Genomic DNA, 144,179 nt, shown 5'->3' on the forward strand with positions numbered 1-144,179 from the left:
CAGTCTATCATGTTAGGGTTGGTGAGAGGTAGGTCGGTGGATGAAAGGTTAGCTATGGTAATGTCATGGACATAGGTGTCTAGGTCATCCTCAATATATTGAAAGGGTATTTTGAAGAATTCCTCCTCATCAGTGTCAGAATCAGACTCAACCATACAATAGTTGTCAGCAAAGGATACCTTAGGTTTAATGGAGCCCAAACCACATCCTTTAGGATACCTATTAGCTTCTAAGGGTTGTCTCATTCCATCATCTTTAGGTCTAAGGCTGGTACCATGATATCACATGTTTTTGATGATGGGATGGGCCTTAACATACTTATCCTTGGGGAACTCCATAGGTTCATCTTTTCCATCATAGTATAGCCAATCTAGAATATTAGATTCCATATGCTCATCACTAAGTGAACCCCAATGCTCAAATGTGGTCTTTCGAATATGCACAGTCTCTTTGTTGGCAAGAGGTGGAAATTGTGAAGGTTTTCCAAAGGAATGAGGGGAGAGTAGTAGTTGTCCAACACACAAGGCATTTTCAAAATTATACTCTCCCATTCCTAAATCAATAAAAGTAACCTTCTTCCCTATAGTATTAACCTTAGTATCTCCCACCTTTTCTTTTCCTTTACAAGAATTGGAATCATCATTAGCTAACTTTGGCACTATTGTGGAAGGTGGTTCTATTATGGTGGGAGGCTTAGGTATAACTTTGGTAAACTCACTGATTGGACAAAAATTTGCTAGTGCACCTTCCAAGCTTTTACAAAAGGCAAAAGGTGTGGGATCTCCTGGAATTGTGACCTCTGTTCCTTGATGGGGAAATTTCAAGCATTGATGATATGTAGATGGGGCATCCTTTAGTGTATGTATCCAAGGTCGACCAAGAAAAATCTAACAGGGAAAATCCAAGTCTAGGACATGGCATTCAGTATTTATGATGGTTGGTCCAACCTTTAGTGGTAACATGATAACTCTTGTTAATTCTCTTTCCCTGTCATCATAGGCTTTTATTGTTATCCTCTTATTGCCATCTAGGAGGTCTTCTAGAAGTCCCAAGAAATGAATCATCTTCAATGTACATTGGTTCAAACTGGATCCATTATTTATAAGGACTTCAATGTGGAGCAACAAATTATGGTGGGGATTAGGACCTTGGAAATCTTTATCTGTGAAGACAAGGTGTTGTTGGGCGGCAAGGTTTCCAATCATGGTAGTTAATTGGGAGTCATTAATGTTTTTAGGAACATGAGACTCTAAAAGATCCTTCTCCAAGATCTCTTTATGGATGGGTGATGTGGTTAGGAGCTCAAGAATGGATATTTGTGTAGGAGTCTTACCTAACTGGGGTAACACATCATAGCAAGAAGTGGGTCTTTGTGAAGTGGATGGCACATCAAGCGCATGTGGCACTGATGGATTAGTGTGATTAGGAGTGGCAGCTTGCAAAGTAACTCTTCCCCGTTGAGTGGTGGGATCACAACTAGCTGCTTCTAGGACAAGGGTATTCACATGAGTTTCTACCTCTTCAATGCGACCACACATGGAGTCAAATCCACATATATCATTGGTTTCTATTTTACCATATAAGGAGTCAAACCTTGATATTTGGTTAGTAGAATAATCATAGGGTAATGCATTTGATGTGGAAGCTCAATTTGCATTGTTTGTATTTTTGTTTCCATTGTTGTTGTTGTCATTTTTGTGATTAGGAAATGGTTTTTGAAATATCTTCAGCTTAGCATTTTTTAGAGGATGGTCCTCCTTCTACCTCAATTTCTCCATCATCGACAAGATTTTGGATGAAGACTTTGAGTTTTATACACTTGTTTGTATCATGTCCTTAAATACGATGATATTTGCAATATTCATTTTCCCTATACCATTTTGATTTGGGTTGGTTCTCATCAAAGGGTCATGTGTTAGGAAATACCATCAAATTGTGATCCACTAGTTTTTGAAATATGGCTTCCAAAGGTTCATGAAAGTTGGTGAACTTTATGTTGAAATCATAGTCATGATTGTAATTATTGTTGTTGCAAGGGAAAAATTGTGTTTGATTGTGAGATTGTTGATTGTCATCGTTCAAATTGTTGTTGTTCCCTCCTTGAAGGTTTTTGACATCAGTGACACCATCGTGCATGACACCTTTGTTCTTGGACCAGAATTTTGGTTTGCTATTGTTGTTTGCCTCATTGTGTGAGGATGATGAACTATAATTTTTAATGGTACCTTTTTCCAAAAGTCCATTCTCAATGTTCTTGTCCTACTTGACTAAGGTGGCAAAGTCTTTGGGGCTAGCCATCTTCATGTGGAAAGAAATTTTGAGTATCAAGTTCTTGATAAATATATCCACAAGGTGAGAATCCTCAATTTTGTAGGGCATGTGGTTAGCAAGATGCCTCCATTGCTGTAGAAAGTTGGAAAATGTTTCACAGTTTCATTGTTTTGTGTTGCACAAATCACTTAATGAGGTATGATGTTCAATGTTGTAAGAGTATTGTGCTATAAATTTTCTTGTTAAGTCATTGAAGGAAGTAAAGGAGCCTTTAGGTAAATTCATTAACCACTCTAGTGTTGGGCCTCCAAGACATCTCTTTCCCTCTCATCATAGGCTTTTATTGTTATCCTCTTATTGCCATCTAGGAGGTCTTTTGGAAGTCCCAAGAAATGAATCATCTTCAATGTACATAGGTTCAAACTGGATCCATTATTTATAAGGACTCTTTTAATCTTATGTCATTGTATAAGGACTTCAATGTGGAGTGACAAATTATGGTGGGGATCAGGACCTTGGAAATTTTTATCTGTGAAGACAAGGTGTTGTTGGGTGGCAAGGTTTCCAATCATGGTAGTGAATTGGGAGGCATTAATGTTTTCAGGAACATGAGACTCTAAAAGAGCCTTTTCCAAGATCTCTTTATGGATGGGTGATGTGGTTAGGAGCTCAAGAATGGATATTTGTGTAGGAGTCTTACCTAACTAGGATAACACATCATAGTGAGAAGTGGGTCTTTGTGAAGTCGATGGTGCAACAAGCACATGTGGCACTGATGGATTAGTGTGATTAGGAGTGACAATTTGCTAAGTAAGTCTTCCCTATCGAGTGGTGGCATCACAATAAGTTGCTTGTAGGACAAGGGTATTCACATGAGTGTCTACCTCTTCAATGCAACCACACATGGATTCAAATCCACATGTATCGTTGGTTTCTATTTTAACACATAAGGAGTCAAACCCCGATATGTGGTTAGTAGAATAATCATAGGGTAATTCATTTGATATGGAAGCTCGATTTGAATTGTTCATATTTTTGTTTCCATTGTTGTTATTGTAATTTTTGTTATCAAGAAATGGTTTTTGAAATATCTTTAGCTTAGCATTTTTAGAGGATGGTCCTCCTACATCAATTTCTCCATCATCGACAAGATTTTGGATGAAGACTTTGAGTTTTATACACTTGTTTGTATCATGTCCTTAAATGTGATGATATTTGCAATATTCATTTTCCCTATACCATTTTGATTTGGTTTGGTTCTCATCAAAGGGTTGTGTGTTAGGAAATACCATCAAATTGTGATCCATTAGTTTTTGAAATATGGCTTCCAAAGGTTCACGAAAGTTGGTGAACTTTCTATTGCGATCATAGTCACTATTGTAATTGTTGTTGTTCCAAGGGAAAAATTGTGTTTGATTACAATATTTCTGATTGTAATTGTTTGAATTGTTGTTGTTTCAGTTACAATAGTTTTTGTTGTTCCCTCCTTGAAGGTTTTTGACATTAGTGACACCATCGTGCATGACACCTTTGTTCTTGGACCAGAATTTGGGTTTGCTATTGTTGTTTGCCTCATTGTGTGAGGATGATAAACTATAATGTTTAATGGTACCTTTTTCCAAAGTCCATTCTCAATGTTCTTGCCCTTCTTGACTAAGGTGGCAAAGTCTTTGGGGCTAGCCATCTTCATGTGGAAAGACATTTCTGGTATCAAGATCTTGATAAATATATCCACAAGGTGGGAATCCTCAATTTTTTAGGGCATGTGGTTAGCAAGATGCCTCCACCATTGTAGAAAGTTGGCAAATGTTTCACTGTTTCGTTGTTTTATGTTGCACAAATCACTTAATGAGGTATGATGTTCAATGTTGTAAGAGTATTGTACTATAAATTTGTTTGTTAAGTCATTGAAGGAAGTAAAAGATCCTTTAGGTAAATTCATTAAATACTCTAGTGCTAGGCCTCCAAGACTTTGTGCAAAGAGCCTCTTAAGAAAATCATCACTATAGGCTACCTTGAAACAAAATAGAAAATTCGTTGAGATGTGTGATGGGGCATGTCTCTCACGTATACTTGTCAAATTTAGAAATTTTAAAGCCTGATGGAAATGGTACCATATTGATGGATTTATCAAATGGAAAAGGACAAATTTCCTCAAAAGAGAAGTCCTTCACTACTTTTTTATTCATGTTAAGGACCAACTTTTGCAATTCTTGGAATTGTTGGGCTAAATCTTGGTTTGGTTGCACTTGTGATTGTTGGGAATTCATAAATCCACCTCCTAAATTGTAGGGAGTTCCAAATGAAGGGTGAGGTGGTGGAAGCACTCCACTTTGGCCAATGTATTGATATGAAATTGTTGGAATTGGCATGGATGTCTTTACCATACTTGTTGGCATTTGCAAATAAGATGAGTGCATTGGTTGTGTTGGAATTTCCATTGGTTGAGTAGGAACTTGCTCAATGTTTAAGCATCCCATAGTTGTACCTATCAAGGTGGATTGTGGAATACTAGCATGTAAGGTAGCATTGGGAATGGCACTAATGGTTTGTTGAATATGTTCTGCATTCAATTGAAATGTTGGTTGTGTTGAAGGGCTAGATTTTAGCATAGCACTAGTTGTTACCATGGTTTCTTTCTCTTTGCTAGATGTTGGAGCTGTGTTTGAAGTGGGCAATATGAGAGCACCACCTTTTGTAATTTGTCTAAATAAGGTGCTCTCATCAAAGCTCGTGGAAACATTAACACCATCTTTGACCAAATTTAGGAATATCTCAGTCTTGTTTGCCCTAATGGATTTCTCCATCATTTCCAAATTGTAAGGATCCACAAGGAATGACCTTACCTCATTATCATTAGGGTCAATAGGGTCTTCATCTTGGTATACTTCTTCGTCATTACCTCCCAAAGTGGTGTTACAAAAGGGATCTTCTAGTTCTTGCGTGGATATTAAGTTAGCCATGCCAAGATTCAAACTAGAGGGAAGCATGCTCCCTAATGAAGTTGTGTGTGGAGGAAATGGATTCTCCATCTCAGATTGCCTCAAGGAACCTAACAAATGTGACATAGGATAAAATGTGAACCTTCCTGATCATGTGTGTACCATACAATAGTGACCAAATCAATGGATGGAAGATTATGGGAGAAAGAGAAAATGAGGATGAGAGCTATTAACCTTATGTGATAAAAGGGGGAACTACCCAAGTGTGAACAAAAGACCTTGGTTTAGCAAACAAAGTTTGATTACTCACTATTTGGTGATGGACTTGTGATCCCAAATAAGTGATAGGTGTTTTCTTGTGAGTAAAAGGTCTAGTGTCACAATTTCAAAAGATGTTTTATGCCAAGCTTTAAGGTTCAAACTCTCTAGAAGAAAATTCAAAAATGAAAGACTTGAAATTTGCAAAATGGAGGTATAATGGAGATATTATGGTCACTTATGTGGTTAACTCAATCCTCATTAATCGAAAACAACAACCTTGGGTTCACTCTTGAGAAGGCAGACAAGTTTCAAAGTTTTCCATTGTATTCAATTCTATCATAACGGTCTTGTCTAGCTTCTTCCTTTTGGATGTCTTTGATAGTGTATCAAAATTGTTTGTCACTATGTGCTAGGTTCTTCCTTTCCTTGTAGATAGGTGGTTTAGACAATTTCACTTTCTTATCTTTGACTTGGTTGACTTTATCGATCATGGCAAGAATAAAACAAGACCCAAATTTCAAGCACCAAAAACCTTGCAACAAGATGTGACTAGACTCAACCAATTTCAAATGTAGACTCAATGTAAGACTACTAAAAATAACTGTGATTCAAGAGGACCCACTTACCATTGTTTCATTCAATAAAAGGTTACCTCATAGTTTCACTCATTTTAGAACTTGTTTGATGTTTGGCTTAGGTTTTGAATATTTGAACAAGCATGCTGAACATGTCAACAATCTTAATAAGGCTACCACTAGGATGAACAAGACTTATCTAAGGGGCATCCTCGATATACGCAAGGTACATGAGGCCCAAATTTGTAGATGAAAGAAGATACTGCCACACAACTAGGGGGATACAGTAACCCAAATCTCCTCCTTCACTTCCCAAAGGTATGAAGTTCTTTAGGGTTTAGCCAAGAGTGACAATATTTTTCTTCCAAGAGAGGTTTCTTTCAATTCACCTTCTTCTATTTATACTCTGCTAGAACACTGGAGTTGAGGTCATCTCAAGGGGTGATGAAATCCCCAAGTAGGCCTCCTAAAAAAGAAAAACAAGACCACTTATTTCTTGTGCACCCAAGATCACCCAAAGGCATGAGGTGAGAGAATACATAAGTGACCTTGGGGTTTAAAAGACACTTGTTCTTTTCCCAATGAAGCTTTAAGTTTTCTATCTACTTGAAGACACTTGTGATTAAAACATGCAAGGTTCTTTCCAACTTGAAATGTTGCCAACATAAATAAAAAGTGTGGTCAATAAGAAAGTAAATCAAGTGTGCATAAATGAAATGCTGAAAATGGAAGATGCTAAAAATAAAATCAATTTCCTTTATGGCATTCAAGAGTGTGTGACTTCATTTTAACCACTAAATCCAAATGTGTTCGAGCCTAGGCATATATGTCAATTTTAAGCTCCACTTCCAAATATTCTCTAGCCTAGGAATACATGTCCATTATCCTTTAAAGCATTCAAGAGGGTATGAATTATTTTTTAAGCACCAATTCCAAATATTTTTTCTACCCTAAACATTCATGTCAATTTTAAGCACCAAGTCCAAATATTTTTTACCCTAAATATTCATGTCAATTTTAAGCACCAAGTCCAAATGTTTGCTATGTTAAACATTCATTCATTCAAATGAGAGTGATTAAGCCATACAAGTTCATTAGCTCTTAAGTTTAAAGTGATAAGAATGACTACAAACTTCCTTAGTGATGAAAATCACTATTGTTTTTGTTTTTTTAGTATTCAAGATTGATTCCTTGCATAAAAATTGTTAGTAAAAACCTGTAAGTCACCAGTTAGCAAAAATAATAATTTAAAAACTTGTGCAACTCTATCTATAGGCGCAGACAACAAAATACAAGCGCATATGACAGTCAACACAAATGTTGAACCATGGAGATAGTGAAATGCACAGACAATGATTAACACAAATGATAGAGGACAAGTAAGTATGAAATTTTGAGGTGATGTGACACTATGTCAAATGCAGATGACAAAGTAAATTGTAGAGATGTCGAAAGTCAAGGATGACAAAGGATAGGTTGCAGACGACAGTTTATGATATACAAATGACATAATAGTTTTTTGCAGATGACAAAAAGAAAACCTAGACATCAAAATAGAAAACTACATAGATGCTAAAATAGGTTTTTTGGTGATGAAACAAGTGGTTTTAGTTAGAGGGAAGAGACACTAGTTATCATAGATGCTGGTATGCACAAATGTTGATCTGCGAAGACAACAAATCAAGATGATGTTGCGGCCAGCATGGATGACAATGCGATGTTTTGCGATTGAATAAAGTTTTCTTACAGATTTTTGAGATGAAACCATGGACTTGGGTCCCACCAAGCGTGCCAAAATGTATGCTAAAAGAAGTGACTTGTAGGGAGCATGAATCAACAAGAAAACATTAGTTGAAACCAAAATATTCATCAAATATTCAACAAATTAAATAACAAGCTAAGTACTGCTTAATTGAGTTTTGCAACTCAAAGCAACCAATCAAGCCAAATCCTCAAGCAACCTCTACAACTCAACAAAGGCACCCACGAGAGGCCTTGTTGGTGTGTTAAGATTTGAGGAATATTTGGTGTGCTCTCCCAAACACAATAATGTATTGAATCTCTTAATAATGGATATGCAAGTATGAGGAATGTGACTATGAACCTATGCTATATGAATATGAAGAACACCTCAAACAATGGCTATGGAGAAAGCTATGTTTGGAGGCATTCAAAGATGAAGATATGAAATGCAACAAAGGAATCTAAACTATGATGCAAGCTAAACTAAGATGCAAATGAAATGGAGATGAGAAATGCAAGCCATAAATCTACTCTAACAATGCAAATGAACTCTAAATCAGCTACCAAAGGTTAGTACGCAACCTAGAAATCTCTATGCAAGCTCTAAACTCAAACTACTATGAAAGCTCAAATCTCAAACCAAAATGATAACAATGCAATAATGAAAGATGATACTGCTTGAGACAAGGCCTCTATTTATAGGCTTGAGGGAGGGCTTGGTGAGGTGGCATCCATGTAGGTGCCACATAAGGTGACATGCAAGTGGTAAAATATTCAAAGTTTTCTCACACATGTGTGAGAAAAATTTGAGAAGAAGAGTGGGAGACAAGAGTGCAAGAGGAGTGTGGAAGCATACCTCCTCACACATGTGAGCACACACTTAGGCTAATGAGGGAGATTAGGAAAGTGATTAGGATGATTAAGTGGGATTAAATGAGGAATAGGCTTAATAGGATCAAAGTGATGGGTGTAGGCTAGATTTTAGGCTAGGCTTAAGATTAAATTAAATATGATTTAATTTAATCACAAGTTTAGAAGAATTAATGAGACGTGAGGATTTAAATAAATCAGGTTTATTTTAAAAGGGGACTATGGAGAATCATGTGTTAAATAAATTTAACATATTAAGGCTAGAAGTATTTAAATTAAATTTAAATACTTTAGGCAAATGAACTTACCTAATTAAATAAATTTAATTAAATAGGTAGAAGAATATGATAGATATAATTAATTAATTAATAATTAACTATAATGTTAAGGGAAATATTAAATAAATTAATATAGTCTTTTGAGATTATTTTAAGCATCTACAATACTTTAAAATAATAGACATTAGGTTTATAGCCATACCATAATTTATAAGGTGTCTTCTTTAAATCTTTCTTCAGTTGAACTTGGTTCACAGTATGAACTACTGTGTTGATTGCTTCCTTCCATTATCTGATTGAAACATTTTTCTCTATTATTAGTATCCTTGCATAATCCATAATGGATTTGTTTCTTCTTTCTACTATTGCATTCTATTGAGGTGTACCAAGTGCAGATACCTATCTTTTGATTCCTCTTTCATCGTAGAATTCATTGAATTCATTTGAGATGAATTCTTCTCCTCTGTTTGATCTTAAACATTTTAGTTTCTTTCATGTTTCTTTCTCTACTCTAGCTAGATACTACTTGAATTTTTGAAATGCTTCAAATTGATATTTCAAGCACATAATTATCATCATCCAAGATTAATCATTAACAAATAAAATAAAGCACTTATCTCCATAATATCTTTCTATGCCAATAGGTCCAAAAAGGTATATATGAACCAACTCCAAAACTTCTTCAGAATGATAATTCTTTCTTTTGAATCTTGTCTTTCACATCTTCCCAATTTTGCAATTCTTACACATACATATATTAGGTTTCTTGAGGCTTGGAATGCCTCTCACTCTTCTATTCCTGTTTATATTGACCAGGTTATCAAAATTCACATGACACAACCTTTTATGGCATAACCAACTTTACTCTACTTGAGCTAGGAAATATGAACTTTCAATTAGATCTAGATAGAATAGATTACCTTTTGTTTGATTGCTTGTCCCAACTAGATTGTGTTTATCATCCAGTAGCTTGGCCTTTCCATTCATGAATTCTACCTAGAATGTAATGTTGTTCAACTATGCCACACTAAGTAGATTATGTTTGAGTTCTTCAACCCAATAAGCATTATCACATCTGATTTCATTGGTCAATGCAATGCATCCCTTTCCTTTTACATAAGATGGTTCATCATTTCAAAATCTAACACTCCCACCATCATAGTGTACAAAGTGCTCAAATTTTGATTTATCACCAATAATGTGGTGAGAAAAATCACTATCTATCATCTGTGTGTCATTCTTGCTAATATGAGAAATGAGAGCCATCTTATCATTTCATCATTTGATTAATCTTTAATGGTAAGGTAAACTATTTCATCATCATCACTACTCTTAGAATATTTAGCCATGTAATAGGATTTCTTACCTTTATCCTTGTTCTCTTTATAGCTTTTGAAATCTTTCTTTCCTTTGTACTTGTTGTACTTCTTTCCTTATTTTACTTCTTTGGTTGGACACCTTGAAACAATGTGTCCAACTTCTTCACAAGAAAAATAGATTAGAGAAATTTTACCTTTTTACTTTCCTATGCCTTTAGGGAATCTTCTTGCAAGTAGGGCTTCAATGGTTTCAATGTCATCATTAGAATCTTCTTCATCTTCACTTTCATACTATTTTCTTTTAGATTTTATACCTTTCTTTTTGAGTGATAGTTTATCTTGAAATGAAAACTCAATGTTACCAAAGTTAGGAACAGAGTTATCAAAGTTATCTAACTTAGAGGTTGTCAATATTTCCACTAGTGCATCCAAAGTTATATCATTTTTGGGATTATGTCTCATCTCTTGAATTTTTGAAACTCTAATTGCATAAATAGGAAGTACAGTTATGAGTACCTTTCTTACCACTGTCACACCATCTATCTTTCCTCTTGAGGCTCTAATTGCACTTACACTTTCTTTGATTCTTTTACCATATTTTGCAATGTTTTCATCTTCTCTCACTTTTATTTGATCAAATTGACTTCTTAAACTTTCTACCTTAGCTCTCCTCACATTTTAATCTCCTCCATAGATATCTTTCAATTTTATCCACATCTCATGAGCAGTAGGACAATCTTTGACTTCATCAAATTCATCATAATTTAGAGTAGAGGCAATGTCAATCATCATAATATTTTGATTGTTCTTTTCTATAATTTGTTCCATAGTCAAAGTTCAAGTAGGTGCTATTGGTGTTTTAAAACTACTAAGCAACAAAATGCTTAATACCAAGATGACAATACTCACACAATCTAAAGACTAGCCAATTCTTATTAGCAATTGTATGTGCAAAACCATTTGGGCCCAACTTCAACAAAACCATAGGTGGTTTTCTACTCTTCTTGCTCTGCAAAACCAAGGTGGGTATACCCAAGGATGATACAAGACTAGGAAAACTGTATGAGAATTATTTTAGTTTCATTCTGATTCTTGTCTCAAATCCTCAAATACGTACACAATTCTTGATAACTTGATAAACACATCCCATATAACAGATATGGCCAAATATTCTTCTATAGATTTGCAGGTGTTCTTAGCAATAGTGGCTAACTGAAGCTAAAACATTCCATGCAAACAAGTACTGGCCAACTTTTAAGATCTACAGGAAATAAAAGTAAAATTGATTTAATTCTGCATTTTTGACAACCATTTGTGACATATTTCTCTTTCAGCTGGATCAAATTTGATCAGTGTCTAATCCATTGAGGTTCAGAGTTTACTAAAAATTTCTAGATCTAATTTTTTTCCTTACAAAAAAATTCATCAACAATTCTTATCAGAATTCATCATTCAAAATCCTTTCCACTACTACAGCAACCTTATCAAATTCATCAAAGCTTTTACTTAATCCATTGAATTAACAGCAGTAATAAATAGATATACAACCTAATTGAATTGCATTCAATTGCACAAGCCTTTACTCATACAACATCAAGATAACCAAGTAATCAAAAGGAGACAAAGTTCAGTAAGAACTGATATGGGTACAACTCATAATTTGTATTCATTTTCCTTGAAAATTGTATACAATTTACAATAAACTCAGAATAACCTTCAGAAAGAAACACAGATCATTCTATATTCATGTATTCTCAAGATCTGATAGAGAAAATATACCACAAATTTTTTGCTCAAAATATTGGACCAAAAATAGACTAAGTATCCACTTAGAAAATAGAATTCAAACCCTTTTTCTAGCCCTGGAATCTCACTTATATAGTGTGAGATGCAACAAGCTTCAGGCTAACAAAAATTGATAGGTGTCCTTTTACAAAAATGAGTAGATTACCCCTTTACAAAAGGGACCGAACACCTTAACTCAAAAAGGAACAATAAAAATAATAGCAGATGACAGTTGGAGCATAAAATCTTTAACTTTGTCTTTTTCTCTAACTGCTCCCTATTGGTAATGCTTTGATTTCTACGATTACTTCCCAAAAAAATGCTTCTCTTTTGGTGGGCCATTCACATTCCTTAACTATTGTTAGTTCATCAATAGTTTTCTGCCACCTGGCATCAGTAATCACCCTTCCTTCTATGGTAAACCTATTCATTTCAGTTTCAACCTTGAAATGGGTATCAATTAGTTCATTGAAAAGACATTCATCAATACCATCTTGGAAAATGAATACCGCTTGTGGCAAGTCTATAATGCGATCAAAAGAACTAGACCACTCATTAAAATCTTTTAGCTTGTCATCAGAACTAATAACAGAAAGAATTAAAGAATAGAAACCATTTGTTAGCATTTTCATTTTGCTTTGAATTACTGCCAACTTCCCGATTTTAATAAGTCTTTCACTTTATCCATACCTTCCTTCACAGTAATAACTTTATCTAGGAGATCTGGCTTCTTGGCTAACAAGGGTATCAACCTGTCAAAAAATTGCATATATGGCCCCCATTATTGAAAAATAGGCTCAAGCCATCTAATTGCATCCCTCCATACCTATTCTGTAGATTGCAAATTAATGAATGCATTATAAGCATCTTGAGATATTCTTTTCAGAATGCTTATTCTATGATTTAATACATTTATCAAGGCATTTTTCTTGGTGTTACTGTCAAATTGAGAAGCTTTTGTTTCCACACTAATCACAGGCACTGACACTATTACCCCTATAGGTATTTCTTCTATTTGGGGCTCTGCTTCTACATTGTGCCTTCTTTCTTCCTCTTGCTGAGGTGCATGTTCTGCCTTCATTATTGCCTTGAGTTGTTCTTTGAGGGATCTTATTTCTGTTTCCAAAAATTTAATTTTCTCCTCCAACTCTTCTATTCTCTACTTCTATACATGGCTCATTTTGAGCTCTTCTTCATATATTCTTCTAATATCAAGGCATTCATTGCACATTGCAACTAGCTTATCCTCAATTTCACCAACCTTTTCCTCATTCATGAGAGCAAAGTGTTTAACCAAACTTGAAATTTCTTTCCCAATAGTGCTCTCCAATGTTCACACGATCATATTGCCCTATGCAGTCTCTTCTATATCCATCATTTTGGGCTTCTTAGTGTCTAGGGCTACACTTCATATTGCTAGGGTTTTTGTGTCTACATTAAAACCCGGCCCTCTTTTAAAACCTTTAGTGCTAGTGGCTTCATAACTGATGGCCTTGTCTTGTCTTCTTATTTGATCCAGAACAAAGGCCTTCTCAATATCCTAATGTGGTATTAGAATCATACCACTCTTATGTACCAATTCTCTGGCTTCTACAGTAGTCATTGTTTCACTCTTAGGATCATAAGCCAATAATTTTTCAACTAATTCCTTATTCTTCTCTAGATCCTCTCCTGGCATGAGACTCATTGTGAGCTCATTTTTTTTTTTTTTATAAAGAAAACTTTTAAACTCTGATGATTTAATGAAATCATCATCTTCCATGAACTTTTCAGATTGAATGAGCCTATCATCCAATCTTGATGCTGCAACTTGTAAATCAGTAGAGGCCTTTCCTACTTCTGTAGCCCTTTGGTGAAAATAATTTTGCCTAATATCAGCAAAATACTCACTATTCCCAGACATTACTTGTAGGGCTCTACTTACCACCTTTTTAGGGATGTGCATTGTCTTTTGTCTCTTATTTCCTTATGGCACCCAAGTTGAAGTTGATGGTTGCTCCTCTTCTAACTCAATCTCCAATTGTGTATCTGGCTTAGGGGATTCTCTATTTACAATGGCTTCCTCTCCCTCTGGCTCATGAGGCATTTGTGACATAATGTGGTCAAAATTATCCACCATCTTTCTCAAATTATTAGGATATGGAATCTCTGTATAGAAACCCTTAAAATTAGGGTTGGTCCTCTTCAGAGCATTCTCCACCCTCCTTGTTTCATCATATTTCCTAATAACTCATCTGCCTCCCCTATTGCTACTATGTTGGAAATTAGGTCCTCTACAGGGATTGGCTTGCTTGGAGGCAGAATGTAGCCCCTAATGGCCTTGACCTCATTTGTAATGTAATTGTCAGGGTCATATATCCTATAGGGCCTAGTAGCAAATTTGTACTGACCTAAATACTCACTTAATTCCTCAAATGCATTCTTGCCTATTTCAAAATCTCCTACTTTAAAGGTTCTATAGACAAAAGTAGGTTTATGCAAAGAGGAAGGGATCATTTCTTTATTCATCAATAAAAATTGCCAAAAGAATTCAATAATAGCCAATCTAGGGGGTAGATATTTAGGCAGTAGATGAGGAGGTTGTGGGCATGCAAATACTCTAATTAAAGTGCACTCCTTAAACAAAAAGATACTCCCCTAGTTATGATCTAATTTTATTTTTTCATCTAAGAAAGAGGGCCTAAGTAGAGTCTTCAAAACATTGGGTGCCCTATATGATCTAATTACCTCATGATAGCAAAACTAAACAAATTAAAGAACACAAGGGCATTTGAATAATAGAAACCCTTATGTCAAATACAAGTCCAAAGTTGCATAGGTAACTCACGAAATTCATCAAAAGTTTGATCAATGAAGTCCCCACTGATGTATCCAATGTTGCTATATAGGATAAGGTGCATCAGCAATGAATAATGGTGGAACTTGAAGTCTTTCATCTCTCCTTTCTTAACATCACAAATCTGCATGTGCATATTGTCAATGATGAAGGCCACATAATCATACTCCTTATGGTGGAAAGGGTCTTGTATATCACATGCCATCAGAAAAAGAGAACCATACACACAATCCTCTGCAACATCACTTCCCAATACTTTGTGCAACCCATACACTGTATTTTTGAAATAATTCTTGAACCTACTCAAAGGTAGAAAGTCTCCCACCTTTTTTGGAATTAACCCTACCTTTTTTACCCTATAAGGAATATGTGGTAGCATAACATTGTTCACAAAATAGGTTTTATTCCTTTCAAACTTTCCCTGCAAATTTGCAATGTCAATAAGTACATCCATTTGTCCTATTAATCCAAAGGCTTCAACAAAAGAAGTTCTATCCAATGTACATAATATACTCCTATTATGCCTATGAAATGTTCTGGTTATTGAATTGTAGGAATTTATTAGGGCCTATAACAAATCAACATCAATGAATACTTCTAGAAATATCAATTTTGCCATGTTTATGTTCCATGGATTACGCACTGGCACATTTTCTGTTCTATTCTGATAAAAGTACATGAAAAGATCATAGCCAGTCACTCTAGGGCATTCAGCATCTCAAACAAAAACATAAGGGTCTCTAAAAATATTTCATTTGCAGAAATAACATTTGATGACCCTAGAAGGAGTTTTAGCCAGTCTTCTACATGCTTGTTTGGAATTCTAACCCTTGTCTTCTTTTCTGTCTTAGCAGTAGATTTTTTCCTTTTTCCTTCTGGTGTGACCTCTACAACATCATCACCCTCATCTTCAACTTCAACTTCTTCTTCATGTATATCTTCAACTTCTTTGTCAGCCATGTTCTCTTCAAACTATATTTTGAATTCTTTCGCAATAGCACAGAACACATAGAGCTCTATAACTTTCAAATTTCAGAATGGAATAGAAAACAAGCTTCTTAATAGTGGAAAATATGCTAACATTCAATCAAATCCTTGACATTTTAATCATACATCTACCAACTTTTTCAATAAATTTAGCATTCACGAGCTTTAAAACCATTTATGCAAGTTGTCATCAAGGTGTATTAGCCGCAAAACTTGATTCTCATGTACTTTTTAAAGCTTTATTTTACTTGGCTACATTGATTTTGTCTTTCTTGCTTACTTGGCATGACACATTAACTAGTTTCTTTCAAATGATTGTCTCCCATTCTTATGCTGAGTCAAACTTTTAATCTTCGTAATGCCAAAAATGCCCTTGATGGATCTCTATGTTCACTCAGAGACACTTTAGCATACCCTAATCGTAAGAATGTAATGATGCCTTGGCACTATTTTGAAAATTGCTTTTGCATTCTTATGACACCCTTTACCCCGTAGGACCTCAAACCCTTTCACTACATACTTCCATTCTTATGAATTAGACTTTTTTCATATAAGTGTAAAACCCTTATCTTAGCCTTCTTCACCTTTTACATTTATACGCAACCCTTCACACCACAAGATCAGAATCTTTTTTACTGTCACCTTCGATCTCACGATTCAACTATTCCTCGTACAAGTGTAAAACTCTTGCTAAGGCTTTCCCTTTTTCCCTTTACGCTCACACGTCCTCATATTAGCAAAAACCTTGAAAATCTCTTCTACGCCGCTTTGCTTACTTCATTTCTTGGGACACCATAAGACTTCAAAATTTATCTTGTGCTCCTACACTATTAACTTTACCCATAGCATTGAAGTACCTTCTGGCTCTCTTTTATAAATCCTTTACACCTTTATGGGTTACCTTTACCTCATATGCTCGAAGAGCCTTCTCAACTGACATCCTGCTCTTACATTTACCCTTTCTCGTAAAAGTGTAAAGCCTTCTCCTTTGTCTTTCTCTATTTACCATTTTATGCTTACACACTAAGATTGAACTAGTAACCATGGAGAAAGGATAAAACAACCCTTTGTTCATACGCTTACCTTGCAAGCATAAGGACGTAATGACAAAACTACCCTTTTCGAATATTAATGACCCAAATTTGATCTTAGAAAAATAAAAAATAACATCGCCGTTGATTTCATGCACATGAAAAATTCATACCTTGAGCTATATGCCACGCGAGCTAGGCCCATCTGATGTGGATGTCATGCCTTCATCTAATTCACTATAGCTGGGCCCATCTGACACTTCAACAGGTCCCACTTGATGCTTTCCTACTATAACAGGGCTTTACGGTTGTTCATGAATTCAAAAACGTATGCATGTAATCACATTTGAACCTTACTTTCACTCTTACAAAATCCTTTTACTCGTAGAACCATAAAACCTTTCATGCACCCTTTCAGATCAAGCTTTACGCCATGCTGGGGTATTACACCTTTACGCTATCCATTGAAACGTATATGGGTAAATGATAACTCTATACATATCCACCCTTTCACTCCAACTGATTACTCATAACCCCATAATAAGATCTTTCAAAATGCAATAGACCTTTACGCTTATTCGCTTATAAAACCATTCATATGATCGGGAAGCCTCTAGCCAAATCATACTGCTACTACAAAAAACAAAAGTGTATCCCTGTAAAATATGAAATCCTTTACACTTCTTCGCTGCACTATGAAACGCAACCAGGGGAACAAAAGGAATAAAGTAATCCACTCTTACATGAAACCTTACACCATAAGACCATAAAGAACGAACTTTAAGCACTTTACAAATCCTTTTCAAAAATTTGAAGGGAAACCTGGGGTTTTTCAGATTTAGGGCATTTTTATGGCTACGTTATGAGAAATACCTTAAGAAGCTAATAGAATCTGACAGCACATGAAATAGGGTAGAATTAGGGAAACCTAAAAATTTGAGAAATATGAGGAAAGAAAACCCTAATCTACTTTTTAAAAAAGACCTAGGTGATTTTTCACCAAAATCTCAGAGCTTTTCTACACTGTGAAAAATCAAACCAACAAGTTCCACATAGACCTCAGTCTCCAATGATTTCCAAATGTAGCCTCATGTGTTCCTACCATGATTTGAAGTTATCTCTATTCAACTTAGGAATCTCCCTTCTGTAAGACATTTTGATATTTAGCTTAGGTCCTTGAAACCTTATCTGTAAGCACCAAATGCTCTGATACCAATTGTTGGAAATATAAGAGGAGTAACTGAGAGGGGAGTGGTGAATTAGTTACCGCAAAAAAAATCCAACCCCCTTAAGATGTCAATAATACGAAATCAAAACTTTGTTTAAACTGTTGTAAATTGGTTAGCACATGATCACTGCATTAACATAGTAAATCAGTTTACACTAAGAATGACTATCACTTGATAAACTCTTGATTAATATTAAATATATGCACTAATACTTGGTTAATACTGAGCATGTAGATCTTAAGATATTAGTTCTATGTTTCTACAACTAAGTTAAATAAGGTTAATCACACTTAATATCTTAAGATTAAGGAATTAATTGTAAGTGAGAAATATAAATGTAAAGGAAAATCTTACATGTAGTAGATTTGAATAACATCAAGTGAAAGATACAATTACCTTCATAGATGGAATCATCTTTGATATGTGATCAACTATGTAAGTGTAATATCCTTGACTTAAAGAAACCATGAGGAAATAAAAGAAGTCAAAACCTCATGTATGAAAATGTGTATGGTGTGCCATGAATGGATAATGGAAGAACTTGAATGAATAGGAATGATGTATCTTCTCCTTAGAGCCAAAACCCACTACCACCTTGAAGGAAGAAGCTTGATGTAAGAAGGAGATGCTTTAGGCTTGAATGCTTGAAATTTCTTGCTTAAACAACACTTTGAATGCTTCTTTCTTGAGAGAAGATAACTTGAGAATGAGATATGAAATTGAATCCCCAAGCCTCCTTTTATACTAGTTTTTGGGTGGGAAAACAACTCAGGCCAGCTAGGGAAGTAAATAAAATAATTGGTAAATGTGAGAACTCTTAGGCCTCAAAATCCATGATCATTGGAGACTAGGTCGACTTGGGTCAACCTAGTCTAGGTTAACATAGTCTAGGACAACCTAGTTTAGGTCAACCTAGTCCTAATTGACAAGTTAGAAAGGCCACAAAAAAGTCCAAAATGTGGTGCATATAAAACTAGAAGATAGTGAACAAAATGAGAGATATGGTCAAAAGGGTATCAAGATGGTACCTAGAAGACCATGTCAAAAACCAAGAGATGATGAAGGAGCATGAAATGGAAGAGGATAGGAGAAAAAAAGAATGAAACCACACTAAGGAGGGTTCAAAGATCTCAAAATGAAGTGCATCTATTTTAAGATAATACAACTTCAACCATGGGCTTAGGAACACTGGGATCATTCTTAAAATTTTCAAACACATGAGAGGAGCCACCATGTTGAAATTCCACTCATTACTTTTAGAGTCCTTTTATTTCTCAAAGATTGAATCATCCATATATTTATTTCCCTTTCCCCCAAGTTGAGCAGCAATTACGGTCAAGCATCATGGATTACTAGTCTCCTTTGTGATATCCACATCAAAATTCACCTAATAGGTGTTGAATTTAGCCTTTGTGGTTAGCTTGTCCTCTAGCACATGGTTACTAGTTTTTGTTTTCTTTTTGGGAAAATATACAAAGTACACAATAGGAGAAGTACCCTTAGGTTTATGTAAGCCTTTAAGACCTAGTTTTTTAAGATAATGCTTCCTACCAAGCCCATAAGTAGGTAAAATGTTGTCTTTGGGTAAGGAAGGGGCAACCGAGGGAAGGAAAGGAAACACAAAGGTAAAGATTATGCATGTGACATATTAAGTCCCTGTTGAAAAACAATATAATATTTCCCATTAGTTTTAGCCTCAATAATTTCTTTAACATTGCTTCCCAAATAATAGAGTGGGAAGGGAAGCAAATAAGGTCACAATTATAGAGGTGATATAGAAATGGCACATTGTAGCAGTTAAACACTCTAAAGAAACTTGTCAAAGTATTTCATTACAATAGCACACACTTGAGGTCATGGATCAAGAAGCTCCTTGCAGGGCATATGCACCAAGATGGTGTGCAAAAAAGTGGACACCATGAAAAGAGAGTTAAAAGTACACATAACATGATCACATTATGTGTACTTTTGATCAAATTTCAAAATGGACCTTGGCTCATTAATGAGCCAAGAAAGAAACATTAAAATTGTTAAGCTTTTAAATAATGTGATCGTGTTATAAACATGATCGTGTTATACTTAACCATACCAGGTCATGTTATTAAGAACAAGAAGTATTGCTTCTAGTTCTCCATAACCCCATCAGGTTATGAAGAATCAGAAGAAATTAGAGTGAGATATATAGAGAGGGAGGTGAAGGAGATGTAAGGGAGGAGTGAGAGATAAAGGGGGATAGGGGAGAGAGTGGGGGGGTGATTCCACAACTTTTATCACTTGTCTATCTGATTATTTGTTAGTACATGTACACTAAAGAGCTTTTGTCACTACTTGAGCTACTAGTAGATCGTTAGTATTCATGATCACCATCATACGTTATAGGATCACATGCATATCTTACTTCTCCCATTTCTTTCTTTCCCCTTTCTAGCTCTTTGGATCCTTATCTGTAACTCATGTCATGGGTCCAAGAACCTCTTCCCACATTTTCCATTAACCAAGTTGGCTTTGTCTCTTAATCTTGACTAATTGATTAATAGTATCATTCTTAATAGAATTCATAACCAGACTTTGCATAGCTAGTTTTTTTCTTTATCGCTATAATATTTTCTCCTCAACTAACATTTTGTAATCAGTTGATATATAATCACAATTTTCTCTTTGCCAATCCTTTAGGCATGTGATTGAGCATGTAGATCCACAAAAGAGTTGAAATCAAGATCTAGTAGAAGAATACTATTAGATACACTTAGTGCATGCTAGGACCCCTTATGACCTCTTTCAATACATTAGAGCCAACAAGCCTCTAGAAGAACTTATATTTGTCAATGGAGGAGATACAATCATTGGATGTACAATAATCTTAGATATCTTGCCTCAATTGATGTCACTAGTTCTGAAGTTTTCTCCCAACTAGACCTCCTTGTCCTTTTATAGTACCTACATGAAAATATAAATCTAAAGGTCAATGATAAGCTCTATAGACCTTATTGGAGGGATGACAACATATAAAACATTCTAGTTATCAAAAACTATATCAAACCTAGCTTGATTCAAAAATATTATTTGTATCTTGACTTGATACCTCTATCCATCTCTAAGTCAGTTTTTCTTTTCTCTTGCTCTTTCAATTCTAAAGAATTTTTCGAATTATAATTCAATGGCTGTACATAATCTTCATGATAAATCAAAAAGAAATATTTATTTCACAAAAATAATAGTATTTACAAAAAATTGACACTAATGATGAAATTGCATGCCCCGTTAACATGTAGAGTCATAACTACATACTTAAACATAAATACTTATACAGGCATTTGTTATAATGGAAAAAATTTCATGTCTAAAAGTGATAAAATGATTGCAACATGTGAGAATAGTGCAAGAGAAGATGTCCATACTGCTCAAGCCATAATGTAATTTGTGAATGAGATTGAATCAACAAGGGACTTAGGCACAAAGTGGGAGAAAGAATACAACCTTGTGTCATGATTAACTTTCCCCATTACAACCAATGAATCATCTTTGAGAGTGTGCACCATTACTAAATGTGGAACGAACTCAACTTTATTGACATCTCCATAGTGAGTGATTTGGTAAATTGAGAGGAGATTAGAGCTAAGGTTAGGAACATAGAGAACATCTTTGAATTCCCTATTTTCCATCTCCACATGTCCTTTCCATTCAACTTCCATTTTTGTATCATCTCCTACAAAGATGTGTGGTACCTTAGATTGCTTCAATGAAGAAAAGTCTCCTTTTGAAGAACACATATGATATGAGACACTTGAGTCAAGAATCCATTCCGCTGAAGAACTTGAGTTTTCCATAAGTGCTTTCCCTTTGCCATTTGAATCTAAAGAAGAAGATCCTTTCTCCTTATAAGAATTAGGTAGTGGAACATTGTGTTTCTTTATGATGGTTGTCAACTCATCAATCATTTTATGATAACACTCATGTTCATAGTGACCCAACTTCTTACAATAGCCACACTTTTTCTTCTCCTTATTAGTTTCCCCCTTCTTGTTTGAATTCGAGGAAGACTTTCCTTGTTGATTTGATGGCGGTGTTGTCTTTTATGTATCCTCTTGTGTGTTATTTTTCCACTTCATTTTCTTTCCCTTTCCTCTATTTGAAGTTTGACTAGCTGAATTTTGAGAACCCTCATTATTGGCCACCAATGCCTTAGACTTGGGCAAGTTGAGAATCCCCATTGATTGCAACTTCTTTTCTTCATCATCCAACAGTTAAGCATAATGATCAAAAGTGACATTCTGATAGGCAGCCCCTAATGTGGTCTTTGTGGTGTTGTAAGAAGAAACAAATGTGGAGTACTCAGATGGTAGCTTTATGAATGAGATAGATTAACTTGTCATCTTTACTAGGATTACTACTATCATCAAGCTTCATTCTTAATTCATTGACCTTAATGATAAAATCCTGTATAGAATCAAATGTCTTAGGATCTAGGGAGACAAGCTCATCTTCAATTTTGTAAAAATCCTCCTCAAAAAATTTACCATACAAGTTTTTGAGGGCATCCCAAGTATCCTTGGATGTCTTATACTTCTTGATCAGATAGAGGATTTTGTCTTCAACCCCCAACAGAATATCACCTAGGGCTTTCCTATATGCAGATTCCCAAGTAGAGATTTCACTTCTAGATAGTTGATCACCTATTGGTTTAGGAAGGGTACCATTTATATATTGAGAAACTTCATTATGCATTAATTGACACCACATTTTAATAGACCATTAACATAGTTATGTGGTGTTAATTTTGAAAATTTAAAATTTCCCATGATGCAAGAAATGAAAGAAAATAGAAGGAAAAGAGGAACACAACACCAAGAAACAACCCCCCTTTTCACTCAATCAAGAAACACCCCCCCTCCCCCTCCCCCGCAAAAAAAAAGATTCTTTTGGCACTTTATACTTAGTGCATTGACAATAGCTATTTGCCAATTTTGCCCTTAGTGGACTTCTAAATTTCCTTTTTACAACCTCCTTATAGAGTAAAAATTTGGAACTTTACAATATACAACAATTTTGAAGCAATGCAAAGAAAAGAAAGGACCTATTTCTGAAAGTGATACTTTTTTGCACACAACGCTATAATCTGGTTATAGATTTGGAAAGTAGACAAAAAATAACACACTTTCAAAAAAAATAGAACCTAACTTTGAGTCCAGATGAGCCCGTATGGAGCACTTGAAGTTGCAACATGCAGGATTGAAAATAGGTGCAGTCACCAAAAGATGCAATTTCTGGAAAATCCATGCACCAAAACTAGAAAAGAACTGTACCACTAAAAATTTTAGGAAATTCTAGCCAAAATTTAAAAAATGCACCTGATTTGGAGCCTAGATGACTGAGATATGCTCTCCCAAAGTCATACTGTCAAATCAAAAATCAATATGGAAAGGGATCTAAGTAGAAAAACATGAGGCTAAATTTGACGATAAAAAAGTTGTCATAGCAGTTCAGTTTGGCCTAAAAATAATAGTCAAATGACCATCAAATTTAGGCTTGTAAAAATTTTGATGTCAGCAAAAAAAATAGCCCTCCTAGTGACATGGTTGATCCGTACAATATGGATTGTACAATATTTGCTAACATGGTCATATGGCAAGTATAACATGGCAGTCCATGTGTCTGCTGACTGGGACCTATGTGGCATGCTAGCATGGACTATACGATTTTTCTGACCTATCTGCCTGTGTGGATAGTTATTTGCATGACACCGCTGATGTGTAAGGGTTGCCCGGGTGGCAGATTCCTAGTGGTCCACATGGGTGGTGATGTTGTCGACATGCGTCAGGCTAGAGTTCTTTGTGCCCTACCAAATTTTGCTACACCGGAGACTATTTGCAATTAGTGGTTTCTTTGAACAACATGGTGGCCAGAGCTAGGAACTCATGATCGCTATTGGGAGAGTTTCCATAGGCACTGAAAATCTTATTAGCTATAGGGTTTAATCACACATTGGTTGGTAATTTGTATGCAAAGGCCTTTAAAACAAAGCCCATGGTAGATAAGTAAAGCAAGCGATCTATGGCCAGATTTTGGGACCACTGTCGAATTATGTGCTTGCAATCCATCGGTTATTGTGGCTCGATCAGTTGTAGACTTAGCCAAAAATAATGTTAAATGTAGTTGATGTTGATGATGAAGGAATATACCAAAATTACTATGAATATTCCTTATGAGGGCTATGGTTTCACTACCCAGTTCCTACAAAAAAAAAATCTTTGTAGCCCCGACGAGCTAAAAAAATTTCAAAGATTTGCATAAAAGTGGTAGATAAAATACTGATGAAAATGTAGAGAAAAATGAATTCAAATATGAAAATAAAATAAATTTCAAATCTAATAAATCATACCAGATTTGCAAATAGAGCCTTCGGGTGCTAGTTTGCAAAAAAATTTTGCCTCAAAATTGACTTCAGCCCAATGTAGGTGAATTTATAGTTGATTTTCACCGAATTGACATTCCAGATGCAATGGTGAGGTCCACTTTGGCTCTAGATGCTCCCAATGACTATAGATTCTCTGGATCAAGGTCAAGGTGTTGAAGCAAGAATGGTCTCAAATGGCTAGTGAAGAGAAATTCCCCAAGCTTTAATACCATGTAAGGATTTACCTTAGGAAAAAATCACCCAAGATCAACGAACACAAGCATAAGCACAACAATAGACCAAAAGAGTATGATTAGAATAACAATATAGTATTCAATTCATGTTCAAGTACACTAGGAGTTCCCATATATAAAAAGCCTCTAGAATGCCTAGGATTCAGCACACTGATAAGTCTTACAACCAAGCACATGTTCACCAGGAGTGGATTATCCTCCATTAAGCATAGGAGTAAATGCGATGAGAGGATAAGCCTACAAAGGTGTAGCATGCAAAATTATGTTGTAGACACCATGTGCTGAATTAGATTTTCTTACCCCAGAGTTGTCAAAATGAGAACTCATAAGAGTATGCAAACTCCTAAGTGTCTCACCTAAGAAATAATAAAATAATGCATTGACCTAAGTAAACTTAAGTAAAGTTTAAATAGTGAATAATTATATACACCAACACAACATATGAAATTAAGTGTACCACATAGGATAATAATGGTTGCATTTTCCTCCAAATCTGGTGGTGGTAGCATATTGACAAGCTCTGATGATTTTTGATATTTTTGAGGCTAGGAAGACCTAGTTAACATTCACCTCGGTTGCACTTAACACATGATATACATGTGAGCTGTCATGTCCCCTATTCAAATAATTTTAAAAAAATAAACTTTGTTAAGGCAGGCAGGCTCCAAAAAGGTGAAATTTTGGAAAAAGGGGCTAATCTTTGGAAACCAATGGACTAATAAATAAAAATTATTATTAAATTATATTTTATTAACCCCTCTTGGACGTGAGTTAGGGTTATGCCCTCTTTAAAAGGGGTTTGGAGGCATTTTGGGCTCATTCTACATCTTGATTCTTGCTAATTTTCTTGTTGTTCTTCAGAGGCTGCCAAACCTGTGGAGAAGGAGACCCAAGAATGGGAGTTTGTAGGTTTTCAGGAAGGCTAAGGATGGGAGTTTGAAGCCATTCCATGTGCATGCTCATACAGAGTTTGCCTTTGTGCTGAATAGTGCCGATTTGGGTGTTTTCGGGGTTGTTTTTGGTTTGAGTTTGGGTTTTCAGTTGAGTGTTTCATATCAGTTTGGTTTGCTGCTGTAATTTATACTTTATGATGTTAAAATAGGGCTGAATATATGTATTGGGTCGTGATTAAACTTTTGAGATAGTTTATGAGTGTTTTGTGGTGTTTTCGAGCATTTTTTGTGTTAATTTCGGGAGCCCGATTGAGCATAGTTTTGCCCTACATTTGTGGGTTGTTGTGTAAAGGCTATACAAATATAGAAATGTCATTTTTTAGGCTGTTATGCTGCTGAAATTTTTGTAAAAATGTCCATTTTCAGATTTATTAATAATTTGTGAAGTTGTGAAGTTTTTGGCACTAATTTGGACATACCCGATTTGGGTTTTATTGGGAAATTGGCAGATCTTTGTAATATTGGTTGTTTGATTTTAAAGTTCTGATTTGAGGCTAGAAATATCATAAAAAATCAGTAAAGGGACATTACAGTGGTATCAGAGCCGTGATCTTGCCAGCCTGAGGGTTTGTAGAAGTTGCATGTCAGTTTTAACAACTACCCAGATCTTGCATGTCAAGTTTTGATAACTACCCAGATCTTGCATGTCATATTTTATGATTGCATGCAACTAAGTGAAAGAGAAAAAAGATATTTGCAGTGAGAAAAGAATATAGAAATTTTGATCAAACCCCCAGTTGAAAGCAAAAGTACAAAATCCAAGGAAGAAAAAAGTATGGCTGATCCAGATGAGATGGCAAAGAAATTCTTCCAAGACATCCAAAATACTCAGAAGCAAATAGTGGATGGTTTGGCGGAAACTAGAGAGGCTTTGCGAATATTGACAGAAAAATTACAAGGAATTGCATCTATTAATGAGAAAGGGAGCACTTCAGAGGAGCCAAGAAATGGGAGATCCACACCATCTAAATCAACCAAATCTATTTTCTTGCCTGCAGATGAGCCACCAGTACCAAATCCAGCCATTAATCCAGTGGAAGAGGTTACAGGTAATTTGATTACATTAAGAGCTACTTACAATGGCTTAGATGATGACTTTCGTAGTTCAGTTCTTTTTAGAGAATATGTGGATATGATGAACGCTTTAATGCCCAAGAAAGAAAATAGGAGGGAGCATGACACAAGTGGAAGAGAGCTCAAAAATAAAATAAGCAATTTTACAGCACCTACTTTTGATGGAACAAATAAAATTTCAGCTAGAGCATGGCTACAAAAATTACAAACTTTTTTCACACTTAACCCCATGAAAGAGAGTGATGCTATTCAATTTGCAAGTCTACACTTGGAAGATGCAGCCTATGATTGGTAGTATCATGGAATGACTACTCAAGGTCACGATCAGGTAACTACATTTGAAGATTTCAGTCAAAGGGTGATAGATAGATTTGACCTCAAGGATGATGAAGAGTACTTTAAAGAATTGTCAAAGTTGAAGCAAACCAAATCAGTTAATGAGTATATAGAAGAATTTCAAAAAGTGGCTGTTATGGTACCTGATATGAGCGAAAAGAGGATTGTTTACCTTTTTCTTGATGGTTTAGAAGATTCTGTTAAGGGTTTGGTTAAGGCTTTCTCACCCTCAACCTTACAAGAAGCTATCAAAAGAAGCTTGCAACTTGAAACTTGCGTGCCTATGAAATCAATCACTAATCAAAAACCCCCAAATCTTTGGCAACATAAGGGAAATTTTCAAAAAAAGACTTTCCCAACACTACCACCAAAAGATGTGACAAATGTGGCAAAAAAGAAGGTAGATGAAGAGACTAGGAGTGAATTACGAAGGAAAAAGCTTTGTTTTACTTGTAGAGAACCATGGGTTCCAGGACACAGATGTTTGGGGAAAGGTCAAGTGCACTATATTGAAGTTGCTTCAGAATCTGATTCAGATGAGCATGAGGAGTTTCATGATACTAAGGAGGAGGTAGAAGAAGAGAAAGTAAAAGAAATCAGCAAGGATGGCACTTTAGCAGCATTATCAGGAGTCCCAAGATACCATCCCTTCCGAATTCGAGGGGTACTAGCAGGGCAAAGGTTGACTGTTCTTCTTGATAGTGGGGCAACTCACAATTTTATTGATGAGGGATTTGTCATGAAAAGAGGGCTTAAAGCAGAAGATTTTGAGGGATTCAATGTTACTGTAGCTGATGGATTCACTATGCCTTGCACACGGGTGGTGAAGCAACTCAAAATGACCTTAGGAGATTATGAGTTATGTGATGACTTCTATGTGGTTGGTATTGGGGAGACAGATCTTGTATTGGGTGTTCAATGGTTGTACTCTATCAGGGGCTATTACATGAACCATCAAACTATGGAGTTTAAATTTCATTCCAATGGGAAAGAAGTCATATTGAGAGGGTTATTGAATGGAGCACCTAAGGCGGTCTCTGCAAAGAGAATGGAGAGGACTTTTCGAAGAGCACAAGTAACATGGGCAGCAGGAGTCATAATCCAACCAACAAGCTCTCCAAAGAATCAAGGTAATTTCCATTTTGAAATTCAAAATATTCTTGATAAGCATAGTATAGTTTTCAATGATTTGCCTCCAGGATTACCACCAGATAGAGGTTTTGAGCATGTTATAGAGTTAGAACAAGGTGCCAAACCAGTTATAACAACCCCATACCACCATCCAAGAGGTTATAAGGAAGAAATTGAAAAAACTATTAAAGAACTCCTGGACATGGGATTCATAAGGCCTAGCTCTAGTCCATTTGCATCATCTGCGGTACTTGTCAAGAAAAAGGATGGTACAATGAGAATGTGTATAGACTACAGGGCTCTAAACAAGAAGACCATAAAAAATAGGTATCTTATACCACGCATAGATGAACTCATTGATGAGTTACATGGTGTTGTATACTTCTCAAAAATTGACTTAAGATCAGGCTACCATCAAATCCGAATGAGGAGTGAAGATGTGGAAAAGACTGCTTTCAGATGTCACTATGGGCACTTTGAATTTCTTGTTATGCCATTTGGACTCACTAATGCACCTAAAACATTCCAATCTTGTATGAATAAGGTATTCAGTCAGCATCTTCAAAAATTTGTTTTGGTATTTTTTGATGATATCTTGATATACAGTAAAACATGGGAAGAGCATCTAAAGCACATAGACACTGTTTTGGGAATCTTGGAGCAGCAATCCTTCTATGCTAAGCTATCTAAATATGAGTTTGATTTGACAGAGATCCTATATTTGGGACATATTATAAGCTCTAAAGGAGTACAGGTTGATCAACAAAAAATCCAGGCAATTTTGGATTGGCCTCCACCCACTAATCTTACACAGTTGAGAGGTTTCTTCGGGTTGTGTAGCTACTATAGGAGATTCGCCAAGGGATTTTCTTAGCTTGTTGCCCCCTTGACTGATTTGACAAAGAAAGGAGCTTTTGTTTGGACAGAAGAGGCACAAAAAACATTTGATAAGCTTAAGGAGGTAATGAGTTCATGCCCTATGCTTGCAATTCCAGATTTCTCTTTACCTTTTGTTGTTGAATGTGATGCTTCGGGAGAAGGTATAGGGGCTGTCCTAACTCAAAGGGGACATCCACTAGCATTTGAGAGTCAAAAATTAAATCAATCAGAAAAAGGGTACTCCATCTATGATAAGGAAATGTTGGCAATCATGCATGCACTTCATAAGTTTAGACAATATTTGGTATGTGGGAGATTCATTGTAAAGACAGACCATAATAGCCTCAGGTTCTTCTTGAACCAAAGGGATTTGAATGATCGTCAACAAAAATGGGTAAGCAAATTGCAAGCTTATGATTTTGATATTGAATACATGAAAGGAAAGAATAATGTGGTTGTTGATGCTCTCTCAAGAAAGCCCACTTTGTGTTCCTTATCATCTATCTCTGCTGATTGGAAAGTCTCCATAATTTTAGAGTATGCTAAAGATTCATTTGCCACCAAGATTTTGGATAAGTTAGTGGATGATAACAGGTACAAGGTTGTTGATGAATTGATTTATTACAAGAACAGAATCTTCTTAGTGCCAGGGTCAAAAACTAAGGAGAGGATATTGAGGGCCTTTCATGACACACCTTTGGCTGGTCACCAGGGATACTTCAAGACATATAGGAAAATTCAAGAGCGGTTTTCATGGAAGGGTATGAAGGAGGATGTCCTTAAACACATTAAGGAATGTATGGTATGCTAACAAAGCAAGAGTGAGCAAAATTTTCCTGCAGGGTTGTTGCAGCCACTTCCTATTCTCGAACAAAAATGGGAAAGTATTTCCATGGATTTCATCACTGGGTTGCCCAAGGTTCAAGGTAAGGATTGCATATATGTGGTGGTAGATAGACTAACTAAGTATGCACATTTCTTTCCTATCACATCTGATTTCAAGGCATCACAAGTGGCCGAATTGTTCTTCAAGGAAATTTTTAGATTACATGGTTTGCCTAGAAACATTGTTAGTGACCGGGACAGTAGATTCCTCAGCTCTTTTTGGAAGGAGCTCTTTCATTTGGCAGGAACTAAACTCACTCCCAGTACTAGCTATCACCCTCAAACAGATGGACAAACAGAGATAGTTAATAAATGGATAGAAGGATATTTGAGGAACTATGTTTCAAATCAACAATATGCTTGGGTGAAATGGTTACACCTAGGGGAGTATTGTTACAATACATCTCATCACATGTCTATTGGTATGCCTCCTTTTCGTGCTCTTTATGGTTATGATGCCATTTCCTTTGTTGATCTAATACTTTTCGATAGCAGAGTACCCGCAGCAAGTGATTTCATCAAGCAAAGCCAAGACATAATACGGTCCCTCAAGGATAATCTACAACATGCACAAAACCAACAAAAGATATATGCTGACAGGAAAAGGATTGAAAGATCTTTTGAGGTGGGAGATTTGGTATTTTTTAGGTTGTAGCCATATAAGCAAATCACCTTGAAGAGAAGTGGGGCAGAGAAACTCAAGCCAAGGTTCTATGGGCCTTATAAAATCATCAAGAAGGTAGGAGAGGTAGCTTATGAATTGGAGCTCCCACCAAACAGCAAAATACACAATATTTTTCATGTATCTTGCTTAAAGAAGGTTCTAGGCCAGCAAACCATAGTATCTACAGAATTACCACCTCTTAATGATGAAGGGAAATTAGTTTTGATACCAGAAGAGATTTTGGATACAAGAGAGAAAAGGTTGAGAAATAGGAGCATCATAGAACATTTGGTCAAATGGAAAGGATTACCACTAGAGGATGCAACTTGGGAAGGAGTACATATTCTTGAGAATTCCAACCTTCATTGCTTGAGGACAAGCAATATTTGGGAGGGGAGGACTTGTCATGTCCCCTATTCAAATAATTAAAAAAAAATAAACTTTGTTAAGGCAGGCAGGCTCCAAAAAGGTGAAATTTCGAAAAAAGGGGCTAATCTTTGGAAACCAATGGACTAATAAATAAAAATTATTATTAAATTATATTTTATTAACCCCTCTTGGACGTGAGTTAGGGTTATACCCTCTTTAAAAGGGGTTTGGAGGCATTTTGGGCTCATTCTACATCTTGATTCTTGCTAATTTTCTTGTTGTTCTTCAGAGGCTATCAAACCTATGGAGAAGGAGACCCAAGAATGGGAGTTTGTAGGTTTCCAGGAAGGCTAAGGATGGGACTTTGAAGCCATTCCATGTGCATGCTCATACAGAGTTTGCCTTTGTGCTGAATAGTGCTGATTTGGGTATTTTCGGAGTTGTTTTTGGTTTGAGTTTGGGTTTTCAGTTGAGTGTTTCATATCAGTTTGGTTTGCTACTGTATTTCAGACTTTATGATGTTAAAATAGGGCTGAATATATGTATTGGTTCATTATTAAACTTCTGAGATAGTTTATGAGTGTTTTGTGGTGTTTTCGGGCATTTTTTATGTTAATTTCGGGAGCCCGATTGAGCATAGTTTTGCCCTACATTTGTGGGCTGTTGTGTAAAGGCTATACAAATCTGGAAATGTCATTTTTTAGGCTGTTATGCTGCTTAAATTTCTGTAAAAATGTCCATTTTCAGATTTATTAATAATTTGTGAAGTTGTGAAGTTTTTGGCACTAATTTGGACATACCCGATTTGGGTTTTATTGGGAAATTGGCAGATCTTTGTAATATTGGTTGTTTGATTTTAAAGTTCTGATTTGAGGCTGGAACTATCATAAAAAATCAGTAAAGGGACATTACATGAGCCTAGATTTTAGATGATGATGATAATGAATACTCACTGTCTATTAGTATCTCAAGTAGAGACCAAAGTTCTTCAGTGCACATGTACTTAGAAACAATATTTTAAGGGATGTAAAAATGATTCCTAAGATTGTTGAGGCTATGAAGACCTAGTTAACATTCACCTTAGTTTTACTTAACACATGATATGCATGTGAGCCTATGTCAGATGATGATGATGAATACTCACCATCTACTAGTAGCTCAAGTAGTGATAGATACTTGATACCTATGGTAATATATGCAATATAGATTCCAAGGATCATCCAAATTCATAAAACAAGAAAAAAAAACGTCCCACAATAGAAGTAGCATATAGACTTATTAGTGATCATATTGTGTTGAAGATGGCTTATGATGTCTAATTATGATGATGATGATGATGAATACTCACCATCTACTAGTAGCTCAAGTAGTGACAAAAGGTCTTCAATGCATATGTACTTAGAAACAAAATCTAGAGAGATCTTATGGTGTCTTTGGGGGTCATAATGTCTTTTTCAACACACAACGATCCCTCATGACCTCTTTTGATATAATAGATCCAACAAGCCTCTAGAAGAACTTATATTTGTTGATAGAGGAGATACATCCATTGTATCTACAATAATCTTATATATCTCACCTCAATGGATGTCATGTTAGTTTTGAAGTTTTCTCCCAACTAGACCTCATTGTCCTTTTATAGTACCTACATGAAAATAGAAATATGAAATTTAATGCTAAGCTCTACAAATACCTTGAAAATGAAGGTGCACTGAAACACAACTTAACATGATCTTTAAAAAATATATAGGAGGGATGAAAACTAATAAAGCATTCTAGTTATCATAAACCATATCAAACCTTGCTTAATGAAAATGTTATTTTTATCTTGACTTGATACCTTTGTAAATCTCTACCAGTATGTTCTTGTTCTTTCTCTTGCCACTCTAAAGAATTTTGTGAATTATAATTCAATGGTTGTATAGAAGCTTCATGAGAAATCCAAAAGTAATATTTATTTCTCATATTTAACAATATTTAACTCATACTGCATGCCCCATTAACATGTTGAGTCATAACTACATACATAAACCCAAATACTTATACAAACATTTATTACAATGGAAACAAGCTCATGTTTAAAAGTGATAAAATGATTTCAACATATGAAATTAAGTGTACCGCATATGATAATGATGGATGCATTTCTATGCCCTCCAAATCTAGTGTTGGTGGCATATTGACAGGCTTTGATGATTACTGAGAGTGTTGAGATTGGGAAGACCTAGTTAACATTCACCTTGGTTTCACTTAACATATGATATGCATGTGAGATTATGTTATATGATGATGATGAATACCCACCATCTACTAGTAGCTGAAGTAGTGATAGATTGTCTTCAGTGCACATGTACTTAGAAAACTTGTGATGAAGATGACACTTGAAACTACTAGACTATCATGGAAAACTTATGATGAAGATGGTACCTGCAACTAATGGGCTATTATGGGAAACTTGTGATAAATATGACACCTTCAACTACCAGTCTATCATGGAAAACATGTGATGAAGATGGCACCTACATTCACTAGAGCACTTATCAAAATGTTTTATTTTTCAAGATCTACACTAAATTGGCTATAATTATTGAGCACTAAAACATACTCTTGGTGATGGAATAATTGTAGATTTCCTTGTTTATTATGGCGATGCACCCTTGGCTTAATTCCATACTCTTCTTCTTCCTATTCTTGACATGTACACACAAACCCATCACTAAATTTTCTAACATGATAAATATCAAAGAGAACGTTGAGGGAAATGAATCAACGTACCTTAGATCTTTCACAAGAAGTCTTTGTCATTTCTTTAGGAGATGATTTATCTTCTAGTTCAACCACAAGAATCTCTCTCCTATATCTTGACATTACATTATATTGTTGCATTGTAATTAGGTCTTCCTTGTGAGGATTACAGTTTGGATGAACAACAAATAGAATGATTCCATGAGCCATAGTGTGAGTTCCAGAAGATAAAATTACCTTGATGGAATTGGCACTTGAATATTTGTATAAAACCCACTATGCATTGTCCCTCCACTAGACACTTTCTTTGTATAAAACCCATTGTGCATATCACTCCAATCATTTATTTGATGAAATTAATTCATTTTTAGGTAGTTGCTTCATTAATTGGGCCTAATTAGTCATGTTATACCTCTAAACAATTGACTATACTTTTACATAGACATAACACAATCGTTTTATGTCTAGTAAAGTCATACTAGACAGAATGTGATCGTGTTATGCCCATTGTGTCTAGTATGAAAGTTTAGTCACATGAAGATTAATGTTATCATGTTTTGTTGACAAAAAAACACAATCGTGTTTTGGCTTGGTAATAGACCTATTCAACTATCCAATGGTTGGGTTGATGTTTTCCCTCCATTTTTCATTTTTTAGACATTTTTTCAACTTCTAAGATCAATTATCATCTTTGACTTCATCGGCTTTACAAATGGTGAAGTGGTTGTATCTAAAATTATCACCATAATCTCACACATTTTCTTACTTTTCTAACAATATAATTTTTTTAATCTTTGGACAATATTAGCGTTGTGATGTTGATTTTTCTATATTAGTGTCTTGACAATCCTCTTAGACACATTTCTACCATTTTTTAATAACTTTTGATCTACTTAACTAAATTAGAGAATAAATTATATATTATTTTTCTACACTTTATTCTATACACTTTTTTTAAAAAGTGATGATTTTATAGTATTTTGATGCAAGTTATACCCAAAGCATGAATAGGTACTATAATTTTAGGATGGAGTCACTTTAAGTAATCATAGAAAAATAAACAACTTTTCAGAAAATTATGAAAAAATTACTTCTACCTATCATCCTACTAAAGGGATTTTTCAAAATACTAAATATAACTATATGTTTTGTTGAGCCCACAAAAACAACTATGTTTTATTTTTCATCAAAAAATAGGGACAATTTTAGAGTACTACAACTTTTTTGTTTTACACATTTTCTCATTTGGAGTGCATGACCATCAAATGGGTCTTCTAAGATTAGGTTTACCTGATTTCAAAAAAAGGGTGTCCACTTATGCCCCCCTTTTTGCACATGCCTAGGCCAACTATTAGAGACATGGACTTCATGTGATTTAGTCAAGAGGAATTTAAAGAGAGGTTAGAGAACTCAACCGGATGAACCCTTCATGAATGAAATCATGGGAAGTGACATGGTGGAATTTGTCCCTTTCACACCTACCATTTTATGTCCAGGGTTAATACAAGAATGTATAAACAAACTTGATCATAGGAACCACTATATCAGTAAAGATGACGATGGGGTTTTGTTAATGGTCAATGGGGATACTATAAATAATGTGTCTAAATTACTTGATAGTGCACATTGAAAATATTCTCCTATTCAGTCTGTTGCAAGCTTCAACAAGTGCATAGATAAACACTGAAGGGTTGTTGCCAGAAACTAGTTGCTAAAATTTAAAAAGGGTGGTTCATAGTTGTAAATTATTCTCACCAAGGATCATATGAAGCTCTAAATTAGAGATTTAATGGTTTTTTTTCACATAATAAATGGTGCCTCACAAGCACATTCATTTTTTGAATGGATGTACTTTTTCATCCAACTCATTCTAAAAGGAAAATAATATGTGGATTGGGAAAAAATAATAGCAAATTCCATGAAAGATAAGTAAAAAATGGCTCATCTTGGTTACAAGGATTTTTTTAGGACTTCATACCTCACATATTTCCTTTCATTTACTAGAGGGCTAGAGGGAATTCCCCATGAACATTGGACATATAGCTTCATTATTTATGAATACTACCCAATGATACAAGGAAACAAAACATTGGAAGATTATAAGAGGGTACATGATGTGTTCACTAGAAAATTGTGCTTAGAATTGGCAGGAACCCTCAATAGAAAAATGATAGATGTTGGTAGGTGCATATGGGAGTTTCTACACATAGTATCCCCATTTTGCATACATTTGAGTAGGAGGGTTCAAAGATGAATCTATGGAATTACCCATGTACTCCTTTGATTGTTTCATATTCGTTGAATTGTGTAGACAACTCTCCCAAGTAGTGAAGAAATATTTGCAAGAGGATGAATGGGAAAGCATGTTCCTAGTAAAATTGCATCTATTTTCTTGTCAATCCTTAGTAAACACAATTAGTATAGTCTATTATCTACATAGTTTGATTTCAAGTATTATCAAATCAGTCAAGGATTTGTCAATAAAGTTTTTCTAAAAGAACCTTGAATATTAACAGACACACACACAAATATAAATGTGTGTGTGTGTGTGTCTTCAATATTTTTGTTTCATAGGATTTATGCAATAGAAGCTACAAAACATCAACACTCCCTCTTAGCTAGGGAGGATAAACACATATATGATATTACCTCAATGTAATATCAAGAAGGAAATATTTAAGAATATCCTTGATCATACAATATTCACCATTAGATATCATCTCATGATATCAATAGTAATGGCCTCTTGAATCTCAAGATTTATAAGGTAATGACCTCCTGAATATCACGTCACATGATATTCACCAAGTATCTACAACATAACTATACAAACAACTTATAGATCATCAATGTAATGACATCTATCACTTAGTTATTGATTTACAATATATAATCTATCATGATCTTAAACATTATAAAATGTCTATCAGAATAGAAAAAAATTATTGGAAGATTGTCAACTTTTAATAACTTGTGTAAATACAAGATATGGTCATTTGAAAGTCATCACTTCCTCATGATGTACACAAGGGGCATGCCCATTAAAATCATGAAATAACACATATGAAATCAAAACTTTTCATGAAGTCAAACTCCCTATAAATCTAATATCAACTTTTCTAACCTCTTGATAAAAGGTTGTCTCTTATGAAGTGTTAGACTCACTCGTAATCTGGTATCATACTTTTGACCTCCTGGTAGAAAGTCATGTCGTGCTCCTTAGTTCAACAATTATTTATTTATCTAAGAATGTTAAAGTCTCAATATTCACATTAGGAATTCCAACCTGCATACATGGAATTTCATCTGATGAATCATAGTCTTTTAACTATTATAGTTTTCTTGTTAGTAAAGGAACCATCTCACCATAGTCTACTCCTTATAAACCAATCAAACCAAGATTCTCAGAAGTCAACTAAATCATGTCTTCTATCTTCTCCCTCTATTACAAAAGCACATCTCTAATGAATTTCCTAGACTCCCTCTTGTTATAGAAGGGTACTCATAGATTATTCTTCTTTTCATGCAAGAACATCCTCAAAGATAAGGAAAAATATCAAGGAAAACAATTCTTATACTACATATAGAAATACAATTAAGAGAGAGAATATAGTGAGTAGATAAATGTAAAACTTAAAGCTAATGAATACTTATATGAACATCCTTGATACATGTTTCTTTAATGAAGGTAAATATCCATCAAATCATAAAATGAATTCTTAGATTGTTTGAGAGACATCTCTTTTGAATCATCACCTCACTAAGGATCGTTCAAATTAGAACTTTGATAGTATTTATTCTCTGACGTCTCCCCTCTAAAGATGATTCAAGTGGGAATGGAACATTAGTTTTTTTTGAATGGATAAGATACCATATCTTGTGTAGGCTTTTAAATATCCCAATGAATGAGGCTATGTGGTTAAATGTATATATATTGGATGTTGAATGGTAAGCTATAATTAAATTCTGGTTGGGATGTATCTTAATGAATGATATCAGGTGTAGGTGGTGGATGAATTTGATGGAAGTTTATATATATATATATATGCTTAAAAGTATAGTTTCATAGGTAAATAAGTCTCAAATTTCATGTGTCACAAGGCCCAATAGGGGAGGCTAGGTGTAAGTATTAGGCACTGGTCAATAGCTAAATATTTGCACCACCAATAAGTATTGCAACTACTTCCATCAGTTTTTTGTTTGCAATAACATCCATACCATTTGTCAATGCCTATATTTAGACAAATTTGACAGAAGTGATATCTCTCATTCTACACCCCACAAAGCGAAATTAATAAGCAATTGTTTTCTTTTTCTTTACTAATACTCAATTATCATGTGAGATATGCTATAAGTCATGAATAGGTCTATTTACAATAGCCAAGACCTAGTTTATAATCCTCAAAATTAATGGTAATGTGAAATATTAAATAAGATATTATATCCAATTTAAAGGAATTTCTACTTATAGGAAAACCAGATGAATTTGACAGAATAGATGATCGACTTAAGCCTAATTGAAGATCCCTATTCCCTAAAAAGGGACAAAATTGTCAAAATTATTTTAAAAATAAAAATAAAAGACATCAAGGCTTGAGAGGCATATTATCGAAACCATTTAGTTTCTTTTGAAACATAGAGACTTTTAAACAAAATAAGAGGATTTTGGCCTGGGGTGCAACAATATCACGAATTTGAATTAGGAATTAAAATTACAATACATAGTGTAGAACCTATGGTAATTTGACTTAATTGAAAGCAATTAAAGAGCAATAGTAGATGTTTCTGAAAGCCAAAAAGTGATACATTCATTTCAAAAATATAGTTTATACAAGTTTGATGGATCCCAAGGGTCACCATTATCCCTTGGAAATGAAAACAAAAAGTCTGCAAGCTAAGTAATTACAAAATAAACTCTAACAACTATAAAAACTACAAATATCTATATTAAAAATTGTGCCTGCTTATAGAAGTCATAACTTTCTACTCGTAGCTCGAAATCACGTCGAATCGTCAGAATTTATGGAAAGATCTTCTAAAGTTCTACATTCAATGTCTAAATTTTTAAGCATAGCTATAACATGCTAGCATTGTTGAGGCCCAAAATAACATCGGAGGCTTCCGAAAATGCAAAATTCTACAACATAGAAAATACCGAAAAAAACAAATTCCATATTTTTCATATTTTTTCTTATGAAAACATCCTCAGCATCTTCCTAGCCTATGTTTTGATTAATCACACTGCATGAGTGAGTGTGAGATCCAAATTCAATTCCAGAAAATACAAAATTATGGTCTGAAGATGGACATGAAAAATTGATAGGATGAGAAAAATTATAGGCAAATTAATGGATTCTTCAAACTCATTATCTCATGCTAATGTTACTTTATTTAAAATCTTAGAAGTGATTTTTCTCAAATTTCTATGTTCAATTGAAAACCTAGGAGATTTGAAATTAAGTAATAGAAAAATGAACGCATGATCTGGGTCCATGCAAATAAAATACCCTAATATCTATGGGAACAAATAAACTCATATTGGTTAAGACTCATATCTCTCGCTTATTTTTAAAAGTTGAAAAAAGTATATAAGCAGGAAAATGTATGTGGGCAACTTGATGAAGATCCAAGTTAGGCCCTTCAGTGACTAAAAAGTGGGGAAAGTTAAAAGAATAAACCATTATTTGAGTAAAGAACTTTATGGAAGATCCCAACCAAGGATTATTTTGTGTCTTGAAGCAAGTTTAGAAATATCCAGTTGAAATCACACCCCATACAAAGACATAGAGGAAACCTTTATAACATAATAGATTTCCAAGAACCCGAGTTGCAACAAATGTCAAATTTCTACCAAAATCCACAAAAATTAAGTATAATACAACAAATAGGACTTGTTTTGGTCCTTTATGAATCCATCAACAATATGAAAACATTGTGACAAGCGCTTCCAACTGCATCTTCTTCATATATAAAAAATGGTGGTGAAAGGGAAAAATTAAAAGATATCTACTTGCAAAAGTGTCATATAGATAAGTAATTGGCATTAAATTATGCTACTAATACTATTATTTAATTATATTGATAAAGTGGGATATATAAATTTGAGATAAATTATGAATTTATTTATAATGTAAATTAGTTTTCTCCTTACTATTTTTATGTCTAGCCAATACAAACACACATAAGTTTTATTATTGCTAGGTCAAGACTTATGTTTCCTATAATGCCCCTCCTTTCTTATCATTTTATACTTAGTTTTTAAAGTTCTATATGACTCTTCTATAGATGTGATAGCCCTTATTTGATGTGTTCTTATTGTATTAGTTGTATTCATGCATTTGCTTATGAGATGATGTATCTGTAATTTTGTTATGATCATGAACATGTACTTGAGACTTAAACTAATTATTATAAAGTTTTTAAATGTGACTCAATGTGAAGGAACCCTTGAAAAATGGGAAACCGTATTTGTAATTGTTTATGTGTATGTGTATATTGCTTCCGCATTGTTACTTTAATAATGTTTAATTTATTTTTTAAAATAATTTAGTAAACATTGTAACATGTTAGGTTTATTTCTCTTAGGTTCCCGAGCAGGGCATTACATCTGGTATCAGAGCCAAGTTTCAACATTACGAACTCTGGGCATATTGTGCACCATCAGTTAACAAGTAGTTACACTTGCAACAAGATGAAACTACAAGACTTGTCAACAAAAAATGTAAACAACAAAATTGGAAACAATAGAACTAAATAAAACTTTGAATTGTAATTCGTGGTGTTTCAAAGCTATTTTGTGACTTCATATTTCATCTTTGCTATCTTAGTAGCAATAGTCGGCTTCCAAGAGTAATCCTATTTTAAGGGGAGGATGTAATGCCCCTCCTTTGCTATCATTTTATGCATAGTTGTTAAAGTTCTATATGACTCTTCTATAGATGCGATAGTCCTTATTTGATGTGTTCTCATTGTATCAGTTCTATTCATGCATTTTTTTATGAGATGATGTATTTGTTATTTCTTTATGATCATGAGCATGTACTTGAGACTTAAACTAATTATTATAAACTTCTCAAATGTGACCCAACGTAAAGGAATCCTTGAAGAATAGAAAATTGTATTTGTAATTGCTTGTGTATGTGTATATTGCTTCTGTGCTGTTATTTTGATGTTTTAAAAACTTTTTTTTTTAAAGTTCGCTAAACATTGTAACATGTTAGGTTTATTTCTCTTGGGTTCCCGAGTGGGGAGTTACATTTCCACATTGCTTTACACCAATTCATATATCTTTGAGAATTGTGCAAATTGCTCTTACCTATGATCTCTAATAATTGTATTGTATTAATATATTTTCTTGTAGTATCTTCCTAGTTTATAATTGACCATCATTATTTTAGCCAGTGGTTTAATTAATTTTTTAGTTTAACATTTTCAATTATTTATGATTGGTTGTTGATTTCACTTATCTATAGGTGAAGATTAATGTATTCGTAACAAAAATTCACAATTATTTTATTGTTAAAAAATACATTTATAATATTTCTTTAGAACTATTGGGCCAGAGATCTTTGTTTGGATGATATATATTTTTATCTTGGTCTTCTAATTAACCTCTTTGCATTTTCACCTTGGACTCCAAATCTATATATCTTAGAATATGTGAGTGTTGTGCATAGCTTTTTCTTTGTAAGATTCTAATGTAGTTTTTACTTTTTGTTTTTTTGTTTTATGACTTTAATAATTATTGTTAATAATATATTTTAATATGTTATATTATTAAAATATTTGAATAATATAAAAATATTTAATTATTATTATAGATAAACAACCTAAGCTTTGATACATCATAAACTACATAGATACATCTGAATAATCAACTTTTAGTCCCAAGTTACTTTTTCCACATTCAATATAGGTCATTCCTTGTCCTTCCCTTCTTCTACCTCCGATTAGGATCTATATATAATTTAAGCACTACATCTTGCACTTATGTTGAGGATAAAGCTCTGAAAAGTCATGAAACATGAACAAAAAATGGCATAGAAATGAACGTAAAGTGATAAAAGCATTTCTTAAACAATGATAAAAAAAATACATTTAATTCATCATGAAATACATCTAATAGAGAGAATTAGTCATTACTTGGCTGATAAAATATATCTTAACCAGTGTGATTATCATTTTGTTGCATCAAAGTGTGTTTTTCCATCTTAGTTACATAAAAATACAACAATAATAAACATATGTTACTCTATTGGCATAAAATGAGGGGAAAGAGGCTCCCCGTCATTATGAATGTCCATCAAGTCCAAACTAGATGATTCCAAAACCTCCAAATTCACCTCAAACTCATTTTCCTAGGCTCCAACACCATTTTCCTCAATGAATCTATCTATACAATCATATTGTCTTGGGATGCAAAATGTAGGTAGTGGGTAAAAGCTAAAGGAAGATCCATGAATCTTTCCTGAGATAATGAGATGAAAACTATGGTTGAAATTCTAAAAAAAATAAACGTTCCTTAATTTAGATGGAGTCCATATATTGAAATTTTGACTTCTTATGTTTGACCTTCTTCTATACCTCTTTTAGCTAATTCGTCTGCTCTTTGATTATCTTCCCAGTATATATGATTGATTGTGATACTGTCAAAGGTATGACATAGTGAGAGGGTTGTAGATAAATTTGAGTCCTATCTCTAATTAATGAGGGACCTTTTCTTATAGTATTTATTAGAATTACAGAAGCCTTTAATCTCTACATTCTTGTAACCAAGAGTTTTACATTATTTTAAACCTTCAACTAAAGTCATTAAAATTGCTCAATTATTAGTTTTTATTCCTATATACCTCGCTAATTTTTCAGTCCTCATGCCTTCTGAGTTCTAAATACTACAACCAATGTCTTCTTTGTTTGGATTCCCTCTTGAAGCTTTGTCAAAATTGAGTTTGAACCATCCCTCCTTGGGTGGTTTCCATTGGCATGTCTATTGTTTTCTTTTTGAAGTTCCCCCTTATTCCTATAAAGAGGGGTAATTTTAGACCTATCCACTTGCCTCTTATTTTCCCATCCCAACAAGACATTAAGGCCCTCTTCTTTTGTTTTTCCAAAGCCCAACTGATAGTAAGCTCAATTTTAATAAGAAGTTGTTCTACATTCATCTTCTTATCTTGAAAAAATATTCAATTGTGTCCCTTCCATTATTCTCATAGGACTATGGAAGGTGTGGATATCCATAGAGGGCTATATATACTATCATTTCTAAGGAGGCCAAGGGACCAAGCATGTAGCATATCTGTTATAGTTCCTGAAAATGTTGTTACCAAGCATTGTGAACAAAGCCATTTCCAACATTGACTCGAATAAGGGCAATGCAGAAAAAGGTGGTAAATGAATTCTTCCTCATTTTTGCATAAAGGACATCTAATTAGGTCTTGGTATCCCATTTTCCCAAATCTTTGTGAGGTAAGGACCTTCCTATTTAAAATTAACCAGATGAAAAATCTTCCTTTATTCTAATATAATGTTGTACTAAGGAAAACCTTTGTGCTCATCTAGAGAGACTTGAGGAATTTATAACCCCTTCTTTGAGTTACATTCCTCACTCTTACTTTTATCCCACATCTATTTGTCCTTGCCAAAATGAAAGTTACTTTCCCATTTGATAAGGTTCCTTTTAGATTTTCCTCTTCTTTAGGTGGGAGGTTCATGTCCTTAAAATCCTTTCATTTCTAGCCTTTTCCTCCATCCTCAAAGGTCACATAATCTATAACTTTTTAAAAATAATTTATTTATAACTAACATTCAATAATAATTAATTTTAAAATCACAAGAATTTTTAAATTTTTAAATCTTTTGAGTAATAAAATCATTTATAAATAATAAATATATAGACAAAATTAAATTTAAATAGTAATATTGATTATGTATTATTTAGCATTAATCTTGATGTGTAAATTAAAAATGATTTACAATTTTAAATTTTTTGGTTAGGTAATATAACCTATGATTTTATTACAAATTTTATTATTTTGGATTTTAAAAAGCTTGATTTTGTTCAAAATCTTGAGGTAAGTCACCTACCTCCCTATTGTTCTTGAATCTAATAGTGGAGTCAATTTTTTTCATAGTCATCTGCTACATGAACTATGTTTCTATAAACTATGTCTTCTACCGCTCCATTGCTAACATCTTAGAAGCTCTAAAAAATTAAAACCTCAAAATATCTAGGAGAGTAATGGACAAGAAATCTCGATCTTCGTGTAAAGTTAAGAATTTTTCTCCCATAGATTCAAATGACAAAATAGGGGCTTGATATTGAGCCTCTAGTGACCTTTATTTGAAGGGAACTTGTTTGTGGCTCCCCAATCGTATATAATTGATCATTCAATGGTAATGTTAAATACAAGGCCCAAAATTTTACATATAATGGTGTTCCCATGTTGAGTGAAGAACATTGAACTACAAAGGCCATGCCATATTCGTCTAACTATGGTTGGGTGATTGCGATTAAGCATGCCATACAAATAATAGTACTATGTGGAGAAGCTGAAAAATGAGCAAGCCGATATGACTAAATTAGAAAATGATTCAATGAAAATGCCAAAAAGAAATATTAGGTTACAACACATAAATTTTATAAAAAATGTCAATAAGATATTTTTCTCTGGAAAAGAAAATATCATGTTCTTACTCAAAATTAAAAATATATTTTGTGCTATGAATTGATTGATAGAATTTAAGCTTAACAAGTATGACCAATATCTTCATGAAGAAGCTTGAAATTATTACTAACTAGGCTATAACCTTGGTTCCATATTTGAACATCTATCTTAAATCTTATAATAAAACCAACTTCATATTTTTACCATTTTAACATTAAAAAATTTGTAGAAAAATCATAAACTATATATATTTATAAATTCTCAAATTATTGGCTGACATAATTGTCTATTTGCAACGTGGCGAACTCATAAATCTATACACGTCAATTTTTATCACTGCAAACTCATGACATGAAGAGATTTCATAACGGAATGAATGCAAATAAAACTAATGTAAGAACTGAGATTTCATAACCTATATACGAAATCTCTTCTGATCATTTTCGCCTGTAATGAATAAAATAGGAAAAAAATCCACTCAAATTAGACTGTCAGTATTGCTAATTGAACAGCTGAATTAGAGAGCTGATTTAGGGCCCACCCGGATTCGAACCAGGGACCGCCTGATCTGCAGTCAGATGCTCTACCACTGAGCTATAGGCCCATGTTGATTAATTCTCGTATTACTTACAATTAAAACTTGGTCACTCGAAAGTTGACTATTTAGTCGATGCCACATAATTCCCAAAATTCCTTTCACTTCGCTTTCAAATATTGTCAAAACTCTTTTTTATTTATTTATCGTGATTTTAGAAAAACCCAAGTTTCATGCTATTAATTTTCACATATAAATTTAAAATATAGTAACTCAAAAAATATATGTAATATTGATTCCAATGTATGTACATTCCTATACTAGTATAAAATATATATACTGGTAGTTCAAGTAGTGATAGATACTTGATATTTGTGGTAATATATGCAATATGGATCCTAAGGATCGCCCAACTTCATAAAACAAGAAAGAAAATATCCTACCATGGAAGTAGTATACAACTTTGTGTAAGGATCATATTGTATTGAAGATGGCTTTTGATGGATGCAACAACTAAAGACCGTGATAAAAAATTTACTTCATTAACCACACATTCTTCTTGAACGCAAATTTAAGCTTTGGGACACACATGGACCATAAACGTGGAGGAATTTGATTTTAGATGCATGTAAGCTCATTTCAAAGTTTTTTCTTGGGAAGATAATCGGTAGTGACAAGAGTTTCATTTATTGTGCAGTAAGTGGGAATAAATTTTCAACACATGGACATAATTTGCATTGATGAACAAATTTTTAAACATTCAAAAAATTTGGATGTATTATGTTGACACATTTCATTTCAAAATAGAGAGAGAGAGAGAGAGAGAGAGAGAGAGAGAGAGATTGGAGCACCTCCAAAATTATATCTATACATTTATCAGAGCACTTATCAACATGTTTCATTAATTCAAAATCGCTAAATTGGCTATCAATGTCAAGTATCAATTTATTTTTCATCTCGACAAGCTCCAATAATTTTTCTAGTCATTCGAGAAAAATATTGTTGTAGATTTCCATGTTTTTCATGGTAATGCACCCTTGACTTAATTCCAGACCCTCCTTCCTCCTATTCTTGACATGCACAAAAAACTACATAACTGGATTTTCCTACATGATAAAAATCAAAGAGAAAGTTGAATAAAATGAATCGACATATCTCAAAGCCTTCACAAGAAGTCTTTGTCTTTTCTTCAGAAGATGATTCATCTTCTTATTCAACCACAAGAATCTTTCTCCTATATCTTGAGCTTACATTGTATTGTTGCATTACAAAATTAGGTCTTCCCTATAAAGGTTGTCATTTGGATGAACAATAAATTGAATGATTCCAAGATCTAAACTCTGAGTTTTAGAAGCTAAACTTTCCTCGATAGAGTTGGCATTTGAATCGTTGTATAAATCTCATTGTGCTTCGTCCCTCCACATTCTTTCTATGGTGGGATTTGGGCAGTCTTTGGCATTGTTTTTCTGACAGTATTTTTTCTAATTACTCTCACAATATTCTAAAAGAGACGATGAAGTGATTGAAAAATGTGATGGTTCTAATGTGTCCCATGCATGGCTCATTCAAAGCATAAAACTTGGGATTTAGAAACTTTTTATAGTGCCCTAGTTGATCCAATCATTTGTTTGATGAAATTAATTCATTTTTGGGTAATTGCTTCATTAACTAGGTCTAATTAGGCTTATTAGGCTTCTAAACAGTTGATTATACATTTACATAGACAACACAATCGCATTATGTCTAGTATAGTCATACTAGACATAATGCGACTATGTTATGTCTAGTACGATAGTTTTGTCATGCGAAGCATAATGCAGCTGCGCTTTGTTAACAAAATAAGGTGATCATGTTTAGGCTTGGTAATAGGCATGTTTAAGTACCCAAAGGCTTGGGTTGATAGTTTCCCTCCATTTTTTTGTTGCTTTAGATGTTTTTTTATGTTTTTAATATCAATTCTCGTCTTTGACTTCATCAAGTTTGCAAATGGTAAAGTGGGTATCTCTAAAGTTACCACTATAATCTCACACATTTTCTTACCTTTCTTAACTTTTTTTTATAAAAAAAATTGGAGAAGATTAACTTTGTGAAGTTGATTTTTCTATATCAGTGTCTTGACAGTCCTCTTAGACATGTGTTCCTAGGCCAGAAGGCATGGAATCATGTATTGGTGATCTGAATGGTTTGTATATTTATTTTACCACAATGATATGTGGTGTGTAGGGGAGCGTGGTGTGCGCTACTTCCTACGTTGGATGATTTAAGGGTCTCCGCCCTACTCTCGTATAGTGCCCTTATTTTTCTAAGCTTAGTTTCTTCCTTAGTGTGTGATGTTTAAGGGTGGCCCTTGCCGAAAGATATTTGTGGTGACGACTTTAGAATTGGATAAATCATTATCATCCCATACTTATTATTGCCCATAAAGTTTTTTTCGAGATGTCAAGACCAAGATGATGTGAATTTTATTCAAATTGGGTTACTTGGTGATGAAGTTTAGTGATGACGAGCCTCTCAAATAAGGCAAAGGAAGTCCTATAGCGGTTATATGTTGAAAATATGATTACTAGCATAATGAAGCATTTCCTTGACATAATTGAATAGTTACAAACAACCAAATACGATTAGGTGTTGTGAAAAGTGGTGTCACTTCATTTGCACCCTCTCTCTCTCTCTCTCTCTCTCTCTCTCTCTCTCTCTCTCTCTCTCTCTCTCTCTCTCTCTCTCTCTCTCTCTCTCACTCACACACACACACACACACACACAAACACACACACACACACAAAAGATGTAAAATAAATAAATGAGACACAACCCTTACAATAGATACAATTCTTAAAAAGCTTTTGCATACCAAAGTTGTATACGCACTCTAATAAATGATATTTTCATTGGCAAAGATTGAATACTGAACTAAGTGTGTGGATTTAGGATCATTGAATAAATTTTTATATGCGATTTTGGATTGGATTGCAGTGGTTGGGTATCAAGAATGAGTGTCTTCATCGTATTTCTATTTCTCGCATAACCAGAAAGAAATTTTTTTTGTTTACAAGAAGCTTTAGAGTCAAGAATATTATACAGTTTCATCCTTTATGAACATTTCTTAATTCTCTAAATAATTTAATATCAAATAAGTGGGTTGGATCATTTAGGGCATATTTAGACTCAATTATGATAGATATAGTAAAATATTTAATTGTTTCCATATCTATGTCCGATTTGTCTCCTTAGATGTTAAAGCACAATGTAGACTAGTTTGAAATTGTATGCATTTGATCCATCGTGTCTTGATCATCAAATTGTTTATAGTTGAAGTGTGTTGAATTTTATAAAGTTGTACGCTGTAAACTTATAATATTGACTTCATTGCCCTTTTAATTTTGGCACAGGTTGTAACATTACTTGTGATTAATAATATACATGCTCACAATCATTTCATATATTTCCTTTGAAAATTAGTATATTCATTTATCATAATAGTTCGCACATTCTTATTTTAAAAACATTTCAATCCCAAAGTAATCATATTTATTATTACTTTCCAAAAATACAAATTCAAAGTACTTACATTCTAAATTTATCATTGGAGTTGTGAAGTTAAAATGATTTCAACACTTTTTCATAATTTTTGTACAAGTTTTGAAAGTAGTCTAAATTTCTTGTCATTCCGAAGGAATTTCATTACATTTATAATCAAGTTCTCTGCTACAAACATCCTTGGGTTTTAGCTATTTGTCCAGGACTAGGTGCACTTGCCTCAATTTCGTAGAGTCAGAAGCACAAGGGATTCAGATCGTATTAATCAATCTTTTTACATTGGCCCTTTACTGGTTGGAATCCCAACACTGAGTTGACAAGACTCATAGGATTTCAATCTGTGATTATGGGAACCAACACTACAATTGATTCTATGCACTTTTTAAAAAAAATGTTGATTTTAGATTATTTTCATGCAAGTTATGCCCAGCGCACTAAAAGGTACAAGAATTTCAAGATGGGGTCACTTGAAAAATACTTAGAAAACAAACAACTTATTAGAAAATTATGGAAAAATAAACAACTTCTAGATCTAATTCTTACTTACCAAAAGGTTTTCCAAAACACTAAATATAACTTTTTCTTGAGTGCACAAAAACAACAATGTTATGTTTTTCAACAAAAAATAGGAACACTTTTTCATACATGTTAGGTTTTGATCCTCTTAATCTTATCCATATTTTAAAAACCTTGGCAGTTTAGAAACTAGATTTAGAGTACTACAATTTTTCTAATTTTCTCATTTTGAGTGCATGGCCCTTAAATGGGTCTTCCAAGATCAGGTTTCCCTAATTTCAAAAAAAAGATGTCCACTTACACCCTCATTTTTGCACACCATCTTGGTGTACACACCCCGTAGTTGAAACTCCCATGATGCTCGACCAAATGTCCATTGGGTCGAAAAACTGGTTCAAACTAGCAATGTGTGGCATCCTACTAGTTTTTTCCCACTTTCTTCCCTCTGTAGAAAGACTCATAACCTTCCCAATAATCTCCTCATTAACTTCAAAGAAAGTACCTCCCATAGAAATCGAACACAACACATTCTCATCAAAGTCCATCAGTTAGGAGTCATGCTCAATTAGAATTAAGGACTATTTAATTTCAAATAGAAGAAAATAATATTTATGAATTAATTTGAGTACATAAATATATTTATTCAAATTAATAGAAGGGCATTTATTTAGTTATATTATTAAAGGTTACCATTAGATTAATTGGATTATGCCTAATTAATCAATTAAAAGGCCGACATTTGTTAATGAAATAATATAATTATTAAATTAACAATGTATAAGAAAGTTAAATTTAGTTAAATTTATCAATCAAATTTAGGTATATTACAACGATATAAAAATTGTCTTAATATTCTTGAGAAATATTACATCTATTCAATATTATAATTTTAAAAAATCTAGAAAACTTATAACTAAAATATAACCAATGCAATAAAGTAAAAATCATGCTAAATAATTATGCTTCACATAGATATAAAATTTCGCACTTATAACAATAACAATATTGACCTTTATGAGAAACACAAATAAGAGATCAAAGATGTGCACTTAAATATAAAATTAAACTTGATTACTAAGTTTCCAACTATTCATTTAGTGAATGAAGTATTGTTTCTTTAGAAAAAAAAAAAATTTATTTATAATTTTTAAAAGTAAAATATCATTTTCTTAATAGTTTTATTAGGAACATCCATTGCATATAAGACATTTTTAAAAACAAAATGAATGTAAATATGAATACTTATATGTCTCTGTGTATAAATACATTGTAGTTCAATTTTTATTTTTATTTTTGAAAAAAACATAGAACATTATTCCAAACACTTCAAATAGTGGTTTGTAAAACATGGTTCACAAATTAAAATTTTAGACACCCCAAATTCCATTGGGTGAAGATTGAAGTTACACATTAACCGCCACTAAATCAAAGCACGTAGGTAAAAAGATCAAAGTAAATAAGACCACAAATGTCACTAGGTTCAAAATTGAGATAAGACATTACATCAAGGTAAGAAGGTCAAAAGAAATAAGAAACCACAAATGTCACTAGGCTAAGGATTGAGATTAAACATTAGCTGTCATTAAATCGAAGCATGTAGAAAAGAAGGTTAAAGGAAAATTTGAGACGTTGCAGATGTTATTGGGCATTGGGCAAAGGATTAGGATAGAAATTCTCTCTTGTCACTAAAAGCATAATTATAAGTTCATATTGTTGACACTTTGAAGAGAAGTAAATCAAGACTAATATTCCTAATATTTAATTAACGTGCAAGGAAAAAAAATTAACAGCAAAGACTAATCCTGACAACTAGAGGGAGAATTTTGACTTGGTATGATCTAAAAATGCCTTAAATGTCAAGATAGCTTTATCAAATGATTTTCCTAGTTAAAACATATTAATAATATAGCGAAATCATTAACTTGCCTTCCAAATCAGAGAGATAATTCTCATCTTTGTAACATAACCATCAAAGACAAGAAGCAACTCCTTATGCACAAAATGAAAGCATCTTTTACTAACCCAAAGTCTAATTCAGATAGGTGGTATACAAAAATAAAATAAAATCAAGATATCAAAGAATCTTGACTTTTGACATGTTAAAGATAACAATTTGTATACTACTATTCTATTTGGCTTATACTATTTTCCTTTGCAGCTTCACGTTCTTGTCTCCTTTGCTCTCTCTGTAGGAAGAGAAAACAAAATTGTCAGCAACTTCACTATTGTCACCAATATCTAGTAGAAATCTATGCATGATGGCAAGCTCTATAAAAAATCAACAGTAGGAATGCCAAAGACATTCCTATATTGTCATAATTTATTCACTATTTTACTCAATACTCGACAATAAGAGGTAAAGCTACAATATGAGGAAAACAAACATATTAGTTTCTTACTCTTCAATTAAGTAAAAGAATGAAAGTCACAAGCTAGAACAGAATGAGCTAGACTAGAGCCACATGCAACATTCAGAGATCAAGTGAACATGCTAGAAGTCTAGAAGACAATTGAAAGACTTCTGGACAAGTTAGGCTCACCAAAATATCCAGTTGAGTTCATAAAGAAAACACAAGAACAAATTTACTATGTTGCTCAGTGTTTTGGAACTTAGAATTTACAAGCATAGCTATAAATGACATTGAAATTCAAGCTTAGACATTCATGTTATGTACAAATTTCAACATTCAATGTAACATATTCATTGGTTCAAAAATCACAGCAATAAAAAATAGAATTTCTGATTCAACTGTTCAATGTTTTCATTACAGCAAAAGTTTCGAAGGATACAAAATCACAAATGGAAGTGTAGTGAGAAAATGCATTTCTTAATACTGTATGCTCTCATTTGACATATGCATGATTTCACTTTACAACTATATGTAATCAAGCTTATGCTTATTCCACACCTTTGTACTCTCATTTTATAATTGTCTACTCTCGTACAGATGTATGCAGTTATAGAATTGTCTGTTGATGAAAAAAGCAACAACTGTCTGCTGCAATTCAATAGGTTTACATTTTCACTCCACAATTCATAATTATATCTAGTCATCCAACAACTGTAAGTATTTATTTCTAAGGTTGCATGTGGTCACACAATTCCACTGGCAAAAGGAGTTACAATTGTCTGTTGTCATTATATTTTTGTTCAATAATTAATAATTATATACAGCCAACTAAATAAGTAGGAGATGTTTTCCACAACCAAGTCAAATTGTGATGTTGCTATCTAGGTAATATTAATCATTACTTTGGAGTAACTATACACTTAATGCTTGTTACTTTGGAAATGATCATTGTTTTTTTTTTTGCAAAAAGAGGGGTAAAAATTTATTAAGACAGAAAGGAATACAACAAGGAGAGCTCAACAAGGAGCTCGATCCTGAGCAACAAGATCATCAAATTCTTGCACCATCTCAAAGGACAGTTGCCCCCTATCCCTAATATTCCAACCCGGATCATGACTAGAAGCCCATTTGGCTAAACAATCAGCAGGTCTATTCCATTCTCGCAGAATATACTTGAACCTAATGAACTGAAAAGAGGAAGAGAAGAAAAGAATCTGCTTAACAACAGTGGCCAGCTGCCAACTAACATCCTCAAGCTCTTGCGAAGAAAGCATGTTCACCACCACCTGGGAATCAGACTCACAAATAATCTTACTCCATCCCCACAAGCAACACTGTTCCACAACATATAAAATAGCTTGAGCTTCCATGAGATTGTTAGTATAATCACCCTTATGAATTGAGAAGAAAAATTTAACATTCCCAGAACTACAACGAGCCACTCCGCCAATACCAGCCGGACCAAGATTCCCACGAGAAGAACCATCAGTGTTAATTTTCAGAACTCCACAGGGAGGAGGAGTCCAGTGCCCATCCCGGTTAACCCGACCCTTCCTCTGATGGTGAAGCTGCCTGGACATAGAAGGAAACCTATGAGCCGCAACCCCATCCTGCAGATGAAAATTGAGGCGATTACAGATAGCAAGATCAACCGGATCCATACCCCCATCAAGCTCACACTTCACAAGAATAGTTTCCTGGAGAGAATGTGATATTTTCCACCAAAGATGCAAAACACCAAGCCGAACATCTTGGAATATGTGACGATTCCTCTCCAACCAGATATGCCAAAGCATGAAAGATGGACCAGCAATCCAAGCAGCATGGAGAGAAGAAGACTTGGAGGGAGCACTACCCAAGTGAGCCCAAAACTCAGGCAAAGAGGAAGCATGCCGACAAGAGCAACCCCAAACGCTCCACCAAAGGTGCCATATCTGAGTAGAATAGGAGCAATGGAAGAACAGATGGGAGACAGACTCCTCTCCATTACCACACAAAACACAATAAGAGGGGCCCTGAAATCCACGTTTACAAAGATTATCCCAGGTAAGACAATGGTTGTGAGCCACTAGCCACATGAAAAAATTGCACTTGGACCAAGAAACTTTATTCCAGACTTGCTTCCACCAAGGGGCCTCAGCATCCCCAAATAATTGGCTAGTTATCTCTTGATACCCAGCAGAGACATGATATTTACTAGACAAGGTACCGCCCCAAGCCAATACATCTCGACCAAGCAAAGAGGAACACTCTCTAGAGGCCAGAATTTGAGAAAGCTCCTGACGATCCATGTCTGTACCTCCAGGAGGCCAATCAGAGGAATGCTTCCATCTATAACCAACAACAGGTCCCAATTGATAAGGAGTCTTGTAATGAGCCACTTTATCCCATCCAGCGGCAAGAAAAGAGTCACAAAGAGGCTGAAGATGAGGGTATATGGATAAAATGGAAGGGAATCCATCCCAAGCATCAGACCAAAACAAAGCCTGAGAACCTCCTTTACATATCCAGAACAGACCCCTCTTCACTAACATCGCACCTGTCTTCGAAGTATGCCAAACCATTGAGCCACGACCTTCAAGAGGAAGTGCAGAAACAGAGCAAGGATCAGCACCATGAAAATATTTATGAGTGATAATACGTGCCCAAAGTTGATGCTGTCCAGAGCACCATCGCCAATAAAGTTTAGCAGCCAAAGCTTGTCTACTCAATAGAGCAGAACGAAGACCAAGACCACCCTCCTTTTTAGGCCTACAAACAGTTGCCCAATTAACCAAGCTCCATTTAGTACTACACAAATTACCACTCCAAAGGAATTGTCGAGAAAGAGCATCAAACTCCTTGAGAAAGTAAATAGGTGCAGCATGAACCATGCTTCTATAAGTAGGAAGAGCTTGGATAACAGCTTGAAGAAGAGTAACCCGGGCAGCAGTAGAAAGCCATCTATGAGTCCAATGATTTACCTTATCCTGAAGCTTGGTAATCAAATTTTGCCAGAAGAGACGTGGCTGCCTGGAAACAGCAATAGGAATGCCAAGATAAGTCAAAGGAAGTGAACCTATCTGAAACCGTAGGATACCAACAATCCTGTGCTGAATAGAATCAAGAGTGTTAAAAAAGTAAATGAAAGATTTGTGCTCATTAACTTTCTGGCCTGAAGCTGCCAAATAAACGTCCAAAGCATGTCGAAAGGCTTCAGCTTCCTTGATCCTAGCAAGACCGGCAAGAGCAGAATCATCAACAAATTGAAGATGGGAAAGAGAAGGTAAGCCATTACCCCACCGCCAGCCTTGAATAGAATTCTGGGACACCTGATGCTTAATGAATCTGCCCAAGCCTTCAGCCATGATGATGAATAGATATGGGGAGAGAGGGTCACCCTGGCGGAGGCCTCTAGAAGCACCAAATAGTTGTGAAGGTTGACCATTAATAAGAATAGAAAAAGAGGCAGAAGTAACGCAACTCATAATCCAACTCACCCAGTCAGAGCTAAATCCAAAAGAAAGAAGAATACTCCTTAGAAAGCTCCATTTAACTCTATCGTAGGCCTTAGCCATATCCAACTTAACAAATATGGCTCTCTCCCTTGAAGTAGCCATAGAGTGAATAGCCTCAGTAGCAATAACCACCCCATCCAAAATTTGTCTTCCAGCAACAAAACCGCCTTGTTCTTCTGAGATAATAATGGGAAGCCACCTTTTCAGTCTCTCAGCAATCAGCTTAGTAATAACTTTGTAGACCACATTACATAAGGCAATTGGTCTAAAAAACTCCAATTGATTAGCACCTTCTCTCTTAGGAATAAGAGTCAAGAATGTAGAGTTCAAAGCTCGAAGCATCTGCTTGCTAGCATAGGATTCTTTAACCACCTCCAACAAATCATGATTAATGATGTCCCAAAATTCCTGAAAGAATTCAACTGGAAAACCATCAGGACCAGGAGCCTTCCCCTTAGGCATGCCAAAGACCACCGCCTCCAGCTCTTCCAAAGAGATAGGATGCATGAGATAATCATTCATTTCCTGAGTGATAAGGGAAGGAATACAGGACAAAATAATATTTTCTTCATTATCAGCAGGAGGAGAGTCCTCAGAGAAGAGGGTAGAGAAGTACGAAATAGCCTCCTAGAACAAAGCTGGCAAGGAATTCAGTTGGATACCTTGAGAATTAACCAAAGAAGAGATAGTGCTCTGATTCCGGCGAGATTGCACTGTTTTATGGAAAAAGGCAGTGTTTCGATCACCTTCCTGGAGCCAATCAACTCGAGCCTTTTGCTTCCAAAAAATTTCCTCTCGAAGTTCCCATTCTTCTAGAGCTCTAGAAGCAAGGGATTTAGCCTGGCCAAGATCCTCCAAGAAACCTCGATCTCTAATCTCCCTTGTGATGACATCAAGATTTTCTTGAGCAAGCCTCTTCATAAAGTGAAGATTCCCAAAGCATTCCCTATTCCATATCTTGAGCTGCCTTTTAACATATTGAAGCCTTTTAGAAAATGAGAACATTGCAGTACCATATGCAGGGGCACCATCTTTCCACCAACAAAAAACAAAATCATGAAGAGAGGAGTCATGAAGCCACATCAACTGGAACTTAAAAGGAGGATGCTTCGGAACATAAGCCCCTATAGCGGAAAATTTGATTGGCCAATGATCTGAACCCCTCCAATCAAGGATTTCTGAAGAGATAGTAAGGGTGCCACTAAGCCAGAAGCAAGAAACAAGAAATCTATCCAGGCGTTCTGAGATAGCAGCAACACCAGTCCTACGATTATTCCAGGTATAGAGGCCATTAGAAGGCTTAACATCAGAGAGATGCAAAAGAGATATGTGTTGCCGAAGAAGAGCAGAAGAAGGCCCCAATCTAGCCAAACCACCATGCTTCTCTTCCAGACTTAAAACTGAATTGAAGTCCCCTACTAACACCCAAGGATGATAAGGATGACAATTTCTAACATATTGAATATGTTCCCAAAGTTCCTCCTTTCCCACAAGATCAACAGGTGCATACACATTAGTAACCATGATTACCTCTCCTGAGTCTAGAGCAGAAGCTACCATAGAGAGAGCTGAGCGAGAAGACATCCAGCCAAGAGGAGAAATTTTTTGAGGATCCCAAAATATAGCTAAACCACCAGCACTGCCTGTTGCCCCAACACACTGGCATTGGCCACGAGACCAAATACTAGAGGCATGTTGGACCATAGACTCCACAGAGAGCTTAGTCTCTTGGATACAAAAAACATCAGGACTATGATCACCCACCAAGTTATGAATAGCCTTTTGTCTAGGGATGCTATTCAACCCCCTTACATTCCATGAGAGAATAATCATCATTGGGTAGATTTGGGAAAATGAGAATCCAAAGGTTTCACTGAACCAGACTCAATCAATATATCTCCTGTGAGTTTAATCTTCTCTTGGTCTGTTTTGCGCCCACTCCTTAGAGGGGGAGAAGAAGAAGCCCGCTTAAAGGGTCGAGGCAGCAACCCCAAGGGGAGAAGAGATCCCTTGCCCTTATCTGATGGTAGCACATCCTTAACCAAGTCAGCCAAAACAACATCATCATCTTCCAACACTGCAGGAGTCACCAGAGCCGCTGTCACAGGAGCTACATGAACCTCACAATTCTGATATACTACAACTTGAGATGCCCCACAAGCATCATTAGGAACAGATCTCTCATCTGGACAAGCTGGATCAGAAGAGATAGGAGGAGGAATACCCTCCTCTAGAACCATACTATCCAGCACCTCAAAACAGTTAAAACCTGAATCAGATAATCTTTCTTTCAAAGGCCTCTTTTGACCACGTCCCTTAGCTCGAGGATGAACAGGGGTAAATCCATCATTGTTGCTGATACTATGATATAATTTTACAAAGGCACTAGGGAAAACAGCATGCTAAGAGAAGTATATGACTATTTAAAATACGGATGCATTGGAACATATTGCATGAACATGCTAGGAAACCAAAAAAGTTAAAAAAAGGCATTAGAACATTCAAAACCATAATAAAGAGCTCATTTGTGTCATTTTACAAATTGTGAAGAGAATTAAAAAAGAACACAGTTGTGAGAAACCAGGTGAAGGAAGGGCAGAGAACTGAGAAAAGGGCAAAAAGAAGACTAACTCGCATCATTTGAGGTAAGTTCAATATTTTTATGATTTTTTTCCAATTTTTTTGTTTTTGTCATTATTTCAAATACTTAGGAGGGGTTGTGTTTCGTTATTTGTGTTTTATGTTTGCACTTGCACTGGCATTTACATTTTTCAACCAATAAAAAAATCAACAGCAGTAGAAGTGAAAAAAAAAACTGAAATTGAACAAGCACGACATGGAAGTTCTTTGAGTGTGTTTCAAGGACACCCAGTTCAAACAATTCATTTCAATGCCATTCTAACCTCCTGAAAAAACATGCAAAAGTATCATTTCACCCCCAAAAAAATTGTTTTACAATTTGCAACAGCCACAGATATTAACAAGAAAATATAAGGGGAGCGAAGTATGGTTGTGTCATATTTGGAGTAAGAATTATAGAGGTAGTTGCACAAGAGTCTACTCCCATCTTTAAGGCATAGCTTGTCAAAGGATACAAGCAGGTAAATGCATAACATTAGCTAAGAAGGTTGAGGTACATAAGATTAAAGGAGGAAAGAGAAGATCCACTAGTGTTGCAAGGATGTTTATCATGCAATCGCATGATGTAGCTGAAAGTTTTGTTGCCAAATTTCTATGCTAATTCCATACCATTTCATATGGCAAACTACCCACACTAAACAACCATTCAAAGACGCACTTGTTGTTGGTCCTTTTTATGTTCCCCATCCGAGCTCATAAGCCACACATCCCCTTCCTTGGTAAAGAGTACTCCATGGTGAGTGAAATGATGGAGTTGAGACAAGCATGGATAAGGGGTGATCATGAAGAAAACACACGCTTATACTGAGAGTGGGAGGAGCAATGGGGAGACAGCAAACACAAGATGCACACATGCTTTATGTGGAAACCTTTACAGGAGAAAATCATAGCAAAATATCCCATACACACACACACACTTACAAGCTTTGTAGGCACCAACCTGCAATAGACACTTTCATATGGGTAGCAACAAATAAAAGAGGATTACAACTTTACTCTTAAAATGTATATGATGTTATGAGACTTTTATAGTCATTTTATTTATTTACTATAATATTTATATGTGTATGTGGTGTTTTAATAACACAATTCTTGTTGTAGGCTGCAAATATGAACTTATGTATGACTTCTTTTCTTTTTTTTGTATAGACAAATACAAGCTTTGTAGGAACCAACCTGCAAGAGACACTTTCATATGGGTCAAAACATATAAAAGGGGTTTACGGCTTTAAATATTGAAATCTATATGATCTTATGAGACTTTTATAGTCGTTTTGGTTATTTATTATAATATAATATGCATATGTGGTGTTTTAATAAGACAATTCTTGTTTTAGGTTGCATATGTAAGTTTATGTATGCCTTGTTTTCCTTTTTTTGTACAGAAACTCAAAACAATGTCAACCCCCTCTAAAAATGTCAATTCCAGTATCACATCCCTTTACCTACACCCAAACTAGCAACAGCGTTATGAAAACTACAGACAGAAGTTAAGAAAGCAAAACAAATAAACCAATGACATTTCTATTATATATTAACCCACAATCTAAAATACCTTTCCTAAATTGAGAAAGCAAGAGACATCTAACGGCCAAAATTGTACGCATAAATATGAAAATAAATAAGAATTGAATCCTCCCAACTCATTTTATATAACATGGTCTACCTAACTAAAACATTATACCCCTTTTATGAGAGAGAGACAGTGAGAGAGTACCCGTCTTTCCCAATATGGTAGGAAGCAAACAAAGTCATAAACTGGGCCAAGAGTCGGTAGCAAGGCAGCATTTAAAGCCAAAAAGGTAATCATAGCTGTCATAGGCCTTGTTGTGTGTGGCATTCTCCTCTTCCAACCTTTCTCACTTTATCTTTATTTCTTTAACTTGCAACGAAATACTAGTTCTGTAATATTCAAAAATCCACCAGAACTGTATAACGTCAGGATATTTGTTAGCCTGTCATGCACAAAGAAAAGCATGACATGAGCTCAAAAATCACATCACATTCAAATTAGAATATTGCAGTTCTGTGTGACATTTTATATTCAGTACATTGCCTTCAAAGCTATATGTCAAAGGCTAGTCTTATTACAAAAATAAAATGTATGATTAAGACACATTTTACACTAAGATATATGTTACTAGCTTGCACCCTGGACCCTCAAACCTCATCCGGTGCGAACCCAGTCCAGGTTTGTGAAATGGTCCACACAGGTGCAAATCATCGCAGGCCCTATGCAGACCCCATGTAGACCTGGGGGTACCCAACTCGGACCTGGGCAGACCCCATGCGGACCACCAGGGACCTACAGAAACAAAGAGTGTGGGCGCAAAAACAAATAAATTGCATTTTTTTATTATTATTTTTTTCTCTAACCCTAATAAGGAGGCCACAAACACATTTCATTTCACATTTGATCTCTCATTTGGCTCTCTCCATCTAGCAAATTTGAAGTGAGGTGATTGTATTCGAAGGAGATCAATTATGGAGTTGCAAATACCTTCCAAAGAGCAGTTTGAGTGTTTAAGGTAGCATTTCAACCATATTCTTTAGTTTTTTAATAAATTGTTTCGAGTTTTTGAAAAGTTTTTAAAAAATTTCAAGTTTCTGTAGAAGTTTTAAAGTTTTTTTTTTCTATTTTTGTTATAGATTGGAACAAGTAGTCAAAGCTCAATGGGTGGGTCTCAAAAATTTAAAATTGAATAAGGGTCTCCTCTATGGAAATACACTACAAGAATTTTTCAATGTCCTGGAGGTGGGGGGTTTGTATGGAAATGTAAGTTTTGCAACTCAAAATTTAGAAGCTCCTACTATCAAGTAAAACTTTTTTTTATGTGCCCTAAGGGTAAAGTGATTAATATCTATGAGGGACTAGGAGGGGAGATAAGATGGGGCTGCCACCTGGACAAATAGGAGGGGAGACAAGATGCAAATAAATTAGTTGCAAATGGAAAACAAAGTGGTTATAATTTCTGTGAAACCCGACCATGTGATGTCCCCTTCTAGCTAGAGACATCACTTTAGCTGGTGATTAGCCTATCAGAGACCCTCGTAGGCTAATAAGATTGGATAGAGGGTCACCTTGGTGTGGAGATCCTCCAAGGACCAAAGCAGAGTACTCTTCTGGGTTGCCAGAGTTTGTTTATGATGAGTTTTCCTTTGAGTTTGGCTTGGTCAGGCTATTTTTAGCAGTTTTGGAGTTATAAAGATAGACCCTTGCTATTTTTAGAAAAGGGGTATGGTCATATGCAGTTCTATCATGTTAGCTCCCAGTCCAAACGACATTCAAAAAATGTTGAGTAATAATGGAGATATTAATGTTTATTTAGTTAAAATAAACATTATTGGTTTTGAGCCTATATTGTTAAGTTATAATATATAACTTAAGTGAGGGTCATGATATCATAAAAGGGGCCATTGTTTCAATTAATTGTGGGTCCAAGCTTATGGAAAAATTAAAAGGGATTTTCTAAGTTTTAATGTAATAACATTTTTTTGTTATTATTATATCTTTTATCCCACATTGAGCGTGGAGACTCATTCTGGAGTCGAGGAGTCCTTATAAACAAACCTTGTCTTCCTTCAAGAGCAGGTTATGAGAAGTGCTTAAAAACTTTGCCTTGTGAAATTTCTTGAAGTTGTGGCAACAAGGGTTTCTACAAGTTTGAGAAGAATTCAGACTGTGGAGGACGTAGTATCTTCAGAGTTGATGCAATTTGAGGGTGTGAAATATCACTTGAATTTTGCCTGTGAGTTGACTTCATTCTGGAGTCAATATTGTGTTTAGTAGGAAAGAATTGGATGAATCTGTTACAGGTTGGAAGGGGTTATAACAGCAGCTACCGTGTTGTGAACAGTACAGCGCTACAGTGAATTAAAAATCAGAGATTTAATATTGCGGTTTTTGATAGGCACTGCCCAAGGAGGAAGCAACCAGCAGCGTGGTTGCGTATCGGAGACAAAAATCAGGTTTTTTTCAACTATTAATGATGATGTTTTTAATGTATGCTTCCAGCAATAAGTATTGTACAAACATTAGGAGTCATCTGAATAAATGAATTTGATTAGCATTATAATCAGATTTGAGTTATAATTTGAGGTAGATTAGTTTTCAATATTTGTATTTTCTTTTCATCAACTCAAAAACCCAAAAACAGCTTAAAACATTCAAAAAAAACCAAAAACAATTATTACACTTAGGGAAACAAACAGTGATCAGCGTAGAGCCTATTTGGGGTTCTTACATTGGTATCAGAGCCTCATTCCTGCCATCCTGAGGGTTTGGGGAGTCATATGCAGCCACCGGAAATTGGACCACACAGGTACCATACTCGTAGGAGAGCTCTGATTGAAAGAGAACAGTTACAGGAAACAGGAAATATGGAAGAGGCATGATGGTAGTCCACCTAGAAACAGGAGGAATAATGATGATCAGGATACCAGAGAATTCTACCGTGCTATGGTTACAGGGCAGCAGCAGATGGCACAGGCATTACAGGCACTCACTACTATGGTAGAAATGAACCCACCTGTTAGACAAAATGGGGAGCCGGGAGAACAGAGAGATAACAGGAGTGCTACAGGTAATCAGAGACCACAACGGACCCATTCCAGAACAGCTGATAGGCCTACACGCCCTACATTTGTTTCGGAGGAGCCAGAAGAAGCTCCGGTAGAGGAGGCGACAGGAGACCCCATATTCGCAGATGCACTCATGGCTGCAAATGATGAATGGGAATTATTAGCTCCGCAGGTTCGGGAGAGGATGACCTTTGAACGCTTTGTAAATCAGAGGAGAGAGCATTACAGGTCACTCAGACAAGATAGGAGGCCTAGAGGTCAAAATAGTGAGCTGAAGAGGGCTACAGGCAAGCTTACTATGCGTACATTTGATGGGAGTGGTAAGATGACAGCTCAAGCTTGGATTCATAAGCTTGACACATTTTTGGCACTGAGGCCAATGACAGAGATTGAAGCTATCAAATATGCCACCTTGCATTTGGAGGGAATAGCACATGATTGGTGGTACCATGGTATGGTAACACTTCAGCATAACCAAGTGACAGAATACCAGGACTTCATGGATAGGTTGGTTGAAAGATTTGACAAAAAAGATCCAGAGATTTACTTCCAGGACTTAGCACAGCTGAAACAAACAGGCAACTTGGAGTATTTCATTGGTGAATTTCAGCGGTTGGCAGTCATGGTGCCAAACATTTCAGAGCATAGATTGATAGTTCTTTTCATTGAGGGCCTATCCGAACCACTGAGAGGTTGGATAAAGGCATTTGATCCTATTTCTTTACAGGAAGCGATGAAAAAGGCAAGAAGTATGGAACATGCAGTCCCAACAAACAAATTTCAGTCCAAAGGAGCATCTTCTAGTAAGGATAACAAACCATTTTATAAAAAACCAGAGAGGACTGATTTTAAAAATGATTCTAAAAATAAAACTCCAGCATCTTTTGACAAGGAAACATTAAACGATTTGAGGAAGAAAAAATTATGTTTCTACTGTAAGGGACCCTATGATGCAAACCATGATTGTCCTCTTCAGCCAAAGGGAAAAGCTAACAGAGTTATGTGGGCATACTATGAGGAATCAGAATCAGATAATTCAGATCAGCAGTCTGATATAGAGGAAATAGATGGTGAAAAAGAGGAAGACAAGGCTGAAAACTTGTCTAAAATGGAGTCCAAGGATGGGGAAGGAGATGGGCAACTTAGGGAAGCTCGTCTCACTAGTATTAAGCAAGAAGGGTCATTCCGGATGAGAGGAGTACTCGCTGGACAGCGAGTCATAACCTTGGTTGATACAAGTGCCACTCATAATTTCATTGATGCTAGGATGGTGGAGAAGCATGGCATACAAACAGAGGAGTTTGGGGGAATTAGAGTGAGGGTAGCGGATGGCTATGTCCTCAAATGTGATCATAGGATCACTAGACTCCCATTGAAAGTTAATAATTATGACTTTAAGGCAGATTTTTATGTTGTACCTATGGGAGATACAAATATAGTTCTTGGGATGAGTTGGTTGCACGATATTGGTGAGTTCACTCTTAACCTCAAGGAGATGGAGATGAGGTTTAAAGTGAATGGGAAGACACATATTCTTAAGGCAATCAGGGACAGTGATCTCAGGATGGTCTCTTTTCGTAGAATGGCTAGATTGATTCGACATGATCAGGTAGAGTGGGCAGCAGAGTGCATGTTGATGCCATCACAGGAGGGACAGCATAAGATTGAATATCCTCCTGATATTCAGGAGCTTAGAGTTAAACACTCTAAGGTGTTCAGTGACATTCCACCAGGTAGACCACCAGACAGAGGTATTGAGCACATCATTGAGTTAGAGGAGGGGGCTAAGCCCATCATGATTACACCTTACAGGCATCCGAAGAGGTTGAAGGATGAAATTGAAAAAACCATAAAGGAGTTACTTGCTATGGGCCACATTAGACCAAGTAAGTCTCCTTTTGCTTCTTTAGTGGTGTTAGTAAAGAAGAAGGATGGGACATTGAGGATGTGCATTGATTACAGAGTGCTTAATAGGAAGACGATTAAAAACAGATACCCCATTCCCAGGATCGATGAGTTGATAGATGAGCTTCATGGAGCTTGCTTCTTCTCAAAGATAGATTTGAGATCAGGTTATCACCAGATCAGAGTTAGAGAGCAGGATATCGAGAAGACAGCCTTTAGATGTCATTGTGGCCATTTTGAGTTTGTAGTTATGCCATTTGGGCTAACTAACGCACCTGCTACTTTTCAGGCAACAATGAATAGGGTTTTCCATCCTCAGTTGAGGAGATTTGTACTTGTCTTCTTCGATGATATCTTGGTATATAGTAGATCTTGGGAGGAGCACTTGGTTCACCTGGACACGGTGCTGGGTATATTGGACAGAGAATCCTTGTATGCAAAGGAGTCGAAGTGTGATTTGGGCATGACAGAGTTGTTGTACTTGGGTCACATCATCAGTGCAGAGGACGTGTGCATGGATCCTGAAAAGATTCGTGCCATTGTGGAGTGGCCTTCACCGGTGAACCTTACATAGTTGAGGGGCTTTCTAGGACTATGTGGTTTCTACAGAAGGTTTGTGGATGGATATTCCAGGCATGCGGCACCCTTGACAGATTTGATGAGAAAGGGAGCTTTCTTGTGGACTCTTGAGGCACAGGAGTGTTTTGAGAAATTTAAGGGGTTGATGACTTCTTGTCCAGTGTTAGCATTACCAGATTTCAGCAAACCTTTTGAGCTACATTGTGATGCTTCCGGAGAGGGCATTGGAGCGGTGCTTATGCAGGAGAAGCACCCTATTGCTTATGAGAGTAGGAAATTGAGAGGGCCAGAGAGGAGCTTCAGCATATATGATAAGGAGATGTTAGCCATTATGCATGCTTTGGCCAAATTCAGGCAATATTTGGTAGGTAGCAAATTTTGTATCAAAACCGACCATAATAGCCTAAGACACTTTTTGGGGCAGCGAGATCTCAATGATAGGCAGCAAAAGTGGGTGAGCAAGTTACAGTCCTATGACTTTGACATTACATATTTTAAGGGGACACAGAATGTAGTTGCTGATGCCTTATCACGTAGGCCCCATTTGAGCTTATTGACAGACATATCGGAGGATTGGAGACACTTGATCCTTGCAGAGTATGCAAAGGACACTTGGGCAGCTGGATTCATAGATGGGACTATTCAGGACAGCAGATACACCCTTGTGAATGAGCTCATCATTTACAAAGGACGAATATTTTTGGTCCCAGGATCAGTAGTGAGGAGGGTGGTTTTGAAATCTTTTCATGATTCACCTATGGCAGGACACCCTGGTTTCTGCAGGACATCCTAGTTTCTACAAGACATACCGACAGATTAGAGAGCGATTCACATGGAAAGGGCTCAAAGCAGAGGTACTTCAATATGTTAGGGAGTGTCCCACTTGCCAGCAGAATAAGCAAGAACACTCCTATCCAGCCGGTTTACTTCAGCCACTTCCGATTCCTGATAGGAAGTGGGAGTGTTTGTCTATGGACTTCATCACAGGACTGCCTAGAGCCCAAGGCAGAGACTGCATAGATGTGGTTGTGGATCGCCTTACGAAGTTTGCACACTTCTTTCCAATCACTGCTACCTACACTGCTACACAGGTGGCAGAGTTGTTCTTCAAAGAGATATTCAAATTACATGGCTTACCTCGGAGCATTGTAAGTGACAGAGACAGCAGGTTTATGAGTCACTTTTGGCAGGAGCTATTCAGGTTGTGTGCGACAGAGCTCACTCCGAGTACTAGCTACCACCCTCAGACAGATGGTCAAACAGAGATAGTAAACAAATGGGTGGAGGGATATCTCAAAAATTATATAGCAGGGCAACAGAGGGCATGGGTAAAATGGATTTATCTCTGTGAGTATTGCTACAATACCACTTATCACATGTCTATTCAGATGTCACCCTTTATGGCCCTGTATGGGTATGAGGCACCCAATTTTATGGATCTGCTTTTGAGTGACAGTAGAGTGCCCAGTGCAGGTGATTTGTTACAGGAGAGTCAAGACCTTGTTAAGACTCTCAAGGATAATCTAACTAAGGCACAAAATCAGCAAAAGCAGTATGCAGATCAGAAGAGGACTGAGCGGACTTTTGAGGTTGGAGACATGGTGTATCTTATGTTGCAGCCTTACCTTCAATCCACTCTCAAGAAGAGTGGTGCCGAGAAACTCAAGCCACGATACTATGGTCCATTTAGGATTATCAGGAAAGTGGGAGAGGTGGCTTATGAGTTAGACTTGCCGGCGGAGAGCAAGGTGCACAATGTTTTTCATGTGTCACGCCTCAAAAAGGCGGTAGGGCATCATATTGTGCCTTCTACAGTACTACCACCCCTGGATGATGAGGGAAAACTTGTTTTGATACCGGAGGCTATCATTGATTTTAGAGAGAGGAACTTGAGGAAACGTACCATCCGAGAATATTTGGTGAAGTGGAAGGATTTGCCGGTAGAGGATGCTACTTGGGAGAGCGAGGAGATTTTACAGCATCCAGAGTTGAGATTGCTTGAGGACAAGCAATTTCAGAGAGGGCGGACTGTGATGTCCCCTTCTAGCTAGAGACATCACTTTAGCTGGTGATTAGCCTATTAGAGACCCTCATAGGCTAATAAGATTGGATAGAGGGTCACCTTGGTGTGGAGATCCTCCAAGGACCAAAGCAGAGTACTCTTCTGGGTTGCCAGAGTTTGTTTATGATGAGTTTTCCTTTGAGTTTGGCTTGGTCAGGCTATTTTTAGCAGTTTTGGAGTTATAAAGATAGACCCCTGCTATTTTTAGAAAAGGGGTATGGTCATATGCAGTTCTATCATGTTAGCTCCCAGTCCAAACGACATTCAAAAAATGTTGAGTAATAATGGAGATATTAATGTTTATTTAGTTAAAATAAACATTATTGGTTTTGAGCCTATATTGTTAAGTTATAATATATAACTTAAGTGAGGGTCATGATATCATAAAAGGGGCCATTGTTTCAATTAATTGTGGGTCCAAGCTTATGGAAAAATTAAAAGGGATTTTCTAAGTTTTAATGTAATAACATTTTTTTGTTATTATTATATCTTTTATCCCACATTGAGCGTGGAGACTCATTCTGGAGTCGAGGAGTCCTTATAAACAAACCTTGTCTTCCTTCAAGAGCAGGTTATGAGAAGTGCTTAAAAACTTTGCCTTGTGAAATTTCTTGAAGTTGTGGCAACAAGGGTTTCTACAAGTTTGAGAAGAATTCAGACTGTGGAGGACGTGGTATCTTCAGAGTTGATGCAATTTGAGGGTGTGAAATATCACTTGAATTTTGCCTGTGAGTTGACTTCATTCTGGAGTCAATATTGTGTTTAGTAGGAAAGAATTGGATGAATCTGTTACAGGTTGGAAGGGGTTATAACAGCAGCTACCGTGCTGTGAACAGTACAGCGCTACAGTGAATTAAAAATCAGAGATTTAATATTGCGGTTTTTGATAGGTGCTGCCCAAGGAGGAAGCAACCAGCAGCGTGGTTGCGTATCGGAGACAAAAATCAGGTTTTTTTCAACTATTAATGATGATGTTTTTAATGTATGCTTCTAGCAATAAGTATTGTACAAACATTGGGAGCCATCTGAATAAATGAATTTGATTAGCATTATAATCAGATTTGAGTTATAATTTGAGGTAGATTAGTTTTCAATATTTGTATTTTCTTTTCATCAACTCAAAAACCCAAAAATAGCTTAAAACATTCAGAAACAAACCAAAAACAATTATTACACCCAGGGAAACAAACAGTGATCAGCTTAGAGCCTATTTGGGGTTCTTACAGACCAACACCACCACCACCCACTCAACCAGCCTCTAGATGTCCCTTCTTGCCTATACCTTCTAGGGAGGAGGATGAAAATGCAAATGAACCACAAAATGAGGCAAGAGATATTGCTGATGAAAAAAATGCACGTTGCCTCTATGTGAATGGTCTTTCATTCAACCTAGTAAGGTCACCCTATTGGAGGAAGATGGTGACAGCAATAAATAATGCACCTTTTGGTTACCAAGGTCCTGGATTTCAAAAGTTGTGCACCACCTTATTGCATAAAGAGAGGAAAAATGTAGAAACATAATTATAACCAATTAGAGATTCTTGGGTCCAAACAAGTGTATCTATTGTCTTTGATGGATGGAAAGATTGCAAACCCCATCCCCTGATTTGTCCCCCAAGGGGGCAATGTTTTTGAAGGCAGTTGACTAGAAGAGGGAAGTAAAAGATGAAGAGTTTATTTCACGTATTCTCACTGATTCCATAGAGATGGTGAGTAGTGATAATGTTGTCCAAGTACTTACAAATAATACAGGAATTTGCAAGGCAGTAGGTGCTTTGGTAGAGGCTAGATATGACCACATTTTTGTACAGAATGCACTGTAAACTCTTAATTTGTTGATGGAAGTAATTGGCACCCAAGTAGATTGGGTGAAACAAATTTATGAGGAGGGTGAGGAGATTCAGATGTTTGTGACAAATCACCATATGTCACAAACAATTTTCAGAACTTTCTCCAAATTGGAAATAATGAAGGTAAGTTTTAAAATTTAACTTAGTTTCATTTATCTCATGTTTTATATAATTGAATAAATTAATGTTGTGTTGTTTACATATTTTAAATGTTTTACTACCTTTCTTAGGTGGCTGAAACTCGTTTTTCCTCTCACACAATTGTCTTGAGATGACTTGTGAAGGTAAAAGAGGCATTGTAACAAATGTATTAGCAACCAATGGGGCATTTGGCAGCAGTCATATACAGTAAGAGCCCAAAAAGTGAATGCAATGGTATTAGATGATGGTTGGTGGAGTCATGTGGACTATGTATTGGAAATTAGAATTCACCAAGCCAATCATGTCCATTTTTTGCTTTGTTGACACTGATGAACTGTGCCTCGGGGATGTCCATGATGCCGTGGACACCATGTCAGAGAGGATAAAAGTGGTAAGTTATTAAATTTAATTATTATACATTCCTCTATCATTGTCTATTAAGAGATATCTAGATTTTTAGTTGACATAACTTACATCAAGATATCTTACATGAATATTATAGGTGATACAAAGAAGAGAGAATGAGGATACCTTTTATAAAAAGGTGGAAGCAATTGTTCTCCATCGAAGGAACAAAATGACGACACCTCTTCACCTCCTCGCCTATGCTCTCTCTCCTAGATACTATAGGGAGAGGTGCTCACTATTCCTAGTAAAGTACCACCATATAGAGATGTTTGCTAGTGCGTACAAGAGGGCACTTAGCAAGATCTTTAGTGATCCATAGGTAGGGACAACTGTTAGGAGAGAATTTGGATTATTCATCTCAAGAAAAGAACTTCCTCTTGCAATAAATGACTAGAGTAGAATGGACATGATTACGTGATGGTACCTTCATGGTCAGAATTTTGTGTACCTTCGTATCTCCAACGTCTTGCCATTAAGATCCTCTCACACATAAGTTTAATAATTTTAATTTTATTCCTTCTTTTTTAGTCACTTGTATTGTAGGATTTAACACTTAACCTTTTTTAATTTATCTTTTATTTTTAATTTTTATTTTGTTTTTTTTGTCAACAGGTTGCTAGTTATTCTACCGTTGAGTGCAATTGAAGTATTTAGTCCTTTATCCACTCAATCAAGTGTAACTGATTAGTTTCCAAAAGAACTGAGGACTTGGTGTTTACTTACGCCAATTTGTGTCTCTTGGCATGCAATGATACAAAATACAAAAAGGGGGCAGAGAAGTTGTGGGACGTAGCACCTGAGTCTGCTAACTTGGATATGATCGTTTCGGATCGTGCTAGAGACACTCTATTCGATGTCGATGATGATGAGGACATGGCACTTGGTGGATCTAGTGCTAGAATAACCAATTTGGGTGGTAACTAAGGATATACTAGCAGCGGGGGAAAATGAAAAAATCTCGATAATTTTTGTGATAATCTGTTTGATGATTGATCAAAACTTTGATTATTGCTGAACACTAAACTTTGAATCATGTTTTAACTATTTTTATTTTCATAGATGTTTGGATTCCATTGTGTGTGCGCTTTTTATCATCAACGATTTAGATTACACTCTATGATCCATCATCAAAATGAAGTAAAGCATGAGATGTGTAATCTTGATGATGGATCACGGAGTGTGATCCGCACATTGATGATAAAAAACACACACATGATCGAATCTAGAAATCTATGAAAATAATCATGATGGATTGTGGAAGTTTGATTTCTCTCATGTTTTAAACTTCCAACTTTCATGAACAATGTTTTATTTTGGTAATTAAATGCAATGATGTTCATTAGAATAATAGAATAGTGTTTTAATGTTTATCTTTGGCATTTGGCATTGATCAATGGTCATATCATACTATGAAATGGTTTAGTGTTAAAGTTTTGTATATTTCTCTTTATTTTTGCATATATAATGTGTGTGCAGTTGCACACACACACACACACAAAAACCCCTACGAACCATAATGATAAAAAAAAATCCATGAATGGGTTCTCATACCCAAACTCATCCCCAAACCCAAACCAGTAACTTAGATTAAAATAAATAAATGAAATGAAATAAAATAATGTATAGTCATTGAAGCAATGGCATTATAAGAAGGAATTACATACTGTAACAGGCCATACATCTAAATGCCAATAAAACTTTAAGGAAACTTAATTTCATTCTCTTCAATTTGAACCCATATTACTTAAAAACATTTTAAGTAAACCAAACTGAAGCAGAGTTTATTCCACCTTAGACAACTCCAATCTGAGTCAAAGCTTAATTCTAAGTTTTTTGGGGGTCTTAAAACATTAGACTTCTCATAATCCCAGTTTCATGCAATTCATCACCAAAAAAAAATCTTTTGACATAAATTTGTTGTATATGTACATGCTTTTGATATATTTATAACTCTTGAATATTTATATTTGTCTTTAGCATACATATAGATTCTGCCTAAAGATCTAATCTGCATGTGTTTTTCAATAAATAAAATTCAAGTATTGTTTCACACAGAATTACAAAATGCTAGTACCCTAGTAAGCATTGCATCTGTATGCTCAAAAAAGGGCAGAGACCTTTGTGATAAGATTATTATCATCATCTGCTACAGGGTTGTGATCCTTTTTCTATTGCAAAACAAGGCTACAATGCTTGTGTTGCACCCCTCTGAAACTCAATGTCTAAACTTACCTTTCATACATTTGTCATCAAATTGATCATCAGTTTTGTGCTGATTCAACCCATTTGTAGTTTTCCCTGGTCAGTTTACAAGGTCATCTTGTCATTATCTATGCTTCAACTAACACCTTTTACGAGAATGATAGGCAGAGACAAGATGAGATTAGCAGAATACAAGGGCAATTAAGAGCATGAAATTAGCATAAGCAAAGGATTTCTCCTCTGGTCTAAATCTTATCAGGGTTACATCTTGGCAAGGCCCTACCAAAGTTTCGCCTAGCAGCAACAGAGCTAAGACAGCAGTCTGCTGCCAAAGATCTAAAGGAAAGTGGGAGCCTATTTGTAAGTGTTTAATGCACACTCATGGTCTCATCCATTTGGCAATTCTACTCAAACTTTTAAAACTGGCTTAAGTTGTGACAACTTCCACTTTGGGCAAGTATAGAGAAATTCCACGTAAATCTTACCTTGCATAAGACAAAATGTGGCAAAGTCCAATTAGAATTCTGCCTCGAGTGTAAATATTGGTTTGAGTGGCTCCCTGTTCTGCCTCACATTAGCATTTGAATATTTTTCTCTCTTTCAAGACAAGACAACAGGAAAGTGTGTGTGTATGGCTGAACGATTCTTCAAATTATAATTGAAAGCTCCTTAGGATCCATCTAAACCTAATTTTTTAGAATTTGCAAACATGCACACTGTACAAGATTGCATGGGAGGCTAAATATCTAATTAACCATGTTTTTTCTGAATTTACAAAAGTCAAGGCTTACAAGTTTGCAAAAAGATTTTCAGATTAGGAGCATAAGCACTTTGAGGACAAACAAATGCATCCTCCTATTGGTTATAACAAAGACCAATATTTGATAGGAAACAAAATTTTATCTGCACAACACTAACAGTCTAACAGTTACCGACAATTGGCTAAATCATAAAGCTACATTAATATCAATAGCAAATCATTAAATAAACAAACATCACATAATTTATAAAGATAAATATGGTTTTAGAAGCTAACTTGCTCAAGTAATATGCAAAAGTCATTACCTTGAGGAAGAATGAGCATTAAAGTAAAACTAAACAGGGTTAATCAGTTCAATTTAACTTTGAAATTAAAAACACGAGTTTAGCAATTACTGAATGAAAATAATAACTAAATGGTTTCTACAGCATAAGTTTTGTGGTTTTCAGCCTTTGCTACACTACCACAATTTGACTTGACTTCAATTTTTGAACGACAATCTCTACAATGTAAGACTGATGTCTTGCTATCATTACAATTTTTTTCGAATATTTATAGCCCTCAAGGAGCAGCTACTAAGGCTCAAGTAATAATAAAATAATATGTTTCAGAGCAGTCATAAACTTGGCATTTTGAATAACTCGTTCAAAATAAACTTAAATCAAGCTTTCATCCATTTTCAGAGCTGATTTCATTCTAAGCAATGAAGCATATACATTAACTGGGATAAGGATGTCATGAATGATCCAAGTTTTTACATTACAACAGGAAACAAGGCATTGATTTTATCCTTAGTCAGCTTAACCTGCCTCTTGATCCTTTTTTATAATGTTATCAAATGATTCGGTTTCCAAAGCAGTGTTGCCACTTCAATGTTGTGACTTCATTTATGTTTAAAACTGAGGTGAAGTTTTATGAATAGATTACTAGTCTTGTCACCAATTTGGGATATCATTGCCACACCAAAACATGAGCTCTCTATGTTTTAAACTGACATTGCATTGGGAGCAGATAGCGAAATTGCCACCACTTGAACTGCATCTTTTAGCTAGCTTACAATTTTACACTATTAGAGTTCTCTTGCCATCCTGATCACAGTTTTCCCTGCCAAGCCATCTAATTTTGGCACTTAACATCATGCCTTCTGCTGTTGTCAGATTTCTAACTCCCCAAGAAACAACCATCTTAGGCACCTTTCTCTTGTGGTCAGACCATTGACAAAGTACACTCAACACTTATCTTCAATAAAAAAATTGGTATGGTTTTATCCCACCTAGCTAGCTAAATGTTGTCAAATGTTGGCAGAACCACAATGTTGATATCTGTATTAACAACTCTTCCATCCAAATGTCCTGTTTACCTCTGCACATTTGGCCTTGATACATTGGATAGCTGCATCATGTGCACTGGTCCATTCAGGAGGATTCTTCTTTAGAATCTTGTTTAACAATGCCCTGTTAGAAGCAACATTTTGGTAGAAACTGGCAATGTAATTTACCAGTCTCAAAAACCTCTGGAGTTCGACATTGGTGACAGAAAGATTCTGTATTCGGGATAAAATATAGCTTTGAACTTCCATCTTTCCATTGGGAAGGAGTTTGGTTCCTATAAATATAATAGATTCAGTAAATATAATAGATTCAGTACAAAATTGACATTGTTCAGGGTTTAATAGGATACCATTATAAAAGCATACTTCATGGATCCTTAGAAAAAACTAAAATATCATATATGTAGGGAGTCAAAAATTTGGGATATAGGCACAACAAATTATCCATGGCCTAATAAAAAATAGATGGAGCAGTCTTGATGCCATATGGGATAACTGTCCACTGATAGAGCCCTTGCAGTACAGAGAAAACAGTCTTATATTGATCAGATTCTTGAGCTTTATTTGCCAGAAACCCTTTGACAATTCAAACTTGGAATAGGTGTTAGCACCAGAAATACATTGCCATATATGTAATTTAGAGGGAAGAGGATATTAATTATCCAAGAAGCAAGCATTTAAAGGCTTGTAACTAACTAATAAACTCTTTTCAGCTAGCTCATTGTCATTTTCCTTCTTTTTTGAGACATGCATAGCATGGCGGGAAAATGGAGAAGATGAGGGCTCGATGAGACCTTTAGATGATAAATCTGCAATCTCTCTTTTGCACATTTCATGTTCAGATTTGATCAGGAAAAAGTAATTAGCATGTCCCTGTGGCATAATCTCTCTACCATTTGCATTTGTCTTGAGAGGTAGAGAACCCTCAAGATTTCATTGAAGTTTTGTTAAATCATTGGAATACACCTTTTCTTTGAACATTTCTTGTATTTCGTGAAACTGAGACTGAACTGAATCAATTTTCTTCGTGAACCAAACTCAATTGTTACCTCTTTTCTTCTGGGATAGTTCAATTTCTTTTGTAATGCTGCATTTTACTTGAGTAAGTTGTGGGACAGAAACTCCTTTGAACTGAAAAGAGTCCTTAGTGATAGTAAAGAGTTCCCATGTAGCCAAAACATAATGGTCGATGAGTCCATCTTAACCATCAAGTTCAGATGGCACAAAATTAACATACTCTACCAGAAATACATTGTCACATATGTTCTTTAGAGGGAAGAGGATATTCATAATCCAATAAGCAAGCATTTAAAGGCTTTTAATTAACTACTAACCTCTTTTCAGGTAGCTTATTGCCATTTTCCTTCTTTTTTGGGACATACGTAGCATGGCAAGAAAATGGAGAAGATGAGGGCTTCATGAGACCTTTAGATAATAAATCTGCAATCTCTCTTTTGCATATTTCATGTTCAGATTTTCTTGAAGGAGAAAGTAATTAGCATGTCCTTGTGGCATAATCTCTCTACCATTTGCATCTGTCTTGAGAGGTAGAGAAACTCAAGATTCCATTGTAAGTTTTGTTAAATCCTTGGAAAACACCTTTCTTTGAACATTACTTGTATTTCATGAAACGGAGACTGAACTGAATCAATTTCTTAGTGAACCAGACTCTATTGTCACCTCTTATCTTCTGGAATAGTTCATTTTTTTTGTAGTGCTGCATTTTACTAGAGTAAGTTGTGGGACAAAAACTCCATTGAACTGAAAAGAGTCCCTAGTGGTAGTAAAGAGTTCCCATGTAGCCAAAGTATGACTGTCAATAAGTCCACCATAGCCATAAAGTTCAAACTGCACAAAATTAGCATACTCTACCTGATTGGCAAAGAGTGTAATGGATACTGTACAGACCAAAGATGTATGATTTCCATTTCCAAAGCATAGCTTAGTCTAGGTGGCTTGCCATTGGTTCTTTGGAAAACAACAATAGTGTGCATTATTAACATCTACACTAGTGTTTAGCAAAAAAGTGAAGATTATATGGTTTGATGGATGGGAAATGGCCTGAGAGTGTGATACCAGGATATGTTGTAGTAGAAACCACATGTATTCTATGCACATTTGTTGGTGAATCCATTTCCTCTGATATTTCAGCCTTCAGTGCTTTGTCTGTAAAGGAAAGTAAGGCTTTTCTCTTCATAAGAGCTCTTCATCTAATAAGATGTGCACATGTTGAGGAGCTTCTTGAAGAGACGTATGGCTAGATGATGGTTGTCATTCTATTTCATCAATGTATTGAGAAAGTCAATTGTTGGTTCTTGTGTAGCCTCTTGAAGATATTCAAGTTCATCTTGTGCATGGCTAATGACCTTATTCAAGAATGGGTGATGTTGGTTGCACCAAGATCCTTGTGAGAATTTTTCCTAAAGAGGCAGATGGCGTTGTCCAGAGAGGAAGATCAGTTCTTGAATTAGGCCAAGGCCTAAGGACTGATGGCCGAGGAGGTGATGAAGAAGAAGCAACTCCCTCTGCTAGGTTGTTCATTTGTAGGTGAAGAGTAGCAAGTCTTTGTTTATTACGTTGTTGGGTACCTTGATAGAATAACATTTTCTTTTGTTTCTGTACTATGGCCTTAATTTTTTCAATGATTTTCGTCAAGGTATGACACTTAAATTGATAATATGGTGTTGAAGATATCACCCTACAAAAGAATGACACTTTTGAATCAGAGGAGTCGGAAGATTCGCCATTATCCTCAACTATGCCACCAAGGCGGGGAGGGCCAAAGCTCCACTCTTGGGCTTATGTTTATATGTTGATGATATGCTTGTAGTGGGGTCTAAGATGGATCACATTAAGGAGTTGAAACAACATTTAGCACATTATTTTGCTATGAATGATTCGGGGGCAGCAAAACAAATCCTTGATGCAGAGGCAGGAAGAACAGAAAATTGACTCTATCTTAGGTTGATCATATTGAAAAGGTGTTGTGGAGATTCTATATGGAGAATGCAAAAGTTGTCAACACATCTTTGTCTAGTCATTTGGAATTGATTAAGGAGGTGTCCAAAGACACAAAAGGAGGAAGATAAAATGTCAAGGGTACCTTATGCTTCAATTGTAGATAGTTTAATGTATGTCATGGTATGCACAAGACCAAACATCGTACATGTTGTAAGAGTCATCAGTCGATATATATGAGTCATTTTAGAATTGACTATTAGAATGCAGTAAAATGAATTCTTAGATATTTGAGTGGTACAACCAGCAAATGTTTACATTTTGGGGGCTCTAATATTGATTTACAAGGCTATGTTGACTGAGATTTGGCAGGGCATTCAGATACCATGTGGAGTACAATGGGTTATGTATTTACTATTGGTAGGATACCAATGAGTCGGATTTCACTATTGCAGAAAGTGAATGCTTTATCCACTACAGAGGAAGAGTACATTGTTGCTACAGAGGCAGCTAAGGAAATGATATGACGGCAATTTTTCATGAAAGAGTTGGGACACTCGTAGACTAAAAATTGTTTGTGTCTACACAGCCAAAGTGTCATTCATCTTGCAAAGAATTGTGCCTTACAATCAAAGGCCAATTACATACAATTGAGGTATCACTTCATTCGATCAATTTTGGATGATGGACAACTAAAGTTGGAAAAGATATATACAGATGAAAATCCAATGGATATGTTTACAAAGGCAGTGACAAGGGAGAAGGTGATGTCCTCTTTAGCTTCAGTTGGTCTTCAAGACTGAAAATAATAAACGGAACATTGTGTTAATCTAATGAGAGCCTTAGGGGCAGCAGTGTTGCAACTGGATCAGTCTCCAAGCGAGAGATTACAGTGAGCCTGATCAGCCCTCAAGTGGGAGATTATTGGTTTGTGGTGTTTGATCAAGCAAGCACTATACACTCGTCATTTATCATGGGGTTCAGAGCATTGGGCTGAAATTATTTTGGGGTTAACTCGTCAAGTGTCTTTGGGTTGACTCATCAAGCATTTCCCTAGGTTGACTCGTCAAGTATTTAATGGGTTTACTTGTTAACTGACATTAGTAAACAATCTAAATGGCTATAAATAAGTGGTGGTGTAATGTAAATGTACGTAACTATAATAGACTCTTTGTTAGATAACAAGATTGGACTCTTTGTTTGGTGGACGTAGCCCAAGATTGGGTGAACCGAGTTAAATCTTTGTGTCTTTTGTTCTACTTTTGTGTACTTTATTCCTTTGCATTATTGGTTATATTTGCATGTTACTATTATATTTTTGTCTTCTACTCCTAACAGTTAACATATAATCAGTTTTTTTTAAAGTAAATGGCATTAAGTTAGTTAAGTCTTACTGGATATGTATCACTTGCAAAGTGTCATTTATAGTGAAGTATTTGTATTTGGATAGGAGAATGTGCATAAAAAACATATATATACTTTCTAGAATTAAATTTGGTCCCGAGAAATTGCAGAATTGATATGTGGTAAAATTTGGATTTCTTCAAAGATTCTGGGTCTCTTTGAGAATGTGATAATTCTGTATTTTGAGCATGTGCATCCTGGGCTAGTTAATGGTTACATACTTATGAAAATTGGTAAGTAAATTCTGTGTAAGATATTTGTAACTACATTCAGCAGGTATTTTCCACTCGGAAGTAATCAAATCTTATTAATGTATAAAAGTCTAATTGATAAGATTCAGCTCTTCTTTTCAAATTCCGTTAATTCCATATAGAATATTTGTGAAGTCTTGTTAAATCAGTCAAGATGTAAGCATGCATATAGCCTTAACTGGAGGTAGTAAAGGTAAATTTCTTAATCTCTAGGATGATCTGTGTGTGTGTGTGTGTGTGCAAACACACACTGATAGAAATCTTTTCTATACTTGGATGTAGTCATCATCTGAGTAAATTGGTGCAGGAATGGTGTTGCCCTATACGTATAGTGGAGAGAGTATTAGCCAACACCTTTTAATTATTATAACAAAATATCCTCTGCGATCTAGGTTCATAATGCAAGCTGTAATCTCCAGATAATGGAGTTTATGGTTAACCCTAATAATATACGCAGAAAGATTTCAGTACTTTCATTATAAATACAGTAGGAGGGGAGAACAGGAATAAAGGCTTATGAAACATAGTATGACTCATGAGCTGAAAAACTGATGCTTTAAACAAGCGTGTTTTATTATATTAATGTATCTAGTTTAATTATAGCAACTGGTAATGGCAGCAAACTACCTGATAGATCATAATGTTTGACAGAATGGCATAATAAAGTTATCCACACATTATTTATAATGATAGCTTCGAATAAGGCTAGCATCCATGAAGAGTTAATATGGATAATGTAATCTTAGAGACTTAGACAATGGCCTTGATAAGCCATCTCCAGTACATCACAATGTTTCCATAATAGACACCATGAGATAGCAGTCACATTAATATATGAATCACATGTATCAAGATATAGGGCATATGTCATAATTGGAGATATGTATATAATATGCATATTTCATATATCAATGTGATTCTTCTGATTTATTAGACCTTGATACTTGGAGATTTGCCTCATCAATATTGATAGGTCACTCAGAGGTGACAAGTTAGGCAGCCTAATTGGTGGTAGTTAAATATTCGAAGATATAAAAATGGTTTAGTATCTTAGACTCACTTGACTCGGTATAATATTAATAAAGGGCGTGATCTCAAATGTTAACTTGAAATCTCAAAAGAAATATAAGGTGTAAAGGCTGTTAGGATAATGAAATTAGGGATAAGTGATAGTAAGCATTCCTTCTGAGCATATTTGATTTTCACTAACATCTATAAAGAACATTATAGGAGCTGTCTTACATTGTGCAGATTATTAGGCATGACAGAAGCCCAGATGGTATTACATCAATGTTGTATGACCACAGTGAAGAAATCAGTTCAAGCAGCACAAGACTGCCCAGGATTTGAAATATTTATTCAAGACTGCAATAGACCTCTTTTGGATGGTATCTCATATTCAACCCAAAAGAATATCTTGGGTTGCTAATTGTTAAGTATTTATTTATTGAATGCATTTGAGCAAGCCCGGAGATTTCTTCTCCTGGTTCTTTCCTACTAGGATTGTAAATTTTTTTATATTAATAATAAATAACTCAGCTTCATCCTTTTATCAATAAAAGAAAATGCAGTCTTCCAAAAACCTAAAGCAGGAAGACATTGAGGGGAATTTCCAAATTGGTTTTTTAATTCTTTGTCATTGCATCAAAAGGGAGTGATGTAGATAGAAAAGCATCCCTTTTTGATATTTTTTGGGCTCAAAAATTGAATTGAGATTTGCATATCTCGCTCTAGAACATATATTGGTGGTTTGTGAAACTTAAGTACCAACTTAAGATCTAAGGTTGGAAATTTTTCCAATTTGGGCTTTCTTTCACTCATAAAGAAAAGCAGAAAAGCTACTCAAAAGGTAGCTGAACAAGCAAGATGAGAGTCAAGTCAACCAACGATCTGGGAAATTGACATCTTTCTACTGTGAACTTTGATATCGAGATGCTCCATATTCTGAACTGGAGTATGGATCTTAATAGTAAGAATGTGTAGCTTACCCTTGCCAGGGATAGTTTACATTTGATCATTCACTGATAACTAAGGGGAAAATTGATCTTGTTAGGGAAATCCTTCTGACTGTTGGACACCACACCAACCTAATTATGACAAGTAAGACCCTGTTCTGTGATATTCCATGAGAATAATTCTAGGAGGTAGGTGCCTAGTGTTCACCCCAATCTTTCCATTGGTTCAGTTCGCAGTCCTATCAATTACCTATGGCCAGTAAGCATTCTCTTCCTCTTATCTTTAAATCACTAGTTTCATGATTATTCAAAAAACATTCCTTCGCTATCTAGGGCTATATTCTTTGTTGACAGTTCTGAATTTCCTCTTATTCTTGGAAATGAATAAATCTAAATTTCATGACACAGAAAACCTAATTTATTGCAACATGTTGAAGACAAATAGTCCTAAAAGCAATAAAAGAAGAGATATAAATATAAATATTTATGTATATTGTACTACAACTTTCTTGAGATGCCAATTTGGCAATCAACCATATCAATCTTAGTTGAAATAGTCATAACAAGGTTGGGCATATAAACAAACTGCAAAAGATATCTAGAGAGTTTAAAAGGACCTTTTGCATTATGTTTCAAGAGAAGGGAAGGACATTCAAAAAAATTATGGGGTGTCCTATTTCAGCCACACCGCTCCCACAAACTAATTGCCCCTAGCTGGGGCTCTTCTTCTTTTCCTAGGCAATTCTTTCCCATTACAGAGGCATTTCCTATGTGAAACAAGGGTTAGGAGACAACGCATGGATGCTTGTGAGGCATCAGCATATCCTTGCGAAATCCCCCTATGAGAACACCAAAAGAAGGGTAACGTAGAAGTCACCTAATTCTCTTGGGTTAAGGGACTGATTTAAGTTGATTTTGTAGGCCTACTCTAGCAAAGACCTGTTGATGATCTAGATGTCACCATGGCCATGTAGGATGCTTTAAAGGACAATGTAGGAATCTTTGGGGTCAAATTTGTTAGCCTATTGTTAATCGCGATTAGTTGCCATCGCAGTGATTGTAAAACGATTGGGCTCTTTGCAATTAAAGTTTCAAAATAATATACGACTTCTCTTAACAGGAATGGATTATTGAAGTAGATTCAGTTATGTAATGTCCCTTGTTTCTTTATTTTGCGAAGATGCATGTGTACAAAAAAAACCGACTTGTTTCTTCAAATTAATGCTATTTCCTATTTATCACATTTGGTCAAACATTTAGAGTACTTTTGGGAGTGTGAGGGTTTTTGTTGCAGAGATCAACGTTTCATACTTCTAGGTTTAATGTGAAAGAAGATGTTTCTGTGACTGCATTCAGATTTACAATGCATCTATAAAAGAGTCCGCTAAAATCATACAATTACTGACCACAGAATCACTGCAAGGTTAGGAATAGATATTCCAGATTCACAAGCATATATCGATGAGAGGAACGTGAGAATTCTGACCTCAAATGCAAAGTATTAGCCTCTTCTCTTGTAAAAGAACTTACAAACACACGGAGACTCGGAAAGGAAATACCAGCTCCTGTCAATGGTATAGCCTTCGTGCACTTCCAAATATACACAGCACAAAATAATGTAAATTCTGATTATTATTCCCTTTGCAGTAGATTTTCCGCGCACCAGGTATGGAGTCCAGCATTCGCCTGAAACAAGAACTGAAATGACACCGTGACAAAATTATCTCGCGCCTGTCATATTAGGCACCGGCTACCGTGCTACTTATTTGCACCTTCAAAAGCCGTGCCCGCTTTCTATAGTGCGAGATAGATTGTCTTTTTGGACGGAAGTTTTAATTTTAAATAAAACCTCTATAAAATAATTCAATATATTTTTTATTTTAATATTTAAATAATAAAAATATATTATGGTAATAAGTATTAATTAAATTCTGTTGTCATTTTTTAAAAAACTTGAAGTTTTATTTTATATTTTAGAAATAATTGCTATTAAAAAAGTCTGCCGCCTAATGTTTCTTTTAATTTCAACTTGGAGGCCACCTTTTAATTTCAATATTTAAATTGACTATTGAATAAGTTTTTATTTTTTAATTAGAGTTGTTATATAATATTTTAAAATATTATTAAAAAAAATTCAATTTACACATTTAGTGATAAATTTGATATAATTTTAATTATTAATTTATCATTTTAATATAATAATTTATTTTAATATTTTACATTAAATATATTTATAAGATTATTTTATCAAAACTATGTATAATGTGAATTGAAAATTGTATTTATTAAAAATATAAATCTAACTTTACTCATTCTAAATTTTTAATACTATCTAGTAATAAATAGGTTTTAAATTTAAGTGAAAATAAAACTTGTTATTAAACACATTATTTAAATTAAATAATTTTTAAGGACTTCCTTGTTCTTATAAGTAACTTTTTTAAAGCTCTTGTAGTATAATTATATACGTTTTTAAGTTCATTTTTTCTTATGTTCACATTCAAATGTAGAAAACATATTAACTTGCCAGTTCATGGGACTAGTAAGGTTTATCCTATTTCAAATAGGGAAAAGGTATGTTGGTCACCCCCGGAGGAAGGATGGGTCGAAATAAATTTTGATGGGGCTACTAGAGGAAATCTAGGGGTCTCAGGGTGTGGTTGTGTCACAAGAGATTACAAGGGCAACACTCTCGCATTAGTGGCTAAATGTATGTATGATGGCATGAACAATGTGGCAAAATGTTGTGCAACAAAAGAGGCTCTTGTGTTGGGAGCTAATCTGGGCATTCGAAAACTCCATCAGGGAGGAGACTCAAAGATCATCATTAACGACATCAAGAAAGGGAGGCTGGAAGCATGACAACTCGATAAATATATTTAGCATATCAAATGACTGCTATTGGAATTTGAAGATTTCAAGATCTCCCACACCTATTGAGAAGCAAATAGGGTGGTAGACATGTTGGCAAACATGGGTGCAAATGCTACCAGGGGAACTCAAAATGAAATATTTGAGGACCTCAGATTTGTCATGTTAGATTAAAAAGAGAAATATTATGATTCGACCACATTAAAACAATAATTTTTCATCCTCACTGAGAAATTGAGGAAGGCATCATGACTCCAACCCCAATGACATTTATCATACTACAGCATGCAAAGATCCCAATCTTCCGCATGCGTCTGATTGTTAAATCATTCATTGACACCCCTAGCACTTACTTGTTTCTAGAGGGTTCAAAACAAGTTAAATTCAGGAGAAAGCCAAGGCAATGCACATAAATTTTTCAAAGGTGATGGATATGGGGGCAAATTTTGCTTTAGGCTCTGAGAACCAAACACAATCATATGATGGAAAGATCACTACTTGGTGTCTTAAGAACATATTTGTTTTTTAAGAGCTAGATTTCATGGAGGGCGTTCTGTAGATGTTTGGGTCGGATTACTTGGATGACTACTGGAAGAGGCACTCAAATTTGGACATGGCATCTCTGTTTGTGGCACCAACAGTAATGGTAGTTGAGACAAAGGAGGAAGTTTGTCAAGTAGTTGCAACGTGTGTGGGTAGAGAATGGTTGCAAGGGCTAGAAGAAATTTTGGAAAGAGTTGTTTTCAGTGTGGGCATTGAGATGGGTGAGGAGGCTTCGAGATTGATTATTGGAGGAGAATCATCATTTCAACCCCTGGCTGTATGGTCCTTTGTAATCCCTAAGGGAGTGCATGTCCCAAAGGCAGAGCAAGGCTGGAAAAAGATCGTGGACTTGCTGCAAGGGAGAATCTAGGTTTTAGAGGAGAGTAGGCAAGGTTTCATGAAGGCTACACTGCGCAAGAGCATGCTAGCTCCTGGGCAGGCCTTGTATCACTAGCTTGAAAAGAAGAAGAGGCAAGAGGGGGGAGCATTCTCGATACAAGGAATGTGGGTGGATGCCTCTCTGCTTGAAGATGAGGGAGGTAGCTGCAGTAAGCGTCAGCGAGCTAAGCAGGGTATTTCAAGGTTGAGCTTCATGCAGCAGGATCGCTCTAAGCTAGCATTCACTAGCGAGGAGGCAGCCTATTGGTTTAAAGATTAAAGATTAGTCTCAAGAAATTGCTATTGGAGGTCGATGAGTGCATGTGCACAGTTTTCTCTATGGTGTTTTGTATTCTTCGGTTGGGTTGTTCGTGCTTTTTGTAGAAGTGTTTATACTCTGATATTTTGTAATGAAATGTACTTGGCTAGGGGGATGGGTAGAAATAAGGAAGTAAGGTTTATGGCTATGCTTTGAATTGTATTTCCTCTCTTTTATATCAATATAATATCTGTAATGTTACCTATCAAAAAAAAAAAACATATTAACTTATTATTAACACGCAAGTCAAAAATAAATATTTTTACAACTTTATATCATATTTCTTAAAAATATTTCTCTTACATTTAACTTATTTTAAAGATTGTTAACATATAATTTAACTTATATTTAACTCATGTTTGTCTTCAGATTTTATATTTTTATAATTTTACTTAGAATATTTTTTATTTTCAAATTGAATTAGATTAATAGATATAGACTTTTTTCAAAAAAAAAATTGATCGGTAAATGGCCTAAGGTTTGTATATTATATTAATTAAATAGAAAAAGATACAAAATGGTTTCTCCATTCAAACGGGCACTAGTAGGAAAGAATAGAGCAGAAAAGCTCCAATCTAGCTTAGGACCATAGTCCTATACTATTACATGTTTAAAAGGGGCATTCCCCAATTTCAAAACCTATATTTTTTCTTATTAATTTTTAAATACATTTGAATTGAAAAGATTCTCGATAGAAGTTGTCGAACCAAGGATCCAAATATAGGGCACCTTTGAAAACCAAGGCCATGGTAGGAATGCGAAAGACGATTTGATCTTTATATCCTTGTAACCTTAATACTATTACTATTCTGGATGATAAGATTGCACCTTCCTTACCTGCTGATAAATAATGAAACTCAAATATAGAGTTAGTTTAGAATAAATAAAAACATCTAATATGTGTATCTTGTTTTCCTGATATGATATCTTTCTATTTGATATGGATAGCTATATGTTACCAATTTATGATTATATAATAAAGTTGTTAAAAGTTAGTTAAGACCAAGAGACTACCCATATTATCTATCTTTGTTTAATATTTAGTTGCTTAAGTAGTTTGGATTATAGCTAGAAGCTCTAACACTCTGTAGTCAAACCAAGTTAATCATGTAAGAAATGAAAGACAAACCATAAAGCTAAGATTATCTAAGTACAAGGTGAAGCACAAACAATATTAAAACAAGGCCAGATAGGGACTAAAAAGATTAATAGTTATTAGTACAAAAATATTAATGCAGAACACAATACTAAGCATCAAGTGATAGAATATGATAATTAAAAAGTATCCAGAGAGCAAAAAAGGGGTGTTACAGCCTGAGATCACTGATAAACCAATAATTAATAAGAAACACATAGAGTCATAATCATACAAAAAAGAACAATTTCATAAAAGAGCAAAGAGCTAAGATCCAAAATCAAAGCAAAAGGACAAACCACCAAGAGGGGCCAAGCCTAAGAACTCTGATGAAATGTAGAAAGCATCAACAGGGAAAAGTAAACATAAGATATATATTCATGATATGATAGATATACATCAAAAATATATACAATAACCTAACAAGAACATAAGCTACCCATAGCATTGGAGCAACCAAAAAACTACCTAGGGCATAATGAAAAAAAACCTAGAATATAAGAATATACTAAGAAAGGCCACCACTGTCCAACTAAATATCCCTAGCAAAATATAGCCCGAAAATCTAACTGGAAAAAACCACCCAAAAGCCCCAACATAGAAAGGGAGAAAGAGCCACCAAGACCGCAAGAACAATAGGAGCACCAAAAAGCCACCAAAACCTAACCAATGACCCCATCTATGCACCAACATCCTCCTTCCAAAAGATCATGATGATTTCAGAAGCTTCCCTAATATCTTTGGTTCGAGACCCAGGAGGAAACTCATAAGTGCTTCTGGCTCTACTCAACTTGTCTAAACTAGGAAGGAATTACTCCACGGCTTCCAAGTTTGCAAATTCCACTCCCAAATGAATGTAAGCATCAAAGACATTCAGGTAATCCAAGAGCCAACCCTTAGCAGGATCCTCTACAATACCTCTCCAACATAGCAAAAATGGAACGATGGCTTCCATCCTAGGTCATACACAAAAAAAGAGGATATTATCTCGAATAACCAATGTGGGGTGCCAAGGAACAATTGCAAGCTCAAAAATCCCTAGCGAGTGAGTTGTGTAAGCTTCTAACAAAGAGGTTTTGAGCTTCTCATCAATGTTAAAGACCACCTATTTTAGACCTACCAACTAGATAGGATCAAATACGTTATAGATGATCTGGATAATGTCCCATTTCCTGACCTTGACCCTAACTAGGCATCCAATCTAGGTACCTATAATGTCACTATTAGTACACCATGAAAAGTCATAGATAAAGATGCCTTCTCCTAAAACCCTACTAATTGCTACCCTGCTCATATCATCTATGGGTTTGAGCAAATGAGTCCAGCTCTCAGGCTTCACATTACCTCGAAAGTCCATAGTTTGGACTTCAATAGCATGACACATATTGATATTAGTATCCATGTTGACACCTACCCTAGAAAAAAATAGACTATTAAGAAAAAATGCAAAGATGAAAGGGCCCAACACAAATTTATAGAAGCTTTCAGCAAAGTCAGGAAAGATCTAGACAGAATGGGGTGATGACACAATAATGATACAACCGGGTAATGATTCACACAATACGAAGGATAATAAAAGGGAATGCCAAAGATCACAAGTGATTAGAGTGATGAAACCACATAAGCTGAAAATCGGGAGCCAAATTCACACATAATGGGATAATCATATAACCTAGTGTCAAACGGGAATGATATAAAAGTCTAAATGTCATGATTACCTTAGAAAACTAAATTTGATTAATCAATTGAATATTTTCTCCATCTATTCCTTTGTTAGCTAATAGGTTTGCTTCTATATTACCTTCTCTGTATATGTGTGTAAACCTTACTTCTTCAAATTTATCCAAAAGCTTGATGGTTTTTTCTAGTTTTGAATTTGATATCCAATTAGGGGTCTTCCCTTTTCTAAGCACATTAAGGATAATCTATGAATCTCCTTCAATTATAATCTTCTTGATTTTTAAGTTTATACTCTGTTTTAGCCCTTCATGTATTGCTTCCAATTCTGCCATATTATTTGAGACTTCCAAGGGCTTAGCTCATTTAATGAGCCAATTTCTAGATTCCTCCCTAATTATACACCCTATTCCCACTACTCCTAGGTTACCTCTAGAGGCTCCATCAAAATTAAGTTTCTTCCATCCTTTAGGTGGGGGTTCCCATTTGCATTCTTTTCTGGCTATTATGTTCTTGTTTTTATAGATGAGGGATGGATTAATTAGATGTTTTCAATTCTTTTTTATTTCTGCATCCCATTCTAAGAAGGAACCTCCTTCTTTTGAAGTTTTTATGAGATTACAATTTATAACTTTTGTAATACTTCCTTCAATCTTGTTAAGGAGAGATGATATATTGAGTTCTTCATCATTGAAGATCTATTTGTTTCTTTCCTTCCATGTCTCCCATGCTAGGATTGTTGGAGTGATGTTTTGGAGTTTTTTGCATACTTTATTATTAGTTTTTTTTGGGCACCCTATTAGTGATCTTGCCACGTCCCTGGGAGTGGGGCTGACCAATTTAGTTTGAGTTTAAGCCATTCCCAGAATTCCTTAGCATATTTATATCGGTACAAGAGATGCTCTAAAGTTTTTGAGTTTTCTTTGTAGAGGATGCATCTTGAAGGGCCTTCAAATCCCATTTTCCTAATTCTATCTATTGTTAGGATTCGGTTTTGAGAGGTTGCCCATAGAAAGATACCTACTTTGGGTAGACCTGTTGGGTCTGAACAAAGATTTACATGAATTTTTTTTGCTTCCCATCTTTGTGAATTTATTATTTGATAATATCCCTCCTTTACATTGTAAATTTTTTCTTTGTCAACTTCCCTTATAAGCTTGTCCTCCCTGTTGTAATAGTTGATTGGACGCTCTCTAAGAATAGCTTCTAATATCTCCTGGTCAATAGGGTTGAGACCTCTATTTTCTAAGGATTTCCATTTCCATGGGGATTCTTCATTAGAGAGATCATGTTGGATATAACCCTCTACCTTGGTTCCCCATATTGATATTAATAGAATTTTTGCAATGTTAGTTATATTATATTGATCAAGAGGGGGGTGCTCGTTCCAAGAGTCTTCCCAGAATAGGGCTTTGTCTCCTCTACATATATCCCATGTTGCATATTTTTCAATGAAGGGGAAACATTTTAGCATGAAATTCCATGCTATAGAACCCTTGGGGTGTTTCTAGTTCTTAATAGTGATGTGCTATCTGATGCATTCATATATTTATTATACAAAATTCTAGCCCATTTGGTGTCTCTTTCTTGATACATTCTCCAGACTTGTTTTGTGCCTAGTGCTTCATTCTGCCAATCTAGATTTTTAATTCCTAGTCCCCCTACTTCTTTAGGCCTACAAATTTTTTCCCATCTTATTAGAGCTGCCTTCTTATTCTCTATGCCTTTCCAAAATAAATCTCTTAGTTTCATTTCTATTTTTTGATTGATATTCTTTGGTAATTGTGAATATGATAGTTGATAGATGGGTATTGCTGATAGAATTGCTTTGATTTTTGTTCCTTTCCTAGCTTTGGTTAACCATTTTCCTTTCTACATGCTTCTATATGATTATCTATTCTTTCCAATGTTTTCTCCCAACCTTGGTTCTTTTTTACCCCTTTATCCAGGTATATTCCTAAATATTTACAAGGGAAGGTACCTTTCTTGTATCCTATTTCATTGTAGATATATTCTTCTCTTTCTAATGGTGTATTCAAGAAAAAAAAATCTGATTTTTCTACATTAATTTTTTGCCCTGATGCTTTTGTATAGTTGTTTAGGATTGTTTTAATATTTTCTATTTCTCTTTTAGTACTAACTCCAGCTAGTATTGCGTCATCAACAAATTATTGATGTGTGGTATTAGCCATATTCTTTGTGACCTTAGTTCCTTTAAGTTTCTTTTCAATTTGTGCTATCTTAATTAATCTCCTAAAGGTTTCAACCATGATGATGAATAGGAGGGGAGAAATAGGGTTACCTTGTCGGATCCCCCTAGATATGCTAAAGAAACCTTCTAGGGTTCTATTTATAAGGAGCAAAATTTTAGGGGTGGATATACACTGAAAAATGATGTTAATCCATTGATGTGAAAATCCAGATGCTTCTAATGTTTTACATAGGAATCTTTAGTCCACTTTATCATATAATTTTTGAATATCTAGTTTTAGTAACATGCATGCTTCTTTATTATTTGATGTTGAATGGATGTTTTCTTGTATGATTGAGATGCCATCTAGGATAGATCTCCGAGGTGCAAATCATGTATGTTCTTATGATATTAATTTAGGGAGATATTCTTTTAGTTGGTTTGCTAAAGCTTTAGAAAAACATCTATAGATAGTATTGTAGAGAGCAATATGTCTGAAGTCTCTTGGTTTTTTAGCCTTACTTTTCTTTGGGATTAGATTTTAGGAATGTGTGATTAATTTTTGCTAATAGTTTCCTCCCATTTCTTGATGCTTCTATTTCTTTCCACAAATCTACTCCTATAATTTTCCAACATTTTTGGAAGAAGAAATCTTGAAACCCATATGATCCTGGTGATTTATTTGAATTGATATTAAAGAGAGTTGTTTTAATCTCTTGCAGAGAGAAAGTTTTATTGAGAGATTTATTATCTTCTAATGTGATGACCTTAGGAACTGCTTTCAACATTTCCTCTTGTGCTACTCGGTTAGATGATTTGTAATATTAAGGATATCTTTATAGTAATCTACAAAAATTCCTATGATTTTAGTTGGATTGTCTATTGAATTTCCTTGTGTATCTTTATTTTTGATATATTATTAGTAGCTCTGTGTTGTAAGGCACTAGTATGAAAGTATTTTGTATTGCGACCTCCTTCTGCCAACCATTTCTCCCTAGATTTTTGTTTCCAAAACACCTCTTCTTTAGCTAAATTTTCTTCCTGTTTTAATAGGTATTCTTTTTCTTGCAAGTATGTTTCGTTATTCATTCCCTTTTTGATAACTTCTTTATTTAATTTTTCCAACTTTTCTTCTATATCTAGTTTTTCTTTAAATATGTTGTTGAATTGTGCTTTATTCCATTTTAGAATTTTTTTCTTTACCATCTTTAGTTTAGATACAAAGTAGAACATTTTTTATCCATGAACTTGTCCTTCTTGCCACTAGTTTTTTTATGTTGTCCATGAAGTTTTTGTCAAGTAACCACATTTTTTCACATTTAAACAGATTTCTAGTGGGTTTAGATGGTTCCTTGATATCTATTCTTACAAGAAAATGATCTGAACCTGCCAATGGTAGATTTTCTACCTTAATTTCTCTCTCTGAGCTATGCAACTCTCCTTTAAAAAAAATCTATCCAACCTTTCTGCTATATAACTGAAATCTTTTCTTTTATTATTCCATGTAAATGTTCCATTTTTAGTTAGAATATCTATGACTGAGTTATTCTCTACCCATTCTTTGAAATCCTCTATTTCTCGTGGAATTATCTTAACAACCCCCACCCCCCCCCCCCGGCCCATATTTTTCTTCCCTTTTTAATATTGCATGGAAGTCTTCTCCAATGATGAAGTTCTCATTTTGTTGATTAATTAAGAATGTGTTGATCTCATTCCATACTACTAATTTATCTGTTGTTTGGGTAGGCCCATAGACATTTCTTACTATGATTTGGAGATTATTTTTAATACTTGAAACTCTACATCCCGTCCAATTAGGATTAGTAGCTATTATTTCTAGACTGATCTTCGTATAATTCCATAGTATTCCCAATCCACCCAAAGTTCCATTTGATTCTTTAAATTCAGATTTCCAAAGTCCTAATTTTTGTCCTAACTTAGTTCCTTCTTCTTTATTTAATTTTATTTCTTGAATCAATAAGATTTATGTTTCAAATAATGTGAGGTTACACTTCAGTAATTGTTTCTTGCTAGGAGCATTTAGGCCCCTAGCATTCCATGTTGTTATTCTCATTGATCCTTGGGAAGGTTTGTCCCCTTCCCACCTTGTAATATTTCACTAATCTTGGTTTGTTCATTTGCTTTCCTTACTGCCTCCCTAAGCTCTCTTAGTGATTTCCATCCTCTTTTAAGTTTTTTTTTCTATAATTATGTATTTTTAGACCTTCCTGATTAATGGATATTCCCATATTTTCCAAATTTGATTTATGTCTAACCTTTGTTGAGATTTCTAACTCTTCTACTTCTTGTTCACCCTCTGATAAAAGCTCTTTAATCATTTGATCATTTAATGGATTTTCTTCTTCTTCTATAGTCTTACCTTCCCCATCAATTCTACAGTTTTCTACTCCTTCTCTAAAGATTTTTTCCCCTAGGAATCCAAACTCTTCCCAGGTTGTATTGTCTCCTAGCTGATTTTCCTGATCTTCTCTTGGTTTTCTTGATTGGCTACTACTCTGTTCTACTTCTCTAATTAAAGTTTCTATCTCCACTAGTATCAATGGCTCTCTGGATGTCTTGTCCTTTGTCTTCATTACCTCTTCCTTATCTAGATCAAACACATCCATCCCACTGATGGGTTTCTGCTAGAACTTATAAATTTTTTCTTTGATTTTTCCCTGATGGTAATATTACTCCATTATGTCAATTCAACAACCAGTATGCAAGGACTCTAGTTTTCTTTTTCAATTATTACTCCTTCCTTTTTTGTAGGGCTCTATTCTTGATTAATATTTTTCTCTCTTCCCATTGTTTTGTTTTTGTCTATTATTGTTTCTATATTTCTATCCACTATACTTTGATCTATTTCTATCTCCTCTTCTAATACTTTTGTCTCTATATTGCTTTCTCTTTCTGATTGACTTGCCTTTATGTTCTGTATGATTACAGTCTGCTAGAGTAAATTGATCTTCCAAATCATTTTGTAGGAGCAACACCTCATAAGAAAGCATGTTCAATTTTTTCATATTGAACTCTATTTCTTGTAGGGTTTACTTATCTTGCATGTACTCTTTATATTTTCTGTACTTATCCCTTATGAGTTGATAATCCATTTTTTATCTCTGGATCTTCTATTTTTCGTATGTTTTCCCTCCGATCTTCTTGCTCTACCTCTTTTTCCTTCAAGATTTGATTTTTTGTGTTCTCTTTGTCCTCTAATTTTCTTTTTTCCTTGTTTTCTTCTACCTTTTTCCCCCTTTTTCTGATGTTCCTTAAAGCTTCTTTCAAATTGTTCTTTATGTTTTCCTTTTTAAAGTTTGCTCCAATTATTTCATTGATTTCTCCTTCATATTTAGTAATGGTTAATTTAGATATTGATCTGTTCATTATGATTTTTTTCATTATAGGTTCAATCTGTTTTGTTTTCATTAAAACTAAGAATCTTATCTTACTTGATTTATAATGGTTTACTTTGAAACCTATAAGATCTCCTAAAGCTTTCCCTGTTCTTTTTATAATGTTAATGTCATTTAGTTTTGAGGGAATATTTGCACATTTCATCCATTTTATTGTCTGTATCTTCTTATTACTATTTTCATTAAAATTAGGTTGCCATGCTATGAATTTAATTGGGTGCCCTTTATAATAACAATTTGATATTTCTACCAATCCATTCCTAATTTTATGATCTTGACATTGCAAATATCAAGAGTAATAATCAAAAGGGGTTATGTTACTTACCTTTGCACTGTAGATCTTTCTAGATTAGCTCTATATCTTGCCGGGACATTCCAGATTGCATATATTCTAAGATCAAAGCATTCTTTCCATTTTGCTTCACTATATTCATTGCTGATTATAATTATTTCACTATTTTCAACATTGTTTGTTTCTCTAGGAAGAGGGTTAACAAGTTCAATCTGCTTGTTTTCTATAAGCTACTTCTTCTTATGTGGGGTCATATAAAGAGATGGCTTGGGTGTCGTTACTACAATCTTAGTCAATCTATCTATAGGGTTTCTAGGTAGAGGTGGTAGTGGTTTTTGCTTCTTCACTAGGGCTTTAGACTGGTGCGAATTGGGTTTAGTGATTCCTATAGGTATGTTGTTTGTATCTAAAACCTTTGAGGGTCGAGACAAAATACATAAGCTTAGGGTGTTAATAATAGAGGTAGAATTCTCTTATTTGCATCCAATATTGATATATTTGGTTTTCTTGAAAAAGGCTTCTTGGTTCTTCAGTCGATGATTCGAAGAATCTACAATGGCACCTAGTTTTGAGATAGGTTGATCATAGTTATGCTTTCTATTTTTTTATTTTTGACTTGCTGTCATCCATCTTCATCTTTATTCTTTTGGTTATTGATGATGACTGCACTTTGATCTGCATGGAGCTGGATTAGGGTTTCAAAATTATTAATCTTTGCAGTGGTTTTACTAGTTCACCGTTCTTTTTGGTTTGTGGATAAAACTTCAAAACAATTTTAGATTGGAAGAAAACCCTTCCATGTTATTTGATGGTGATTCAATGCCTTTTTAGGGAGATTCTAGAGTCTACAAATTCATGGGGGGGGGGGGGGGGGGTGGGGTGGGGGTGTGGGTTCCAAGCATGTGAATGATTTCCCCTTTTATTGTCGAGTCTTTTTAGGTGCCCTGCTTTTTTTGTGAATTTTTTCATTTTCACTAGGCATAGTCTTTTTTCAATTTATTTTATATTTTATATAAGTATTTATATATCATTTTATTATTACAATGGTTATTATCTTTTATTAACTAAAATTTTATTTTATTTTTAAATTAGATTAGATTTATATATTTAAAATTACTTCTAATACTTACCATTTTTAACTTTTTGTCAAATAAAAAAGATTTATTCATCCTATTTTTTGAAAAAAAAAGAAATTATTTTCAATACTCTATTATAATTATATATATAATTGAAAATGTAAATATAAATATTTATTTATTTTTTAAAAATATATAAAATACATCAATTTAAATAAATTATAATTATATTTTTTTTTGGGTCGATAATAAGAGTTTATTGAAATAAACTAGGTTAACCATGGCCTAAACCAGTAACAACAATAGAGATACAATCAACCCAAAAACATCAATACCTCAGGAAGAAACAACAACAACTAGGGGTTAGGAACTATGTCTTTCCTCTACCCCAAGACTGAGACCGAAGGATCATCTCAAAAGGCTCTTTTGCCCCTCGGTTCTCCTTTTTACCCATCACCACCTATCACCATCCTCCACCCTTGCCACTTGCATCTGCCATGTCATCTCCTTTTGGGAATGAGAAACCCCTTCATTACCCTTTTTTTGCAATGTCATTTGTGCTGCAATCCTTTCATAGTGTTTACATTTCTCCTGTCCTTCTGGAGTATCTACGCCTACCTCAGCCTTTTGCTTGTCCTTTCCTTCCTCAAATGGTAAATTTCTCTTCAGTTCTAGAGGCACATTTGAGGCTGTTGGAGATATCTTTTGTGGAGAATCCGTAACAATTTGGGAGAAACTCTTTTGTTTCTCACCCCCATCTGTAATCTTCACTACTGAGTAGTGTTGTTCCTCACTATCTTTCCACCAAGATGCTTCTCATTGGACTCTCACTTTTGAGCAATTTGTAGCCAAATGTCCCACTTGGTGACATCACCTACATCTAAATGGGATGCCTTCATAATCCAAGGGTTGAATCTAGCAACCCTTTGAATTTTTGATCTTAATATCTATCGGTAGCGCAAGTGAAATATTCATTTCAACTAAAACCCAAGCATAGGTGGAATTCAAAAATTTTGAGGATCCTTCATCTACCATTAAAAAATCACCTAACAAATTCCCAATAGCTTCCAAATAGGAATTAAACCATAAGTGTAAAGGAAAATATGGAAGCCTTACCCATATTGGGATCATCTCAAACCCTTTTGAATCCAGACAAAAATTTGGGTGCCATGGTTTTAGCATCAGGACATTTTGGTCCTCCCAGCATCAAAAATGCTCACACAGGACCATCTTTTTATCTTGGATGTTCTCAAAAACTACAATAAAAAACCCTTCAGTTGTAGGGTAAATCTGGACTATTCCTATTAACAAGGGTCCCTAGTTCTCTGAGATCCATTTATGTAGCTCACTCAAGCTTGGCCACAAACCACAGAACCTTCCTATTAATCCAAACTCAGAGAAGATTGAAACATTATGCATCACTTCCTCCTCTACCACTATATCTAAAACTATAGACAAACCCCCTTCTTTTTGTTGCACAGGGGGTCTTGAAACTAAACCTAGTTTTTTGCCTCCACCTTGGCAACATTCATCTCCAAAAAACCCATCCCCCTTAGTGCCTTCACCGTCACTGTTAAATCTACCCCCATTAGCTGCAAAGCCTCTTTCTTTTCCATCACCAAAAAAACCTACCCTTTCATGGCCTCTGCTGCCCTCTTTGTTGAAACACTTTCCTCTCTAGCCATTGACTTTCTTAAACCCCTGTGCACCCCATTTTCCTCCATCCACACCTTTTTCCATGTTTCTAAATCCGTGCCCTTATTTGGGTCCATCAAAATGAAGGGGTGATAGTTTTGCACTAGCAATTTTGTCCCTATCCATTGAGGAAATGCGTCCATCAACATTCGCCGTCTGAAAACCTTTGATTGTTTCGCCTTTGTCCTTTGCCTTTCCAAACTAAGCTAGTGGAAATGATGGCCTTCGAATATGGCCATCACCATGTAGTTATCCAAAAGAAGCCCTAGGCACCGCAACAAAGCAGTCGGGAGCACCATGTAAATTTCTATCTCATTTATTGACAAAATTATAATTTTTTAATACTTATTAGTAAAATATATTTTTATTTGAAGTGTTAAAATAAAAATTTATTAGCAGTTACAAGTGTTTCAGAGACAATGTATTTAAAAAATAAATTGAAATAAAAAAACAATACATATCATCCAGAAAGGATAATGTATCGTCTAGCAGAGTGCATGACATCCAGGAAGGGCATAATTGACACAACTTTCAATAGTGCAAATAAGTTGCACTGTAGCTAATGCCTTCATATTATGTGACCTCCTAATTGAGGGTGTATAGAAATAAAAAGCTACTATAGAAATATATAGTTGTTCTTAAATATACTATTGTAATTGTTTGTACTTAACAAGTTGTTAATCTCTTTTTTTTATCTTAACCAGTCACATGTAAGTATTTTTCTTTTTAATTTTAACTTTAAGTTTTGAATTTTTTTTGTTGTGTGATTTTTAATTTCTAAAAGTCATAAAATTATTTTACTTGAGTTTGATTGGTTCATATTTTTGGGTCTTATAGGAGTTGTTTTGAGAAGACTACCTGATATTCATGCATTACTCAATAAATGAAAAATAAATCATATTAACATTTATAATGTGAAAGAGTATATTTTTTTTTATCAAATTCTAAACTTTACTACTCTACCTAATTAAACTATTATAATTTACAACAAATACATGCCACTGTGTGGCACTGGTTAATTTACCCCTTTCATGCATAAATAGTATTTTGGCTCTTTTTTAAAAATTAAATTGTCTAATATATCTAATCACATAGAATTTAAAAGAGTTATATAGTTTATATTAATTTTTTATTTTCTTTATTAAAAAAAATGGCGAACTACTCTACTTTACGATCAAAAAATATGAACTTCACTACTTTGCAAAAGGAAAATGTGAATGGTCTAAAGGTTGTGCATCCTAGAACTAAGGCAATCTTAGGAAGTAAAACTTATCCCATGAATCCTAAATTCTCCCCAAAAGTCAAAATTGAATGACAATATCACCTGCACAATCTCCAACCAGTCTACCATCATTCATGGTAGGACACTCAGAGATTTGAAGGACACTCAAAATTTTAATTCTAGGAAGGCCAATACCCCCACATGAGAATTCTCCCAATCATTTGAAAAAGGTCAAACAAAAGGAAATTTTTCCATACCATGTTTAATTAGCTTTTTAGCCATAGCCAAACTCCATGAAATCAAAGGGAAAGATATAGTGAAAGCTCAAACAACTAGGGATTTTATGGTTAAAGGTGAAAAAAGATTTGGAACAATCAATGAATCTAAGGGAAAGACAACTCACATTACTTCATGAATCTTACTTGAAGAGCAAGAAGACAGATGGAAGATAACTCACTACAAAAAAGCACAAAAAGGGACAAAAGCCCCTCATTGATAGTTGGTGATGAAACAACCATCAAATCAAATTCAAAACTATAGAGACACTACCAATACATTCCACATCCACAAAGCTCTAAAATCTTGGGAAGCAGATTTCTTGGAGAAGAAAAAAATCACTTTGCAATACACAATATGCTTAACAAACAAAAGGTAAAGAGAAATCCTTCCAAATTAAACATAAGCCAACATAAACACTTAAAAATCCTAGCCCTAATAAGCATCATCCTAAATTTCTTTTGACGACCAATAATATACCTACTAGATCTGATAACCCTATGATCAATTCCAACAATATAAATGCTCAACAACCGCAAAACCAGAGAAACCTTGAAAATAAAAGAGTAGGGATCTTTATTCTGCCTCATAGGAAAAACAATGCTTTAGTAACCCAACTTATTAGGTCAGATGTCAATGTACAACAATCTATTTTTACCCCTAGATTGGAATCCCTCAACTCAAATACCAAGTTCAAATAAGAAACAGTTATAAATCTAGACAATAGTTTAGTAGAACAAAATAGAAAATCATATCATTTGAGATACAAACATTTCAATCTAGTAGACATCCAAATTACCAGTACGTATTTAGTGAGAACAAATGGATGACATATTAAGATCTAGGATTGCATGCATATTGGAACTGTTAGCAAGTAAATTCCACCAAGATAATTAAGGGGGGGGGGGGGGGGGGGGGGGGATACACGTACACAATAACACCAGATATATTAAATAGGGAAAACCTAGTGGGGATGGTACCCACAAAATGATGTACTAATATATAAGTTCCTTGTCAAAGGGTGGACCTTGTTAGGAATCAATAAAATACATTCAATACATATTATTCTCTATTAGGAGATTCAAAACCTTGTTAGGAGTTATAGAAGGAAGATGGACCCACTTTCCAAATAGCTTCAGGGGCAAGACCACTAAATTCATTATCCAATTGGCCTTTGTATTATTCCTTTCATAATAATAGAAATACAACTAATCTCAACAACTCAAACTCTTGCATTATCCTCTTACTATGCCAATAATGCACCAAATACTTCATAGATCTCAATACCAGATCTCGAACTTTGCATCATAATGATCCCTTTGATCGATTACTCACATTTACCAACTTTTCATATCCAATACAATTTGCTTACTACTCATACATTATTCATATCATCACAAGGAAAATAACTTTCCTTTATACCATGTCCTAAAAATAACTCATCGAGTCAACCTTGAGCCTTTCCCAATTAATTACAATAGGATCACATTAAGATAATACAATTCATTACATCTTTTCATAATTATAAAACATTTTTGACTCACGGTCTTCACACATTTTCTCATGCACAACCTTGAACCTCACACACTTGTTGGCATCATAATCATGTTGTTTACTATCATTGTCTAACTTCTCTCATCACAAATCTATCCCTATTAGGGGATACAATTTAAACACCAAAAACCACTTATCAGGTACTTTGTTTGCACACTGTCTTATGTAAATCACAAATAATTCTCACATGTCTTCAAATTCCTTCATGCGCTCTTGTCCACATCATCAAGACACAATGAAGAACATATCCTCAACTATTCTTGACCTCTTCATTAATATTCAATGCATACAACCTCATTCTCTGTCTATTACTCTCACAGTCTTTCCAGAAATAATACTATGTTGACATCAATGACAAACACAGTCATGAATGCAACATGTTAATCTCCAAATATTCTAGCAATGCTTAGGATACTCCACCAAATGAATACCACCAACATTCATGCTAGAAACCTCCCCCTTTGGCATTGATGGAAACATAGATAAAAAAAATTAAAGTTCCAAGAATACCAAATTCATCTCTGTTGTAGTTGTTGCTCTCATCTTTTCAAATCCTCTTCATGAATCAAATATGAAGCTCTTAGGAACAAGTCTTCGTTGGTGCTTCCTCATTCTTACATGGATGGGCATCATTTGTTCACACTTCTCCCCTTTTCATATAACTCAATGTACTTCTCCATTTCAATACATATCTCCCCATTATTATATGTCTCCCCTATAATATCAGAAGATGTTTTTCATGTGATAATCTCCCCCACTAACATTGATGAAAGTGGTATCATTATGTAAATCTGCAACTCAATTTCTTCAACCATCTTAAGTGTCCAAAGACATTATTTCATACTAGCTACCAAGATTCCTTTACAAATCTGCACAATCATAGATACTCCCCCATAAAGGAAGCATCAATATTCAGTCTAGATAAACAATATTGTTCTATACCATTAGACTGATGTAATTTCTACATCGTCTACTCTAAATTAGGAAGAGACATAACCCCAAGCATACCTCACAATTACTGAAATTTATCCTTAGGCAAAGGCTTTGCAAAACTATTGATAGTCTGCTCCTTTGTATTAACATACTCTAATTTGATCCCTTTCTCTGCAACTTTCCCTCTTAGAACATGATATTTAATAGATATATGCTTTGTCTTAGAATGTAACACAAGGTTCTCAGACATACTCATTGTACTTGTGTTATCACAATGTATGATAACAGGTTTTGAAAAATCTATCCCAATATCCTTTAACATCCATTTCATACACATGATCTAATTGCAATTGTGTGTTGCTACTACATACTCTCCTTTTCTTGTACTCTGTGGAATACCATCTTGTTTCTTGCTTGACCAAGAAACCAATCTTCCTCCAAGGAAAAATACTCCACCACTTGTACTCTTTATGTCATCCATACTATCTACCCAATCTACATTAGCATATGCACATAGAGAAAAGTCATTTGATCTATCATACCACAACCCAAAATTAGGTGCACCCTTCAAATATCTAAATATCCTCTTTACTACTACATAGTGTGATTCCTTAGGATTAGCTTGAAATTTTTCTACTATACCAACTATATTTTCTATATCTAGTCTTGTGTGAGTTAGATATTGCAAACCTCCAATCACGGATTTGTACTTCTTCTACTCAATTGTAGGTGTCTCATCTTTGCTAGATAACTTGGACCAATTATCATAGGTGTACCAAAAGGCTTACAACTTTCCAAGCCAAATTTATTCAACAAGTCTTTCAAATAGTTAGTCTATGATAGGAAAATACCATCACTGTTATGCATAATATGTAAACCTAAGAAATATTTCATCTCACCAATCATTCTCATCTCAAATTCATTCTTCATCTCATCAATAAACTTGCCACTTGCTTCATCATTACCTCCAAATATTATGTCATCCATAAATATCACAATAATCAATAATCCAGTCTCAATTTCTTTCAAATATAAGTTACTATTTGTGGTACCTTTAGCAAATCCCAAATTTTCCAAGTACTTGTCCAACCTTGCATACTAGGCTTTAGGTGCTTGCTTTAGTCCATACAAATTTTTCTTTAACTTGCATACCATGTCTCCTTATTCTATCAAAGAGATTCTTTAGGCTGCTCAATGTAGAGTTCTTCAAGTTCTCCATTTAGAAATGTTGACTTCACATCCATCTTATACACTTTGAACTTCTTATTTGTTGCATAAACCAAAAACATTGTTACTAGTTCAATTTTGGGAATAGGTGCAAATGTTTCTTCATAGTCTATACCTTCTTGTTGTGAATATCCTTTACATACCAATCTTGCTTTGTTTCTCACAATCTTACCTTGTTCATTCATCTTATTTCTAAAAACCTACTTAGTTCCTATAATGTTCTTTTACGCAAGTCTAGGGATCAATTCCCATGTTTCATTCTTTAGAATATGATCTAGTTCTTCCTTCATTGCTTGAATCTAATGATCATCCTTGCATGCTTCATCTGCACTATTTAGTTCAACTTGAGAAATAAAAAATAATGCTTCATGAAATCTATTTATTTTCATAACTTCTCTGTCTATGCTTCCAATAATCTGATCAACATGGTGATTCTTTTTCAAATGCTTGTTTGGTGTTCGTGTCATTGACTCAATTCTTACATATTCTCTAGGTTAAGATCTTGCGTCTCTATGTTCCACTACTTGAATGTAATTTTTCAAATCATTGTTAGTTTCATAGAAAGTTTCAACATTTTCTTGAATAGGCTTAGGGTTACCTTCTTCATCATTAGAATTATAATCAAGTGTTCTTTCTTTGACTCCACATTTTTCATCCACTTTTCCATTTTCACTCTTAATAATAGTCTTAGTCCTCTAATTAAAACATCTACAAGCTTTTCTTTTCAATGAACAACCAAGGAACTTACCTTCATTTCTTCTTACATCAAAATTCCAATGTCACCATCTCTCTTGATATAACATTTACTTCCAAAAATTTTGAAATACTTTACTGATGGTGTATGTCCAAACTATAGTATATAACATGTCTTGTTCATAACTTTTCTGATCAGCACTTTATTCATTGTATATACTGTTGTGTTAATTGCTTCTCTACAAAATGTCTTTGATAGGTCATTCTCAAACATCATAGTCCTTGTTACTTTTGTTGCAAACCTATTTCTTCTCTCAATAATTCCATTATGCTCAGGAGTTGATAGCTATCTCTTAATCCCATTCACTTCACAAAAAGTGCTAAAATCATTCAAGGTAAATTATCCACCTCTATTAGATCTTAAATAATTAATCTTTAATCCATAATCATTCTCAACTCTATTCTTAAACAACTTAAAATTCTTAAATGCTTCAAACCTTTCCCTAAGGAACACTACCCACATCATCCTAGTAAAGTCATCAACAATAATCATGAAGTACCTTTCACCGTAGAATCCTCTTGTCTTAGTGGGACCACTTAGATCTATATGAACAATCTCCAATTTTTTTGTTGTAGTGAATGTCTTGCTAGGAAAAGAGCTTTTCTTTTGCTTAGTCATAACACATTCCTTGCACACAACATTAGTAGGCTTCATAATTTTTGGTAAGTCTCTAACAAAAAATGTACTACTTGCCTTCACAATATTATCAAAATTTATATGACAAAACCTTCTTTTTCATTTCTAATTATTATAAACTTTAGCAACCAAACATGTCATCTTTGGGTTCGACTAAAAAATATTACCTTTGGATCTTGTACATGTACCAATCAACTTACCATCTTTATCCTTAATAATGCATGTCTTTTCTGTGAATTGTAATTAGTATCCCTTATCAACCAACTATCCAACACTCAATAGGTTATTTTTTAATCCATCAACAAAGTAAACATCATCTATGTTAGATTTCCCATCAAGAGTAATAGATCCTATTCCCTTGATATAACAAGCCACATTATTACCAACTCTAACAATTCCTCCATCATGATAGACATTATCCAAATAGCTTCAGGGGCAATGCCACCAAACTCACTATTCAACTGGTCTTTGTATTATTTATTTTAGAATAATAGAAATGCAACTGATCTCAACAACTCAAACTCTTTCTTTGTCCTCTTACTATGCCAATACTTTACCAAATACTTCACAGATCGCAATACCACATCTCCAACTTTACATCACAATGATCCCTTTGATCGCTTACTTGCATTTACCAACTTCACATATCCAACACAATTTACTTAGTACTCATAAATTATTCATATCATCACAAGGAAAATAACTTTCCTTTATATCATGTCCTCAAAATGATTCATTTAGTTGGCCTTGAGGTTTCCCAATTAATTACAATACAACCTCATTAAGATAATACTATTTATTACATCTTTTCATAATTACAAAATGATGTCGTCTCACATTCTTCACAACTTTTCTCACATGTGACCTTGAACCTCGTGCACCCACTATTGTCATCATTAGGTTGTCTGTTATCATTGTCTAACCTTTCTCATAATGGTTCTATCCCTATTAGGAGATACAATCCAAACACCATAAACCACTATTTAGGTATTCTATCTACACATTGTCTTCTATAAATCACAAATAATTTTCACATGTCTTCAACTTCCTACACACTCTTGTCCATGTCATCAAGACACACTGTAAAACATATCCTCAACTATGCTTGACCTCATCATTAATATTTGATCCGTACAACCTCACTCTCTATCTATTACTCTAACATTCTTTACAAAAATAATACTATGTTGACATCAATGACAAACATAGTCATGAATGCAACATGTTAATCTCCCAAATATTCTAACAATGCTTAGGATACTGCCCTAAAGGAATACCATCAACACTCATGCTAATAGGATTGACCCCAAATTTAAAATCCTCCATATGATAAGATGGCTTCAGGACTTTTGTAGTGAATAGGTAAGTAGTTATACCTTCTCTAAATATCTAATTTACTTGCATTGCCACAACAAATACATTAGGATGAATTTATGTCAATATCTTATTATTTTTATAAAGGTTATTCATTGAAATTTCTAAAATGCAAACCTAAATTTAATGAAAAATGGTGGACAAAAAATCCTCTCCTATTTGGCTAGTATGCAAAACCCATCTTCCTGAACTCAACCAAATTCAAATCCTAAATAAAATTGGAAATGATCTAGGAAATCTTATAGGTATTGACTCAGATTTTAGCAAATCTAGTAACATTAAGTTCCTCCTCAACCTCGAAATAGGTAAAAATAAATTTTATATAAAATTATAATAACTAACAAATTTAAAAAAAAAAAAATTTAAAAAAAAAAATTTAAAAAATAAAATAAAATAAAAAATAAATAAATAAATAAATAAATTAAAAAAAAAAAAAAAAATATATATATATATATATATATATATATATATATATATATAACTTATCCTTCTCAAAGAATGAAGGGAAAATTAAAGATATCATAAACACATACTCAAATAGAAAACTTTATCATATTAAAAAACTTCAAAACTTAATACGTTCTGGACAATTTGCTTTAAAGAAAAGGACCAAGTTCAAAGGAAACCCGTAGAAGCTATTGAAATAGATCACAAATATAATGGAGTCAATAACAACTTGGGGAACAATGAGAAAACCCTTGAGGAGGAAGAATTAAGGAAATTAGAAATGGTTACTAATACCACACCTCAATCTAATTACTATCAGAAGCCGAGAGAGGAAGATTAGGATAACTTAGAAGGAGAAAATCAAGGTACGAGACTCAATAGACACATTCATAAAAAGTTAACTAGATTGCACCAATGCATACAATGCCAAAAAGACAACACTTTATTTGAGGAAATAAGTAGTAGCATTAAATCACATAAAAGGTTAAATTGTGATATTATATTGATAAAAAATGATATACATGATAAAATAATCATGGGGAAGAAAACACATGATGAATTTCATAGGAGCCCTACCTAGGGACAAATAGTAGAAAGGAAACTGAGCAAGAAATTAGAAAGATAGAAAGAAGAAATAGAGATGCAACAAGTATATCAACATAAACATTAACAAGAGTGAAACAAATACCAAATGGGAACTTGTGGCAAGCCAAACTTGGAGAAAAAACTAGAATAGAAATGAAGGAAGGAAACAAAGAAGCAACTTTAACTCCAAAAGGAAATAATTCAAGACCGAGATCCCAAGTCTCCACCAAAAGAAGAAAATTATAAATACCAAGATCTAGAAGAGAATAGAGAATCAAAAGAACATCATCAAGGAAGTGAACTAGTAGGAGACATGGACCAAGTAGGAGCAAGCAAAATGAAGACACAAAGTATACTTCAAGAAGGGCAAAATGGGATAGATGACAAGAATGGACAAAACCTAGAGCAAGGGAAGATGTCAGATGGATCTTTTGAACCAAAAAAGGGACAAATTGACAAAAAAAAAAAGAATTAGGCCAAGAAACATTGATCCAAGCATAGGAAACTATTATTCCTTTAGCTTCATTTGATTATTGAGAGAATATTACTATTAGGAAAAGACCAAATAGTAAATCGCTTAAATTTTGGCAAACCCCCTCATATGGGAAAGACACATTTGAGGAGATAGACAAAATTTCAAGTGCAAAAACTAATGGTAACCATGAAAGAAATAGGGGATCTCTTATTCCAATAGAGGTAGAGACATTTATGGGCAGGCTTATGAAAAAAAGCCCAACATATAAAGAAAATTGCAAAGACAAAGGGGATAATAGATGGAATGAGATAGAGGAAAGACATTCATGGGAAGAATTTTGAGTTTTAGATGACATGGAACATAGCAGAGAGAGAGAAAAGAAAAAAAGCAAGGAGTTCCAAAATGAAACAAAAAGGATATAGAAAATGAAGAAACATATATAGGGGATCAAATATTGCAAGAGTTAGAAAAGGATGAAGAAGCCATAGAAGATAACATGATATCCTCTAGCATTAACAATGCAAGTGGCCACATAGATAATTTAGGAATTTTAGTCAACCAAAATGGTCTAAAGGCCCCAAGATGTAGAAAGCAAAAAACGAAGTGAGGAAGAAAGACCCTCATTGAATTAAGATCAACCATCAAGAAAGCAAAGAACCAAAAGAAGATTAGCAACATTCTAAATGAAGGGAAGAGGAATTTTCTTTCCACTGAGCAATGCAGATAACAACATGGAATGCTAGGGGACTAAACACCCCTTGAAAGAAACACCTATTAAAGTGCAATTCATCCCTATTTGATTCTAAAATAATATTAATTCAAGAGACCAAACTAAATAAAGAAGAAGGAATTAAACTAGGAAAGAAATTAGGCAATTGAAAGATAGAACTAGAGAATCTAATAGATCATCAAGAGGAATTGGTATTATATGGAATCTATGGAAAATAGACTTTAGCAAATTAATTGTCAATAATAACTAGATAGGAGGAAGTGTTAAAATCTTTGGAGATAATATTCAATTGACCCTCATTAATGTATATGGGCTCATTCAAACTATATGAAATAAAGAGATATGGAATGAAATTAGTGCATTTATGGAAATTAATCACACAAAAAACTTCTGCGTTGGAGGAGATTTCAATCCAATTCTCAACCTAAAAGGAAAGTATGGAGGATCCCAAACAATACCACATATCATAGAAGATTTCAAAGTGCTCTTTGAAAGGAATAGTCTAATGGATGTCCCACCAGGCAATGACATATATGCATGATATAACAAAAGAATATGATTCTATCACATTGTAGAAAGGTTAGCCAAATTTATTCTCAAAGGGGATCTAAGATCTTTGAATGTAGCATCTGACTCAACAATATTTCCAAACGTTAGATCAAATCATTTCCCAATCATAATAGAATTTGAAGAAGAGCAAAAGTCTAGTAGAAACTCATTCAAATGAAAAATAATGTGGTTTTTGGATAACATGTTTATAAGTAACAATAAACAATGGTGGCAAGAGAGTTCTTTTGAAGGGTCCAAAATGTACTACTTTGTGTTCAAGTTAAAATTGTTCAAGGAAAATATGCTCAAATGGAATGAAGAACATTTCAATAATATATTTAAAGAGAAATTAGAAAATGAAGAAGAACTAAAGAAACTTAATGAAGTAATAATTAAAGAAGGATTGGATAATGAAAAATATATCAAAGAAAAGGAATTATTAGCTAATTAGGAAAATATACTAGCCAAGGAAGGATTTTTTGAAACAAAAATTGATATAGACTTGGTTAGTTGAAGGGGATCATAACACAAAGTTTTTCCATAAAAACACTATTAGTAACAAAAAAATTAATTGAATTACTAAAATAAAAAATAAGGAAGGAAATTTGGAAGAAGAACCTGTTAATCTTATGGCAAGATATATTGTCAATTAGTGCCAAAATACTTAGTCATCGTGGGAAGTTAGTAGTGATTGAGCTACCACACAATAGTGTTAACTGAGATATTGAATGAATCAAGTCAACAATGTTAACCTAGCATAAATGAATTAGTGTCAACCAAGTTGACAATTCCCACCAAGTTGTAGTGTCAACTGAGTTGACAATATATACCAAGCTTCTGTGTGAATTGAGTCAACACAGTATTCTTGTTCCAAGATGATAATTAAGCTAATAGAGTAGTGTGCACTGAGTCAACATAGTCTATTGAGTGATCAGTATGAACTGAGCATCTAGTATCAACCGAGTGCCTGAGTTAGCCAAGGTGACAGTGTTTCCCAAGTGTCTTTAGTATCACCTAAGTAAGTCATTGGACCCGAGTTACAACATAGAGCCAACTTGGTAATTGTTTTTGGAACTATTTATGTTGTAGCTAACCTATAATGGATTTTTTTGGATGGATATAAGTATAAGTTATTTTTTTATCCAAAGAATATACTATGAGTCGAAGAAAATTGTATACAAGCGAATACAGAAGAGCAAAATATTTAGAAGGCTACAAGTAGTATAAGGAAAGGCAGAGACTCATCTATCATAATCAGGTGATTAATTTACTTCAAAGGATCTTCATCAAAAATAAAAGTTTCATAGCAGAGATCAATCCACTGATTCATCCTAACATGTGCATCAATCCTAAATCCTTTAACATGGTGGACCTAACTTCCCTTTGTAGAAACTCTTAATAGAGTGCATAATTGATTGTATTGTATAAATTATTTCACAAGGTGGGCCTAACAATCCTACTTACTCTTAACTAAGTAGATCACTAGAAGTGATTAATTCTAAGCCTTAACAAGCCAACTTTATTACTGTAGTAGTGAAGCATTGTGGGTGTCATCCCCACCCCAGTTTTATCTTCCACTTGGAGGTTTCTGGATTACCAATTCTTGTGTCAAAGTGTTATGGTGTTGTTACTTTATTGCTTTATGTTCCATGCATGAAAGTAGATTAAATAACATAACTAAGTGGATGAATTTTTAAGTGGTTCCTGATTCACCCCCACCTCCCTCTCAGTCACCTCACTTGCATTGCATTTCCAAAAAAACCAACAAAAATAATTGAGGTGCTCATAGATTATTATAAGAATATCCTAAATAACTATGAAATCTCCAATTTGAGTGCATAGAAAAACATGGTAAGCTCTATCTCAAAATTAGTCATAGCTAAGGATAACAAATTACTAAACAAACCCTTTACAATGGAGGAAATTAAAATAGCACTTGTCAGCCTTAATCCATAAATCTCTTGGCCTAGATGGCTTCTAAGAAGTCTTTTTCCAAAAGTATTGGGATACAATAGGCTTTGACCTTTGGAATGCTATAGAAGCATCAATAAATGCAGAATCACTTCTAACTAAAATTAATCATACCTTCCTAACATTAATTATGAAAAAAACTAATCATGAAGAACCTAGTGTCTCCCAACCAATTGCACTTTGCAACACAATATATAATTTCTCTCTCTAAAGCACTAGCCATTAGACTAAAAATTATTCTCAATAAGTTCTATTCTAGCTAGATCAATCTTAGATGGGATTATTATTATCCAGGAAACAATTCACTCAACTCAAAATATTAAGGAAGCACACATGCTCATGAAATTAGATATATAAAAAGAATACGATAAGGTAGATTGGAATTTATTATGCAAGACGTTAGAAGCTTTCAACTTATCTTGTCAATGGAGAAACCTTATCTTCACCTATATCGCTACTCCTAAAATATCTCTTCTCATAAAGGGATCCCTAAAAGGATTCTTGATCATATCTAGAGGAACTAGATGATCCTATCTCACCCTTTTTGTTCATCATCATGGCCAAAGCTTTCGGTAGAGCAATTTAAAAGATCAAGAGGAAAGGAAAATTTAAAGGAATAACAATAATAGAAAACTCATCCCAACTATAACTCATCAAAAATTCACAAATGACACAATTCTACATGGGGAAAGCTCAATAGAAGAAGCTAGAAACTATAAATCAATAATACAAACGTATATGGAAGCATAAGAAAAAAGTCAACTAAAAAAAAAAAAAAAGTCTACAAATTTGGAAAATGACATTTGTAATAGTATGGGCTACATGAAAGGCTCCTTCCCCTATAGATATCTAGGAATCCTACTATAAAAAAGTGCTAAAGGATCCAAATCCTTGAACCCTATTCTAGAAAGAATAGATAAACAAATAAAAAGATAGAAAGGAAAATGGCTAACCAAGGTAGGCAAAGCAAAAAAAATCAAAGTGGTACTATTAGCCATACCTACTTATTAGAGTCTTGTCTTCCTCTTCCTAAAGGGGTAAAAAAGAAATTACATAGCAAACTCAAAAAAAAATTCTAGAAAGGGATATAGAGGAAAAGAATAAATTAGCCTTAATCAAATGGGAAAATATCTATAAACCTAAATAATTGGAAGGATTAGGAATAAAAAAAAATAGCTGGTAAAATGAAGCCTTGGGAGCCAAACTAGTTTGGAGAATGTACCAAGAGAAGAATAGAAAGTGGGAAACAATCCTATGTCATAAGTATCATAATAGCACAAATTTGTTATCTCTCTTCAGAACAAGGAATCCACCTAAAGGTTCCATATCATGGAACTTTTTGCTTCAATCTCATCCTATTATTAGTAACAATCTAACTTGGGACATGGAAAAAGGTGAGGAAGCCCTATTCTGGGAAGATTCATGAGGACTTCCTACACTGGATAACTATAACCTCCCATATAGACAATATTGAAAAAACAATTGTCAATTTGTGGGGCATACACATAAAATATTATAAGCAAGTTTCACAAGAAGAGGGTAAAGACTCCTAGACATGGAAGTCAGTAGAAGAAACTAATTTAACTAATCCAAAAAAAGAGGCCTTAAATTTTTTTCTTAGCCAGAGACAAACCAATCAAAAAAATAGAAATGATAAACTAATTTGGGGATCCTCCAAGAATGGGCATAACAATGTTACAAAATGATATGACCTCATTATCAACTCCCAAAGATGGGAAAAAATAAACAAACTAGTTAAGCTATGTTGGGATTCAACATGTCTTCCCAAGGCAAACATATTTTAATGGGTTGCAACACAAAACATAATACTAACAGTGGATGGATTTACTAAAATGGGTTTTGAAGGCCCCTCAAGATGTCTTGTATGTAAAAAGGACTCATAAAATGCTAAAAATTTATTATACCAATGCTCCTTTACAAGAGAATGTTGGAACTAGTTATGTCAAAAACTCAATTGGACCACAACTCTTCTGAAAACCTAGAGTATCATTTAAATAGCTAGCCAAATTCAAGAAATAAGAAAATGCACAGTAAACTATGGAACATCACCCCATCTATATTGTTATGGGAAATATGGAAGGAAAGGAATAAAATAGTTTTCAGGGACTCTAAAATGACTATCTCCTCCTTTCTCAATATAGTAGAAGCAAGCATTACATAAGATATGAATAATAATGTTATAAATATAGTAAAAGAAGAAGGATCACTTATAGAATGGGATGCAGATATGCAAAAAACTAGAACAACCTAATTAACCCACCAATGGTTTATCCCAAAAGTAATAAGAAAACTAGAAGATAATGCAAATGGGACCTCCCACTCCCCCCAGTAGGATGGATCAAATTAAACTTTGATGGAGCATCATGAGGAAAGCCTGACAAGGTAGGATTAGGATGCATTACTCACTCAAAAAGTGGAGACTAGATAGAAAAACATGTCAAATTAGGAATCAAATTGAACAATACAACATAAATAGAGGCCCTAGTGGAGGGACTCAATCTAAGTCTAGGCTTGGGCATTAAAAAGATAATAATCAAAGGGGACTCCCAAATACTCTTAAATGCAATCAAAAAATACAATAACCCTAATTAGATAATCAACTCAAAACTCAAAAATATCCTTACTCTCATAGATAATCTTGAGGAGACAAGAATACAACATATATACTAATAGGGTAATAAATAAGCTGATCAACTAGCTAATATGGGAGTGAATGGGTAACAATTTTGTCTCAAATTGACCTGCCCTTATTAGTCCTGAGGAATTATTTTTATCTTGCACAATATATCTAAATTAAGGCTTCCTTCATTAAATTCAAATAGTTCTTTGAGGATTATGAATTCACTTGACCTAAGGATAGCCCTTTTCCTCCTTTTCTAACTTATTTGATACTCTTTTGACTTTATTCTGAATACCTAACCAATCTATCATGGAAATTTATTTTATTAGGATATAGGAACCAATTAAGTAGCTATCATTAAATTATTAAGTAAGGAAGATGGGAGAAACATTATAAGTATGGTAGGATAAGACTCAAATAATATAGGATAATTTATTCCTATTAAGAATAGATAGTTTAGATAGAAGTATAAGATGGATATAAATAATAGTCTAAAAGAAAATCTATCTCAACTTTGAATGATGATATTTCTTGATATAGTAGTTAGGTAAGAGTTTATCATATTAAGTTATGTATCGAAAATGCTCTTGCAATCATTCAAAATTACCCCCATTGTAACATTATCATTATTTCCTCAACTAGGCAATTTCCCCTCTCAACATTAACTATGAATTATTAGTTCTCAGATACCTCACTCTTTTCAATGATTTTGGGCCTTCTTTTAGACCTTTCTAGGTGTCTCTTGAAGTCAAGAGAAGCTTCTAGATAGTTTGTGATTTCAATACCAGACATACTTTTTTTTTTAGGTACTTGCACTCTAGTCCCTTTTCACTCTTCCACCCATTGTTAGTACTCTACTTTGGTTTTAGCATGGAATCAATTGTTATTTTTTTTCCATGCCTTTGAAGATAGGACTATGGCATTTAGAGGCCCTGTTAAACCTGAGAGGTGGAACAAAATATTCAACCTTGTAGATGATATGACTAGGTTGGTGGTGAGTAGGGCTATACATGAGAAGGTATTTAACTATTAATGCACATGACACTTTGATAGTTCAATAATAGGCTCCCTAATTGCTTGTATGGCTAGAGCTTAGGTGAATTAGTGGGACATAATCTACCTTTGCAATAATTTTTTCAACAAAACTTGGTTGGATGGTCTTGAGCAAGTAGTATTCACCATTAATAGGGATTTGGAAATTCCCTATGTAGAAGACTATATGACCAAGCCTCCTAGTAGCTTGCTTCATGCCAAGGTTTTCAAATGCCCCATTATGTAGATTAGAGACCTCAAGTAATTCAATGGTGCATGGTCAAAGATGTATGCAAGCATCCAATTTTTACTATGGTGGAGGAATATTATAGAAGATGAGTGCCAAGACTAGCTCTTCAACTATCTTAGAGTCTTTGGATTGTACAAAGATCCAGAGGTTGATTTTTCTAATCTGAGTAATGTGGAGTTCTCCCTCCCCAACTACAATAAATCCAACAAGCAAAAAACTACATTTTTTCTCATTCCAGGGCTTTTAAAATTCAATGTAAAGGAGGGAAAAGATTACATAATGATCTCTATGAAAGAGCATCTTTGAGTTAGCCACTGTGGTATATTTTTATGATAATTGTATTATCTTATATACTGGATGTAGATTAGGTTTAGGGCCAGGGTTAACGTTAGTGGCAAATATTAACCATTTGGCATATATTATTCATTGACCAACATCAATTTGCAAATTTGTTTTTGCATATGTGGTATGGTGCATCACCCCAAGTTTACCAAAAATGGGTCACACCCACAGACCCATTGCCACATGATTTATGCCATCTAATCTCCTGAAATAAAATAGTGAATCATAAATATTTTTGCACATGAAAAATTAAACACATTCACCTATGATTTTCGAAGCGAAACTTTTTGGATGACCTCAATTCACCCTTGGTTTTAAACAATGTTTTAGGATAGGTATGACATTCACCCCACAAATATGTGGATCTTTGTCACACACTAATTTAATTTTTCCAACTATATTATGCATGACCATATAATGGATGAATCATCTTTGCCTTGGAAATTCTAAAAGACATTTTTATCATGTGGGCTTTGCCAAATATTTTGTATGCACTATTATATTCTTATATAATTATCCAAAAAAGTGTGGTATAAATATATTTATAGATCAATAGGTTATCTCAATTCCAATCAATGGAAAGGTCTCAATTTCTCAAGTTGACGAGATTATTGTCGAGCGAGTCACGAGTACGATGTCTGCAATTTAGGAAAAGGTAACTTAGACCCCTATCTGTCTATTCTCTATAAGTTTAATTTTTCCTTATTTAGTAGATATAAGATAGATTGTTAGTGGTCAATTATCAACTAGGACCTATGACCAGTACCATTGAGTCACACAGTAACTAGGGAGACCTAGAACATATATATCTTATAGTGTAGGTCATACAACCAATGAATACTATTTAGATAAATACATGTAATAGACTATAGTTGACTGTCACTTTTTGAACAACTTGAATTTTATGGCATCCTATATTTCATGGGAGATTTCAAACATGAACATGGGTAAGTGTCCTACATGTGGTGGAAGTCAAGAAAGGCCAATTGAACACACTTGCAAAACCTTGTCATCATATTTTAGTGGCAAAAATCAATAAGATACAATATCAAAATTATATTTACAAGATTCCCAACCACTTCCACTGCTAGTTCCACTAGCACATATTGAAGAAGTTGACAAACTTGATATCTTTTATCATGATGAAATTGAAGAAGATATTCAAATAAATACCCAGAGTAGCCAAGATCTTCAAGTCAATACCTAAAGTAGCTATAATAATATAATAGACTTGGATGAGAATTCCAAAGATGGTGATGATGCATGACTAGGAAAAGGAAAAATGAAATACAATATAAAAACTGATGTGAAATCCAAAAAATGTTGGAATTGGGATCTATCGATCAAGAATTTTCAAATAGAATGGGCCTCAAAGTATCCATTCATTGAACCTATACACAATCCAAAAGAAGGTGAGCCTCTAATAGAATAAAAATGTACAATATGTACATGGATAAATAAAAAGAAAAAGAGGTTACAACTAAAAATTGACATTGTAGAAAAGCATATGGGTAAATTTAATGAGAAGAAAATCATAGATGATGTGGAAAAATCAGTGACAAGATGGAAAACCAAGGAGGAATGTCAACATGTTAAGAATGCATAAATCTTAGAATTTTAGGAGAAAATATAGATGAAGCCTACTAAAGTAAAAGGATCCATTGAATCTCTTCTTGGAAAAGCAATGGAAGTTGAAGAAATGGGTAAATTTCTTTAGTTAAGTGTTGTCTTCTATATTTTGCGCAAAGGGTGTGCCATGACAGATGACCCATCATTGAGTAGTTTATTACACTTTTTGAAAGTTCATTATTAACTAAGAAGTCACTAGTTTGTAAAAAATATATGGGAATGAGCAAGTTGTCTTGCTGAGGTTGAAAAGAAAAATATCAATGAAAAAATTAAAGAGGCAAATTTCATTGCATTATCTTTAGATGAGGTGATAGCAATAGAAAACACTTCATGGGTATGCATGCATGTCTATATTGTACACAATTTTTCCTACCAAACTAATATACTAGCTGTTGTTATAATGAAGGATAATTTAATAGTGGAAAACATGTTTGAACTAGTAAAGAGTTCTCTAATTAAATATGGAAGTATAGGTGAAATGACGATTGCCCAAAAGTTGATGTGTATTGGAGCATATGGAGCTTCAATAATGAAAGGCCACAAGAATGGTCTTGTCACAAAGTTAAAAATTCTCTTGCACCTTACATTATTGGCATTCATTGCATGGCCTACAAAATGAATCTAGCTTTTGGAATTGTCAACAACTCTCTAGAAATATATAGAGTTGAAGTTTTAATCAAAGAGATCCATAGGCACTTTTATTGAAGTCATAAATGATTCAAGGAATCTCAAAATTTTTCCTAGGGAATAGCTAATGGGAGAAAGCTTCTTAAGGATAATGATACCAGATGGATCTCTTTGGATGGACCAACTCATTGAGTTTTTTTCTAAATATCCATCATTTCTTGGTACAATGGAGTCAACTCACAATTATCAGGGTGGTCAACAAAAATATGGTGAGCTACTTGAAAGGTTAAGTAATGTAGAGACACTCTTAACATTAGCAACCATTCTCCCCATGCTAGCTGAAATGAGAAATATAATGAAGAGGATCCAAAAAACATTTATGTATATTGCAGAATATAATATGATGCATAAAATGAAATGCAGGATCCTCGATAATCTCTATAGAAATTTAGATTCATTTTGTATGGATGAAAAAAATTTAGGGTGGATGAAAATCATAGATTTAGATAATATTGATAAGTTTTTAAATATTGATGAAACTGGGGAGTTATGTGTCAATATACAGGATGCTAAGATACCAATGCACTACTATGGAATGTTAGGAATAAGGTGTGTCAACCTTGGATAATTCCTATTCTTATTATTTGTTTTGTAAATGTATTTTTTGCAAATAATGTAATTAACTGTGAGTGTACATGTCTAGTTGGCATGTTGATGAATCACTCCACTTGCATGTGTTGACATCTTGAATTGTGTATAAGGAAATCATAACTGAAATAGTTATGATAGATTTCTATGATGCATAAGAGCTATCTTTGGAAGATCTAATTGTGTGTAAGGAAATCATGACTCAAATGGTTATGATGGATTCCTATGACACATAAGATCTATTTTTGAAAGATGCCCTAAAAATGAAAAGCACATTATATAAGCACTTTTAGGGCTGTAGATAAAAAAGTGTTAATAGTGTATTCTTGGTAGTTACTAGATAAGTCTTTTGTGTCCTGAAAGAACTTGCACTGCAAGTGTGTTGTATCCTTTGAGTTGAAGATAATACATTGTGCAGGTTTTGGAGGGGTGGGGTTATTTTACTGAAAGGTTTTTCCCCACCAGCATATCTTTGTGTTTATATGTTTTCTTTCTCTGTTTGTTTTTTGTGTTCATGGTTGACTGCAATATTGTTTTTTACATAATATTGAATATGGAATTGTAAGGATTTAAATAGAATTTGCACAATACTTTCCTTAAGAGATTAGTGTAGGAAGCTATTTTCGCACTTGAGTTTCCTTACAAGTGGTATTAGAGCTTGATCAAATTTCGATTCTATTTGTTGGGTAGGGTTTTTTGAGCTAATCTCAAGTTGAGTGGGAGTTTTGTGCGGAGCATTCTGAATCTTATTTGTAAATTGAGACGGTTAGTTCATCAGAAAAAAAAATGGAGGCGGAGAAATTTAATGGCAGTAATTTTGAGTTGTGGAAACTCAAGATGGAAGACTTGATTGAAGATCGTGATCTATGGGAGGTGACTTCACTTGATGTGAGACCCACAACAATATCTCAAGTAGATTGGGATCTCAAGGATTGGAAAGCTAAGGGTCTCATTAGAATCTATCTAGCTGATTCAATTCTCTTGAATGTTCTAGATGAGAAGACCACAAACAATTTGTGGACATGGCTTGGGTCTGTGTATCAGGCCAAATTTTTAGTGAACAAGTTGTTCCTAAGGAAGAAGTTGTATTCTTTAAAAATGGAGGAAGGAGGATCTATTATAGATCATCTATATGCTTTTAATTTACTAATTGCACAGTTGACATCATTTGGTGTCAAGATAGAGGAGGAGGATCGATGTATGAGCCTATTATGTTCCTTGTCAAATTCATGGGACCATCTTGTGATGGCTCTTAGAAGTACTTTGATGATGTGGTGTCTTCCCTATTATCTAGGGAAAAGCAAAGAAACCCATTAGATTTGGCTAAGGAACCTCTTGTTGTTCGTGATAGATCCAATGACAGAGGGAAGCAAAATGACAAGTTTGGAAAGGATAGATCCAAATCCTATGGAAAAACAAAGACTCTTGGAAAGTCCAAGGAAAAATGTTGGAATTGTGATAAGACTAGGCACTTCTGTAAAGATTGTAAAGAGCCAAAGAAGAAGAAGAAAGCTTCAAATTTAGGTTCAAAAAAATCTCAAGAAGATGGTGATGCTTTCATTGAAGCCTTGGTAGTGCATGCATTTGATGATGTGTGGTTGATAGACTTGGGTGCTTCTTTCCACATGACCTCTCATCGAAGCTAGTTCTCAAAGTATGAAGTTTTCAATGGTTGAAAGGTGTACTTGGGTGATGATTCTCTCCTAAAGATAGTTGGATGAGGATGGGTCACTATCAAATTCCTTGATGGATGAGTAAAGGGGGTCAACAGGGTAATGCACATCCCTAGTTTGCCACGAAACCTATTATCTATAATTATGTTGAATGATGTAGGTTTGTAAGTTGTTTTTTCTAAAGATGGATGTAAGATGATGGGAGGAGTTATGGTACTTGCTAAGGGTACTAGGAGAGGTACTTTGTTTCAGCTTGATGCATGCATTTCTCAGTGCAATAGTTCTTTTTTTTCAAAGAAGAGGGTAGCTATCACTTCATCCCCACCATTTGAATGAGCAATAAAGAAGATTGTGGTTATTGGTTTTGATGGTAGTGCAACATGTGTACCTAAGGGTACAAACACATTGGAAGTAAAGCTTCCTACAAAAAAGACAATGTTATGGCATATGAGATTTGGCCACATTGGTGAGAAGGGTCTCAGAACCCTAAAAAACAAGAACATCATTGAGGGGTTAAATTATTGTAATCTCAAGTTTGACTTCTGTGAACATTGTGTTTATGGTAAATAAAATTTTGTTCAGTTTTACTCTAGTTCTCACAAATCTTTTGATGTTTTGGATCTTATTCATTCTAATGTATTTGGTCCTATAAAAGTTCCTTCAATCTCCAAGTTTGTATTTTTTGTATCTTTCATAGATGATTATAGTAGGACATGGATTTATTTTCTAAAAAGTAAGACATAAGTCTTTATTTGGTTGAAGGAATTTAAAGCCCTTGTAGAGAATCAAATTACTAAGAAGATTAAGTGTGTGAGAACTGAAAATGGTGGTGAGTTTTTCTCAGTAAAGTTTGAATACTTTTGTAAAGAATGAGGTATTGAGAGGTATAAGACAACTCCTTATACCCTACACAAAAATGGAGTTGTAGAAAGAATTAACAAGACACTGATGGAGAAGGCTAGGAGTATGCTTAATGGAGCTGGTCTTGAATAATTTTTTTGGGCTAAAGTTGTGGCCACTACTTGCTATCTAGTTAATAGATCTCCTACATTAGCTCTTGTTGTAAGACACCCATGTAGGTGTAGTCTGGTAAGAATCCTTCAATTAGACATCTTCATGTTTTTGGCTGTCAAGCTTATGCACATGTTCCAAAGAAGAAAAGATCTAAGTTGGAAAATAAAGTTGTCAAGTGTATTTTCATCAGACATAGTGTTGGTATGAAAGGATACAAGCTTTGGGATCCTATGACTAGTAAGGTGTTGTATAGTAGAAATGTTATTTTTAGAGAGCTAACATCTTCTCCTATTGTGCTACAACCAGATGAAAAAAAGAAGAAGGAAGATATTGTTAGGTTGCCTCTTACTCTTGAGAAGACTGAATAGAAATACCATGTTGGGTCTAATGATGAGGAGAGCTCTAGTAGCTTTGATAGTTCAAAAGTAGAGGAAGAACAACCTCAACCTTAGCTCTTGAGGAGGTCTACGAGAGTAAGAAAAAAACCAAAAAGGTTTGGTTATTCTATGTTAGATTCCAGTTGTGCCTTTGCTTTGATTACTAACATTGATGAGCCTAGATCTGTGAAAGAGGCTTTGGATATGGAAGATGCAAGTTCCTAGATTGAGACCATGGATGATGAGATGGCCTCATTGGATAAAAAAAAAACTTGGGACCTTGTACCTTTGACTAAAGGATGGAAACCTATTGGTAGCAAATGAGTGTTCAAGAAGAAACTCTATGCAGATGGTAGTGTTGAAAGGTACAAATCTAGATTGGTTGTGAAGGGGTGCTCATAAGTAGAGGGAATAGATTATGGTGAAATAGTCTCTCCTATTGCAAAGTTGACATCCATTAGATTTTTGTTATCTCTTGCTATATCATATGATCTAGAGATAGAATAGATGGATGTGAAGAAAACTTTTCTTCATGGTGATTTGGAGGAAGAGATTTATATGTCACAGCCTGAGCACTACATTGTTAAAGGTAAAGAATCTTTGTTTTGTAGATTAAAGAAGTCTCTATATGGTTTGGAAATATCTCCTAGGATGTGGTACCTTAAGTTTGATGCCTTTGTGTTGTCAATCAAATTTATAAGATCAAAATCAGATCATTGTGTTTACTTCAGAGTTGAAAATGATCGCCTTCTTATTGTTGCATTATATGTTGATGATATGTTGCTATTTGGGAAGGGTAAGGGTATGATTTCTGATTTTAAATCTCAATTGTCAACATAATTTGAGATGAAAGATCTTAGGGTAGCAAGGTACATATTAGGTATGGAAATTAGTAGAGATAGGTCTAACATAAAACTATAAAACTTTAGTTGAGTTAGAGTAAGTATGTGAGGTCTGTGTTGGACAAGTTCAACATGGTAGATTGTAGACCACTGTGTGTTCCTATTTCTATGGGAACAAAATTATCTGTAGATGATTGTCCAAAATATCTTAGCGAGGTGGAGGACATGAGTAGAGTACCTTATGCTAGTGTAGTTGGTAGTCTTATGTATGCTATGGTCTATACTAGACTAGACATTATCTAAACAATGGGAGTTCTAAACCAATTTATGGCTAATCCTAGATGGGTACATTGGGATGTAGTTAAGTGAGTATTCAGATATTTGAGGGCTACATCAGATTACTCCATTTATTATCATGGTAACTCTTATGGAGCTCTGCATTCAATTTGTATTTGAGGGTTTGTGGATTCATATTGGCTAGGTGATATTGACAGTAGGAGATCCACCAGTACTTATGTGTTCACTATGTTTGGTGGTGCCATCAGTTGGATGAGTAAGCGACAACCTATAGTTTCTTTGTCCACTACAAAAGCTGAGTACATGGCTTCTACTCATGCTTGTATGGAAGCCATTTGTCTTAGGAGCTTATGTTCTAATATTGGTGTTGATGCAGGACAAATTACTATTTATTATAATAGTCAGAGTGCTATTTGCCTTGCAATGAATCCAACTTTCCATGCTAGAACTATGCACATTGATGTGCAGTTTCACTTTGTGAGAGATATGATGGAAGATGGAATGGCAAATTTGAAGAAGGTAGATACTATAAAGAATTTTACAGATGCATTGAAGAAACTAGTGGGCACAGAGAAGTTTAGATGGTGTTTAGAGTCTATGGGCCTTTCAACCTATAGCAAATAGTTCCTATTATGTTCTTGTTGCTCTTACAAGGTGTTTGACAAGTGGGAGAATGTTAGGAATAAGGTGTCTCAACCTTGGATAATTCCTATTCCTATTATTTGTTTTGTAAATGTATTTTACACAAATAATGTAATTAAGTGTGAGTATACATGTTTAGTTCACATGTTTTTGATAAGAAAAATAGGTTTTAAGGGATCCTGAAACCCATAAGTTATACAAAAACAAGGCTGATAATAAGCAAAAGAAGCCTAGCCAAAACAGAGGTCCAATAGCTGGAAAAAAGCTCGAAGGCCCAGCCCAAAACAAAGGCCCACAGAAAGGCCAAAAAACAAACAAACTAAAACAGACTACAGAAAGCCTGCCCAAAAGCCAAAAGCCAAGAAGACGAAAAGACCAAAGACAAGAAAACTAGTCTTCAGTTATCTTCTCCATTTCCTGCATAGTCTGAGCTGCCTCGACTATCTTTTGTTGCTCCTTTTCCATTTGATCTTGGACCTTCTCCATGCCTTGATCCATACTGGTGAACATACTGATTGTGGCCTTGTCATCATCTGGCCTGGCCTTATCCCTATTCTGTCCTCCCTCCTCCACTAGCAAGCCCTTGACCTTAAGTTTACCAGCAAGGGATTGGATGTTGTCATTCATCGAACTCAGGAGAGAAATCATCTGACTTGCCAGGTTGTGGTTGTAGCTTTCAAGATTTCTAAATCTCCTTTCATTTAAGCTTTCTTTGTTATCCTGGTCCTCCTGGCTGTCATTACCTGTCTTATTCTTAGTACTTTCCATCTGGGATACCCTTTCTCTAACTTCCTCTAGCTCATGGAAGAGCCATTTGATAGATCTAAAGTTGTCAATCATACTACTGTGGGCATTATTTAGAAGGTTCGTTCTAGTCTCCCTTGCGTTGTCTGAAATGGCCAGGATAGCTAGGTCTATGAGCTCATTGAGTCTAGGCTGCTCTAGGTTGTCCACCAGGATTTGAGGGTTCATAACTTCCCTAAAAATCGCCCTAGTAGCAGTCCTCACATTGAAATTTTTCCAGGCCTTTCTCCTATTTTTGACCTACACTTCCCCCTCATTCTCACCAGTGATGACATTCACTTTTTCCTCGGAAGGAGGCTGAGACTGGACAAGGCAGAGGGGAAGAGGAATAGCATCCATCCTCTGATTTCTAGTCTCCTCAACTCTCACTACCTCCCTCTTCTATTTTTTCCCAGGTTTCTCCTCTTCCAACTCCTCCTTCAACACTTTGTTAGAATCTTCCGTATCCATTTTCTCCTCCTCCTCAACATAACCCTCTTTTGCTTGAGCTTGGCCGTGATCCCTAGGGATTTTCCTACTGGGAGTTGTAGTTGTTGACTATTTCCTATCTTGACCTTTTTTCTTCTTTCTTGAGGAAACATTCTCCTCCTCCGAGCTAATGCTCTCAATGTCATCAGAGTCTGAAGAGAAGATGGAGCTGCCTTTTTCAACATCCTCAACTTGAGGAGGGTTATTGCATATCAAAGCTCATGGATGAGGAGTAATAATCCCTCATGCAAAGTAGGGTTAACAGTGGCTTTCTTCTTGAAACTAGAGATTTCCTTGTTCATAGAAGTGAGAAGGTAAAAGGGAATGGAAATTCCACTCTTATGGAAAAAATGATTTAAAATCACAAAATGGTGAGTTCTGACCCGATCAAACCTAGGGTCCGGGGTTACATAATCAATGAGGGCATATAAAACATACCCCCAGAACTTCTTTATAGTCTCCGTCACATAGAAAGACTCTTTCTTTACCAGCTTGTTAATCTCTATAGAATTTTTCACGAACTGCTTGACTGCATTGGATGAAATTTTCTTGTCCCTATAGAATTTGAAACCCTCCATAGGGATACCAATGACCTCCGCAACCACCTCCTCTGTGATTTGGAAAGAAACCCCGTTCACCTTGACTTTGCCATTATTCCATGAGTTCACCATGCTGTTGGTGACCTCAAGGTCAAAACCATGGAGTTTCTTGAAAAAATTTGCAACCTCGCCCTTTTCCAATTTTTTCTAGACTTTGCCCATATTCTTCCACTTCTCCACTTCACCCGCCTACTCCTTTTTGCTCCGTTCTCCAGTCATGACATCCATTTTTTCTTCAACTATTCTCATGAGCCCCAACCTCTGCAAATTTTTACCAGCCAAGATTTTGGCTCTATTTCTATTATTGGGTTCGTGATCATTTGCCTCTCTAATACAAAAGCAAGTGAAAATGATAACGATCCTCCAAACGTGTTGAAATGACGAAAAAATCCCTTGAGATTACAAAAACCAAGAAACTTATTATGGCTCGTGCCAACATCTAATCTTTCTTTATTAAACATGATAATAGTTAGATTGACCCATACTTCTGTGGACTTTCTCCAGCTCGATTAGTGACTTAGCCTCCATCAAAAAATCTTTTCTAGAATGCCAGATCAACTCTTTGTCTGCTCCCACCCCTTTGTTAGCGAACCAGTCAGCAACTGGGTTTGCCTCTCTAAATGCATGAGTGACATGGACCTTCTCAAATTTTGTGAGGGCGGTACGTGTCTCATCAATTATATTTGCAATCAACCACAAGGGGGGGGGGGGAGATTCCATTAATATTGTTAATTATGTTTTTGGAGTCCCCTTCAAGCCAAAGTTTGGAAACGCCAGCTTCAAAAGCCAACCTTACCACACTGCATGTTGCTCTGACATTGGCCAAATGGTTGGTATGGGTTCCAAGTGGGAGGGCAAAGGCCACTATCCCCTCCCCAAAACTATTTCTTATAATTCCACCACTTCTAGAGGGGCTAGGGTTGCCCTTTGAAGTGCCATCAAAGTTGGCTTTTGACCATCCTTCTAGGGGTAGAATCCATCTGGCATCCTGTCTTTTTCTTTAACTGTCTTCTTGTCCCCTATATCAACTTCTCCCTCCTTCATCACTTGAAGGTTTTCTTTTATGTTTTTCAAAATCTTCCTTCCTAGAATTATTGCCGGCTCCTCTTTGTCCCTAAAAATTCTATTGTTTCTTTCCTTCTAGATGCTCTAGCAGAAGTGAGGCAAAAACCAGGCATAATTATCCTGTTGGCCTGCAATTTTACAAAGGCTTTTCCAATGACTAAAACAGTTGATAAGATTATCTAGCCAGCACCAGAGAATCTCCATTTCCTAACTAAGAGAACTCCACACCTCCCTAGCAAAGTCACATTGAATGAAGATATGATTTCTCGACTTAGACTAGTTTTTACAGAGCGGGCATCTGCAGGGCATAACATGGCCTCTCTTCCTGAGATTATCTTGCGTTAGGATTTTGTTCTTATGGGCCAGCCAATAAAATATGTTAATCTTTAGAGTGAGGCCCATGAGCCAGGCATTCGCCCAAGGGGTTTCTCCTTTAAACCCCAGAGAGAGTTGTAGCCAGAAGCAACATAATAACTTCCATTGGGATTATCCCTCTAGACTAGCTCATCCTTATTGTTACTAGGGATCAAAGAGTTAAGCATAGTCATTATTGGTTTCAAATCCTTGAAAATTAGGGAAAGGTCTCTCCATTCCTGACCAACCCTATAATTTCTTACTTTAAACCCATATAGCTCCGTGCATTCTTGCACCCATCTCTCAAATACTGGGTTGTTAGAAAGTGGGCCTTGACATATCCACCTGTCAGACCAAAACTGAATATCCTCCCCATTGCCTAGTTTCCAAGAGATCCTCACCTTAGCTAGGTCCCTGGCCTTCAGGATACCATTCCAAATAGTCGATCCTTTAGGGATGTCCTCATTGAATAAAGTAAAATGAAGAGAGGGTCTTTTGAGGTATTTATTTTCCAGAATGTCTCTCCATTCACCAGTGTTATTGAAGATTCACTAGATTTGTTTTGCAAGAAGCACCTTATTGAGATGGGTAAGCTTTCTGATGCCTAGACCACCATACCTCTTGGGGAGGCAGACCTTCTCCCAGGCAACAAGAGGGTACCTTTTCTTTCCTTCAAGTTCGGTCCATAGAAAGTCTCTTTGGATTTTCTCCATTTTCTCTGCAAATTTCACAAGAATTCCAAAAAGGCTCAGAGCATAAATGGGAAGGTTCTGAAGAGTGGATTTGACTAGTAAACATTTCCTAGCCTGGCTGAGAGAGGCACCTTTCCATCCAACCATCTTCTTGTTGAATCTATCCAGAATACCATTCCAGAAAGAGTCAGGGGGAGAGGAGCCCAAGGGGAGCCCTAGATAGGATGAAGGGAGAGAGCCCACCCCACAACCAAGGATTCTGACAAATTTCCTTTGTCTAACTTCAGGGGTGTTAACAAAGAAGGTCGAGCTTTTTTTCTAGTTAATTAGCTATCCAGTCCCTCTGGAGTAAGTATCAAGAACCTCTTTCAAAGTCTTAGCTTCTTTCACAGAAGCTTCCCCCCCATTATAGTGTCGTCCACAAATTGCTGGTGAGTGAAGGGGACATTTCTTGAAGAAGGCTTAATCCCTTTAAGACTTCCTTCAGACTTTTTACGTTCAATAAGCCTCCCAATGCATTCAGGTAAAATAATGAAGAGGATAGGTGAGAGGGGGTCTCCCTGCCTGAGACCTCTAGAAGGTTTAAAGAAATCAAAGGGGGTTCCATTAATCAGAGCAACAAGAGAGGAGGTAGACACCAATTGAGAAATGATTTTACACACTTTATTTTCAAAACCAAAGGCCTTAAGGACCTTCCCAAGAAAGGACCAGCCCACCCGATCATAAGCTTTTGAAAGATCTAGTTTGAGCAACATGCCTTCCCACTTGGAAGCTTCTAAAGAATGAATAACCTCATGAACCATCAGCATTGAGTCCAAAATTTGTCTCCCAGGAACAAAGCCAGATTGTTGCTGTGATATGATCAGATTCTGGATTTTAAGCATTCTAGAAGTGAGAACTTTAGAGATGATCTTGTAGAAAGAGTTGCACAAACTGATAGGCCTGAAGTTGTCGAAAGAGTCAGCCCTTGGGGATTTAGGGATGAAAACCAAAAAGGTAGAATTTATCTTCTTAAGAATACTTCTAGCTCTGAAGAACTCCTAAACTACCTTAACCACATGCCCCATGACCACCACCCAGTAAATTTGGAAGAAAAAGGTGGGAAACCCATTTGGACTAGGTGATTTGTCACCAGGTAGGGAGAAAAGGGCCTCTCTAACTTCCAAAGCATTAGGAATAGCATAGAGAAGTTTATTTTGGTGGGGTTGAATAATCTGAGGAATACAAGAGATGATATCCTCTTGGTCCACCTTGGAAAGCAGGGGGTCCTTGGAGAGAAGAGAAGAGAAGAAGGAGACCACTTCAGTCGAGATATCTGGATCTTTAGAAAACAACACCTACCCCTTCCTTATTCCAGAGATCCTGTTGTTAGCCCTATGTTTTAGGGTGGAGAGATGAAAGAACTTCATGTTTCAATCTCCATCCTTAAGCCATGTGATTCAAGATTTTTGCCTCTAGAACTTTTCCTCCCTGTGGATGATGTTATGAAGATCTGACAGGATCAACAACTCAACCTCCCTGTTACTCTCATTATATCCTTCCTTTTGTATACTATCTTGGATAACAGATAGATTGTCTAACAACTCCTTGTGATGGAAAATATGGCCAAAATCAGACTTGTTCCAAATTTTTACCATCCTCTTCACATTGCCGAGCTTTCTGGTGACTCTGAACATGGCTGAGCCATCAACACCAATCCCCCACCATCTTTTGGCATTATCCAATAGGTCAAGGTGAGTAGTCCACATTTTCTCGAACCTAAAAGGGAAATTTCTCCTGGGCTCAAGAGGGGACACCGAAAGAGAAATGGGGGAGTGGTCAGAACCAACTCTAGGAAGCAAAGATAATCTACAACTAAAAGAGTGCAACCAATCTAGGGAGATTAAAGCTCTGTCCAATATGACCTGAATGCAGTCCTGACCAACTCTCTTGTTAGACCAGGTAAAGGTACCCCTTGAGAGCTCCAAATCCATTAGGGCCAGGTCATTGATGAAATTGGAAAGATCCTGCTTACTTTCCCAATCCAAGGGCAATCCTCCCATCTTCTCCTTGCCCTCCAGTGAAGAGTTGAAGTCTCCCAGGATTATGCCTTTCTTAATGTCACTGGCTTGCACCAACTTTCCAACTTTGACCCAGTAATTTTTTCTATCTCTCTTGTTGTTAGGAGCATAAATGTTCACTAAAAACCAACAATCATTAGTTTTCAAATGTTGAACTCTACAGAAGAGGATGTTATCCTCATCATACTCGGGCACAATATTGAAATGTCTGTTATTGAATAATAGCAGCAGCCCTCCAAATGCTCCTTCTGAGTTTGAGGCAATTCCATTCATGTTGCTATTGAATCTAATATTTTCCAAATTTTCTTTCTTCATTTTTGTTTCTTGAATAAGAAATATATCAGGCCTTTGATCCCTTATCATATTCCTTACAACTTCTTTCTTGTGGATTCCATTGAGTCCACGGATATTCAATGAGAGGATCTTCATGCTTTAATAGATGAGCAGGCTTCCTGGGTGGTGCGCTACGTTCCATCAATGATGTTTCTTCTTGCTTCCTCCTTCTTGATTTCATTCTTGGTTTTCCTTCCCATCGGGTTGGTTTTATGACCAAGATTTGCCTTGGTCTTGCTTATAGTTGAAGTAGGAGAGGCAGGAGAGGGGTCCCAGCTATTCTTCTTCTGACTTCTATCCAGGGTGGCTCTTCTTCTTCTTTACATAAATCAAACAAAGCATCTAGCCTGGCCAGTTGTTCTGATGTTGAAGCAGAAAGTCATTCTAAGATTCTATTCACTATTACAGGGGGTTCCCTACTAACCAGGTTTGTGGAGTTTTGAGACATTGGTTCCCCTTCCTTTTGTTCCTCCATAGAGTCTGGAATAGAGGAAAGGTTCGGGTCAACCTCCTCAGAAATCTCAGGGATTTGAGACTCCATAATACTTGCCTCTTCGAGATTATCCTTGGTTTCCTTCATTTGGGAAGGGTTGGTTTTGTCCTCAATTGTCTCTTTCCCTTCTCCTTCCAGTGCTTCCACTAAAACTTGGAGGTCCTAGGGTTCGGTTTGGAGATCAGGAATAGAATCATTAGCTTTTCCTTTAGCATCTCCATTTTTCTTGACTTGCATTTCTTTCTTCTTCCAAATCTTTTTGGGAACATGAGCAACTTTCTTTCCACCTTGAGGGTGGGCCTTTCCCCCCATTCCCTTTCCTTTTAATAGTGGGCAGAATCCAGCCTTGTGGTCTTCCTTCTTACAATGGAAGCACACAAAAGGCACACTTTCATAGTCAATCTTTTGGATTCTGCTTCCCAATCAAGATTACAATTCTATAACTTGAGGCATATCCTGTCCTTCGATCACTCCTATACATATCCTTGCATAGGTAAGTCTTTTCTTAGCTACCGTTACAGGATCAATGGAAAGAAGCTCTCCAAAAGACCTGGCAATGCCATCAAAGATGTCCTCATGCCAATATTCCATGGGCAATTCTGGGAGTCTAATCCAAGCTGGAGCCTGGGATAGGAAATCATTATTCAAGTCTAGATTGGAAGACCATTTCTGCAAGATTAAAGTAGATCTCCCTAGAGACCAGTTCCCTATGCACAGGATTCTAGAGAAGTCTTCCAAACAAGAACACTCAAAAGTCATGAAACCTTTAGCCATTGTTGTCACCTCTACATGCCCCTTTAAATCCCATTTGTTTCTGGTAAAAACCCTCACAACATCAATGTTGGGCCTTGGCCCTATATATTTTCCCACTAGAGTATTCACCATACTAAGGATATTGTGGTCTATAATTTCTCGAGGAACTTCCAGAGCAAAGATACCCTTCTCCTTGTCTGATTTATCAATGACTTTTGGGAATGTCAACTTACTTGATGGTTTGACTCCAAATAGGTTCGACCAGTGCCCCCAGGCCCCAGGTGGCCTACCACCTGAGTGAAGGGGAGGAATCTTCTCACCTGGGTGAGGCAAAAAATTCTGTGGGTCCCCATCCTTTGAGGCATCCACATCATTCACCTCCAATTCTTGCCCTATAACTGCAGATTGCCCCCCAATGCCCGTGTTCTCCCGATTCTTGCCTAGCTGCTGATTCAAAATTCCATTCCCACCTAGCTGGTGATTCAAAATCCCATTCTCGCTCACTTCGCACGCTCCACTCCCCATTCTTCACATGTTGATGTGTCACTCCACTTGCATATGTCAGCATCTTGAATTGTGTGTAAGGAAATCATGACTGAAATGGTTATGATGGATTCCTATGACATGTAAAAGCTATCTTTGGAAGATTTAATTGTGTGTAAGGAAATCATGATTGAAATGGTTATGACATATTCTTATGATGCGTAAGAGCTATTTTTGAAAGATGCTCTAAAAATGGAAAGCACATTATATATAAGCACTTTTAGAGTTGTAGATAAAAAAGCACGACTAGTGTATTCTTGGTAGCTATTGGATAAATCTTATGTATCCTAAAAGAACTTGCACTGCAAGTGTGTTCTAACCTTTGAGTTGAAGATAATACATTGTGTAGGTTTTGGAGGGGTGGGGTTGTTTCATCGAAAGGTTTTTCCCCACCAACATATCTTTGTGTTTGTGTATTTTCTCTCTATCTATTTTCTATATTCATGGTTGACTGCAATATTATTGTTTACATAATATCAAATCTAAAATTGTAAGGATTTAAATAGAATTTTTACAATACTTTCCTTAAGAGATTAGTGTAGGAAGCTATTTTTGCACCTGAGTTTCCTTACATGGAAGGCCTATGTCCATGAGAAAAGGAGAGAAACCCACACAACCAAAATGAACTATTACAAAGGAAGTGTTTGAATGGGTTGTTAAGTCTATAATGGATCGTATGAAGGACATTTCTTATAATCTTTCCTCAGAAATTAGAGATATATTTCCTTGACATGAATTACTTGAATCAATGTGTATTGTGTTTCCCATTATTGGAGTTAAGGATTCCTAAAGATTTTACAGATAAGTTATTGGGTTTGATAGATCAATTTTGCAAAAGAAAACAAATCAATGGGTGAACAATAAATGGAGTTTTAGATGAATCTCATTTAAGTGAGTAGTCCTATCATTTTTCCATTACAATGAAGGAACAATATGATCTTATGTGGAGCCTTAGAAAAGAAGGACCAATAACCAAACTTTGGAGAAATATAGTTCAGAGTGAAGTGTTGTGGGATTCAATATCAAAAATTTGCAAGCTTGCTGAATTATGTTTGACCATGATTTTGGGGTCATGGGAGGATGAGAGAGTTTTTAGTACTTTGGGGTTCCTAAAGTCAAAGGTCAAAAATAAACTAGATAAGAATTTGGAAAATTATCTAAGGTTGTATACATCTAGATATGAAGTCAATATTTTTCCTTATGAAAGGGTATTGAAATTGTGGGGGAAGAAATGTCAAAGAAGAGGTTTGGGCAACATTTCAAACAATGAGATCACTAACTCAAGTAGTGATAGCATTAATATTGAAGCCGAGGATCAAGAAAGAGAAAGTATGCCGACTGGAGAAAACATGGAGCATAATAAAGGTTTGTCTGAACTTGATGGTGAGGAATCCAAAGATTTGGATGATGAGACATTGTGGCAAGTTTAACAATTATGGTATGATGTGTCAACTCTAAATTTATTACTTATTAGTAATTACTACAGTCTACATTCTGGATTCTTGACAATATTCTTTGAATCTAATAATGATTCATTTATCATGCATAATAAGTTATATCATTTTCTAAATTTCTAATGTCAAACAAACATGCACATTCTATGTTAGATGATGCCACGAATCAAGATTCATTCAAATTTTACCATTACTATTATTTTTTATTTTCATTATTATGCTCATATGATATGTTGTTATGGTACAATCCTTGATTTTTATGAAAATATAGCAATTCAAATGATGAAATTATATTCATTCTCATTACTCATGTTGCAAAAGTTAAATTTGAATATGCAATTTCATAATCATGAGGTGCAAATGTTAATCTTAGATTGGTTTTGAAAAGGTAGTGACAAAACACTTAGTCATCTTCTAGTAGTATTATAGTGCAAGCTGAGTGATTAGAGCAAGCTTAGAAATCTATGTGAGCCAAATGATCAAAGCCTGTTGTACATAATTTCGAACCAATTCATATTGAGCAATATACCTAGTTAGTGCCAAGCACTAGTATGTGTCGAGTAGACAGTATGTGCCAAGTCATTCAAGTTTCGAGTAGACTATACATGCTGAGCGATTCAAGTGTCGAGTAAATAGAGAGTGTCAAGCCATTAAGAAGTCAAGTTACAATATAATGAGCATAGTGTATGCCGAGCATCAAAGTCTTTAGATACCAAGTGAATAGTTCTTGACATAGTTGTTTGTAATGGCACAAACTTCTATGTAAACCATTTTTGGACCAAAATAGTGATTATTTTATGATTCTAAGAGATAAGTATGGAGGTATATTGTGTATCCCTATGTAGTACATGCAACCAATTAAATTAAGGGATGCATTAAGTGGCAATATAGATCAATCATAGCTGTTGATTCTTACCTAAGCCATTCCACCTATATTTATTTAACAAGAAAAACCGTTAAAAGTTTACATGTGTGAAGGAGATGAATGCTAAGTGCAAAGAGAGTATTCATGGTGGCTATGGAGGTTATGGTAGTGATTTGATTGCAGAATTAGTTAGAGAGAACAAAGGAAAGAAGAGATAGGATAAAGGAGACATATCTAATTAGAAAGATCAAGGATTTATCAGCAAAGAGAATATCTGACATGTAGCAATAGTGTGCTAACCAAAGGATCATGGTGCTAAATCATTTTAATAGGTGATACAAAGAAAATCTCCTAATAGATTAGTCTTAACAAGATTTTGTAAATCTCTTAATTGAGTGCTTGCTTTATTGTAAGTTTAAATCCTCTAACAAGGTGAGACCTAATAGCCTTTGTAAGCCTTTAAAAAGGAAAACCTCTCATAGGGTAGATCATAGCTTATGGTAAAAATCATTATAACCATAATTGGCTATACTTTAAAGCTATAGTAGTGAAGATTTGTGGGTGTCATCCCCATCTTAGTTTTACCTTCTCATTGGAGTTTTTTTGGGTAACCAATTTATTGTGTCATGTGCTATTTGTTTCATGCTATGGATACAAATGTGTAGTTAGCTATTTTAGTTTATATGCTAAATTATGAGATGGATGTGTGGTGAACATTTTATGGTTAAAGTTTTGGAGTGTTAATTCATGCGCCCCCGCTCCCCCCCCACCTTGAGAGCTTACTTTCCCATTATTATTTCCAAAAATTGATATTAGAGCTTTTCTCTCTAGAAAGTAAAGTTCTATAGCTTTGGAGGTAAGATCTTGAAGATGGAAGTCTAAAAGTTGGGAAAGACTATTGAGAACCAGAAGATTGAAGTACAAATTTTCCTACACCAACTCCATGAGGCAAGAGATGAACTACAATGTTCATTACAAAGAAGAAAGGAATTGGCTATTCAACAAAATGACACTCAATATCAAGAAGAAGACACTACTGGATTTTTTGAGAATGGAAACTCAAGTGAATTTGATTCAAAGTTACAAATCTAATGGAAAAAAAAATAATGCCCTAACTGAAGAAGTCAGAAATCTTAAGCTAGAACAAGAAGTCCAATTAGTATATGTGAGGTGACTTAACAAAAAAAAGTTGAAGAAGACAAAGTCATGATTGAAGATGAAAAAAGAACACTAACTAATAGACTAGAAGAGAAGACATCAAATGTGCAAAAGATTGCTAACATACAGATGGATACAATGAATTGATTGATGATTGAAACCATGAATTGAATGGTAAGGACATTGAGATCACAACTATAAAATTACAGAATGATCAACTGAGGAATGAACTAAGAGAAGAAAATGATTTGTTGAAAGATTCAACAAACCAAGTGAAGTCATCAAATACTTTAAGAAATTGGTGAAATCTCCAAGACCTAATAATGATACTGCTAGATTGGGATACACTAGCATTGAGGAAGGAGAATCATCTAAAAGTGGTGAGAAAAGGAACAAAAAAGGTAAGAAATACAAACCCACTTGTCATTACTATGGAAATCTAGGTCATACAACAAATTTTTGTAGGAACAACAATGGAAATTAGAACCCTAAGTAGAAATTCAAGGGTTACTATCATAAGTGCAACAAGTAAGGATATCAGGCACATGAATGCATGTCCGAGACCATAAGCACTCATAGATTTGAGGGATAATACCAAAATTTTCATAAATATGGATACAAAGCATATGAATGAAGATCCAAGACTAAGTGGACAACAAACAAGTAGACAAAGGTACAACAAAATGAAAAATCCTATGATTACAACACAAGGCCGAATTGTTACTATTGTCAAAAATATGGACATGTTCCTAAGAATTATATAAGAACACATTTCAGAGGCAACTACAATAAATGGTTGAGTGAAACTACATGCTTTAGTTGTCTCAAGACTAGTCATGTTAGCAGAAACTGTCCAACTAGGTCACCAGTGCTGAGTAATGAAACCATAAATGGAAAAGAAAAGGTCAATGTTGAGAAGGTAAAGGTGCAAATGAACAAGATGTGGAAGAAGAAGGAAGATTATAGTATATCAATCTCAGATGAGATCACTTCATCCAAAGGATTAGGTGATCACATCACCCCCAACTAGGCAATCAAGAGGTATGCATGGGACTGATATTTCAAAAGTTATACTATGCATTGGTTCCAAGAATCTAAGATCTACAAAGATCATATATGCATGAATTAAGATGTAATGGAGTGATTAGAACCTGGAGGAAATCTAAAGTTTTTTAATTTTCTATGTTGTTTCTAAGCATGGAAAGTTTCACTATTGTTACTAAGCATGAGTGATATTATAGTTATGGCCAAGCATATTGGAAATTAGGTGTTTTCCGAGTGAGTTGAAAATCCTATGATAGTCGAGCTTATAGATGTGTAAGAATTGAGCATTTAATGCTAAATAAAAATGGTTATTTAGTCAATTTTTGACTCATTTGCACTTACCAAAGTTTATAGATCACACAAAGGTGAATTGATAAAGAAGATTCAAGTGTTTATGAACTGGATTCAACTACTACTCATCATCAGTCATCAGATTCAAAAGGTATTTAGTTATTTTTGAGTTACACTATTTCATTTCTTGCAAAACCTAAGTAGTCAAATGACATGTAGCTCTTCTGCAAATGTTTGGAAAGAGGGGAAGGATGTTTTCTTTTTTCAATTGATAAGTAATGATGTTAGGAAAATTCCTTTCTAAGCTATTCCTGAGATAACATATAAAGGAGATTCATCTAGTGTGTTATCTATGATACCACCAAAAGTATTGATGATCCAAGATGTTAGATGCTACTTTACGAGAAAGATTGGAGAAGTAGGTGATATGGAGATAAGAGATGCCTAAAAAAAATTGTGTGATAATGGAGTCTTGAGGGAAAAGTATAAAATTGTTGAATGAAAAGGGTTACATCATGCCTTAGATTTTTCCCAAGTGTTTAAGACTGAATGGATATGAATTGTTCTAAGCTAGATACATGACAACTATATTTGGATGGAAGGTGGACCAATCAAGATCACTAAGAGGATTATTAACGGAGTATCATAGTACCCTACCCTTGATCGACCTAAGAGTATGCGCAGTAATGCGAAGGAAAGTATTGAAAATAATACAGGTGTCATGTGGAATAAAAGAGGGATGTTTATTGACACAATTTCAGATCCCCTAATTACCTTTGTAGTGAGAATGATTACTCACAAGTTCTTTCAGTCTAGTCAACTAAACAATGTATCATGTATGACAATTGATTTGGGATTCAAGATAAGAAAGAGAGACCATTCCTATGACCTTGCTGAGTTGCAACTACAACAACTATCAAAAAACTTAGAGGCCATTAGGAAAGAAAAAAGTGCATCATGCAAATTTGGTTCAATACTTGTTTGCATATTCTTTTATGTGAAAAACACCATCCCCACCTTTGGTCAAGTTGCTTGGAAGACCAATAGGCCAATTGTACAACAAATGTTTGAATTTATTGAGCAACTAGGAGATAATTTTGAGTCAGTGATGACTAGCTATTTTGAGTATTTTAAGAAATCCATGAAACAAAGGTTGAGGATCCCTATATATATAGTGGAAAAACATTATGATGATTTTTTTTCCTAGTGGATGCAAACCATACATATGAGCAAGCAACTCTAGGAAGAGTCAGATGGCTAAAACCCTTACCATATGAGATCAATGTAAATGAGACCTCTACAACTATTACAACTCTACTAGTAGAAGATATTGACAAGAGTGCCACCTCATTTGGTAATTATGAGGAAGCCAAATCAAGAATCACAATAGACCTAAAGAGAACTATAGTTCTTATAAAGAAGAAAAAACTAGTGAAAAAACTAAAGGAGAGATTTGGTGGAGGAGGAGGAGGAGAAGAAGAAGATGATGAAGAGGAAGAACAAGGCTAGGCCCCACTAGAATTTACTCAAGGCCTAGGTGAGGAACAATTAGAAGAAGAAAAAACAACCAAGGGAGAAGAAGTTGAGGAAGCAGCTAAGGATACCAAGGCTAATAAGAGGAAAGCTAAAGAAAAAACTATAGAGAAAATAGATAATCCTATGAAGAAACTACCACATAAGCTAGTTTTAACTATTACTAAGTTAAGCACAAGGACACCTATAGTTTAGGCTACATAATTTGTGAAGCCTAAGGGCAAGATGACACTTGACACAACAGAGCTGAGTGAGCTTGCTAAGAAGAAATACAAAATATTGAAGAAGTTAGTGCCTCAACCAAATTTAGATGAGGAGAAGACTAGGCCAAATGACTTGAGTCAATACTAGGTGATAAGCCACATTCCTTCTTCTGACATAGATAATTTGTGTGAAAATATTTTTATAAATGTAGATTTATCTCAATTCAAACATATTTATTTTGATAAGCTAAGGAGTGTAGATAAGAATAAGGTTGAAGAAGACATATATGAGATGATGGCTACATTTAAATCTACTCCACTAGAGATTTATGACTCCTTATCTAAAAGTCTATATGACCGAGCTGAGAAAAAGTGGCAATATAGTTTGACCACTGAGAGGCAAATAAGAGAGGCTCAATTAGATCGAGTTATGCCTACTTTGGACAAGCAGATGATGGTTAAAGCCATGAAAAATTTCAAGGGGAGATTTGCCCTCAAATATAGAGCTTTCAAGATTTTGAGGAATAAGATGGAAGAAGTGGTAACTCAAAGCACATTGCTCTAGAAAGACATTTATGGTTTATCCACCAAGGCTACAACAAAGAAAGTAGATAAAGAGATAAAGGAACCTAAGAAAAATGAGAAAGAAAATGATGATTTCATAGTCAAAGAAGTTGATGTAGAAGGGACTTAGGGAACTATAGAAGAGGCTACAACTGAAGGTGAGCAAGAAGATGTACAAGATGTACGAGTGTGAGTGTTAGTCCACTACATGCAGAACAAGAGAGTCAACAAGACTCAAAGGTTATTACAAAGGATATTGCTGATACTTCAACACTAAACATAAATTCTTTGACTGAGGGAGATTTGTAGAAAATTTTGAAGGACTCCACCACAATAGCACTGTAGAAGTTGAGAAAACCAACTTCAGAGATCCTCAAGAACACTTGCATGCAAATATCCTCCAATAAAGAGAAACTAGAAAATGGAAAAAGCAGAGCTTGGAAATTCTCAACAATGTGAGAGCTAAAATTTATTCCAAGTTATGAAACAAAAATACAAAGTTTCAACCTTAAAGGTGAACAAAACCCTAAAAAGGAAAGAAAACTAGGTTTGCGCATTATAATTAATATAAAATATTAATTATATGCACCTAAAAGCAAGCTTAAGTAACTAGAGTAATAAACCACTTAATTAACTAAATCAAGATGATCTAATTAATAAGCTAAACAAAATAAGTACTCTAACATGCCCCCTTAAGTGAAGATCAGGAGGAAGCTAACCTAGCAAAGCTATGAAAGCAAGAAAAATGGGTCCTAGCAACAAGGCTTGATCACGTACCCAATACAAGGAAATCTCTATAAATTGGAGACAAAGGAGAAAACCCAGTGGGAAAAACCCCTCTCAAAAAAGAGATGAAAAAAAAACAAAAAGAAAATGGCTCAAGAGACTCTCTCAAAACCATAAACAACCCCCCCCATAAGAGAGAGATGAGACATTAAAGCCCCCCCCCAAAATGATGGAGGCCCTATAGAAATGAACGAACCAATGGAACTTCAATGTGGAAGAAACAAGGGCACAGAACAAGGAAACCATTGAACAACAGGAAGGCCTAACTGATGCTCAAAGGACTAGACATGCGGATCCTAAAAAGGAATCCCCAATGCAAGTGAGCTGACACTATCATGAAAGAGGAGATGAATGTCCTCTAGAGAATCTGTAACACGTACTCCTAAAGGCTCAATGAGTGGAGCTAGAGGGTTTGACAGAGCTAAAGAAGAAAAGACTTCAACAAGATGTGGTGTGGTAATCTCAGGAACAATACAAAGGTTCAAGTGTCCTAACTACACCACATGATGCTCTCACGAAAGAGAATAAGTATGCTCTGATAATGAAGATGGTAGACCAAAGTGTGAGAAGGTGTAGAGATGGGTGGTATGATCAACTGTCCTTGTAGCAATAAGGCCTCCTGTTGCACTATCCCTATTGTAGATTGAATCTTTAGTGAACTCAACTATCTTCCCTGATCCATTGTGTGTAATCTAATACATTGAGAGAATATTTGTAGAGAGAGATGGAACATACAATACATCATTGAATGTGCCATCTTGAATGCAAATTGAACCTTTCCCACAGAATTTTAGAGTAGTGTTATTGCTCATGAGAATATGAGGAATGGGAGAAGCCTCAACAGAGGAGAAGACCCCTTGAGTAGATGCCATATGGTGAGAAGCACCTGAATCTAGTATCTAAGGGACCTGGGAAGGGGATGCAATGGAAGCCTATAATGCATGAACCTATCCAAAATCTAGCGAAGATGTCGAAGAGGTGGAAGAAGATTGAAAGGTAGACCCCTGGGAGGTAGAAGAGGATGGGGATGAAATATAGCTCTTTTGAAGAAGGGCTTGCAAATCTACAATTTATTTCACATAGCCATCAAATCTCTTCTGAAAATAATGTGCCTCATCATGAGCTCCTTTTTGACAATAGGAATAGGAAGGATTCTTAATCTTCTTCTTCTCCTTCTTCTTAGAAGAAGAGGATGGACTAGAAGAGTGCTAAGAAGAGGAATTAGATTTCTACTTCAGCTTCTACTCCTATGTATCCTTTGCAAGTAATGCCTGTGAAGGTGACCTTGTAAGTGAATCCATCTGGATGAGCTTGGACTACTCACGAGGTAACCTATCATAGAATATCTCAAAAGAATGAATTTGATGTCTGTTACCCAAGGCATCCATAGTGGAGTAGAAAGTGGAAGAAAAGATTTGATACTGTCCTCGCAACTTTGAGAGTATCAAAAAATACACTCATCATCTGTTTTGTTTTTACCACATCCCTACAAGACTATGCGTAGAGATTTGAACTTCATCAAGAAGTCCTCAATGGTGGGAAATCAGTAGGAATCCAAGAAGTCAACTCTGCATCAAGCCATAGTTCCTAAAACTCATTCACTGTGCCAAACAAAGTTTGGAATTTGGTCCAAATAGCCAGTGGAGTGGTCAAACCATCCAAGTGAAATAGTAGACTATCTAAGATGTTTAGTGCAATTAATCCCATGGCTTCATCCATTTTGTTTCTATGCTAAAGAACCTCAAAAGGGTGCTATAGAGTAGGTTGGTTTGCATCTAGACATGACCATAAGCCTCTTGACATGAGAAGCCTAGACATCTGTGTCTTCTAGGTGTGATAGTTGTGCGGCGTGAGCCAGATCACAAAAGGATCTGACATTGAGAGAAGAATATGGAAGTAGGAGGATCTTATTCTAAAGTAAATTATAGAATAGAAAATGCTCCCCCCACAATGAATAAATGTATCCCCCAAAATCAAAGCAAAAAATATTAAAAAACACAAAAAGTAAGAAAAGAACCTGGAATTTGGATGCAAAGAAGAGGAAAACAAAAGCCTTTACTTCAATGCCAAAAAGGGAAGCTCAAACAAACTCAAAATAAAAAAAAAACTACATTGTTGTCTCTATCTTTAAGTCATCTTTCTGATGCTTCTTTTAGATCGAAAAAGACCTTTGTATGCTCAAGTTATAGCCAAAAAACTGATTGCTGCTCCAAAAAGACCACCTTGCTAGAAAATTATAGTCACTATGTTAAATTTGATGTCTGTACGAACATCACAAGGCTATTACCAAAAAAAATGGTCACCAAAAAGATGATATCAATAGCTAGGAAGGTGACATCAATAGGTCGATAGTAGGGATGACATCAGTAGCTAGAAATTGCTGATGTGTCACCTATAAGTGATGTCATCAACCAAAAAAGTGATGTAGCATAGTTGGAAAATGATGCACGAGGCTAGAGTGGAGATAGAGCGGAAACCCTCGGTGGTGGTGGTGCCTGGGAGGAGAACCTGGTCCCACTGTCTGAGGCGGGGTAGAGGCTACGGGTTAGTTGCACCGAGGTGACAGAGGCTTGTGGGTGGCACTATGGTGACCCATTGGTGTTGCAGTTGGTTGTGGTGGTGTGGGGTCTACATGATGGTAGCATGGTGGTGGCCACTAGGCAGAGCGCCAGCGGTGCATTTTTTAAAACACATTTTTTGTTTTTTTGTCTATACAACCGTATGGAAGCATGTAGGGGGCTAAATTTTTTTTCCCAGATTTTTGGAAGCCAAAAATGACAAGTTTTATATGTGTCTTGACTACAAATGGTCTTCTTGATCCAATGTCAACGTCTATTTGAGCCCAAGTGCCCCAAAAATTGCCCTTCACCCTTTTGAAGAATTTTTTTTTGAAAAAGTTGGGGTTTCTATCTCCAAATTGTGGCTTCAAGAATCTTTAGATGAGGAGGCAGTAGGTCCACTCCAATACAATGTAGAAGTTGAGAAAACCAACTTCACAGATCCTCAAGAACACCTACATGCAAATATCCTACAATGAAGAGAAACCAGAAAACAGAAAAAGCAGAGCTTGGAAATTCTCAACAATATGAGAGCTAAAATGTATTCCAAGTTATGAAATGAAAAGTACAAAGGTTCAACCTTAAATGTGAACAAAACCCTAAAAAGGAAAGAAAACTAGGTTTGCACATTATAATTAATATAAAATATTAATTATATGTACCTAAAAGAAAGCTTAAGTTACTAGAGTAATAAACCACTTAATTAACTAAATCAAGATGATCTAATTAATAAGCAAAACAAAATAATTACTCTAACAAGCACAACTATGTACAAATCCTATACTAGTGAGAGTGGATGAGAGTGAGAAGGAAGAAATTGAATTTGTAGGGAAGAAAATACAATAAACATCAAATGTGCCCCCTCAATCTACATAAGTGAAAGAGATAGATGCACAAGATCTTCAAGGAGATCAAAGTGAAAACCTAGTATAGATAGTTGCTACAATTGATACGCCATCTGCAATGCCCATAGTTGTATTTTGGATGAAAGAGCTAGAGGCAAAGAAAACATAAACATCATTTCCTAGCCTAAATAGTTTAGGTTTACCAATATTACTAACTATTGAGAAAGATGGAACTGAAGCGAAAATAGTTTAGGAAGCAAGTCTTGTACCTAACACAGAAGTACAAGGTGAAGATCAAATGGAGGATAACAACATTGAAAAGTTAGGGTTGGCTACTATGCTAGAGGATCAGATAGCAATACAAACACTAGTCACATTTCTCGTATCTATATCTCCTATTAGTAGCCAAACTCTTCAAAGGATGAGTATACTAGAAACCCTACTATAGGTATCAAGGCTGAGCTCCAACATACCACTTAGTGCTAATACTACATCATATGGTAATGTAAGTATTGATGAAGTGATTGAGCCACCTAAGTATGATCTTAATACAATCACTATAGTAGAGATGAGTAAACTACAAGATGCTCTACAAAGAAAGAAGAGACAAGAAATTCTGAGGGAACACAAGCAAAAGCATGTCTTACATGGTATCAAAGATATATTCATGGATACTTTCAACCTCTCAAAACCAAATGACAACAAGTCTATCATAGAGAAACTTTTCACCATTGTGGACAAGATCAAAGATGAAGACCTAGACTCAAATGTCAAATTACTCGAATGGTCTAAAAGGAAGTTTCATACAAAGGTATTGGAAAAGATATCAAGTTCCATTGCACTTTGACAGGTTGACTTAGAAACAAAAATGAAAAGTGTCAAGATAGTGTTAGAGAATATCTTCTATCTATACACCAAACTATACAATATGGAGAATTCAACACAAGAGACATATAGGGATTTTGACCAACTACAAGGAGATCACAGAATACATGTAACACTTTCAAGTTATCTCCTAGTCAAAGTCAAGTGCATCTACATAATCTACTATCCACTCAAGATAAGCTCGTCGAGCTGCAAGCACAAGATGCTAATATTCAGTCTACCTTGATTAGTATCCAATCCATGTTGACTTTACACATGGAAGTGTTGGATAAGGAACTAGCCTATGCAGAGACATTGATGTAGAAATATTCACATCTTTCAACTCATGATGGTTTAGTTGATCTTGCCACCCAACTAGATATTCAGTATTAATGACTAGAGGTAGCTTGCAACAACTAGAATGCAACATTGAAGATAATCATGGAGTTACATAAGGCATTTTTGGACAAACACACATTAAGTGTACAACCCAAATGACATAAGTGCCAAAAATGGGGGATTATCAAATTTTGAGAAAATGTTTTATCAAGGAAAATATCTACTCATTAGGAGTATGAGAAAAAATTTAGAAACATAAATGAAGTATTTACTTAGGGGGAGTAATAAGGTATGAGAGAGTCATCAAATTTTGCAGAATTTTGAAGTTTTGAAATTCTATATATGAGCCGAGTAACATAGTATATATTGTTTGACTTATGCATAAATGAGAGTGTATATGCCATGAAAAAGTTTTTTTTCCACTCATGTCAAAGAGGGAGATTGTTAATCTTAGATTGGTTTTGATAAAGTAGTGACAAAACACTTAGTCATTTTCTAGTAGTATTACAAAGCAAGTCAAGTAATCAGAGCACACCAAGCAATCAGTGCGAGCTAAGTGATCAAAGCATGTCATGCATAAGTTGTTAGCCAATACATGACAAACAATATACCTAGTTAGTGTCAAGCACTAGCATGTGTTGAGCAGATAGTATGTGTCGAGTCACTTAAGTGCTGAGAAGACTATACATGTCGAGTGATTCAGGTGCCAAGTAAACAAAGAGTGCCGAGCCATTCCACCAAATTTCAACATAATAAACACAATGTATGCCAAGCATCAAAGTCTTTGGATGCTGAGTGAATAATTTTTGACATAGTTGTTTGTAATGGAACAAAACTCTTTGTAAACCATTTTTGGCCAACATAATGATTGTTTTATGATTTCAAGAGATAAGTATGGAGGTATATTGTGAGTCCCTATGCAGTACATGCAACTAATCAAATTAAGGGATGAATTAAGTGGCAATATGGATCAACCACAACCATTGATTCTTACCTAACCCATTCCACCTATATTTATTTAACAAGGAAAACCTTAAAGAGTTTGCATGTGTAAAAGGAGATGAATGCTAAGTGTAGAGAGAGCATTCATGGTGGCTATGGAGGTTATGGTAGTGATATGAATTGCATAATCAGTTAGAGAGAACAAAGAAAAGAAGATATAAGATAGAGGAGACATATTTGATCAGAAGGATCAAGGATTTATCAATAAAGAGAAGATTTGACATCTAGCAATAGTGTGTTAATCGAAGGATCATGGTGCTGAATCATTTCAATAGGTGATATAGAGAAAATATCCTAATAGAGTAGTCTTAATAGGATTTTGTAAATCTCTTAACCGAGTGCTTGCTTTATTTTAAGTTTAAATCCTCTAACAAGATGAGACCTAGCAGTCTTTGTAAGCCGTTAATAGGGAAGACCCCTCATAGGGTAGATCATAGTTTATGATCAAACTCATTATAACCATAATTGGCTACACTTTAAGCTACAGTAGTGAAGATTTATGGGTGTCATCCCCACCCCAGTTTTACCTTCTCATTGGAGGGTTTCTAGGTAACCAATTTATTGTGTCATGTGTTATTTGTTTCATGCTATGGATACAAATGTGTAGTTAGCTATTTCAGTTTATATGCTAAATTATGAGATGGATGTGTGGTGAATGTTTTATGGTTAAAGTTTTGGAGTGCTAATTCACCCCTCCACCCGCCCATCAAAGTTTACTTTCCCACTATTATTTCTAACAAAAAGTACTAAATTTGTAGCCATTACATTTAGCAAATGACCCTGAATTCCCTTCTGTAGAAATATAGAAATAAGGGAGAAATAACAACTTCAGGTAATTTTTCCTCATGGGAAGGGTCTTAGAGTAGCATCAAATTTAGTATCAAAAATATTTTTTTCCTTTGCATTTGACAGGTCTATTAAGAAAAATAACACTTGGATTTTGCTACATTTATCTTGTTCAAGAAACAAAGTTCAAGATTTAAACTCATATCAAAAAATCACAAATAGAAATAAAATAAACACTACAAAGATGATTAAAATCACTTTCCAAGTTTCACATACTCTAATGGATGTTTGATGAGATGATTAAAGATTCGGTAAAATTTTTTAGGATGTTAAATTTTGCTTCATTTGGAGTTTGAACATTTGTTATGTTATAGTAGATGACCTTTAACTTCGTCAGAATTCCATTTTTGGAAGATCTAGTTAAAAGAAATGCTACATACAATAGTGCATTCATATTTTCCAATGGTTTGATGCAATTCAAAATTCCTTCAAGAGTTGAATCTTGAGGAAACTTGACTACTTCAGACATCATTTTGGTCACCAACTCATTTTGGTAAGCTTCCTTTCTAATGAATGTCATTGAGGAATCGCTAGGGAAAGGATTAGGCAAACCAAGACTTATCATTATTTTTTCTCTATCATCCATCTTGGTGATTTTTCTCCCAAATGAGTTCAAATATTCCTCTCCTTCCCTTATACTCTAGCATTTTCAAATGATAGTTGATGACTTTGTTGATGCACTAATAAGGTCACAGACTCCTTGGCTGGCCAAATACCTATCACTATGTGTGATCATTATGTGTATTATCTATCTTGTAGTCTTCTTGAGCTTAAAAAGGTCTTTGTTCTTCTCAATCTTCTCCTTGATACTCCCACAAATAGCTCAAAAACTTTGATGCAAATCAAACCAATCACACATCCTATTAGTATTTACCATAATTTCCCCACACATTTTTTCTTTCATTAACTTGATTGAATTTTTCATTTTTTCATTTGATTCAAACAAGCTATTCTTGTAGATTGTGATTGTTTTACTTGCCTTTTGTACCTCTTGCACCATTTGTGACAATTGATTTTCAATTTTTTTCTTTATTTCCTCTGCTCTCTCTTCCCATTTTTTTTTCGTTTTCCCTCTCATTTTCCAATTCCTTATTTATGTTACTGATTGTATGTCCTCTAGACTCCAACTTTTTGAAAATATCTACTGCATATGCTCTTTCATCCTCAAGTTATTTATTTGATTCTTACAATTTACCTAAGTTCATTGAATTTTACATCTACATCCATATTAGCATGATTCAAAGTATCATTGAGTTTATGATTGCATTATTCCAATTATTCCTTCAACTTCTTGAGTTCTGCTTCTCTCTCTCTCTCTCTCTCTCTCTCTCTCTCTCTCTCTCTCTCTCTCTCTCCATTTACACCACTTAACTTTTTATTGATTTC

The 144,179-nt window shown here is 35.1% G+C and overlaps 1 protein-coding gene and 1 non-coding gene across 8 annotated transcripts; both read right to left on the reverse strand.

The window, feature by feature from the left end:
• Positions 1-45,007: 45,007 nt before the first annotated feature.
• TRNAC-GCA (transfer RNA cysteine (anticodon GCA)) lies at positions 45,008-45,079 on the reverse strand. The gene has a single exon. It is a non-coding gene; the product is annotated as a tRNA-Cys (tRNA).
• Positions 45,080-50,897: 5,818 nt separating this feature from the next.
• LOC149563794 (uncharacterized) lies at positions 50,898-81,752 on the reverse strand. 7 transcript variants are annotated; one of them, XM_089826932.1, is made up of 3 exons: positions 81,497-81,752; positions 59,269-59,453; positions 50,898-51,249 (listed from the first exon to the last, which is right to left on the reverse strand). In XM_089826932.1, exons 2-3 carry the CDS (start codon positions 59,389-59,391, stop codon positions 51,187-51,189), a joined length of 186 nt encoding a protein of 61 aa, XP_089683058.1. In that variant the 5' UTR covers positions 59,392-59,453; positions 81,497-81,752; the 3' UTR covers positions 50,898-51,186. The 7 variants fall into 7 exon arrangements, with proteins under 7 accessions (XP_089683058.1, XP_089683056.1, XP_089683057.1 ...); XM_089826930.1 differs by having other exon boundaries at positions 59,269-59,506; XM_089826931.1 differs by having other exon boundaries at positions 81,468-81,752.
• Between the last annotated feature and the right edge of the window lie 62,427 nt (positions 81,753-144,179).

Source organism: Cupressus sempervirens, chromosome 4 (assembly GCF_028749045.1).
Source record: "Cupressus sempervirens isolate cs-2001-9-10 chromosome 4, ASM2874904v1, whole genome shotgun sequence".
Taxonomy (NCBI): Eukaryota; Viridiplantae; Streptophyta; class Pinopsida; order Cupressales; family Cupressaceae; genus Cupressus; species Cupressus sempervirens.

Coding starts and splice junctions, on each gene's coding strand:
- LOC149563794 (XM_089826932.1), bottom strand. CDS start 59,391: ATGCCACACACAACAAGGCCTATGACAGCTATGATTACCTTTTTGGCT. Junction 51,250..59,268: donor TACCATATTGGGAAAGACGG/GTACTCTCTCAC, acceptor CTCTTCCTACAG/AGAGAGCAAAGGAGACAAGA.